Source organism: Oncorhynchus gorbuscha, linkage group LG03, assembly GCF_021184085.1.
Source record: "Oncorhynchus gorbuscha isolate QuinsamMale2020 ecotype Even-year linkage group LG03, OgorEven_v1.0, whole genome shotgun sequence".
Taxonomy (NCBI): Eukaryota; Metazoa; Chordata; class Actinopteri; order Salmoniformes; family Salmonidae; genus Oncorhynchus; species Oncorhynchus gorbuscha.
Genome location: NC_060175.1, coordinates 95,651,312 through 95,773,207, shown reverse-complemented (window position 1 = coordinate 95,773,207; position 121,896 = coordinate 95,651,312). Strand labels below are relative to the sequence as shown.

The following is a 121,896-nucleotide window of genomic DNA, read 5'->3' as shown; positions in this document are numbered from 1 at the left end:
AACCCTATTACAGGGGCTGAGTCACTGGCTTACTAGGGCTCTTTCATACCGTCCCTAGGAGGGGTGCGTCACTTGAGTGGGTTGAGTCACTGATGTGATCTTCCTGCCTGGGTTGGCGCCCCTCCTTGGGTTGTGCCGTGGTGGAGATCTTTGTGGGCTATACTCAGCCTTGTCTCAGGATGGTAAGTTGGTGGTTGAAGATATCCTTCTAGTGGTGTGGGGGCTGTGCTTTGGCAAAGTGGGTGGGGTTATATCCTTCCTGTTTGGCCCTGTCCGGGGGTGTCATCGGATGGGGCCACAGTGTCTCCTGACCCCTCCTGTCTCGGGGGGCTAGGGTCAGGTTGTTATATCTGGAGTACTTGTCCCGTCCTGGTTGACGGGAGAAGGTTGAAGAGCATGCATTTAGTTTTTTGTTTTAAAAACTAAATTAATATTTTTTTTAAACACACACACACACACACACACACACACACACACACACACACACACACACACACACACACACACACACACACACACACACACACACACACACACACACACACACACACACACACACACACACACACACACACACACACACACACACACACACCAAGGTGAGTCTATATCTTCTCCCTGCCTCTCTTGGCTCTCACCTTTCTGTCAGTGCATGGTCATCCTACTCACGCGTGTCCTGCCCTTTCTCTGAGTGTCCCTACAGCAGGGGGAAGGAAGTAGGGAGAAATGGTTGGAGTGAAGGGGTGTATATGAAAAGAACAGCAAGGTCCACACACTACATACTCTTCATACCACCTTAGTTTTTATATTTTTTATTTAACCTTCATTTAACTAGGCAAGTTAGTTATTAAGAACAAATTCTTATTTACAATGACAGCCAGTTAAAGGATCCTCATTGTTGGGACGGGCCTGTAAGCATTTCACTGTCAGTAAACATAATAATAATAATAATAATATATGCCATTTAGCAGACGCTTTTATCCAAAGCGACTTACAGTCATGTGTACATACATTCTACGTATGGGTGGTCCCGGGAGAACCCACTATTTCACTGCTCTACCAACTGAGCTACACAGGACCCCTTGAAACATCACCGGTTGTTTACAAAGCATATGACAAATACAATTTGATTTGATTTGAGAAACCAGACCACTCCCCACACTCTCAGACGAAAGTCTACTGTCTGTCTCAAACTGTCCCTTATGATTACTGTTAGGGGTAACGCGTTACAAGTAGCCTACTCAGATTACTTATTGTGGTAACGAGTAAGCGTTAGCTTTTCAATTGAAGTAATCAGTGTAGGAGATAAGTAAGGTTGTAACATAACAAGTTACTTTAAATGCAATGCAAGTTCCCCAACACTGCTTATGATTACCAGTCAACATATACAGTGTTGCAAACTCCCGGTTTTACAGAAATCCTGGTTGGAGGATTCCAGGTTTCCAGGAATTTTACAACCAGGATTTCTGGAAAACCTAGGAATTTGGGTAAAATGGTGTGGATTTTGTAACCCTAGCTTTGTATTATCTCTGAAAGACAAAATGTTCATCTGTAGACTTACTTCAGCATCCATCCATCCGTCTTGTCACTACGGAAATTACAGGTCTGCTAGCCAGACCATCCATCTATGTCCTTCACTACCATTAACGTGATAGAGCACAGTGAATAGATCTAATATAATAACTTGATTCTGGGATGAATAGTGGTTAGAGGCATCCTACTGTGACCATATGTATCATGTATGCATCCCATCCTATGTAGTGCACTATCTTTGACCAGTGCCCATAGGTGTTTGGTCAAAAGTAGTGCACTATATTGGGAAAGGTGTGCCATTTGGGATGCAGACCACATGAATGGCATGCTGAGGTAGGAATGAAGGTACAGGTTTATGAATAATTTAAATATTTCTTTAAATAAATGATTTAACAGACAATACATATATTAACATAGGATTGGTAGTGTGGATTGGTAGCGTGAGTGAATAGATGGATGTGTTTCTCCTTGAAAGTCACCCAACTGAAACCTTTCTATGTGTGTGTGTGTGTGTGTGTGTGTGTGTGTGTGTGTGTGTGTGTGTGTGTGTGTGTGTGTGTGTGTGTGTGTGTGTGTGTGTGTGTGTGTGTGTGTGTGTGTGTGTGTGTGTGTGTGTGTGTGTGTGCCTCCATGTGTATTTACATGTTTTCCTACATTATCAGGACCCCAATTTCCTAACAATTCACCCGAATATCCTGAAAAGTTAGGAAAACAAAAACTTTTTTTGAGAAGTCAGGACTTTTTTTCAGGTCCTGAATTTGTTATTTTGCTATTTTAAACTTAAGGGTTGGGGAAAGGGGTATACCTAGTCAGTGGTAAACTGAATGCGTTCAGCTGAAATGTGTCTTCTGCATTTAACCCTCTGAATCAGAGTGGTGCGGAGGGCTGCCTTAATCGACATCCACGTCTTCAGCACCCGGGGAACAGTGGGTTAACTGCTGTTAACTGCTGTTAACTGCTGTTAACTGGGGCAGAATGGCACATTTGTACCTCGTCAGCTCAGGGATTGAGCCAGAAACCGTTTGGTTACTGGCCCAACGCTTCAACCCTCAGGTTACCTGCTGCCCCATGGGTTAGGTTTAGGGTTAGGGAAAATAGGATCTTTCATGGTCAAAGATTTTTACATTCCAAAAAGTCCAGAAATGTAATGAAAATAAAGCCGTGTGTAAATAAAAAAGAAGAGAAGGACAGTGTGGAATAAAAGGTGTCTGAGCCTGATGAACTCTAAGCCCTTTACATCGACAAAACAACATTTTATTAGTGAAATAATCCTTCCAATATCTCTTCACCGAAATACAGCATCCGTCGAGCACATTGGGCTCAAATTCCTCACATGTCTTTGCTATTAACGAGACAGGTGACAGATAATAGCTTCCTCAGATGTTCCATACTGCTGCCAGCTCCTATCTTCAGCTCCAGGTGTTTTCCTGACACTACTGTCCTCCATACATCTCCCTCCCATCAGACAGAAAAGCAGACTGACGAACTGACGTTGGGCCTGGTTCAATGTATTTCTATCCCCCGGGGCAAAGGAACGTCCATCAGTCCATGATTGACCACACTGCACTGCAGAGCGTTCAACATCGCCATTAGAACAAGGACGTCTGGTCGAGGAAATGCTCAAATGCTTTGCATAAGAAACTAAGGACCCTGATCAAAAGGGGCGGCAGGGTAGCCTAGTGTTTAGAGCGTTGGACTAGTAACCGAAAGGTTGCAAGTTCGAATCCCCGAGCTGACAAGGTACAAATCTGTCGTTCTGCCCCTGAACAGGCAGTGAACCCGCTGTTCCTCGGCCGTCATTGAAAATAAGAATTTGTTCTTAACTGACTTGCCTAGTAAAATGAAGGTAAAATTTAAATTTAATTAAAAAGGACGCTGGTCAAAAGTAGGGTGCCATTTGGAACGCAAGCTAACCATCTCAGAGGAAAACAGCAATCATTTAATTTCTGGCCTCGTTACTATACTCCAATGCTGAGTTGGAAATGAGCCTTAACACGTGAGAGAATGCTCAGCCAGAGTAGGAGAACGTTTTAATAGAAGAGGACATTGAAATGTTTGCACTTGGGGTTCCACCATAGAAATAGAATGATACAGACTATGGGCAAAGATTTTTACAACTAAAGCAACATAGATCACACCCTGTTGCTTCCAATGGCAACAAATTAGTCATAGTGGGGAGGACAAGCAAGGAGGTGGGCAGAGCCAAGCACCATCTAGTGAGATCCTATTGGCATGTTCTAGCATGTATCTGCGGGCAGAGCCAAGCACCATCTAGTGAGATCCTATTGGCATGTTCTAGCATGTATCTGCGGGCAGAGCCAAGCACCATCTAGTGAGATCCTATTGGCATGTTCCAGCATGTATCTGCGGGCAGAGCCAATCACGATCTAGTGAGATCCTATTGGCTTGTTCTAGCATGTATCTGCGGCCGGAGCAAAGCACCATCTAGTGAGATCCTATTGGCTTGTTCTAGCATGTATCTGCGGGCAGAGCCAATCACCATCTAGTGAGATCCTATTGGCTTGTTCTAGCATGTATCTGCGTGTGCAATAACTAAATTCACCTTTGCACTCCTAAACAAAAATATATTTTTTACTTTTGCAAAGCGTAAAGTCCACAAAACTTAGTGCTCTCTGTTCATAACAGATTCTAGTTTTGGGAACAGAAAACTGTATTGAGATAAAATGTTTCATTGATGAGAAGATTTGCAGAATGTCAGCCAAAATCCATCTTGTTCCATCTTTTCCCACTACCGGCCAGTGGGCTTCCTCTCACTACCATATTCTATGGGTTCCATGTTGATAGGCTCCTGCTCATGTTGGTAGGCTCCTGCTCATGTTGGTAGGCTCCTGCTCATGTTGGTAGGCTCCTGCTCATGTTGGTAGGCTCCTACTCAAGTAGACCATTGTGATGTATTTAAAACTGCCGCAAGAGTTGGTACAGTGCCTTGCGAAAGTATTCGGCCCCCTTGAACTTTGCAACCTTTTGCCACATTTCAGGCTTCAAACATAAAGATATAAAACTGTATTTTTTTGTGAAGAATCAACAACAAGTGGGACACAATCATGAAGTGGAACGACATTTATTGGATATTTCAAACTTTTTTAACAAATCAAAAACTGAAAAATTGGGCGTGCAAAACTATTCAGCCCCTTTACTATCAGTGCAGCAAACTCTCTCCAGAAGTTCAGTGAGGATCTCTGAATGATCCAATGTTGACCTAAATGACTAATGATGATAAATACAATCCACCTGTGTGTGATCAAGTCTCCATATAAATGCACCTGCACTGTGATAGACTCAGAGGTCCGTTAAAAGCGCAGAGAGCATCATGAAGAACAAGGAACACACCAGGCAGGTCCGAGATACTGTTGTGAAGAAGTTTAAAGCTGGATTTGGATACAAAAATATTTCCCAAGCTTTAAACATCCCAAGGAGCACTGTGCAAGCGATAATATTGAAATGGAAGGAGTATCAGACCACTGCAAATCTACCAAGACCTGGCCGTCCCTCTAAACTTTCAGCTCATACAAGGAGAAGACTGATCAGAGATGCAGCCAAGAGGCCCATGATCACTCTGGATGAACTGCAGAGATCTATAGCTGAGGTAGGAGACTCTGTCCATAGGACAACAATCAGTCGTATATTGCATAAATCTGGCCTTTATGGAAGAGTGGCAAGAAGAAAGCCATTTCTTAAAGATATCCATAAAAAGTGTCGTTTAAAGTTTGCCACAAGCTACTTGGGAGACACACCAATCATGTGGAAGAAGGTGCTCTGGTCAGATGAAACCAAAATTGAACTTTTTGGCAACAATGCAAAACGTTATGTTTGGCGTAAAAGCAACACAGCTCATCACCCTGAACACACCATCCCCACTGTCAAACATGGTGGTGGCAGCATCATGGTTTGGGCCTGCTTTTCTTCAGCAGGGACAGGGAAGATGGTTAAAATTGATGGGAAGATGGACGGAGCCAAATACAGGACCATTCTGGAAGAAAACCTGATGGAGTCTGCAAAAGACCTGAGACTGGGACGGAGATTTGTCTTCCAACAAGACAATGATCCAAAACATAAAGCAAAATCTACAATGGAATGGTTCAAAAATAAATATATCCAGGTGTTAGAATGGCCAAGTCAAAGTCCAGACCTGAATCCAATCGAGAATCTGTGGAAAGAACTGAAAACTGCTGTTCACAAATGCTCTCCATCCAACCTCACTGAGCTCGAGCTGTTTTGCAAGGAGGAATGGGAAAAAATTTCAGTCTCTCGATGTGCAAAACTGATAGAGACATACCCCAAGTGACTTACAGCTGTAATCGCAGCAAAAGGTGGCGCTACAAAGTATTAACTTAAGGGGGCTGAATAATTTTGCACGCCCAATTTTTCAATTTTTGATTTGTTAAAAAAGTTTGAAATATCCAATAAATGTCGTTCCACTTCATGATTGTGTCCCACTTGTTGTTGATTCTTCACAAAAAATACAGTTTTATATCTTTATGTTTGAAGCCTGAAATGTGGCAAAAGGTCGCAAAGTTCAAGGGGGCCGAATACTTTCGCAAGGCACTGTATATGCTTGGAAAGTGGAGATGTCACAAACTGCCAAAAAGTTAACATTACTGTAAACACCTCGCAGTTCTCATGCTTAGCTAGTCAGTGAAGGTTGTTATAGCACCTGGCAATACCATGTCTCCAAACATGATGCGGTATCTCCAGTTGTGATGGCAGTGCCGACGCTTCAATGCAGCGTGTGAGTCTTTGTAGTCACATGTGGTTAAATTAAAGCTGCAATATGTAACTTTTGGGGTGACCCAACCAAATTCACATAGAAATGTGATTTATAGATGTGCTGTAATGGGAAAATTGAAAGTGAACAAATGTGAACGATGATGAAGTGATCAAGATTCCCCCTGCTGACGCTAACCTGGCATGTTGTTTCAATTTGGCATTGTCCGGATGGATGGCAGTATATTTGCATCTCTCACCTTCCAGTGGAAATCTCAGGGGAAAAGATGATCCCAAGGAAGTCCTGGGGTCACTGACACTACAAGAGGTGTGACGATTGATGAAAACTTGAACTGACGAAATTGGTGTTACTGTGTGAATTCAATTATCATGTTTGGATTGTTTCAAGAGTTTATAAAGATGCTGCACATTTTGATGTCTTATTGCATTGTATGTTTTCTGGTTGATGTATTTCAGTGACTGGATTGGTCAAAACATTCAAATTGAGTTGATTAGATTAGAATCTGGGTGTGTTGCTCCTGCCTGTAATGAGTGGCGGTGAGTCAGATGCAGGTGCAACACTTTTAAAAAAACTACAAAACCAAGAAGATGACACTAACATAAGGCAGAACACTGATACACAAGAACAATACCAACTGGGAGAATCTGGGAGAGTTATATATAAAGGGGAGGAAATGATGAAGGGAATCATAATGATTCACAGGTGCATGTAACATCGAGGGGAGCCCGGAGTACTCTGGACTCCCGACGTTGTGGGGTTCGGCTCCAGTATCTATTGGACTGGGAGGGGTATGGCCCAGAATAGCGGTGTTGAGTTCTGGTGGAGGACATTCTGGACCCCAACATCATCCGTGATTTTCACCTTTGCCGCCCGGACCGACCCGCTCCTCGTCCTCGGGGTCGTCCCCCTGGTCGGCGTCGTCCTGTGGCTGGAGCCGCACACCGGGGGGGTACTGTAACGTCTGCTCCTCCCCTCCGGCGTACAACATCGTCAGAGTGCTAACCACCGGTCCTGGGATTCATCATTACGCACACCTGGCACTTATAATTACACGCACCGGCGAATCATTACCTGGACTCCATTACCATCATCATTGCCTCCCCTTTATATGTCTCTCTCCCAGGTTCACTCATCAGTTTCTATTGTTCTTGTCTATCAGCGTTTTGCCTTATGTTAGTGTCGTGTTCTTGGTTAGAGTGTGTTCCACTCTGCTAGACAGCACCTCGCCCTAAATAGGTTTGTGTGTCTTTCGCCCCCTAGATCATTCTGTAATGTAACATGTATTTCATGTACACTGTAATTGTTGAGTGTCAATTATTTTGTGATTAATAATTTCAATCTTTTACTTTCGGTTTTGAACACCACCTTCAAGTAACTGAACATACAATATGTTTGGTTCTGGAAAACAATATTTCACAGCGGTTTAGATGGTACAATGATTCTCTACACTATCCTAGCTTGTTTTGTCACATAAACTGAAATTAGGCGAACTATTGCAATTTTTGCCACCAGGAAATGGTGGAGCTATTTCTTTGTAGTGCATCTTTTAAATGTGTCTCACTGGTTTTCTGTCAACGCGTTATTATTGTTTTCTTAAACAGACTACTCACACCCTGTCTGTCTGAGTTACATGGCATAATCAAATGTTTTCCTCCTGGCTATGATCACAATAGGTTTCCTCTTAGTGATTTACACCGTTCCTAGGCATAAATAATCATATTTCTTTGTGTTTACGGGCTGCCTGATGTACTTTCATTAAGTGTTAACTATCCGTCTTTAGCCAGAAGCCTTCCTCCTGCTGCTTCCCCTTCGTGTTCTCACTCCACTGGTTCACTTTAATAGAGGAGAAGTGGATCAGGGATTGATGTGACATCATGGCCACGTCCCAAATGGCACCCTATTCCCTATTTAATGCACTACTTTTGACCAGGGCTCACAGGCCTCTGGTCAAAAGTAATGTCCTATGTAGGGAATAGGGTGTCATTTGGGACAAAGCCAATGTCCTGTTTGGAGACAGGATAATCATATTACACTCGTTTCTGAGAACTCTGGGCCGTGTTACAACTTCCATCGGTAGAACATCAAAAGAGTTTGATTGAAGGTGGCATGTGAGGAGAATCTGGCACTGCTCGAGTTCTAGAGCTCTCTGGCTTCAGTTGTGACATCATGGGACACTCCATTGGCTCAGGGCCAGCTCCATGCTGGTCTACTCTGCTCAAGCAGGGAGAAAGACAATACTCCTGATAAAACACACTTTTATCTGTGTGCTGGTGGCGTTGAAATGAAAACAGAGACAGTGTACACACACAAACACACATACTGTGTGCACACAACAAAGTCTGTTTTTGAAACATATACACACACACACATCCTCTCTCTATCATTAGTCAAGTCAAATGAATTTGAAGTGCTTTAAATCGGGTTCACAAAACATGTTACATAATTCAATATTGACCTACCAACACAGGTGTGTTGAGGTGCCAGGTAGTTTGTAGTTACCTACCTACCTAGACAGGTGTGTTGAGGTACCAGGTAGTTTGTAGTTACCTACCTACCTACACAGGTGTGCTGAGGTGCCAGGTAGTTTGTAGTTACCTACCTACCAACACAGGTGTCTTGAGGTGCCAGGTAAGGTGTGTTGAGGTGCCAGGTAGTTTGTAGTTACCTACCTACCAACACAGGTGTGTTGAGGTGCCAGGTAAGGTATGTTTAGGTGCCAGGTAGTTTGTAGTTACCTACCTACCAACACAGGTGTGTTGAGGTGCCAGGTAAGGTGTGTTGAGGTGCCAGGTAGTTTGTAGTTACCTACCTACCAACACAGGTGTGTTGAGGTGCCAGGTAAGGTGTGTTGAGGTGCCAGGTAGTTTGTAGATACCTACCTACCTACACAGGTGTGTTAAGGTACCAGGTAGAATGATGACATTTAATTAACTTAGCCAAGGGGCCTCCCGAGTGGCGCAGCGGTCTAAGGCACTGCACCTGAGTGGCGCAGCGGTCTAAGGCACTGCACCCGAGTGGCGCAGCGGTCTAAGGCACTGCACCTGAGTGGCGCAGCGGTCTAAGGCACTGCACCTGAGTGGCGCAGCGGCACTGCATAAGGCACTGCACTGCACCTGAGTGGCGCAGCGGTCTAAGGCACTGCACCTGAGTGGCGCAGCGGTCTAAGGCACTGCACCTGAGTGGCGCAGCGGTCTAAGGCACTGCACCTGAGTGGCGCAGCGGTCTAAGGCACTGCACCTGAGTGGCGCAGCGGTCTAAGGCACTGCACCTGAGTGGCGCAGCGGTCTAAGGCACTGCACCTGAGTGGCGCAGCGGTCTAAGGCACTGCACCTGAGTGGCGCAGCGGTCTAAGGCACTGCAGCAGCTACTCTTCCCGGGGTCCACACAAAACAGGAAACATGACACAATACAGAACATTAATAGACAAGAACAGCAAGGAGAGAAGTATGTTTTTTTGTTTTTTTTTAGCCTACATATCAATACCTACACACAAACTATTGAGGTCAAATAGGGGAGAGGCGTTGTGCCGCGAGGTGTTGCTTTATCTGTTTTGGAAACCAGGTTTGCTATTAATTTGAGCAATATGAGATGGAATGAAGTTCCATGCAATAATGGCCCTATATAATACTGCGCGCTTTCTTGTACTTGTTCTGGATTTGGGAACTGTGAAAAGACCCCTGGTGGCATGTCTGGTGGAGTATGTCAGATCTGTGTGTAAGTTGACTATGTGTGGTCCTTCTGTAGCTCAGTTGGTAGAGCATGGCGCTTGTAACGCCAGGGTAGTGGGTTCAATCCCCGGGACCACCCATACGTAGAATGTATGCACACATGACTGTAAGTCGCTTTGGATAAAAGTGTCTGCTAAATGGCATATATTATTATTATGCAAACAATTTGGGATTTTCAACACATTAATGTTTCTTACAAAATAATGGGCAATCTTCACTATTTTCAGTGGTAGTATATAACACACGCATATAACACACAGCATCTGTTCTCTCTCTCTCTCTCAAAATTCAATTCAAGGGCTTTATTGGCATAGGAAACATATGTTTACATTTCCATCGCAAGTGAAATAAACCAAAGTGAAATAAACAATAGAAAATTAACAGTGAACATTACAATCACAAAAGTTTAAAAGGAATAGAGACATTTCAAATGTCATAGTATGGCTATGCACAGTGTAAGTCTATGTACAGCCTCTCTCTCTGATATAGTTCATTGGTATGTATAAAAACATTGGCTCCCCTCCCCTCTGGATGTTAGCTCCTCCTCCCATCCTAGAGGACAGCTAGTTTGACCCAGGAGGAGGGGAAAATGGGAGGAGGAGAGGGAGGGAGAGTGAAGGAGGGATGGTAATAGCAGACGGAGCTTAAATTCAGTCCAGTCAGTGAGTAGTCTCTCAGAGGTAGCAGAGGAGAGAGAGACACACACGGAGCCTGGCAACTAATGGATTATTCTCAGACTGTTGTGAACTACACAGCAGCCAAATGCCATTAACCACAAGGCAAATTCAGTACTGACATATTGACACACATTTAACTACAGCCTATAACACCCTACAAGCTCTGAACACATTTAGATCACATAACATTTGAGACAGGCAGTTCTAACACTGGTCTCTTGATCTACATTAGCGTAAACAGACAAACTGATTCAATGATCCCTCACACAAACACAGAGACAATGGACATGCATGGACTTCACTGTTGAATCAAAGGGACAAAGATGTGAATTGTGGTGAGGATTTGGACACCTTTGTGAAACATCACTGAAGAGGATCACAAGCTAAAGTAAGTACAGTCCCTCACCTTTTAACTCACCTCAGCGTTTAGCTACCTTTCACTTTGTCTAGTAACGGAATCCTCAGATGTTACCGCAGCTGTCTGATTGTCTGAGCACGGCAGTTTACAACAATTAATATTCAGTAAGGGGTGTGTGTGTGTGTGTGTGTGTGTGTGTGTGTGTGTGTGTGTGTGTGTGTGTGTGTGTGTGTGTGTGTGTGTGTGTGTGTGTGTGTGTGTGTGTGTGTGTGTGTGTGTGTGTGTGTGTGTGTGTGTGTCATAAATAGACTTTGCATACTGACAGATAAAGAAGCTAGAGATTTTTTTTGTTGCATGGGCTGTGTCTGAATCCGCCACATCCACCTATGTCAGCCTTCCACATCTGTGGTGGAAGGTGGCCAATCTACAGCGCTGTTTGTCAGACCTTAAGACATCCCCAAAAATCTTCTCACAAAAACGCCTGTATTGTCCGAACGGTTGGCCTAAAAACGAACATTGTTTTCAAACAGACTTGTAGTTAAGTACAGAAAGGCCAGCACACTACCTGTATTGTCCGAATGGCAAGGTTGGCCTAAACCGAACATTGTTTTCAAACAGACTTGTAGTTAAGTACAAAAATGCCATAGCACACTACCTGTATTGTCAACGGTTGGCCTAAAAACGAACATTGTTTTCAAACAGACTTGTAGTTAAGTACAGAAAGGCCAGCACACTACCTGTATTGTCCGAACGGTTGGCCTAAAAACGAACATTGTTTTCAAACAGACTTGTAGTTAAGTACAGAAAGGCCAGCACACTACCTGTATTGTCCGAACGGTTGGCCTAAAAACGAACATTGTTTTCAAACAGACTTGTAGTTAAGTACAGAAAGGCCAGCACACTACCTGTATTGTCCGAACGGTTGGCCTAAAAACGAACATTGTTTTCAAACAGACTTGTAGTTAAGTACAGAAAGGCCAGCACACTACCTGTATTGTCCGAATGGTTGGCCTAAAAACGAACATTGTTTTCAAACAGACTTGTAGTTAAGTACAGAAAGGCCAGCACACTACCTGTATTGTCCGAACGGTTGGCCTAAAAACGAACATTGTTTTCAAACAGACTTGTAGTTAAGTACAGAAAGGCCAGCACACTACCTGTATTGTCCGAACGGTTGGCCTAAAAACGAACATTGTTTTCAAACAGACTTGTAGTTAAGTACAGAAAGGCCAGCACACTACCTGTATTGTCCGAACGGTTGGCCTAAAAACGAACATTGTTTTCAAACAGACTTGTAGTTAAGTACAGAAAGGCCAGCACACTACCTGTATTGTATATCACATTTGATGACATTGTTTGACCTGATGATACTCTGGATTGAAACGTTGTCATTAAGGAGGTTAAAAGTGGTACAAGGTGATATTTATATAATTTGTTTTACCTTTATTTAACCAGGCAAGTCAATTAAGAACAAATTCTTATTTACTATGACAGCCCAAGAACAGTGGGTTCAGGGGCAGAATGCCAGATTTTTACCTTGTCAGCTCGGGGATTTGATCTAGCAACCTTTCGGTTACTAGGCCAACGCTCTAACCACTAGGCAACCTGCCGCCCCAGCTATAAGGTGCTATGAGGTGGTATAAGGTGCTATAAGGTGGTATGAGGTGCTATAAGGTGGTATGAGGTGGGATAAGTTGGTATGAGGTGCTATACAGTGGTATAAGGATGTATAATGTGATATGAGGTGGTATAAGGTGGTATGGGGTGGTATAAGGTGGTATGGGGTGGTATAAGGTGGTATGTCTGTTTGTATAAGGTGGGGTGGTATAAGGTGGTATGAGGTGCTATAAGGTGGTATGGGGTGATATAAGGTGGTATAATGTTACCAAAGCTGTCTGTTTGTATAAGGTGGGGTGGTATGAGGTGCTATAAGGTGGTATGGGGTGGTATATGGTGGTATATGGTGGTATAATGTTACCGCAGCTGTCTGTTTGTATAAGGTGGGGTGGTATAAGGTGGTATGAGGTGCTATAAGGTGGTATGGGGTGGTATAAGGTGGTATAATGTTACCACAGTTGTCTGTTTGTATAAGGTGGGGTGGTATGAGGTGCTATAAGGTGATATATGGTGGTATATGGTGGTATAATGTTACCGCAGCTGTCTGTTTGTATAAGGTGGGGTGGTATAAGGTGGTATAATGTTACCACAGTTGTCTGTTTGTATAAGGTGGGGTGGTATGAGGTGCTATAAGGTGGTATGGGGTGGTATATGGTGGTATATGGTGGTATGGGAGACTGCTCACCGGCATCTGCAGGAAGCCTCTAATACCCAGAAGCGCTTTGCCGACAGACGCCGCCAACCTACGCCACTCTTTCACCCCGGACAGCTTGTGTGGCTCTTTACTAGAGGCATCCGGCTCCGCCTCCCCTGCAAAAAGTTCTGTCCTCCCTTCAAGAACCCATCACATCAACCCTGTCACGTACCGCCTCCAGTTACCCCATCAGTATAAAATCTCCTCGTCCTTCCATGTGTCTCTATTGAAACCGGCCACCTCCAGTCCTCTTCATCCTCCAGTCCTCTTCCTCCTCCAGTCCTCTTCATCCTCCAGTCCTCTTCATCTTCCAGTCCTCTTCATCCTCCAGTCCTCTTCATCCTCCAGTCCTCTTCATCCTCCAGTCCTCTTCATCCTCCAGTCCTCTTCATCCTCCAGTCTCAACCCACAGTGTGCCCCCACCGGTGGACATTGGAGGGGAACCTGCCTACGCCATTCAGGCCATCCTTGATTCCAAAAGCCTGAGAGACCGTATCCACGATCTAGTGGACTGGGAAGGATACGGGCCTGAAGACCGGTCCTGGGTCCCTGACTAGGACAACCTCGACCCAGAGATGATTCAGGCATTCCACCGTAACCGTTTGGACCGTCCCGCTCCCCGACCTCGGGAATGACCCCCAAACTGATCAACGCAGAATGACGGGTCAGTCCACGACCTTGTCGAACCAGCCTGTCAGACCTCGCCCCCAAGGTAGGCGGCTGCCTCTACTTCCCAGCCAGAATACTCCACACTCCGGTGGTCGACAGGAGGGGGGGGGGTGTACTGTAAGGTTCTGTATTTAATTTCTTAGTCAACCTTGTGTTCTGTTCATTGTGTTCTTGAACATAGCCCTGTTCATTGATTTCACCTGTGTTAGTTACTCACCTGATCTCATCAACTCCTTATTTAGCCAAGTTCATTCTGTTTGTGCCTTTATGAGGTATTGTTCGTTTCGACTCTACTAAGCCTTTTCCTAGCTCGTCTGTGATAACCAGCCTGTTTGCCTACCTGTGTATGACAATTACCTGCCTGTGACAACGATTCCTGCCTTCTGTGAAGGCGAAATAAACACCTGCCACGCTCTGCGCATTACAATATCACATCCGGCTGTGACTGGGAATCCCATAGGGCTGCGCACAATTGGCCCAGCATCGTCCGGGTTTGGCCGGGGTAGGCTGTCATTGTAAATAAGAATTTGTTCTTAATAACTAACTTGCCTAGTTAAATGAAGGTTAAATAAAAAATATAAAAACTAAGGTGGTATGAAGAGTATGTAGTGTGTGGACCTTGCTGTTCTTTTCATATACACCCCTTCACTCCAACCACTTCTCCCTACTTCCTTCCCCCTGCTGTAGGGACACTCAGAGAAAGGGCAGGACACGCGTGAGTAGGATGACCATGCACTGACAGAAAGGTGAGAGCCAAGAGAGGCAGGGAGAAGATATAGACTCACCTTGGTGTGTGTGTGTGTGTGTGTGTGTGTGTGTGTGTGTGTGTGTGTGTGTGTGTGTGTGTGTGTGTGTGCGTGCGTGCGTGCGTGCGTGCGTGCGTGCGTGCGTGCGTGCGTGCGTGTGATCTGCCACACTAACCAAACTCTTTTGATGTTGATTAATACATTTATGAAACCCGATAATTATCCAGATATACACTCATAAAGTATTAATAATAGACAGACGGAGACAAAATCTAAAATGGCTTTGATGGCTTTTCATATCGTTCATCTAATAAGGAAAATAATCTTGAAAATCTTCAATCATTACATTTTATATTTATGTTGATGACCAGCCTTATAAATGGATGCTTGTTATTAAGTAAGAAGGTAGTAAATTCTTTAGTAAGTAATTCTTAGTAATTCTTTATGTCAAACACCCAGATGATTCCTCTCATTTCCTTCTTGGCACACTCTACGGTATTGGTATGCATATTTTAATCAGAGGAAAAGAGAGATGTTCGAATTGCTTTCTTGTTTGTGCATATTGAGCTTCCATCAGGAAAACGAATGATCGTTTAGTATCAAAGGGTGTTTCATGTTCTGATGATTCAGTTATACTGAACAAAAATATAAACTCAGCATGCACCAATTTCAACGATTTTACTGAGTTACATTCATATAAGGAAATATAAGGAAATTCTTAAAACGACGTTGGTAGAGAAATGAACATTCTATTCTCTGGCAACAGCTCTGGTGGACATTTCTGCAGTCAGCATGCTTGTTGCACGCTCCTTCAAAACTTGAGAGGTCTGTGGAATTGTGTTGTGTGACACAACTGCACATTTTAAAGTGGTCTTTTATTGCCCCCAGCACAAGGTGCACCTGTGTAATGATCATGCTATTTATCTTTTTATGGCTGCAGGGGCGGTATTGAGTAGCGCCCAGATTAAACTGCCTGCCCCTCAGTCCCAGTTGCTAATATATGCATATTAGTATTACTATTGGATAGAAAACACTCTGAAGTTTCTAAAACTGAATGATGTCTGTGAGTATAACAGAACTCATATGGCAGACAAAAACCTGAGAAAAAATCCAACCAGGAAGTGGGAAATCTGAGGTTGGTCGATTTTCAACTCAGCCCCTATTGAAGTTACAGTGGGATATTGGTCATCTTGCACTTCCTAAGGTTTCCACTAGATGTCAACCGTCTTTAGAAACTTGTTTGAGGCTGTGAAGTGGGGCCGAATGAGTCAGAGGTCTGGCAGCAGTCACGCGCTGGTCACGCGCAATTCACATGAGAGGTATCTCCCGTTTTTTTGCTTTTCTGAAGACAAAGGAATTCTCCGGTTGGAATATTATTGAAGATTTATGTTAAAACATCCTAAAGATTGATTCCATACATTGTTTGACAAGTTTCTACAGTCTGTAACGGAACTTTTTGACATTTCGTCTGCAACTAGTGAACGTGCTTCGTGAGTTTTGATTTGTTTACCAAACGCGCTAACAAAAGTAAATGATGGAATGATGGACATAAATGATGGACATTATCAAACAAATCAAACATTTATTGTGGACCTGGGATTCCTGGGACTGCATTCTGATGAAGATCATCAAAGGTAAGTGAATATTTATCATGTTATTTCTGACTTCTGTTGACTCCAACATGGAGTGCTATAATCATATATTTTTTGTTCTCTGAGCGCTGTTCTCAGATTATAGCATGGTTTGATTTTCTGTAAAGCTTTTTTGAATGCTGACACAGCGGTTGCATTAAGGAGAAGTATATCTTTAATTCCATGTATAACACTTGTATTTTCATCAACATTTATGATGAGTATTTCTGTAAATTGTTGTAGCTCTCTGCAAATTCACCAGAGTTTTTGGAACTACTGAACATAACGCGCCCAAAGTTCATATAAATATGAACTTTTACCGAACAAAACATACATGTATTGTGTAACATGAAGTCCTATGAGTGTCATCTGATGAAGATCATCAATGGTTAGTGATTATTTTCATCTCTATTTGTGCTTTTTATGACTCTTCTCTTTGGCTGGAAAAATGGCTGTGTTTTTCTGTGGCTTGGCTCTGACGTAACATAATCGTTTTTGTTGTTCTTTCACTGTAATGCCTATTTGAAATTGGACACTTTGGTGGGATTAACAACAAGATTACCTTTAAAATGGTATAAGATATTTCTTTGCTTGAGGAATTTTAATTATGAGATTTCTGTTGTTTTGAATTTGGCACCCTGCACTTTCACTGGCTGTTGTCATATCGATCCCGTTAAAGGGATTGCAGCCCTAATAAGTTTTAATCAGCTTCTTGATATGCCACACCTGTCAAGTGGATGGATTATTTTGGGAAAGGAGGAAGTTTCACTAACAGGGATGTAAACAAATTTGTGCACAACATTTTAAAGAAATGTGTTTTTTTGTGCGTATGTGTCATGCAGGTGAATGAGGACCCAAAAGCGACTTGGCGAAAACAGAGTCTTTAATCCAGTAACGTAATTCTACAAACATAAGACAAAATTCCACTCGTAATGACGAGAACAGACTGGAGACTCGATCAAGAACTGCAGGTTGCCTCGGGAAGGCACTTGAACCTAGCAGACTCAGACACCTGCTCTCCACGCAGCATCTGAGGGAAACACGACACGACAGGGCGATACACAGACACAGCACGGTGAACAATAGACAAGGATCCGACAGGACAGGAACGGAAAACAAGGGAAGAAATAGGGACTCTAATCAGGGGAAAAGATAAGGAACAGGTGTGGGAAGACTAAATGATTGATTAGGGGAATAGGAACAGCTGGGAGCAGGAACGGAACGATAGAGAGAAGAGAGAGAGGAAGGGAGAGAGAAAAAGGGGAACGAACCTAAAAAGACCAGCAGGGGGAAAATGAACAGAGGGAAAAGCAAAATGACAAGACAATCTAAGACAAAACATGACAGTACCCCCCCACTCACCGAGCACCTCCTGGCGCACTCGAGGAGGAATCCTGGCGGCAACGGAGGAAATCATCAATGAGTGAAAGGTCCAGCACGTCCCGAGACGGAACCCAACTCCTCTCCTCAGGACCGTAACCCTCCCAATCCACTAAGTATTGGTGACCCCGTCCCGAGAACGCATGTCCATGATTCTACGTACCTTGTAAATAGGTGCGCTCTCGACAAGGACGGGAGGGGGGAGGGAAGACGAACGGGGGTGCGAAGAAAGGGCTTGACACAGGAGACATGGAAGACAGGATGGACGCGACGAAGATGTCGCGGAAGAAGCAGTCGCACAGCGACAGGATTGACGACCTGGGAGACACGGAACGGACCAATGAACCGCGGAGTCAACTTACGAGAAGCTGTCGTAAGAGGAAGGTTGCGAGTGGAAAGCCACACTCTCTGGCCGCAACAATACCTAGGACTCTTAATCCTGCGTTTATTGGCGGCTCACAGTCTGTGCCCTGTAACGGCAAAGTGCAGACCTCACCCTCCTCCAGGTGCGCTCACAACGTTGGACAAACGCTGAGCGGAGGGAACGCTGGACTCGGCAAGCTGGGAAGAGAACAGAGGAGGCTGGTAACCCAGACTACTCTGAAACGGAGATAACCCGGTAGCAGACGAAGGAAGCGAGTTGTGAGCGTATTCTGCCCAGGGGAGCTGTTCTGCCCAAGACGCAGGGTTTCTGAAAGAAAGGCTGCGTAGTATGCGACCAATCGTCTGATTGGCCCTCTCTGCTTGACCGTTAGACTGGGGATGAAACCCGGAAGAGAGACTGACGGACGCACCAATAAAACGACAGAACTCCCTCCAAAACTGTGACGTGAATTGCGGGCCTCTGTCTGAAACGGCGTCTAACGGGAGGCCATGAATTCTGAACACATTCTCGATGATGATTTGTGCCGTCTCCTTAGCGGAAGGAAGTTTAGCGAGGGGAATGAAATGTGCCGCCTTAGAGAACCTATCGACAACCGTAAGAATCACAGTCTTCCCGCAGACAAAGGCAGACCGGTAATGAAGTCTAGGGCGATGTGAGACCATGGTCGAGAAGGAATGGGGAGCGGTCTGAGACGACCGGCAGGAGGAGAGTTACCCGACTTAGTCTGCGCGCAGTCCGAACAAGCAGCCACGAAACGGCGCGTGTCACGCTCCTGAGTCGGCCACCAAAAGCGCTGGCGAATAGACGCAAGAGTGCCTCGAACACCGGGATGACCAGCTAACTTGGCAGAGTGAGCCCACTGAAGAACAGCCAGACGAGTGGAAACAGGAACGAAAAGGAGGTTACTAGGACAAGCGCGCGGCGACGCAGTGTGCGTGAGTGCTTGCTTAACCTGTCTTTCAATTCCCCAGACTGTCAACGCGACAACACGCCCATAAGGAAGAATCCCTCGGGATCAGTAGAAGCCACAGAAGAACTAAACAGACGGGATAAGGCATCAGGCTTGGTGTTTTTGCTACCCGGACGGTAAGAAATCACAAACTCGAAACGAGCGAAAAACAACGCCCAACGAGCTTGACGGGCATTAAGTCGTTTGGCAGAACGGATGTACTCAAGGTTCTTATGGTCTGTCCAAACGACAAAAGGAACGGTCGCCCCCTCCGACCACTGTCGCCATTCGCCTAGGGCTAAGCGGATGGCGAGCAGTTCGCGGTTACCCACATCATAGTTGCGTTCAGATGGCGACAGGCGATGAGAAAAATAAGCGCAAGGATGAACCTTATCGTCAGACTGGAAGCGCTGGGATAGAATGGCTCCCACGCCTACCTCTGAAGCGTCAACCTCGACAATGAATTGTCTAGTGACGTCAGGAGTAACGAGGATAGGAGCGGACGTAAAACGTTCTTTTAGAAGTTCAAAAGCTCCCTGGGCGGAACCGGACCACTTAAAACACGTCTTGACAGAAGTAAGAGCTGTGAGAGGGGCAGCAACTTGACCGAAATTACGAATGAAACGCCGATAGAAATTAGCGAAACCTAAAAAGCGCTGCAACTCGACACGTGACCTTGGAACGGGCCAATCACTGACAGCTTGGACCTTAGCGGAATCCATCTGAATGCCTTCAGCGGAAATAACGGAACCGAGAAAAGTAACGGAGGAGACATGAAAAGAGCACTTCTCAGCCTTCACGTAGAGACAATTCTCTAAAAGGCGCTGTAGAACACGTCGAACGTGCTGAACATGAATCTCGAGTGACGGTGAAAAAATCAGGATATCGTCAAGATAGACAAAAACAAAGATGTTCAGCATGTCTCTCAGAACATCATTAACTAATGCCTGAAAAACAGCTGGCGCATTGGCGAGACCAAACGGCAGAACCCGGTACTCAAAATGCCCTAACGGAGTGTTAAACGCCGTTTTCCACTCGTCCCCCTCTCTGATGCGCACGAGATGGTAAGCGTTACGAAGGTCCAACTTAGTAAAGCACCTGGCTCCCTGCAGAATCTCGAAGGCTGATGACATAAGGGGAAGCGGATAACGATTCTTAACCGTTATGTCATTCAGCCCTCGATATCCACGCAGGGGCGCAGAGTACCGTCCTTTTCTTAACAAAAGAACCCCGCCCCGGCCGGAGAGGAAGAAGGCACTATGGTACCGGCGTCAAGAGACACAGATAAATAATCCTCGAGAGCCTTACGTTCGGGAGCCGACAGAGAGTATAGTCTACCCCGAGGGGGAGTGGTCCCCGGAAGGAGATCAATACTACAATCATACGACCGGTGAGGAGGAAGGGAGTTGGCTCGGGACCGACTGAAGACCGTGCGCAGATCATGATATTCCTCCGGCACTCCTGTCAAATCGCCAGGTTCCTCCTGAGAAGTGGGGACAGAAGAAATGGGAGGGATGGCAGACATTAAACACTTCACATGACAAGAAACGTTCCAGGATAGGATAGAATTACTAGACCAATTAATAGAAGGATTATGACATACTAGCCAGGGATGACCCAAAACAACAGGTGTAAAAGGTGAACGAAAAATCAAAAAAGAAATAGTCTCACTGTGGTTACCAGATACTGTGAGAGTTAAAGGTAGTGTCTCAAATCTGATACTGGGAAGATGACTACCATCTAAGGCAAACATGGGCGTAGGCTTGTCTAACTGTCTGAAAGGAATGTCATGTTTCCGAGCCCATGCTTCGTCCATGAAACAACCCTCAGCCCCCGAGTCAATCAAGGCACTGCATGTAGCACCCGAACCGGTCCAGCGTAGATGGACCGACATAGTAGTACAGGATCTAGATGAAGAGACCTGAGTAGTAGCGCTCACCAGTAGCCCTCCGCTTACTGATGAGCTCTGGCCTTTTACTGGACATGAATTGACAAAATGTCCATCAAATCCGCAATAGAGGCACAGGCGGTTGGTGATCCTCCGTTCCCTCTCCTTAGTCGAGATGCGAATACCTCCCAGCTGCATGGGCTCAGTCTCTGAGCCAGAGGAGGGAGATGGTTGCGATGCGGAGCAGGGAAACACCGTAGACGCGAGCTCTCTTCCACGAGCTTGGTGACGAAGATCTACCCGTCGTTCTATGCGGATGGCGAGAGCAATCAAAGAGTCCACACTGGAGGGAACCTCCCGAGAGAGAATCTCATCTTTGACCACTGCGTGGAGTCCCTCCAGAAAACGAGCGAGCAGCGCCGGCTCGTTCCAGTCACTAGAGGCAGCAAGAGTGCGAAACTCTATAGAGTAATCCGTTATGGATAGATCACCTTGGCATAGGGAAGCCAGGGCCCTAGAAGCCTCCCTACCAAAAACTGAACGGTCAAAAACCCGAATCATCTCCTCTTTAAAGTTCTGGTAATTGTTTGAACAATCAGCCCTTGCCTCCCAGATAGCTGTGCCCCACTCTCGAGCCCGGCCAGTAAGGAGTGAAATGACGTAAGCAACCCGAGCTCTCTCGCTAGAGTATGTGTTGGGTTGGAGAGAGAACACAATATCACACTGGGTGAGAAAGGAGCGGCACTCCGTGGGCTGCCCGGAGTAGCAAGGTGGGTTATTAACCCTAGGTTCCGGAGGCTCGGCAGGCCAGGAAGTAACAGGTGGCACGAGACAAAGACTCTGGAACTGTCCAGAGAGGTCGGAAACCTGAGCGGACAGGTTCTCCACGGCATGGCGAGCAGCAGACAATTCCTGCTCGTGTCTGCCGAGCATGGCTCCTTGGATCTCGACGGCAGTGTTACGAACGTCTGTAGTCGCTGGGTCCATTTGTCCGGTCGGATCCTTCTGTCATGCAGGTGAATGAGGACCCAAAAGCGACTTGGCGAAAACAGAGTCTTTAATCCAGTAACGTAATTCTACAAACATAAGACAAAATTCCACTCGTAATGACGAGAACAGACTGGAGACTCGATCAAGAACTGCAGGTTGCCTCGGGAAGGCACTTGAACCTAGCAGACTCAGACACCTGCTCTCCACGCAGCATCTGAGGGAAACACGACACGACAGGGCGATACACAGACACAGCACGGTGAACAATAGACAAGGATCCGACAGGACAGGAACGGAAAACAAGGGAAGAAATAGGGACTCTAATCAGGGGAAAAGATAAGGAACAGGTGTGGGAAGACTAAATGATTGATTAGGGGAATAGGAACAGCTGGGAGCAGGAACGGAACGATAGAGAGAAGAGAGAGAGGAAGGGAGAGAGAAAAAGGGGAACGAACCTAAAAAGACCAGCAGGGGGAAAATGAACAGAGGGAAAAGCAAAATGACAAGACAATCTAAGACAAAACATGACAGTATGAAACATTTCTGAGATCTTTTATTTCATCTCATGAAACACTTTACAACTTGTATTTATATTTTTGTTCAGTATACATTTGGAACTTGTGTGGATATGATCCCCACAAAATCTGATAGTTTTATTTTTCCAGAATCACCTTTATCAGAATCCTATTGTACTACTTTTATCTTATTGGAAATAAAAAGTAATCATATTGGATGTTATACGAATCATGCAGTCCTATAGGATTTTTTTTGTCACCTTTATCAGAATCCTATTGGAATCCTATTATTGGACTACTTTTTTCTCTATTGGAAATCAAAAGTAACCGATTGGATCTATATTTATTAAACTTTTTAAAAACTTGACAAAACATGCACATACAGGTTGAAGACGGAAGTTTACATGCACTTTTGTTGGAGTCATTAAAACTCGTTTTTCAACCACACCACAAATGTTTTTGTTAACAAACTATAGTTTTGGCAAGTCGGTTAGGACATCTACTTTGTGCATGACACAAGTAATTTTTCCAACAATTGTCTACAGACAGATTATTTCACTTATAATTCCAGTGGGTCAGAAGTTTACATACACTAAGTTGACTGTACCTTTAAACATCTTGGAAAATTCCAGAAAATTATGTCATGGCATTAGAAGCTTCTGATAGCCTAATTGACATAATTTGAGTCAATTGGAGGTGTACCTGTGGATGTATTTCAAGGCCTATCTTCAAACTCAGTGCCTCTTTGCTTGACATTATGGGAAAATCAAAATAAATCAGTCAAGACTTCAGAAAAACAATTGTAGACCTCCACAAGTCTGGTTCATCATTGGGAGCAATTTCCAAATGCCTGAAGGTACCATGTTCATCTGTACAAACAATAGTACGCAAGTATAAACATCATGGGACCACGCAGCCATCATACCGCTCAGGAAGGAGACGCGTTCTGTCTCCTAGAGATGAGTGTTCTTTGGTGAGAAAAGTGCAAGTCAATCAGAGAACAACAGCAAAGGACCTTGTGAAGATGCTGAAGGAAACAGGTACAAAAGTATCTATATCCACAGTAAAATGAGTCCAATATCGACATAACCTGAAAGGCCACTCACCAAGGAAGAAGCCACTGCTCCAAGCCCACCATGAAAAAGCCAGACTACGGTTACAACTGCACATTGTGTGACGACCCTCCCACTCTGACACAGCCTCTGCGTCCCAAATTGACACAGCCTCTGCGTCCCAAATTGACACAGCCTCTGCGTCCCACAGAGTGGGAGGGTCGTCACAAGTGGGACAAAGATCGTACTTTTTGGAGAAATGTCCTCTGGTCTGATGAAACAAAAATAGAACTGTTTGGCCATAATGACCATCATTATGTTTGGAGGAAAAGGGGGAGGCTTGCAAGCCGAAGAACACCATCCCAACCGTGAATCACGGGGGGTGACAGCATCATGTCGTGGGAGTGCTTTGCTGCAGGAGGGACTGGTGCACTTCACAAAATAGATGGCATCATGAGGCAGGAACATTATGTGGACATAATGAAGCAACAGCTTAAGACATCAGTCAGGAAGTTAAAGCTTGGTCGCGAATGGGTCTTCCAAATGGACAATGACCCCAAGCAAACTTCCAAAGTTGTGGCAAAATGGCTTAAGGACAACAAAGTCAATATATTGGAGTGACCATCACAAAGCCCTGATCTCAATCCTATAAAGAATATGTGAGCAGAATGGAAAAAGCGTGTGCGAGCAAGGAGGCCTACAAACCTGACTCAGTTACCAGCTCTATCAGGAAGAATGGGCCAAAATCCACATAACTTATTGTGGGAAGCTTGCGGAAGGCTACCCAAAAGCTTCACCCAAGTTAAACAATTTAAAGGCAATGCTACCAAATACTAATTGAGTGTACGTAAACTTTTGACCCACTGGGAATGTGATGAAAGAAATAAAAGCTGAAATAAATCTAATTTCACATTCTTACAATAAAGTGGTGATCCTAACTGACCTAAGACCGGGAATTTATACAATGAGTAAATGTCAGGAATTGTGAAAACTGAGTTCAAATGTCTTTGGCTAAGGTGTATGTAAACTTCCGTCCGACTTCAACTGTACAAACAACAACATACAGACACACACAAACATCCACAGCATTGTACCCAGACTCACCTGCTCTTAACCCCATCTCACGCGCTGCCTCAAGCTGACCTGTTCACCTTGTCCGGGACCTGCTGTTTTCGACTCTCTCTCTCTGCTGGTCATCTATGAACGTTTGAACATGTTCAAGGCCTTCATGGCCATGTACTCTTAGAGCCTGGTTCCTCTCTAAGTTTCCCCTGTCCCCTTTCTAGGGAGTTTTTCTTAGCCACCGTGCTTCTACATCTGCATTGCTTGTTGTTTGGAGTTTCAGGTTGGGTTTCTGTATAGCACTTGTGACGTGTGCTGAGGTAAAAAGGGCTTAATGAATACATTTGATTGATTGAACCCAACTAGGTCCGGCTCCAGGCATAAGAGACATAAACGGTCGCCTAGGGCCCCACGCTATTAAGACCCCCCCCCCTCCAGTTAGAATAATAGAATAAACAAGGTGCAAATAAGAAATTTGTGCATCAACAATTTCTCTATTGTTATGTCAGTCACTGACAGTCAGCGAACAATGTTTTTTATTTGTAAATTAGTCTAGCCAGCTGTCTACAGTTAATCATGATACTCACTTAGTAATCATGGTCTAATACTGCCCGGTTACACAGGGGATGTGCCCAGGGGCCCTGAACTCCATGGGGCCCTCATTGATTTTATTAGTCACTCTCATTAAGATATCATTAACATGGCATAAGTCATTGGCAAACTGTGTAGAATTGCAGGAAATGTAGATTAAAACGTATATTTTCTCTTCACCAACCAAATCTTGCTTAGGGCCCCCAAAAGACTGGAACCGGCCCTAAACCCAACAACCCCCTTGGCCTTGATGGTCTATTGTGTAAATACAAAGATGTGTGCAAGTCGAACGGTGCCAAGTTGAACGGTGCCAACCGAACGGTGCCAACCGAACGGTGCTAAGTCGAACGGTGCCAACCGAACGGTGCCAAGTCGAACGGTGGCAACCGAACGGTGCCAAGTCGAACGGTGCCAAGTCGAACGGTGCCAAGTCGAACGGTGCCAAGTCGAACGGTGCCAAGTCGAACGGTGCCAACCGAGCGGTGCCAACCGAACGGTGCCAAGTCGAACGGTGCCAAGTCGAACGGTGGCAACCGAACGGTGCCAAGTCGAACGGTGGCAACCGAACGGTGCCAACCTGAATTGACCATGACTCAAGGAGAGAACCCTCAATGCAAATCAATCAGCTACACAACTGTGTGTAATGCGGGTCGGTGAGTAATGGCTGTATCAGTGTGTGCAATGAGGTGTTGTCGGCCCTATTAACATTTAATAGGTTGTTTTGGCAAGGTATGCTATTGTGGGACAAAGATTTCACCTGTATTGTTGCATGTCTTTAATCGTGCTATAAAGGCTGAACTGCTGAAAGGGGAGTTATAGAGAGATTGAGTGGACAGATTGATGATGTGGGAGCTACAGGATACTTCAGGAGATCAAGAAAAGCCAGCTTCTGGATTTGACTTTCACAGTATAGGCTGCATAGAGAGTGTTTTGGACATGCTGCCCTCCGCAAACCGATAATGATTAATATGGACTGAAAGTTCATTTGACTTTCAAATCGACTGGACAAGGTCACAAAAAGGCAATACAACTCCTAAGTGAGTAGTCGGGGTTCTGATAGTTTGTGGTGTGGGAGAGTTGAAGTGTAGGTGGACAGCTAGAGGGCAACACCAGTCTATAATGGTAATGTTCTGTTCCCATGTGTTCCAGAACAGAATACTGATCAGAGGTTCTAGAAGTGCACGGCACCCACAGTGTGTGTCAGCGACTGAATCATCCTGGCTCAGCTGAATAATGTGTTACCGATTGGTATGTAAGTAAAGTATTTGACAATATGGAACGAGCTGAGCAGTGTAGCATACAGCCGACTGCTCCACTTTAACACTGCTTGCTTAGTTGGTTCCCAGTACAACATGTCGTAGGACAGAAAGCTCACACACAAAAGGTTGAGCCATGCATTTTTTCCAGGGAGGCAGGCAGATAGCTCTGTTGTTGCATTTGTTGTGTGTGTGTGTGTGTGTGTGTGTGTGTGTGTGTGTGTGTGTGTGTGTGTGTGTGTGTGTGTGTGTGTGTGTGTGTGTGTGTGTGTGTGTGTGTGTGTGTGTGTGTGTGTGTGTGTGTGTGTGTGTGTGTGTGTGTTCTTAACTGACTTGCCTAGTTACAGTTTTTCTCAGTCGCTTTGGTGCATTTTCCACATCATCCCTAACATGTGCAAAATAATAAGTGCATTTCTCAGAACAATTTGTACAAACTGCAAAATACAATTAGATATGTTTCTAAAGCTAGTCAGTCACTAAAAATCCTTAGTACATCTCTCAAAAGTAAATATTTGTGCCAATGATCATGTCAGTGTCATCAGAATGATAAGTCATTGAGTCATTGTTCACGAACAAGGTCGTCAAAATGTTTAGGCATGTTGTCAATGTAACTGTGTACTTTGACAGTATTACCTGATGTAAACTTAGGCTACAGTTTGGATGACAGTTACTGTATTGAAAATGCATAAGGCTGCACTTCTATGGCATATATCAATTTCAACAGTACTATTTACTTATTACTGTATGTGGGTTATTGATTGAAAGAGACTGGACAACCCAAGGGGCACAAAGGAAAACTATTCTAAATTAGAAAGAAACACAGGAAACCACCCCTAAGGCACAACTTTGCCCGCAGCACTGTTGTGCTGTCTCTACACATCCAGACGGTCCTGTCTGTCGGCCCACATATTCTCATCCACATCACACCGGATATTTTCCCTTCCAATGCAACGTGGAAAGAATCTTTTGGAATGCCTTATCCATCCTCTGCAGGCGTCTACTGTGATGTCCTCACATGCTGCATCCATTGCAGCCAGCAGGGTCATCTGTGTGTGTGGCTGACGATCGTACACCTTCCGCCTCCATGCTGAAAAGAACTCCTCAATTGGGTTAAGGAATGGTGAATAAGGTGGGAGGAATTCTATGAGCATCCTCGGGTGGGTCACAAACCATTGCCTTATGATGTTTGATCGATGGAAACTCACATTATCACAAATGACCACATACTTTGGCAAATCCTCTCTAAACAGACCCCTCTCATCATCAGGGATGAGAGCCCTGTAGAGAGTCTCTAAAAAGTTGAGTAGATGCTGGGTGTTGTATGGCCCTATAAGGGGGATATGGGTTAGGACACCATGCTCCGAAATAGCAGCACACATGGTGATATTTCCTCCCCGTTGGCCTGGCATATCCACAGTAGCTCTGTGACCAATGATATTCCGACCCCGTCTTTGGTCAGGTTGAAGCCGGCCTCATCCACGTATACAAAGTTGTGAGAGGGTTCACTTGATTCCAACTCCATTATACGCTATATCCCAGAACACACAGTTGAATTTGTTTTGGTAAGGAAGAGTGACATAAAATGTACATATATTGCATGTTCCTTCCACAGCAATGGAAATGTGTGCAGTTTATGCTTACTGTACTATGTATCACTATAAAATGTTGCTGTAAAGTAGTTACATAGATATATGTTTTACCTGTACATACTGGTACCGTAGCTCCTTAACTCTGTCCTCATTCCTTTGGAATGGTACACGGTAAAGCTGTTTCATACTCATCTGGTTTCTATGCAGCACCCTGTCGATGGTTGAGATGCTAACCGTATGGATGTTTTCAAAGACATTGTTGTCTTCTATAATGGTCCTTTGTATTTCCCTGAGTCTCATGGCATTGTTTGCTCGGACCATGGTGTAAATAGCCTCGTCCTCTGGCGTCCTCTGCCACCGGTTTGAGGTAATCTTGCAGTCCTATGTGGGGAAAAATGCAGTGATGCATCGCACACTTTCACATAGACAAAAACTATGCAAACACACATTTTACTGTAAAACATACAGGTGGGTGCATGTAAGGTGCAGTATGTATCTGTATAGAGTATATTTCTGTCTGCTGTGAAATACTACTGGACTACTGTAATATGAAGCATTGTAGGAAGTATACAGTACTGCTTATATACAGTAACAGTGCACTGTACATTGGTGGACATACCTGTTCTCTCTTCGAAACGTTTGAACTATTGAGGACACGGTTGATCTCACAATATTCAGCTGCACCCTTCGACCCGCCTCAGCCATTGTAAGGCCATGATTGACAACATGGTCTACAATAGTGGCCCTTATGTCATCAGATATGCGCCTATGTCCTCTTCTGCCTCTTCCTCTGTTTTGCCTTCCACCACCTTGGCTGTTGACCCTGTTCGTTTCCTGGTCCATCCATTATTGGAAAATTGCAACTCTGTGTTGTGGTCTGTCTATATATGCTTGTCAATTGATTCTTCATGAGATGCACCTTTGAGCAATTTAGACAACTGGTTGATTGTTGGTTGAACTTAACACTTTACATTCCTTCATGAGTAAGGGTCAATTTCACCTGCACGATTCATCAATGCACATTTTTGTACAAAAGGTCTAATAGAAATGTGTAAAACTATGCTTGACAGTTTATGACAAATAGTTCCAACAATTTTGCATGTAATGGCTTATGCAAGGAACTAATGCCTAGATGTTTTGAGGGGTAAGACTATTCAACAGAGAACCATCTACTATATTTTGATCAACATGACATGAGCAATTGATAATGTGGAAAAAAGCTGACACTTGTACATTATCAATTGCAATTTGTTCAAAGGAATAAAAAATTGCTTTAATGATGTGCACAAGTGACTAGATGATTTGGAATTTGTACAAGTAGTATCAAGAATTGCACTGCGACTGAGAAAAACTGTAAATAAAGGCAAGAAAATAAAATATTTCTTATTGGACCATCATGGTTATATGGTTACTTTGACAATGTAAGTGTCAAAAAGAAGAAGAGAAAGATAAAAAGTTGGAAAGACAGACAGACAGACGGACAGACGGACGGACGGACGGACGGGCGGGCGGACGGACGGACGGGCGGACGGGCGGGCGGGCGGGCGGGCGGGGCGGGCGGGCGGACGGACGGACAGACGGACAGACGGACAGACGGACGGACAGACGGACGGACAGACGGACAGACGGACAGACGGACATGGACATGGACATGGACATGGACATGGACATGGACATGGACAGAGAGTGAGATGGAGACAGAGATGGTCAGGCAGGGAACACAGAGAGAGAGGTTTGAAAGTTCTTCCATTTGGCAGACAATATTTAAAAATATATGTTTTTAGCTCTGAAGTTGAACCAACTGTTTTTATGAATGTACAGTATAACTCTGTCTAATTAGTGCTACCTGCTCGCTCTGCCAACCAAACTCAAACCCACTGCTCTTCTCTGTGTGTCTGCGTCTTTTTCCACACGTGTGTGCCTGCGTGCATGCGTATGTGAGTGTGTGAAAAGGCGACATTCACATTTCGCACATTTCACATTCACAGTCTCACAGCACATTTGGCACATGTCTCATTGAGCCTGGTCTGACAGATGGACAGATGGAACATGTGTCAGAGAGAGGGAGAGAAAGACAGAATATTCCTTTGGAACTTTTGTGAGAGTAATGTTTACTTCACTTTTGCTTGTTATCTATTTCACTTGCTATGGCAATGTAAACATATATTTCCCATGAAAATAAAGCCCTTTGAAATGAAATTGAATTGAACTGACAGAGAGCGAGAGAGAGAGAGATAAAGAGAGAGAGGCATAGAGAGGAAAACAGAGAGGAGGAGATGGTGAAAGTTGTAACCGATCCCTACAATGTTTTCTCCAGCACTGTAACTACCTGTTTGGAGTCAGGGTAAATCCCTAAGGCAGTAAAAACATTTCTATAAGCTTCTGTAAGATAGAGGGAGAGGGGGAGAAAAAGAGGGAGAGGAGAGGGGGACAGAGAGGCATGTATGGAGGTGTGAAGGGGGACAGGAAAACGGATGGTTCCAGAAGGAAAGCAGGAGGCAGGGATCAGGTTTATTTGTTTTAATCAGAGTAAAAGCTGCAGCCGTTATGTCAATATCAAATCATTTCTGGGTAACAATTAAATACCTTACTGTAATAGATTTCCTTTTAAACGGCCAAAAATAGCTATTTTTGTTGTTTCAAAAAAATGATTCTCAAGCAAGAATTTTGCTAGGACTGTCTGGGAGTGGTCTGACTGGGGAGGGGAAAATGGAAAACTAGCTGTTATTGGCAGAGAGGTTTGGAACTCTCTTTGTTATTGGTCTATTAACCAATTTACCTCAAGGTGATGTAACCATGGAAAGCAGAAACTCCCGCCCATGAGAACCTGCTGATTAGAAGTTCCTGTGTAGATTTGTATTTTCAACCAGCAACTATCAAGAAATAACACCGATACATTTTTTCACACCTTTACAGTGTTAGTTACATATTGTACAATATGATTTAAAAAACTGAATTTGGACTTTACTGGGCCTTTAAGGTAAAGAAAGGCTCTGAGGGGAGTGTGTGGCTGGGCTACAGACCATCTCACAAAATATGACGGAACTATTTCTAGTTCGAACACAAGGTTGTAAATGGGAGTGTTTTCTGCCAGTGAGATTTGCAGATATTGGGCTTTATGACTCCCACCTCTCTAATAACTCTATACATCAAATAATCAATGTGAAAAATGACTGATGTAAAGTGGTGTGTGTGTGTGTGTGTGTGTGTGCGTGCGTGCGCGCGTGCGTGCGTGTGCGCGTGCGTGTGTGTGTGCGGTGCAGCTCTTCACCACATCATTCATCAGTGAAAATCATGCTTATCGTGCATTTTGTGTAACATAGAGGCAGGGTTGCACGGGGAAATGATTTTTATTTTATTATCTGAGAACAATATGACCCAAATAGCCTCCTCTTCCTTATATAACGTCTTATATAGATCTATTTTACAAATGTGCCTTGTATAATGCAATATAAAATAACATGATCAACAGTGTCAAAAGCTTTAGACAGGTCCATTGTAGTGTCTGAAGCATTGACAAGATCATTAATAACTCCAGTGGTTTCTGTACTAGTGCTCTGCCCAGGCCTAAAACCTGACCGGTTTACATTCAGAATACATTTCTCAGATTAAAAATGTATACATTTACCAAGGCTGCACCCTCGACAACCATTTACCACTGTGATTACTATTATTTGACCCTGCTGGTCATTTATGAACATTTGAACATCTTGGCCATGTTATAATCTGTTATAATCTCCACCCGGCACAGCTGGAAGAGGATTGGCCACCCCTCATAGCCTGGTTCCTCTATAGGTTTCTTCCTAGGTTCCTGCCTTTCTTGGGAGAGTTTCCTAGCCACCGTGCTTCTACACCTGCATTGCTTGCTGTTTGGGGTTTTCGGCTGGGTTTCTGTACTTTGAGATATCAGCTGATGTAAGAAGGGCTTTTATAAATAAATAGATTTGATTCGTTTCAAGAAGGCAGCCTTGAAATGGAGCGATAATTATGAAGATCCCTACTATGCCCACTCTTATGGTGCGGCAGCACAAGAGATGATTTCCATACTTCTGGAATATTTCCTGAGAACAATGTTCAACTAAAAATGTGGGTTATTGAGCCAACAATGATGGGAGCTGCACACTGAAGCAGACCAAATCAAATCAAATTAAATAAAATGTTATTGGTCACATACACATGGTTAGCAGATGTTATTGCGAGTGTAGTGAAGTGTTTATAATTCTAGATCTGAAAGTGCAGCAGTATCTAACAGGTCATATCTAACAATTCCACAACAAAACCTAATATATAACAATTCCACAACAAAACATAATAGACACAGTCGAGTAAAGGAATGGGATGAGAATATATAAGTATAAAATATATGGATGAGCAGTGACAGAGCGGCTAAGATGCAATAGATAGTGAAGAACAGATAGTGAAGGATACAGTATACAGTATATACAGTGAGGGAAAAAAGTATTTGATCTCCTGCTGATTTTGTACATTTGCCCACTGACAAAGAAATGATCAGTCTATCATTTTAATGGTAGGTTTATTTGAACAGTGAGAGACAGAATAACGACCAAAAAATCCAGAAAAACACATGTCAAAAATGTTATAAATTGATTTGCATTTTAATGAGGGAAATAAGTATTTGACCCCTCTGCAAAAGATGACTTAGTACTTGGTGGCAAAACCTTTGTTGGCAATCACAAAGGTCAGACGTTTCTTGTAGTTGGCCACCAGGTTTGCACACATCTCAGGAGGGATTTTGTCCCACTCCTCTTTGCAGATCCTCTCCAAGTCATTGAGGTTTCGAGGCTGACGTTTGGCAACTCGAACCTTCAGCTCCCTCCACAGATTTTCTTTGGGATTAAGGTCTGGAGACTGGCTAGGCCACTCCAGGACCTTAATGTGCTTCTTCTTGAGCCACTCCTTTGTTGCCTTGGCCGTGTGTTTTGGGTCATTGTCATGCTGGAATACCCATCCACGACCCATTTTCAATGCCCTGGCTGAGGGAAGGTGGTTATCACCCAAGATTTGACGGTACATGGCCCCGTCCATCGTCCCTTTGATGCGGTGAAGTTGTCCTGTCCCCTTAGCAGAAAAACACCCCCAAAGCATTATGTTTCCACCTCCATGTTTGACAGTGGGGATGGTGTTCTTGGGGTCATAGGCAGCATTCCTCCTCCTCCATTTAGCATCTCCTGGCTTCCAGACATAGCCTACAAGTCTAATAAATCCATTTAATATAGCCTACACTTTCACAATAAATCCATTATTTATTTTAGACAGGTCTAAAGAAGTCTGATTTGAAGAAAATGTATTCTATTTCAGAAGAAAATAATAGCATACTATGAGTTGTCCTTATGTTAGGCCCTGATGTGGCTATGCCAAATGGCTGTGGGCTACACTGTTGCTCCTTTGCACCCCAGTATCTCTACTTGCACATTCATCTTCTGCACATCAATCACTCCCGTGTTTAATTGGTATATTGTAATTACTTCGCCACCGTGGCCTATTTATTGCCTTACCTCCCTTATCTTACCTCATTTGCACACACTTTATATATACTTTTATTCTACTGTATAATTGACTGTATGTTTATTCCATGTGTAACTCTGTGTTGTTGTATGTGTCGAACTGCTTTGCTTTATTCTTGGCCAGGTCGCAATGAGAACTTGTTCTCAACTTGCCTACCTGGTTAAATAAAGATGAAATAAAAAACACTAGTTCATTTAGCGGACAATGCATTGTTTCTTATGCTGGGCATCATTCACAAGTGATAATATATAATTCCCAAGTGGCTAATATTTTCACCCATCAGACTATTCTTGAAATAATCTTGTCTTTACATGTACTAAATAATACGTGTCATGCACCTGTATAGGGTATGCCCGGCGGGAAACAGGAGTTGCCTTATGATCGCTTATGATTCTAGATGAAATATAAAACAGGGGCCACTGGGGTCTGAGGCTCAGACATAGGCAGGCCAAGAGATTCCCTGATGAGAGAGAGAGAGAGAGAGAGAGAGAGAGAGAGAGAGAGAGAGAGAGAGAGAGAGAGAGAGAGAGAGAGAGAGAGAGAGAGAGAGAGAGAGAGAGAGGTAGAGACAGAGAGAGGTAGAGACAGAGAGAGAGAGTAGAGACAGAGAGAGAGAGAGAGAGAGAGAGAGAGAGAGAGAGAGAGAGAGAGAGAGAGAGAGAGAGAGAGAGAGAGAGAGAGAGAGAGCACACAAAATATATATAAACATCAGTGCCACAGGTAACTTCTACAAAGCTGTGAAAAGGGACAAGGCAAGAAGGGCCTTCTTCACCATCAAAAGGAACATAAAATTATAATTATCAATTGTGATCTGGCTACAAATACTAGAATCAGTTATAGAACCCATTGCCCTTCATGGTTGTGAGGTCTGGGGTCCGCTCACCAACCAAGAATTCACGAAATGGGACACCCACATCCGTGTACAACGTAAAACACCAAATAATGCATGCAGAGGAGAATTAGGCCGATATCCGCTAATTATCAAAATAGTTTTTGGCCCTAAACAGAGAGTACACTGTTTCAGAATACCTGACTACTATGACTGACCTAAAATTAAGGAAAGCTTTGATTATGTAGAGACAAAGTGAGCATAGCCTGATATTGATAGAGGCTGCCGTAGGCAGACCTGGCTCTCAAGAGAAGACATGCTATGTGCAGACTGAGGTGGAAAATGAGGTGGAAACTGAGCTGCACTTCCTAACCTCCTGCCAAATGTATGACGATAATAGATACACATATTTCCCTCAGATTACACAGACCCACAAAGAAAAACAAATCCAATTTTGATAAACTCCAATATCTACTGGGTGAAATACCATGGTGTGCCATCACAGCAGCAAGACTTGCGAATGAGTATTTCTCTCTGTAATAAAGCCTTTGTGTGGGTAAAAACGGATTCTGATTGGCTGAGCCTGGCTCTCCATTGGGTCGGCCTGACTCCCAAATGGGTGGGCCTAATTGCCTTCCTCAGAGTACCAAGACAAAGCCAAACGGAGAAGGGGACAACTGGCTACTGTGTCAGTGGTTGACAGCATTGTGAAGTTCCTCTCTGACATTAAAAACACGTGTTTGTACAACCCAGAAGTAAGACTTGAGGCTTCAGGGCTGCCTACTGCGGTGACAGACCATGGCTTTAAGTTTACATCCACCATGGTGCACATAACCCTCAATCTTCTCAATCCTCCAAACAAATGACTCCAGGCCAAAGCAACAGATCTTGACACTGGAGTCAAAGTGGTCCGCAATGTGGTCTAATGCGTCGATAAGCTGAGGTGTGACAGCGATTTCGAAGCCATTTGGGCACAGTGCCAGTGGCACTGACTCAAAGAAATGATGACATTATGTAAGTACAAATCTCCAACAATATGTGGTGGACAGTACAGTAGGCCAGCAGGACAGAGGAGTGTAAAAGCATGTTGGATGCTGTTGTTGGTGAAATGTCAGAACGATTCAGCAAATGCAACAGTCAATTGGTGGAGGCCCTGTGTGCCCTTAACCCAGAGAGCAATGACTTTCTAGATGTGAAAAAGGTAAAAACCACTGCTGGATCTAAGTGAAACAGACTTGATTGAAGCTGAGTTCAATGTCACTCACTAGTTTTTGCAGACTTAAATCGCCCGCTACAGCTCCAACGAGGATAAATGGATCCCACTTGATATCCTGCAACGATTCTCTGGGCCTCTCTCTTAATCTTCCTAATTTTCCACTTTGACAAACTTGTTCAGTCAGCACAAAAGAAGAATGCTACACCCGAGGAAATCTAAACTAATCCAACTGGCATTTGAGGGTGATCATACAAGATGTTTAGGGAGAATGGAATAACTGATTACTCAGGAAGTTCCAAAGAGCACTAAGGAGGCTGCAACTCTTCTGAAAAAGTAAGAAACAATCTAGCTGGTGGAGTTTTGTCAAAATGTTGGTGGTATAGCCAGTGGCGGCATTTCATTAGAAATCTAGGCTATGGAATTGCAAAAGGACTTTTCAACCGCCTTGTTTTAATGTGTAGGGCGCTGTCCATGTCGCTGATAGAGTGCAGTATCATTCCAATGCAAGAAGGCTGGCATTGCTTCATTGATTATGTGGGTCAAATTTAATTGACATACTGTAAGTGTATTGTGCCATATCACAACGTGTTGCTGAACTCATGACCGGCATGATTTTCCATGATTGAAGCGAGCTTATAGGCCTATTTGTTTGGCAAAGCAGCTGTGCAGGCTGTATCTCACTATAGTAGGCTGTAAACTGTAGCCTGCATCTCATTGTAGTAGGCTGTAGGCTGTATCTCACTGTAGTAGGCTGTAGGCTGCATCTCACTGCAGTAGGATGTAGACTGTAGACTGCATCTCACTGTAGTAGGCTGTAGGTTGCATCTCACTGTAGTAGGCTGTAGGCTGCATCTCACTGTAGTAGGCTGTAGGCTGCATCTCACTGTAGTAGGCTGAAGGCTGCATCTCACTGCAGTAGGCTTTAAGCTGTATCTCACTGTAGTAGGCTGAAGGCTGCATCTCACTGTCGTAGGCTGTATCTCACTGTAGTAGGCTGTAGGCTGCATCTCACTGCAGTAGGATGTAGACTGTAGACTGCATCTCACTGTAGTAGGATGTAGGTTGCATCTCACTGTAGTAGGCTGTAGGCTGCATCTCACTGTAGTAGGCTGTAGGCTGCATCTCACTGTAGTAGGCTGAAGGCTGCATCTCACTGCAGTAGGCTTTAAGCTGTATCTCACTGTAGTAGGCTGTAGGCTGTATCTCACTGTAGTAGGCTGTATCTCACTGTAGTAGGCTGTAGGCTGTATCTCACTGTAGTAGGCTGTAGGCTGTATCTCACTGTAGTAGTCTGTGGGCTGTATCTCACTGTAGTAGGCTGTATCTCACTGTAGTAGGCTGTAGGCTGTGCCTCACTGTAGTAGGCTGTGGGCTGTATCTCACTGTAGTAGGCTGTGGGCTGTAGGCTGTAGGCTGTGTCTCACTGTAGTAGGCTGTATCTCACTGTAGTAGGCTGTATCTCACTGTAGTAGGCTGTATCTCACTGTAGTAGGCTGTAGGCTATATCTCACTGTAGTAGTCTGTGGGCTGTATCTCACTGTAGTAGTCTGTGGGCTGTGTCTCACTGTAGTAGTCTGTGGGCTGTATCTCACTGTAGTAGTCTGTGGGCTGTATCTCACTGTAGTAGTCTGTGGGCTGTATCTCACTGTAGTAGTCTGTGGGCTGTATCTCACTGTAGTAGTCTGTGGGCTGTATCTCACTGTAGTAGTCTGTGGGCTGTATCTCACTGTAGTAGTCTGTGGGCTGTATCTCACTGTAGTAGTCTGTGGGCTGTATCTCACTGTAGTAGTCTGTGGGCTGTATCTCACTGTAGTAGTCTGTGGGCTGTATCTCACTGTAGTAGTCTGTGGGCTGTATCTCACTGTAGTAGTCTGTGGGCTGTATCTCACTGTAGTAGTCTGTGGGCTGTATCTCACTGTAGTAGTCTGTGGGCTGTATCTCACTGTAGTAGTCTGTGGGCTGTATCTCACTGTAGTAGTCTGTGGGCTGTATCTCACTGTAGTAGTCTGTGGGCTGTATCTCACTGTAGTAGTCTGTGGGCTGTATCTCACTGTAGTAGTCTGTGGGCTGTATCTCACTGTAGTAGTCTGTGGGCTGTATCTCACTGTAGTAGTCTGTGGGCTGTATCTCACTGTAGTAGTCTGTGGGCTGTATCTCACTGTAGTAGTCTGTGGGCTGTATCTCACTGTAGTAGTCTGTGGGCTGTATCTCACTGTAGTAGTCTGTGGGCTGTATCTCACTGTAGTAGTCTGTGGGCTGTATCTCACTGTAGTAGTCTGTGGGCTGTATCTCACTGTAGTAGTCTGTGGGCTGTGTCTCACTGTAGTAGTCTGTGGGCTGTATCTCACTGTAGTAGTCTGTGGGCTGTATCTCACTGTAGTAGTCTGTGGGCTGTGTCTCACTGTAGTAGTCTGTGGGCTGTATCTCACTGTAGTAGTCTATGGGCTGTATCTGTCATGTTTTGTCATATATTGTCTTGTCCTTGTGCTTTCCCTTCTGTTCGTTTCCCCCTGCTGGTCTTATTAGGTTCGTTCCCTTTTTCTATCCCTCTCTCTCCCCCTCCCTCTCTCTCTTCTCTCTATCGTTCCGTTCCTGCTCCCAGCTGTTCCTCATTCTCCTAACTCACTCATTTACTCTTTTCACACCTGTCCCCTATTTTGCCCTCTGATTAGAGTCCCTATTTCTCCCCTTGTTTTCCGCTTCTGTCCTTGTCGGATCCTTGTATGATGTTTCGCTGTTCTGTGTCCTTGTCTCGCCCTGTCGTGTTTTGTCTCCTTCAGATGCTGCGTGTGAGCAGGTGTCTTAGTCTGCTACGGTCGGTGCCTTCCCGAAGCAACCTGCAGTCAATGGTCGAGTCTCCAGTCTGTCCTCGTTACTACGAGTGGATTTAAGTTTTTTCCTGTTTTGTTTTCTTCTTGATTTTTCCAGGATTATTACTTTTGTCATATACTGGAATAAAGACTCTGTTTTCGTTAAGTCGCTTTTGGGTCCTCATTCACCAGCATAACAGAAGGATCCGACCAAGAATGGACCCAGCGACTACGGATTCTCGTAACACTGCCGTCGAGATCCAGGGAGCTATGCTCGGCAGACACGAGCAGGAATTGTCTGCTGCTCGTCATGCCGTTGAGACCCTGGCCGCTCAGGTTTCCGACCTCTCAGGACAGTTTCAGAGTCTTCGTCTCGTGCCACCAGCTACTTCCTGGTCTTCCGAGTCTCCGGAACCTAGGGTTAATAACCCACCATGTTACTCGGGGCAGCCCACTGAGTGCCGCTCCTTTCTCACCCAGTGTGATATTGTGTTCTCTCTCCAACCCAACACATACTCAAGAGAGAGGGCTCGGATTGCTTACGTCATTTCACTCCTTACTGGTCGGGCTCGAGAGTGGGGCACAGCTATCTGGGAGGCAAGGGCTGAGTGTTCTAACAATTATCTGAACTTTAAAGAGGAGATGATACGGGTTTTTGATCGTTCAGTTTTTGGTAGGGAGGCTTCTAGGGCCCTGGCTTCCCTATGTCAAGGTGATCGATCCATAACGGATTACTCTATAGAGTTTCGCACTCTTGCTGCCTCTAGTGACTGGAACGAGCCGGCGTTGCTCGCTTGTTTTCTGGAGGGACTCCACGCTGAGGTTAAGGATGAGATTCTCTCCTGGGAGGTTCCTTCCAGTGTGGACTCTTTGATTGCACTCGCCATCCGCATAGAACGACGGGTAGATCTTCGTCACCGAGCTCGTGGAAGAGAGCTCGCGTTAACGGTGTTCCCCCTCTCCGCATCGCAACCATCTCCTTCCTCCGGCTCAGAGACTGAGCCCATGCAGCTGGGAGGTATTCGCATCTCGACTAAGGAGAGGGAACGGAGGATCACCAACCGCCTCTGCCTCTATTGCGGTTCTGCTGGACATTTTGTCAATTCATGTCCAGTAAAAGCCAGAGCTCATCAGTAAGCGGAGGGCTACTGGTGAGCGCTACTACTCAGGTCTCTCCATCAAGATCCTGTACTACCATGTCGGTCCATCTACGCTAGACCGGTTCGGCTGCTTCATGCAGTGCCTTGATAGACTCTGGGGCTGAGGGTTGTTTTATGGACGAAGCATGGGCTCGGAAACATGACATTCCTCTCAGACAGTTAGGGAAGCCCACACCCATGTTCGCCTTAGATGGTAGTATTCTTCCCAGTATCAGATATGAGACACTACCTTTAACCCTCACTGTATCTGGTAACCACAGTGAGACCATTTCCTTTTTGATTTTTCGTTCACCTTTTACACCTGTTGTTTTGGGTCATCCCTGGCTAGTATGTCATAATCCTTCTATTAATTGGTCTAGTAATTCTATCCTATCCTGGAACGTTTCTTGTCATGTGAAGTGTTTAATGTCTGCTATCCCTCCTGTTTCTTCTGTCCCCTCTTCTCAGGAGGAACCTGGTGATTTGACAGGAGTGCCGGAGGAATATCATGATCTGCGCACGGTCTTCAGTCGGTCCAGAGCCAACTCCCTTCCTCCTCACCGGTCGTATGATTGTAGTATTGATCTCCTTCCGGGGACCACTCCCCCTCGGGGTAGACTATACTCTCTGTCGGCTCCCGAACGTAAGGCTCTCGAGGATTATTTGTCTGTTTCTCTTGACGCCGGCACCGTAGTGCCTTCTTCCTCTCCTGCCGGAGCGGGGGTTTTTTTTGTTAAGAAGAAGGACGGTACTCTGCGCCCCTGCGTGGATTATCGAGGGCTGAATGACATAACGGTTAAGAATCGTTATCCGCTTCCCCTTATGTCGTCAGCCTTTGAGATTCTGCAGGGAGCCAGGTTCTTTACTAAGTTGGACCTTCGTAATGCTTACCATCTCGTGCGCATCAGAGAGGGGGACGAGTGGAAAACGGCGTTTAACACTCCGTTAGGGCATTTTGAGTACCGGGTTCTGCCGTTTGGTCTCGCTAATGCTCCAGCTGTTTTTCAGGCATTAGTTAATGATGTACTGAGAGACATGCTGAACATCTTTGTTTTTGTCTACCTTGACGATATCCTGATTTTTTCATCGTCACTCGAGATTCATGTTCAGCACGTTCGACGTGTACTCCAACGCCTTTTAGAGAATTGTCTCTACGTGAAGGCTGAGAAGTGCGCCTTTCATGTCTCCTCTGTCACATTTCTCGGTTCTGTTATTTCCGCTGAAGGCATTCAGATGGATCCCGCTAAGGTCCAGGCTGTCAGTGATTGGCCCGTTCCAAGGTCACGTGTCGAGTTGCAGCGCTTTCTAGGTTTCGCTAATTTCTATCGGCGTTTCATTCGTAATTTCGGTCAAGTTGCTGCCCCTCTCACAGCTCTTACTTCTGTCAAGACGTGCTTTAAGTGGTCCGGTTCCGCCCAGGGAGCTTTTGATCTCCTCAAGAAGCGTTTTACGTCCGCTCCTATCCTTGTTACTCCTGACGTCACTAAACAATTCATTGTCGAGGTTGACGCTTCAGAGGTGGGCGTGGGAGCCATTCTATCCCAGCGCTTCCAGTCTGACGATAAGGTCCATCCTTGCGCTTATTTTTCTCATCGCCTGTCGCCATCGGAACGCAACTATGATGTGGGTAACCGCGAACTGCTCGCCATCCGCTTAGCCCTAGGCGAATGGCGACAGTGGTTGGAGGGGGCGACCGTTCCTTTTGTCGTTTGGACTGACCATAAGAACCTTGAGTACATCCGTTCTGCCAAACGACTTAATGCACGTCAAGCTCGTTGGGCGTTGTTTTTTGCTCGTTTCGAGTTTGTGATTTCTTATCGCCCGGGTAAGAAGAACACCAAGCCTGATGCCTTATCCCGTCTCTTTAGTTCTTCTGTGGCTTCTACCGATCCCGAGGGGATTCTTCCTTATGGGCGTGTTGTCGGGTTGACTGTCTGGGGAATTGAGAGACAGGTTAAGCAAGCACTCACTCACACTGCGTCGCCGCGCGCTTGTCCTAGTAACCTTCTTTTCGTTCCTGTTTCCACTCGTCTGGCTGTTCTTCAGTGGGCTCACTCTGCCAAGTTAGCTGGCTATCCTGGCGTTCGAGGTACACTTGCTTCTATTCGCCAGCAGTTTTGGTGGCCTACTCAGGAGCGTGACACGCGCCGTTTCGTGGCTGCTTGTTCGGACTGCGCGCAGACTAAGTCGGGTAACTCTCCTCCTGCCGGTCGTCTCAGACCGCTTCCCATTCCTTCTCGACCATGGTCTCACATCGCCTTAGACTTCATTACCGGTCTGCCTTCGTCTGCGGGGAAGACTGTGATTCTTACGGTTGTCGATAGGTTCTCTAAGGCGGCACATTTCATTCCCCTCGCTAAGCTTCCTTCCGCTAAGGAGACGGCACAAATCATCATTGAGAATGTGTTCAGAATTCATGGCCTCCCGTTAGACGCCGTTTCAGACAGAGGTCCGCAATTCACGTCACAGTTTTGGAGGGAGTTCTGTCGTTTGATTGGTGCTTCCGTCAGTCTCTCTTCTGGTTTTCATCCCCAGTCTAACGGTCAAGCAGAAAGGGCCAATCAGACGATTGGTCGCATATTACGCAGCCTTTCTTTTAGAAACCCTGCGTCTTGGGCAGAACAGCTCCCCTGGGCAGAATACGCTCACAACTCGCTTCCTTCGTCTGCTACCGGGCTATCTCCGTTTCAGAGTAGTCTGGGGTACCAGCCTCCTCTGTTCTCGTCCCAGCTCGCCGAGTCCAGCGTTCCCTCCGCTCAGGCGTTTGTCCAACGTTGTGAGCGCACCTGGAGGAGGGTGAGGTCTGCACTTTGCCGTTACAGGGCGCAGACTGTGAGAGCCGCCAATAAACGTAGGATTAAGAGTCCTAGGTATTGTCGCGGCCAGAGAGTGTGGCTTTCCACTCGTAACCTTCCCCTTACGACAGCTTCTCGTAAGTTGACTCCGCGGTTCATTGGTCCGTTCCGTGTCTCCCAGGTCGTCAATCCTGTCGCTGTGCGACTGCTTCTTCCGCGACATCTTCGTCGCGTCCACCCTGTCTTCCATGTCTCCTGTGTCAAGCCCTTTCTTTGCGCCCCCGTTCGTCTCCCCCCCCCCCCGTCCTTGTCGAGGGCGCACCTATTTACAAGGTACGTAGGATCATGGACATGCGTTCTCGGGGACGTGGTCACCAGTACTTAGTGGATTGGGAGGGTTTACGGTCCTGAGGAGAGGAGTTGGGTTCCATCTCGGGACGTGCTGGACCGTTCGCTGATTGATGATTTCCTCCATTGCCGCCAGGATTCCTCCTCGAGTGCGCCAGGAGGCGCTCGGTGAGTGGGGGGGTACTGTCATGTTTTGTCATATATTGTCTTGTCCTTGTGCTTTCCCTTCTGTTCGTTTCCCCCCTGCTGGTCTTATTAGGTTCGTTCCCTTTTTCTATCCCTCTCTCTCCCCCTCCCTCTCTCTCTTCTCTCTATCGTTCCGTTCCTGCTCCCAGCTGTTCCTCATTCTCCTAACTCACTCATTTACTCTTTTCACACCTGTCCCCTATTTTGCCCTCTGATTAGAGTCCCTATTTCTCCCCTTGTTTTCCGCTTCTGTCCTTGTCGGATCCTTGTATGATGTTTCGCTGTTCTGTGTCCTTGTCTCGCCCTGTCGTGTTTTGTCTCCTTCAGATGCTGCGTGTGAGCAGGTGTCTTAGTCTGCTACGGTCGGTGCCTTCCCGAAGCAACCTGCAGTCAATGGTCGAGTCTCCAGTCTGTCCTCGTTACTACGAGTGGATTTAAGTTTTTTCCTGTTTTGTTTTCTTCTTGATTTTTCCAGGATTATTACTTTTGTCATATACTGGAATAAAGACTCTGTTTTCGTTAAGTCGCTTTTGGGTCCTCATTCACCAGCATAACAGTATCTCACTGTAGTAGTCTGTGGGCTGTATCTCACTGTAGTAGTCTGTGGGCTGTATCTCACTGTAGTAGTCTGTATCTCACTGTAGTAGTCTGTATCTCACTGTAGTAGTCTGTGGGCTGTATCTCACTGTAGTAGTCTGTGGGCTGTGTCTCACTGTAGTAGTCTGTGGGCTGTATCTCACTGTAGTAGTCTGTGGGCTGTATCTCACTGTAGTAGTCTGTGGGCTGTGTCTCACTGTAGTAGTCTGTGGGCTGTATCTCACTGTAGTAGTCTGTGGGCTGTGTCTCACTGTAGTAGTCTGTGGGCTGTATCTCACTGTAGTAGTCTGTGGGCTGTGTCTCACTGTAGTAGTCTGTGGGCTGTATCTCACTGTAGTAGTCTGTGGGCTGTATCTCACTGTAGTAGTCTGTGGGCTGTATCTCACTGTAGTAGTCTGTGGGCTGTGTCTCACTGTAGTAGTCTGTGGGCTGTATCTCACTGTAGTAGTCTGTGGGCTGTATCTCACTGTAGTAGTCTGTGGGCTGTGTCTCACTGTAGTAGTCTGTGGGCTGTATCTCACTGTAGTAGTCTGTGGGCTGTATCTCACTGTAGTAGTCTGTGGGCTGTGTCTCACTGTAGTAGTCTGTGGGCTGTATCTCACTGTAGTAGGCTGTGGGCTGTATCTCACTGTAGTAGTCTGTGGGCTGTGTCTCACTGTAGTAGTCTGTGGGCTGTATCTCACTGTAGTAGGCTGTGGGCTGTATCTCACTGTAGTAGTCTGTGGGCTGTGTCTCACTGTAGTAGTCTGTGGGCTGTATCTCACTGTAGTAGGCTGTGGGCTGTATCTCACTGTAGTAGTCTGTGGGCTGTGTCTCACTGTAGTAGTCTGTGGGCTGTATCTCACTGTAGTAGGCTGTGTTTTGGTTATTTGGATCTCCATTCACCTTCTTTTAGTTGTATTTGTTTACTGTTCATGTAACTAAATGTATAGTAGATTTTGTAATGCCTTTATCAATGTAATATTTTGTTTACTAGACTGACTTGCTATGGCTGTTATGTTCTCTTCGCATTCATTCGTTCACAGCTTGTCAGTATTCTAAGCCAAACCGCTATTCAGTATTTTTGTTTCTATGCATAAATAACTTGGCTACTACTGTCAGCATTTAGTTTGAATTATTTTGGTAAGACATCTGACGGTATGGCTGCATTCACGTAAGCTGTATCTCTCTCGTAGCCTCTATTAATTACCATAACGGGTTTAGTGTGTAAGGTGCTGTCCATTGTGCTGACACAGTCCAGTGGAGATAGGCTTATAGGCTGTTATTTCAAAAAGTACTCAATCAATGGTCTTGGAGTTTCGGCATATGAACTTGATGTTTATTGTGGTTTTGCGTGATATAAGCAGGATTCAAAATAATTCCAACGCAAGAACCCTCCAAAATTGTGCCCCCCTCACTGATTTTAAACTGTCACTTTATCCTGATATGGCCACATACGCATATTGTACCACACACACACGGGCGTGCACTCTCACACACACACACACACACACACACACACACACACACACACACACACACACACACACACACACACACACACACACACACACACACACACACACACACACACACACACACACACACACACACACACACACACACACACACACACACACACACACACAGATGTACGAACGTGCACGCGCACACACACCCACACTTCAGAGAGAAAGAGACTGGTTCTGCTCTTCTTCTTCTCTCTTAATCACTCCCTGCCTGCTGAGCAGAGTGGGCCAGCCCATGGGCCAAGGTTAGAGCGATGCAGCTGTGTTGCGTTGTCACGCCTCTACAGCTGACCTGGGTTCAAATACTATTTTAAATCATTTCAATTACTTTATCTGTACTTGATTAAACTTGTCTGGCTTAATGGACCAATATAATATACCCAAAACGTTAAACCCTGCCCATCTGGTAATCTCGACAGTATAGTGCAAAAGCTCAAAGTATTTGAAAGATTTCAAATAGTATTTGAACCCAGGTCTTCTCTACAGATACATTCCTCTGGCAGAGAGCAGGACAGTTGGTAACACTTTAGAAGAATAAGTCATGCTGTATTATCACGCTTACCAGGCAGTATAAACATTATTTCTAGCAGCAAATTGCCCATTAAGTGGCTGTTGTAGAACTGATTGCAAACCTTGTAATTTCTTGTTAGTCATACCCAATTAAGAAATAATATGAGTGGAGCTATGTAAGTTTCCAAATATATATTTCCAGAACAACCTGACCTCTAACTCTCAAAGTGAGTATTATACCCAGGTAGTCTGTTATTGTAAATAACTAGTGATTCTTAACTGACTCGCCTGGTTAAAGAAAGGTTATATACATGTAAATAAATACCGGTATATAAAACGTATATTCAGATGGATTTTACATCCCACTTCCTGATAACATCAGTCATGTCACACCTGTTGTCACCATGGTAATTCTAGAACTATTATGACCTAGTTACCTGTCCCTTCTTCTTCTTCTTCTTCTTCTTGTTTGATTGTCCACCTTCTCCTCCACCTGCCTTATCTTTCATCTGTCTTCACCTATTCTGTTATTCTTACACCTAATCTGGGTAGCTTGCCTCAGCTGCCACTACGCTCCCTCTACCCATACTCTCAGCACTCTCTCTTCCTCCTCCTCCACCCCTCTCTCTCTCTCTCTCTCTCTCTCTCTCTCTCTCTCTCTCTCTGTCCTCCTCCTCCCCTCTCTCTCTCTCTCTCTCTCTCTCTCTCTCTCTCTCTCACTCTCTCCTCCTCCTCCACCCTCTCTCTCTCTCTCTCTCTCTCTCTCTCTCTCTCTCTCTCTCTCTCTCTCTCTCTCTCTCTCTCTCTCTCTCTCTCTCTCTCTCTCTCTCTCTCTCTCTCTCTCTCTCTCTCTCTCTCTCTCTCTCCTCCTCCTCCCCTCTCTCTCTCTCTGTGTCGGTTTATTTGGTCTCCCTATCCCACGACTCTGTTTCTCAAATTGTCAGTTTCATTCATATCAATTATATTTACTTTTGTGCTATTTATTTATAAATGGGAGAAAATAAACTGGATTTTATTGGGATCAAGAGAGGGTGTGATTGGAGGGGAGAGAAAGAATGTGAACATAGGAAGGCAAGAGAGAGAAAAAAGAGAGAGAGAAAGAACATGAAAGAGAGAGAGAAAAAAAGAGGGAGAGGAGGAATGTATGGGGTATAAACGAGGGATGAGAAAGATTATGAGAGCGAAGGATAGAGGGATAGAGATAGAGAGGGATACAGGCAGAGAAGGATAGAGAGAGAGAGAGAGAGAGAGAGAGAGAGAGAGAGAGAGAGAGAGAGAGAGGGGGGGATAGAGGGAGAGAGGGGGATAGAGGGATACGGAGAAAGAGAGAGGGAGAGAGAGAGGGAGAGAGAGAGGGAGAGAGAGTGGGATAGAGGGAGAAGAAGTCATATCAAGCCGGGGAAAGTATGAGAATGAAAACAACTGAAAGCAGGATTTATGTCAGACAGAAGGAGAGAGTTAGACAGACAGACCAACAAACATACTGTAGAACTGTTACCAACACTAAATAACTGTCACCAACACTGTGGCACTGTTACCAACACTGTGGAACTGTTACCAACATACACACTGTAGAACTGTTACCAACAGACACACTGTAGAACTGTTACCAACAGAGTAGAACTGTTACCAACCCAGTGGACCTGTTACCTACACTACGGAACTGTTAACAACAGACACACTGTAGAACAATTACCAACACTGTGGAACTGTTACCAACACTGTATAACGGTTACCAACACTGTATAACTGTTACCAACAGACACACTGTAGAACTGTTACCAACAGACACACTGTAGAACTGTTACCAACAGACACACTGTAGAACTGTTACCAACAGACACACTGTAGAACTGTTACCAACAGACACACTGTAGAACTGTTACCAACAGACACACTGTAGAACTGTTACCAACAGACACACTGTAGAACAATTACCAACACTGTGGAACTGTTACCAACACTGTATAACGGTTACCAACACTGTAGAACTGTTACCAACACTGTGGAACTGTTACCAACACTGTGGAACTGTTACCAACACTGTAAAACTGTTACCAACATACACACTGTAGAACTTTTACCAACACTGTAGAACTGTTACCAACAGACACACTGTAGAACAATTACCAACACTGTGGAACTGTTACCAACACTGTATAACGGTTACCAACACTGTAGAACTGTTACCAACACTGTGGAACTGTTACCAACACTGTGGAACTGTTACCAACACTGTATAACGGTTACCAACACTGTAGAACTGTTACCAACATACACACTGTAGAACTTTTACCAACACTGTAGAACTGTTCCCAACACTGTGGAATTGTTATGAACACTGTGGGACTGTTACCAACACTATAGAATGGTTACCAACACTGGGGAACTGTTACCAACAGACACACTGTAGAACTGTTACCAACAGACACACTGTAGAACTGTTACCAACATACACACTGTAGAACTGTTATCAACACTGTAGAACTGTTACCAACAGACACACTGTAGAACTGTTACCAACAGAGTAGAACTGTTACCAACAATGAAGAACTGTTACCAACCCAATGGACCTGTTACCTAGACCTGTTACCAACACTGTGGAACTGTTACCAACATACACACTGTAGAACTGTTACCAACAGACACACTGTAGAACTGTTACCAACAGAGTAGAACTGTTACCAACCCAGTGGACCTGTTACCTACACTACGGAACTGTTAACAACAGACACACTGTAGAACAATTACCAACACTGTGGAACTGTTACCAACACTGTATAACGGTTACCAACACTGTATAACTGTTACCAACAGACACACTGTAGAACTGTTACCAACAGACACACTGTAGAACTGTTACCAACAGACACACTGTAGAACTGTTACCAACAGACACACTGTAGAACTGTTACCAACAGACACACTGTAGAACTGTTACCAACAGACACACTGTAGAACTGTTACCAACAGACACACTGTAGAACAATTACCAACACTGTGGAACTGTTACCAACACTGTATAACGGTTACCAACACTGTAGAACTGTTACCAACACTGTGGAACTGTTACCAACACTGTGGAACTGTTACCAACACTGTAAAACTGTTACCAACATACACACTGTAGAACTTTTACCAACACTGTAGAACTGTTACCAACAGACACACTGTAGAACAATTACCAACACTGTGGAACTGTTACCAACACTGTATAACGGTTACCAACACTGTAGAACTGTTACCAACACTGTGGAACTGTTACCAACACTGTGGAACTGTTACCAACACTGTATAACGGTTACCAACACTGTAGAACTGTTACCAACATACACACTGTAGAACTTTTACCAACACTGTAGAACTGTTCCCAACACTGTGGAATTGTTATGAACACTGTGGGACTGTTACCAACACTATAGAATGGTTACCAACACTGGGGAACTGTTACCAACAGACACACTGTAGAACTGTTACCAACAGACACACTGTAGAACTGTTACCAACATACACACTGTAGAACTGTTATCAACACTGTAGAACTGTTACCAACAGACACACTGTAGAACTGTTACCAACAGAGTAGAACTGTTACCAACAATGAAGAACTGTTACCAACCCAATGGACCTGTTACCTAGACCTGTTACCTACACTGTGGAACTGTTACCAACAGACACACTGTAGAACTGTTACCAAAACTGTAGAACTGTTCCCAACACTGTGGAATTGTTATGAACACTGTGGAACTGTTACCAACACCGTGGAACTGTTACCAACACTGTAGAATGGTTACCAACACTGTGGAACTGTTACCAACAGACACACTGTAGAACTGTTACAAACAGACACACTGTAGAACTGTTACCAAAACTGTAGAACAATTACCAACACTGTGGAATTGTTACCAACAGACACACTTTGGAACTATTACCAACAGACACACTTTGGAACTGTTACCAACACTGTGGAACTATTGCCAAAAGACACACTGTAGAACTGTTACCAAAAGACACACTGTAGAACGTTTACCAACACTGTAAAAATGTTACCTACACTGTAGAACTGTCACCAACACTGTAGAACTGTTACCAACACTGTGGAATTGTTACCAACACTGTGGAACGGTTACCAACAGACACACTGTAGAACTGTTACCAACATTGTAGAACTGTTACCAACAGACACACTGTAGAACTGTTACGAACACTGTGGAACTATTGCCAACAGACACACTGTAGAACTGTCACCAACAGACACACAGTAGACCTGTTACCAACAGACACCCTATAGAACTGTTATCGACACTGTAAAACTGTTACCACCAGACACATGGTGTAACTGTTACCAACACTGTGGAACTGTTACCAACACTTTAGAACTGTTTCTAACACTGTAGAATGGTTACCAACACTGTGGAACTGTTACCAACACTGTAGAACTGTTACCAACACTGTGGAACTGTTACCAACACTGTGGAACTGTTACCAACAGGCACACTGTGGAACTGTTACCAACAGCCCCACTGTACAACTGTTACCAACAATGTAGAACAATTACCAACACTGTGGAACTGTTACCAACAGGCACACTGTATAACTGTTACCAACACTGTAGAACTGTTCCCAACATTGTGGAATTCTTATGAGCACTGTTGAGCTGTTACCAACACTGTAGAACTGTTACCAACACTGTGGAACTGTTCCCAACACTGTGGAACTGTTCCCAACACTGCAGAACGGTTACCAACACTGTGGAATTGTTACCAACACTGTGGAACTGTTCCCAACACTGTGGAACTGTTACCAACAGACACACTGTATAACTGTTACCAACACTGTGGAACTGTTACCAACACTGCAGAACGGTTACCAACACTGTGGAATTGTTATCAACACTGTGGAATTGTTACCAATACACACACTGTAGAACTGTTACCAACATTGTAGAACTATTACCAACAGACACACTGTAGAATTGTTACCAACAGACACACTGTAGAACTGTTACCAACAACACTGTAGAACAATTACCAACACTGTGGAACTGTTGCCAACATACACAATGTATAACTGTTACCAACACTGTAGAACTGTTACCAACAGACACACTGTAGAACTGTTACCAACAGACACACTTTGGAACTGTTACCAACACTGTGGAACTGTTACCAATAGACACACTGTAGAACTGTTACCAACAGACACACTGTAGAACTGTTACCAACACTGTGGAACTATTGCCAACAGACACACTGTAGAACTGTTACCAACACTGTGGAACTATTGCCAACAGACACACTGTAGAACTGTCACCAACAGACACACAGTAGACCGGTTACCAACATACACCCTATAGAACTGTTATCTACAATGTAGAACTGTTTCCAACACTGTAAAACTGTTACCAACACTGTAAAACTGTTACCAACACTTTGGAATTGTTACCAACAGACACGCTGTAGAGCTGTCACCAACAGACACAATGCAGAACTGTTACCAACACTGTTGAACTGTTACCAACAGGCACACTGTAGAACTGTTACCACCAGACACACTGTGGAACTGTTACCAACACTGTGGAACTGTTACCAACAATGTAGAACGGTTACCAACACTGTAGAATGGTTACCAACACTGTGGAACTGTTACCAACACTGTAGAACTGTTAGCAAAAGCTTGGAACTGTTACCAACACTGTAGAACTGTAACCAAGACTGTAGAACTGTTACCAACACTGTTGAACTGTTGCCAACACTGTTGAACTGTTGCCAACACTGTTGAACTGTTGCCAACAGACACACTGTAGAACTGTTACCAACACTGTTGAACTGTTGCCAACACTGTTGAACTGTTGCCACCAGACACACTGTGGAACTGTTACCAACACTGTGGAACTGTTACCAACACTGTAGAACGGTTACCAACACTGTAGAATGGTTACCAACACTGTGGAACTGTTACCAACACTGTAGAACTGTTAGTAAAAGTTTGGAACTGTTACCAACACTGTGGAACTGTTACCAACAGACACACTGTAAAACTGTTACCAACACTGTGGAACTGTCACCAACAGACGCACTGTAAAACTGTTGCCAACACTGTAGAACTGTTACCAACACTGTGGAACTGTTACCAACACTGTGTAACTGTTACCAACACTGTAGAACGGTTACCAACACTGTAGAACTGTTATCAACACTGTGGAACTGGTACCAACATTGTAGAACTGTTACCAACACTGTAAAACTGTTACCAACACTGTAGAACTGTTACCAACACTGTGGAACTGTTACCAACACTGTAGAACTGTTACCAACACTGTGGAACTGTTACCAACATACACACTGTAGAACTGTTACCAACATACACACTGTGGAACTGTTACCAACACTGTAGAACTGTTACCAACACTGTGGAACTGTTACCAACATACACACTGTAGAACTGTTACCAACATACACACTTTGGAACTTTTACCAACACTGTAGAACTGTTACCAACACTGTAGAACTGTTACCAACACTGTGGAACTGTTACCAACACTGTAGAACTGTTACCAACACTGTAGAACTGTTACCAACACTGTGGAACTGTTACCAACAGACATAGATGGGTTAGCTGACAACATTCTGGATGTTTTGACTGATTTCATATCAATGTTAATATGACTAACATTCGCTATCTAGATAACCAACATCTGTAACAATGTATTTGACAAACAAGTGCTAATTGTGTTAATTTATTTATGTTTTCAATTAACATTGGAGACAAAATATAGCTTACATGTTGTCAATAATTGAAGCCAACCTGTTCTATTTCGTCCCATAGTTGCGCACACATTGATTTAGTTGCTAAACAACCAACCCGTCTATACTGTAGAAGTGTTCCATAAAAGCACAGCTTTACTGACCTACATACACACTGACAGGAAATATGCAATACGTTGAAAAGTTGAATCACATGACAATATTTGACTTGTTTGATTAAATATTGTGTTTGACTGTATTGTTCAAACATAATATTTTTGTGTTAATGGTGATGAATGATAAGGCCGTCAAATGTTTGTTTTATAACAAGACAATGAAATGACCTGTAAAAGTTATTTAAATCTTCATGACAAAACCTACCAGGAAGATCACAATCAATGAAACAAAGAGTCTGCGCTGGCCCTAATGGGGCCTATTTTAGTGCTCTGTCTCTCTCTTGCTGTCTCTATCGCTCTATATATATATATATCTCTCTCTCTCACTTTTTGTCTCGCTATCTCACTCACTCACTCACTCACTCTCCCTCTGTCTCTCTCTCTCTCTCTCTCTCGCTCTTCCATTTCCTTGCTAGAAGCATGAAGCTCTATTCCCAAAATCACAGAGTTTGTGCCTGTTATATTGACCTTGGAAGAAGTCAATGAAAGATGGCAGAAGTTTTGACAAGATGTCTGGACAGAGACAGTGATAGGACGTAGGAAGGAAGGGGAGAGGGATAGTAAGACAACTCGTCTGTCCAACAAATTGCGGGGCAATTGAATATAATTTAATAAAAATGGGATTATCCCAAACTAACAAACCAATGGTTTATTACCAGATCTTAACCCAAAATGTTTATTTTAACGTAAACAAACAAGGTAAGCTTGTGACTCGCATGCTCCTTGTAGAGACCGGAGTTGGGATTTAGCACTCGGTTATTTCTACAGGCCCTCTGTGCCCTCTCCCTCCACAAACAAACTCAGGAAGCGATTTTATCATTATTATTTTTCTAAGGTTTCTGTTGTTTTATTTTTGTTATTACTTAGGCATGGAAAGTATCTCAGAGAAAACGGGTTGGGATGGATTAGGCCACTCCTCTCTGACATCTGCGACGGCAGGAAGAAACAACCTCACTTCCTCCCTCTTCTCCGACTTCACGTCCCTCAACAGTTCTCATGGAGGAGCAGGGTCCTACTATTGGATTATCCCAGAGAACGCCTCAACCACCACGCTCCAAGCCTTACCCCAGCCCAGGGTGAGGGATTTGGGCCTGGCCCGGGCCGAGATAGGGGTGCTGGGCCTGGTACTGGCCCTGACTACCCTGGGAAACGGCTTTGTACTGTGGGTGCTGCTTCGCAGGAGGAAACAAAATGCTCCCATGCACCTGTTCATGGTCAACCTGTGTCTTGCTGACCTGGTGGTGGCGCTGTTCCAGGTGAGACTGACACCTCAGGGTATGGAGTCGACTACAGTTTTCTTGAGATTGATCCTTACCCTGTTCTGTTTGTTAGGCACCACATTGGTGTACTCAACATCAGTAGCCTATGAGTGATCAATGTAATGAGGACATATTGTTACGGTGCAGCTAGCTAGCATGACCACTCTAGTATGTTTACTAATGGCTTTGATTACAACAATATGAATGAGTCAACTATTCCCCAACCCTCTAACGCACTGACATACTGGCTGCACTTATGTATTGAGTGTGGACCTGTCAGTTAAGCACACATTCGCCCACCATTGTGTGGTGGACTGGGCGCAGTTCTCAAAACACAATGGAAATGGCCTGATCATTCAAATAAATATTATTTTTTATTCCATTGCTTTAGGAGCTAGTCTACTCTGTTTCTATATCCACACTAGCATCATGTATTGATTAATGGATTCTAAGTAGTATGCTAGTATCTAACATAGCCAAGTTTAACATCCTCCTGTTTCCTGTCCGTCCCTTAGGTACTTCCCCAGCTGGTATGGGACATCACAGGAAGGTTCAAGGGGCCGGATTTTCTGTGTCGCTCAGTAAAGTACCTGCAGATCGTAGGGATGTTCGCGTCCTCCTATATGATCGTTGCCATGACGGTAGATCGGCACTATGCCATCTGCTGCCCACTGCAAGCCTACCGTGGTGGGTCCGTGTCGCGCTGGAACACCCCTATCATGACGGCCTGGGGCCTGGCCCTACTGCTCTCCATACCACAGGTAGGAACGCTATCACTGCCCCCTGACCCTAACCCTGACCCTAACCCCGACCCTAACCCTGACCATAACCCTAACCCTGACCCCAACCCTAACCCTGACCCTAACCCTGATTCTAACCCCGACCCTAACCCTATCATGGGGCCTGACCCTACTTCTCTCCAAACCACAGGTAGGTACTGTAGGGGACATTAAACCTAAACCTAGCCTCATCCCTAACCCTAGCCTCATGTCCACATCCCAGCTCAACCCTAACCCTAGCCTCATCCCTAACCCTAGCCTCGGGGATTACTTATCCTATCCTAGGTATTCCTTAAAGAGGTGGGGTTTCAGGTGTCTCCGGAAGGTGGTGATTGACTCCGCTGTCCTGGCGTCGTGAGGGAGTTTGTTCCACCATTGGGGGGCCAGAGCAGCGAACAGTTTTGACTGCGCTGAGCGGGAGCTGTACTTCCTCAGTGGTAGGGAGGCGAGCAGGCCAGAGGTGGATGAACGCAGTGCCCTTGTTTGGGTGTAGGGCCTGATCAGAGCCTGGAGGTACTGAGGTGCCGTTCCCCTCACAGCTCCGTAGGCAAGCACCATGGTCTTGTAGCGGATGCGAGCTTCAACTGGAAGCCAGTGGAGAGAACGGAGGAGCGGGGTGACGTGAGAGAACTTGGGAAGGTTGAACACCAGACGGGCTGCGGCGTTCTGGATGAGTTGAAGGGGTTTAATGGCACAGGCAGGGAGCCCAGCCAACAGCGAGTTGCAGTAATCCAGACGGGAGATGACAAGTGCCTGGATTAGGACCTGCGCCGCTTCCTGTGTGAGGCAGGGTCGTACTCTGCGGATGTTGTAGAGCATGAACCTACAGGAACGGGCCACCGCCTTGATGTTGGTTGAGAACGACAGGGTGTTGTCCAGGATCACGCCAAGGTTCTTGGCGCTCTGGGAGGAGGACACAATGGAGTTGTCAACCATGATGGCGAGATCATGGAACGGGCAGTCCTTCCCCGGGAGGAAGAGCAGCTCCGTCTTGCCGAGGTTCAGCTTGAGGTGGTGATCCGTCATCCACACTGATATGTCTGCCAGACATGCAGAGATGCGATTCGCCACCTGGTCGTCAGAAGGGGGAAAGGAGAAGATTAATTGTGTGTCGTCTGCATAGCAATGATAGGAGAGACCATGTGAGGTTATGACAGAGCCAAGTGACTTGGTGTATAGCGAGAATAGGAGAGGGCCAAGAACAGAGCCCTGGGGGACACCAGTGGTGAGAGCGCGTGGTGAGGAGACAGATTCTCGCCACGTCACCTGGTAGGAGCGGCCTGTCAGGTAGGACGCAATCCAAGCGTGGGCCGCGCCGGAAATGCCCAACTCGGAGAGGGTGGAGAGGAGGATCTGATGGTTCACAGTATCGAAGGCAGCCGATAGATCTAGAAGGATGAGAGCAGAGGAGAGAGAGTTAGCTTTAGCAGTTAGCAGCCTCATCCCTAACCCTAGCCTCATGTTCACATCCCAGCTCAACCCTAACCCTAGCCTCATCCCTAACCCTAGCCTCATGTCTACATCCCAGCTTAACCCTAACCCTAGCCTCATCCCTAACCCTAGCCTCATGTCCACATCCCAGCTCAACCCTAACCCTAGCCTCATAGAGCTGCCCTCAGAACAAGATGGAGGTAGAGCTGCCCTCAGAAGAAGATGGGGGTAGAGCTGCCCTCAGAAGAAGATGGGGGTAGAGCTGCCCTCAGAAGAAGATGGGGGTAGAGCTGCCCTCAGAAGAAGATGGGGGTAGAGCTGCCCTCAGAAGAAGATGGGGGTAGAGCTGCCCTCAGAACAAGATGGGGTAGAGCTGCCCTCAGAAGAGGATGGGGGTAGAGCTGCCCTCAGAACAAGATGGAGGTAGAGCTGCCCTCAGAAGAAGATGGGGGTAGAGCTGCCCTCAGAAGAAGATGGAGGTAGAGCTGCCCTCAGAACAAGATGGAGGTAGAGCTGCCCTCAGAACAAGATGGAGTAGAGCTGCTCTCAGAACAAGATGGAGGTAGAGCTGCCCTCAGAAGAAGATGGGGGTAGAGCTGCCCTCAGAAGAGGATGGGGGTAGAGCTGCACTCAGAAGAAGATGGGGGTAGTGCTGCCCTCAGAACAAGATGGAGTAGAGCTGCTCTCAGAACAAGATGGAGGTAGAGCTGCCCTCAGAAGAAGATGGGGGTAGAGCTGCCCTCAGAAGAGGATGGGGGTAGAGCTGCACTCAGAAGAAGATGGGGGTAGAGCTGCCCTCAGAAGAAGATGGGGGTAGAGCTGCCCTCAGAAGAAGATGGGGGTAGAGCTGCCCTCAGAAGAAGATGGGGTAGAGCTGCCCTCAGAAGAAGATGAGGGTAGAGCTGCTCTCAGAACAAGATGGAGGTAGAGCTGCCCTCAGAAGAAGATGGAGGTAGAGCTGCCCTCAGAACAAGATGGAGATAGGGCTGCCCTCAGAAGAAGATGAGGGTAGAGCTGCTCTCAGAACAAGATGGAGGTAGAGCTGCCCTCAGAAGAAAATAGAATAAATAGAATAGAATAAAAGTAGATTTCCCATCCAGGATGGAAATGTATACTTGGCATCACCTGACATTAAAATAATCACATGCACATGCATTCTCACATCACACACACTTAAACCAGTCAGTCCATCCTACTGCGTAAACTGAAAACATAGGGGACATTGATACATTCGCTCACAAATGACCACTGCTCCAACTGCACTGGATAGATAAGTACATATACCAGTACAATTTACACTGCAGTTAGTAGTCCTACAGCACAAGCAACAGCACTTGGCCTGAAGCGTCTGCCAGAGGGAAACCTTACGAATTGAGGGTGTAGTAGAGGGTGGGAGGGGTCTCCACCTGAGGGTGTAGTAGAGGGTGGGAGGGGTCTCCACCTGAGGGTGTAGAGGGTGGGAGGGGTCTCCACCTGAGGGTGTAGTAGAGGGTGGGAGGGGTCTCCACCTGAGGGTGTAGTAGAGGGTGGGAGGGGTCTCCACCTGAGGGTGTAGTAGAGGGTGGGAGGGGTCTCCACCTGAGGGTGTAGTAGAGGGTGGGAGGGGTCTCCACCTGAGGGTGTAGAGGGTGGGAGGGGTCTCCACCTGAGGGTGTAGAGGGTGGGAGGGGTCTCCACCTGAGGGTGTAGAGGGTGGGAGGGGTCTCCACCTGAGGGTGTAGTAGAGGGTGAGAGGGGTCTCCACCTGAGGGTGTAGTAGAGGGTGAGAGGGGTCTCCACCTGAGGGTGTAGTAGAGGGTGGGAGGGGTCTCCACCTGAGGGTGTAGTAGAGGGTGGGAGGGGTCTCCACCTGAGGGTGTAGAGGGTGGGAGGGGTCTCCACCTGAGGGTGTAGAGGGTGGGAGGGGTCTCCACCTGAGGGTGTAGTAGAGGGTGAGAGGGGTCTCCACCTGAGGGTGTAGTAGAGGGTGAGAGGGGTCTCCACCTGAGGGTGTAGTAGAGGGTGGGAGGGGTCTCCACCTGAGGGTGTAGTAGAGGGTGAGAGGGGTCTCCACCTGAGGGTGTAGTAGAGGGAGAGAAGGGTCTCCACCTGAGGGTGTAGTAGAGGGTGGGAGGGGTCTCCACCTGAGGGTGTAGTAGAGGGTGAGAGGGGTCTCCACCTGAGGGTGTAGAGGGTGTGAGGGGTCTCCACCTGAGGGTGTAGTAGAGGGTGGGAGGGGTCTCCATCTGAGGGTGTAGTAGAGGGTGGGAGGGGTCACCCACGACAGCCAGTGTCTTCTTTTTGGTTGCCTTGTGGAACAGACTGCTCCACTGTGCCTGTGATCAACCAGTTACTTTGCTGGCTGTGTTTACTATTCCAGTCAGTTTGCTTTTGTTCCTCACGCTCAGATGACCATACTGTCATATTGAAGGTGAGGATGCTCTCCACCAAGCTGCAGTACACCCTTTCAAGAACATCCTGGCTGACCCCAAAACCCTTCAATTTCCTGATTAGAAACAGGCACTGGCAAATGTCTGCATTCTCTGTAAAGCTCAGCTTGTCCTCAATTTGTGTCCCTAGGTCTTTGAAACGCTCAAGCATCTCCACTGGTTGGTCATTCAGAGAGAGTGGTTGGGACATTGGCAGGTTGTTGCCATTGATTATCAGCTCTGTTGTCTTGTCCACATTGATGTGGTGGGCACTTGACCGGCACAATTATTGAAGTTTGTTGGCCTGTTTAAAATAGCCGTCCCGATCTGACGTAGCATCTTTAAAAAATTGTCCCACCAGAGCCATGTCATCTGCGTACTTGAAACGGCTCACATTGTTTCCTTGGATTTTCATCTCGTTAGAGCATATAGAGAACAACAACGGTGAAAGGACACAGAGACGGCCCCATTCCTGAGGACCCTCTGGGTCAGGGTCAGTTAATCAGAGAGAGCCCCATTCCTGAGGACCCTCTGTGGTCAGGGTCAGTTAATCAGAGAGGGCCCCATTCCTGAGGACCCTCTGTGGTCAGGGTCAGTTAATCAGAGAGGGCCCCATTCCTGAGGACCCTCTGTGGTCAGGGTCAGTTAGTCAGAGAGGGCCCCATTCCTGAGGACCCTCTGTGGTCAGGGTCAGTTAATCAGAGAGGGCCCCATTCCTGAGGACCCTCTGTGGTCAGGGTCAGTTAATCAGAGAGGGCCCCATTCCTGAGGACCCTCTGTGGTCAGGGTCAGTTAATCAGAGAGGGCCCCATTCCTGAGGACCCTCTGTGGTCAGGGTCAGTTAATCAGAGAGGGCCCCATTCCTGAGGACCCTCTGTGGTCAGGGTCAGTTAATCAGAGACGGCCCCATTCCTGAGGACCCTCTGTGGTCAGGGTCAGTTAGTCAGAGACGGCCCCATTCCTGAGGACCCTCTGTGGTCAGGGTCAGTTAATCAGAGACGGCCCCATTCCTGAGGACCCTCTGTGGTCAGGGTCAGTTAATCAGAGAGGGCCCCATTCCTGAGGACCCTCTGTGGTCAGGGTCAGTTAATCAGAGAGGGCACCATTCCTGAGGACCCTCTGTGGTCAGGGTCAGTGAATCAGAGAGGGCGCCATTCCTGAGGACCCTCTGTGGTCAGTCAGTTAAAAAGTCCTTGATCCAACATGTGAGGCCTTCGGTGACATTCAGGTCCAGCAGTCGTTTCAGCAGTGTGTGTATATGCATTGTATTGAAAGCTGAACTAAAATCAATAACTAAAATGTGTGCATATGATTTTGCATGTTGAAGGTGACTAGCCACCATGTTCACCAAGGTCAGGGTAGCATCCTCAGTCTCCCTCTGTGCCTTATAGGCAAACTGTATGGGTCCAGTTGCTCTGCTATGGACAGGGTAAGGTGCTTACTGACAACCCTTCACCATGCATTTGGCCCAAAGGGGTATGAAGGCCACAGGTCAAAAGCCATTTGTTGATTTGGCCTGTGGCTTCTAAGGCACCGGTACAATGGTTGGCACCTTCCAGGAGTTTGGCACTGTGCAGGTGCTCAGCAGGAGTTGAAACAGTTGTGTGAAGACTCTCTTGTAGCTTGTCGTGCAGACCTTCATTACTTGCCCTGTAGTGCGTCTGGGCCCAATGCTTTGTGTGGCTTAATATGTGACAGGCATGAGGCCACCTTGTTCTCTGGTATCTGAACAGGAGAGGAATTGGGGATGCTGTCACATATTTGGTTGACATTCGTCTTTAAAAATCAACGATGTCAAATCTTCCTTAAGGTAATTTACAAAGGATGTACAGTCTGCAATGTGATTGTTCTCTGTTCTCTTCCTCTCTCCTCCCATCATTGCATTCCGTCCCATGCTTGTCTTGGATTGCCTGTACAGAACCTCTGCTCCACTTTTAGCTTTCCACATGTTTGACCTAAATTCATTTTCTTTCTCCTTTACAGCATGCGTATCTACTTTCAGGAAAGAAATGTAATTTCATTTAGGCACATTTTCAATTTCTTAGACACCCTTGGCTTGTTTTAGGGAAATACTCTGACAGTTTTTATGTTAATGACAGTATCCTCACAGAACTGGATGTAAGATGTGATACTGTCTGTCAACTCATGGGGTTCCCTACAACAGTCAAAGAACCCCCCACAGTCAGTGACATCAAAGCAGTCCTTGAGCTCCTCCCTGCTCTCCTCTTTCCATGCCTGAATGGATTTCTCTACAGGTTTTCTGCATTTCACCAGCTGACTGTATCTCGATAGGAGAAGGACAACGTTATGGTCGGATTTCCTGATGCTCTGCACACTGCCTTGTATGTGTCATCTATGTTGCCAAAACACTGTTCCACGATGCGCGTTGAGCGAGTCGGACAAGTGACTTACCTTTGCAGAGTGGGGAGGAGAGAGCGTGTTAAAATCCCCAAGCACAAATGCTGTCTGGTCAGCCGATCTGTAGCTCAGTTGGTAGAGCATGGCGCTTGTAACGCCAGGGTAGTGGGTTTGATTCCCGGGACCACCCATACGTAGAATGTATGCACACATGACTGTAAGTCGCTTTGGATAAAAGCGTCTGCTAAATGGCATATATTATTATTATTATTATTATTATAAATTGAAGCATTGAACCAGTCTGTAATCCTGTCAGCAGCTTCCTTATTGTTAGGTCCAGGCACGTACACTATATATACACTGCTCAAAAAAATAAAGGGAACACTAAAATAACACATCCTAGATCTGAATGAATGAAACATTCTTATTAAATACTTTTTTCTTTACATAGTTGAATGTGCGGACAACAAAATCACACAAAAGTTATCAATGGACATCACATTTATCAACCCATGGAGGTCTGGATTTGGAGTCACACTCAAAATTAAAGTGGAAAACCACACTACAGGCTGATCCAACTTTGATGTAATGTCCTGAAAACAAGTCAAAATTACCTCCCTACAACGCCTGGGCATGCTCCTGATGAGGTGGCGGATGGTCTCCTGAGGGATCTCCTCCCAGACCTGGACTAAAGCATCCGCCAACTCCTGGACAGTCTGTGGTGCAACGTGGCGTTGGTGGATGGAGGGAGACATGATTTCCCAGATGTGCTCAATTGGATTCAGGTCTGGAGAACGTGCGGGCCAGTCCATAGCATCAATGCCTTCCTCTTGCAGGAACTGCTGACACACTCCAGCCACATGAGGTCTAGCATTGTCTTGCATTAGGAGGAACCCAGGGCCAACCGCACCAGCATATGGTCTCACAAGGGGTTTGAGGATCTCATCTCGGTACCTAATGGCAGTCAGGCTGCCTCTGGCGAGCACATGGATGGCTGTGCGGTCCCCCAAAGAAATGCCACCCCACACCATGACTGACCCACAGCCAAACCGGTCATGCTGGAGGATGTTGCAGGCAGCAGAACGTTCTCCACGGCGTCTCCAGACTCTTTCACGTCTGTCACATGTGCTCAGTGTGAACCTGCTTTCATCTGTGAAGAGCACAGGGCGCCAGTGGCAAATTTGCCAATCTTGGTGTTCTCTGGCAAATGCCAAACGTCCTGCACGGTGTTGGGCTGTAAGCACAACCCCCACCTGTGGACATCGGGCCCTCATACCACCCTCATGGAGTCTATTTCTGACCTCAGGTAGTTCCTCGGTATAGGCTACCTCAGGTAGTTCCTCTGTATAGGCTACCTCAGGTAGTACCTCGGTATAGGCTACCTCAGAATAGGCTACCTCAGGTAGTACCTCGGTATAGGCTACCTCAGGTAGTTCCTCGGTATAGGCTACCTCAGGTAGTTCCTCGGTATAGGCTACCTCAGGTAGTACCTCGGAATAGGCTACCTCAGAATAGGCTACCTCAGGTAGTACCTCGGTATAGGCTACCTCAGGTGGTACCTCGGTATAGGCTACCTCAGGTAGTACCTCGGTATAGGCTACCTCAGGTAGTACCTCGGTATAGGCTACCTCAGGTAGTACCTCGGTATAGGCTACCTCAGGTAGTACCTCGGTATAGGCTACCTCAGGTAGTACCTCGGTATAGGTTACCTCAGGTAGTACCTCGGTATAGGCTACCTCAGGTAGTACCTCGGTATAGGCTACCTCACGTTGTACCTCGGTATAGGCTACCTCAGGTAGTACCTCGGTATAGGCTAACTCAGGTAGTACCTCGGTATTGGCTACATCAGGTAGTACCTCGGTATTGGCTACCTCAGGTAGTACCTCGGTATAGGCTACCTCAGGTAGTACCTCGGTATAGGCTACCTCAGGTGTGCACCAGATAGATGACAAGCTGGCTCATTGTGTTTTGCTTTTTGCGTGTTTATGTGAATATTGATGTGTACTGTATATTGTTGTGTATATTAATGTGTGTAGTGTATATTGATGTGTTTTATGTGGATAGATGGGTATACAGGACTGATCTGTGAAAGAGGCGTTGGTATCAGTATGACTAAAGGTTAAGTAAAATTCTCAAAGGGACACTTCTGCCCTGACCCCAGAGCCTGCAGTCAAATTCAAGATATACCCATTTTTGGCTTATGTTTTGTATCATGAGTTCAGTGGAAGTTTCCTAGACAGTGTGGCCTCCTGTTCTGTTAGTTAGAAATGTGTTTGGTTTTGACTCCCTCACCACTCCCTCCCTCCCTCTATCCATCCTCCCACCCTCGCCCTTTTCCCTCCCTCTCTCCCCCCTCCTCAATCTGTCCCGTCCTTCCTCCCTCAGTTCTTCATTTTCTCGCGGTCGGAGGTGTCTCCAGGAGAGTTTGAGTGCTGGGGTCACTTCGCTGAGCAGTGGGGGCTCAAGGCCTACATCACCTGGATGACCCTAGCAGTGTTCTTACTGCCGGCACTAATCATCACCGTCTGCCAGGTACTCTCTTCTACTGAAACACACACACACACACACACCCTTAATCATCACTGTTTGCCAGGTAGGAAAACAAGGACACAACACAGTGTGACGACAGAACAAACGTAGAATAGAAATTAGTCCTTTGCCTTTTTCCCAAGACACCCAGACACATACACACACACACACACACGCACACACACACACATACACACACACACACACATTGAGAGGAGCAGCGTCAGCCGCGATGCGATGCTCCTGGAGGGTGCCTTGTTCTACGGTACAACCTGGGATCAGAGACCAGCAGCCCTCTTGTTACCAGTTCAGTTCCCATTTCATTATCACCCGCGTCTTAAACTATGGCTTTTTCCCAAATTGCACTCTTTTCCTTAAATAGTGCACTATATCAGAGGAGGCTGGTGAGAGGAGCTATAGACAGGGGGCAGAGGAGAATACAAGCTCATTGTAATGGCTGGAATGGAATCAATGGAATGGTACCAAACACATCAAACAAATGGAAACATTGATTTCATTCCAGCCTTTACATTGAGCCTGTCCTCCTATTGCTCCTCCCACTAGCCTCCTCTGCACTACATAGGGAAAAGAGTCCTTTAGGCTACTTGCCACCCCCGAGGTAATGAAATACACAGAATCCAAAAACTGAAGCATGTCAAGCATGAATAAAATGTGTTCTGTTTTGATGGAGCGGTATTTGGCAGGCATTGTTGAACAAGCTCCAGGGGGTCAGTTCTATCAGATCAGACTGAACAGGCTTAGTGGCTGGTGTTATGTAGCATCCCTTGGGAGATGTTTCCGATGGCCTAATTAACACAGCCCTCTGTAGACTCCCTGCTTTGTGGCCAGCCTGTCAGAACACTACCCATCGTGAGGTACCCCACAGGGAACCAGAATATCAGACAAATGAACCAGAACCAGGCCAAAGATTAAGGACATTGAATTCATTAAATATTATTTGAAATCTTGCATGTACTTTGTGTTTTTGATTTAACCTGCCTGGAGTTTCCCAGATCGGTGTGTTTACCATTTCGGTGTGTTTGCCATTTCGGTGTGTTTCCCAGATCGGTGTGTTTGCCATTTCGGTGTGTTTACCATTTCGGTGTGTTTGCCATTTCGGTGTGTTTCCCAGATCGGTGAGTTTCCCAGATCGGTGTGTTTACCATTTCGGTGTGTTTGCCATTTCGGTGTGTTTCCCAGATCGGTGTGTTTGCCATTTCGGTGTGTTTCCCAGATCGGTGTGTTTGCCATTTCGGTGTGTTTGCCATTTCGGTGTGTTTGCCATTTCGGTGTGTTTGCCATTTCGGTGTGTTTGCCATTTCGGTGTGTTTACCATTTCGGTGTGTTTGCCATTTCGGTGTGTTTGCCATTTCGGTGTGTTTACCATTTCGGTGTGTTTACCATTTCGGTGTGTTTGCCATTTCGGTGTGTTTACCATTTCGGTGTGTTTGCCATTTCGGTGTGTTTACCATTTCGGTGTGTTTGCCATTTCGGTGTGTTTTCCATTTCGGTGTGTTTATCATTTCGGTGTGTTTTCCATTTCGGTGTGTTTTCCATTTCGGTGTGTTTGCCATTTCGGTGTGTTTGCCATTTCGGTGTGTTTGCCATTTCGGTGTGTTTACCATTTCGGTGTGTTTGCCATTTCGGTGTGTTTACCATTTCGGTGTGTTTGCCATTCTATTGGTTCCAATGTTCAAATCAAATCAAATGCTATTCGTCACATGCGCCGAATACAATAGGGTGTATACCTTACAGTGAAATGACCCTAACCGACAGTGCCGTTTCAAAAAATACAGATAAGAATATGAGATAAAAGTAACAAGTAATTAAAGAGGAGCAGTAAAGAATAACAATATATACAGGGGGGTACCGGTACAGAGTCAATGTGCAGATGCACCAGTTAGTTGAGGTAGTACGTACATGTAGGTAGAGTTATTAAAGTGACTATGCATAGATGACAACAGAGAGTGGCAGTGGTGTGGTGTGGAGGGGGAGGGCAATGTGAATAGTCTGGGTAGCCTTTGACTAGATGTTCAGGAGTCTTATGGCTTGGGGGTAGAAGCTGTTTAGAAGCATCTTGGACCTAGACTTGGCGCTCCGGTACCGCTTGCTCTGTGATAGCAGAGAGAACAGTCTATGACTAGGGTGGCTGGAGTCTTTGACAATTTTCAGGGCCTTCCTCTGACACCACCTGGTATAGAGGTCCTGGCTGGCAGGAAGCTTGGTTGGCCCCAGTGATGTACTGGGCAGTTCGTACTGCCCTGTGTAGTGCCTCGCAGTCGGAGGCCGAGCAGTTGCCTCCGATGGTGCAGCTGTAGAACTCTTTGAGGATCTGGGGGACCCATGCCAAATCTTTTCAATCTCCTGAGGGGGGATATGTTTTGACATATCAAGTTCAAGACTGTCATGGTGTGCTTGGACCATGTTAGTTTGTTGGTGATGTGGACACCAAGGAACTTGAAGCTCTCAACCTGCTCCACTGCAGCCCTGTCAATGATAATGGGGGCATGCTCAGTCCTCTTTTTCCTGTAGTCCACAATCATCTCCTTTGTCTTGATCACGTTGAGGGAGAAGTTGTTGTCCTGGCACCACACGGCCAGGTCTCTGACCTCCACCCTATAGGCTGTCTTGTTGATGTCTGTGATCAGGCCTCCCACTGTTGTGTCATGGGCAAATTGAATGATGGTGTTGGAGTCGTGCTTGGCCGAGCAGTCATGAGTGAACAAGGAGTACAGGAGGGGGCTGAGCATGCACCCCTGAGGGGACTCCGTGTTGAGGATCAGTGTGGCGGATGTGTTGTTACCTACCCTTGCCACCTGGCCTGTCAGGAAGTCCAGGATCCAGTTGGGGTATGTACGTATGTACTGTCATGCAGGTGAAAGAGGACCCAAAAGCGACTTAACAGAAACAGAGTTTATTCAAGTCCAAACAGGGAATAACAGAAATCCTCTAGTCTGTAGAGGGGAATAACAGGAGAAGCGGCCACAGCCTGCAGGTCGCTTCGGGTAGGCGCAGGCCGTAGTTCTAATCAGGGGAAAGGATCGGGAACAGGTGTGGGAAGACTAAATGATGATTAGGGGAATAGGAACAGCTGGGAGCAGGAACGGAACGATAGAGAGAAGAGAGAGCGAGAGAGTGAGAGAGGGAGGGGGAGAGAGAGGGATAGAAGGAGGGAAAGAACCAAATAAGACCAGCAGAGGGAAACGAATAGAATGGGGAGCACAGGGACAAGACATGATAATAAATGACAAACATGACAGTACCCCCCACTCACCGAGCGCCTCCTGGCGCACTCGAGGAGGAATCCTGGCGGCAACGGAGGAAATCATCGATGAGTGAACGGTCCAGCACGCCCCGAGACGGAACCCAACTCCTCTCCTCAGGACCGTAACCCTCCCAATCCACTAAGTATTGGTGACCCCGTCCCCGAGAACGCATGTCCATGATCTTATGTACCTTGTAAATAGGTGCGCTCTCGACAAGGACGGGAGGGGGGAGGGAAGACGAACGGGGGTGCGAAGAAAGGGCTTAACACAGGAGACATGGAAGACAGGATGGACGCGACGAAGATGTCGCGGAAGAAGCAGTCGCACAGCGACAGGATTGACGACCTGGGAGACACGGAACGGACCAATGAACCGCGGAGTCAACTTACGAGAAGCTGTCGTAAGAGGAAGGTTGCGAGTGGAAAGCCACACTCTCTGGCCGCAACAATACCTTGGACTCTTAATCCTGCGTTTATTGGCGGCTCTCACAGTCTTCCCCGCAGACAAAGGCAGACCGGTAATGAAGTCTAAGGCGATGTGAGACCATGGTCGAGAAGGAATGGGGAGCGGTCTGAGACGACCGGCAGGAGGAGAGTTACCCGACTTAGTCTGCGCGCAGTCCGAACAAGCAGCCACGAAACGGCGCGTGTCACGCTCCTGAGTCGGCCACCAAAAGCGCTGGCGAATAGACGCAAGAGTGCCTCGAACACCGGGATGACCAGCTAACTTGGCAGAGTGAGCCCACTGAAGAACAGCCAGACGAGTGGAAACAGGAACGAAAAGGAGGTTACTAGGACAAGCGCGCGGCGACGCAGTGTGCGTGAGTGCTTGCTTAACCTGTCTTTCAATTCCCCAGACTGTTAACCCGACAACACGCCCATAAGGAAGAATCCCCTCGGGATCAGTAGAAGCCACAGAAGAACTAAACAGACGGGATAAGGCATCAGGCTTGGTGTTCTTGCTACCCGGACGGTAAGAAATCACAAACTCAAACGAGCGAAAAACAACGCCCAACGAGCTTGACGGGCATTAAGTCGTTTGGCAGAACGGATGTACTCAAGGTTCTTATGGTCTGTCCAAACGACAAAAGGAACGGTCGCCCTCCAACCACTGTCGCCATTCGCCTAGGGCTAAGCGGATGGCGAGCAGTTCACGGTTACCCACATCATAGTTGCGCTCAGATGGCGACAGGCGATGAGAAAAATAAGCGCAAGGATGAACCTTATCGTCAGACTGGAAGCGCTGGGATAGAATGGCTCCCACGCCTACCTCTGAAGGCCAACCTCGACAATGAATTGTCTAGTGACGTCAGGAGTAACGAGGATAGGAGCGGACGTAAAACGTTCTTTTAGAAGATCAAAAGCTCCCTGGGCGGAACCGACCACTTAAAACACGTCTTGACAGAAGTAAGAGCTGTGAGAGGGGCAGCAACTTGACCGAAATTACGAATGAAACGCCGATAGAAATTAGCGAAACCTAAAAAGCGCTGCAACTCGACACGTGACCTTGAACGGGCCAATCACTGACAGCTTGGACCTTAGCGGAATCCATCTGAATGCCTTCAGCGGAAATAACGGAACCGAGAAAAGTAACGGAGGAGACATGAAAAGAGCACTTCTCAGCCTTTACGTAGAGACAATTCTCTAAAAGGCGCTGTAGAACACGTCGAACGTGCTGAACATGAATCTCGAGTGACGGAGAAAAATCAGGATATCGTCAAGATAGACAAAAACAAAGATGTTCAGCATGTCTCTCAGAACATCATTAACTAATGCCTGAAAAACAGCTGGCGCATTGGCGAGACCGAACGGCAGAACCCGGTACTCAAAATGCCCTAACGGAGTGTTAAACGCCTTCTTTTCCACTCGTCCCCTCTCGAGAGCCTGATCGGGAGCCGACAGAGAGTATAGTCTACCTCGAGGAGATGGTCAAGCGGTGAGGAGGAAGGGAGTTGGCTCGGGACCGACTGAAGACCGTCCAGATCATGATATTCCTCCGGCACTCCTGTAAAGGTTCCTCCTGAGAAGTAGGGACCGGGAGGGATGGCAGACTAAACACCATGTTCCAGGATAGGATAGAATTACTAGACCAATTAATAGAAGGATTATGGCAGGGATGACCCAACACAACATGAACGGAAAATCAAAAAGAAATAGTCTCACTGTGGTTACCAGATACTGTGAGAGTTAAAGGTAGTGATTTGATACTGGGAAGATGACTACCATCTAAGGCAAACAACCTGAAAGGAATGTTATGTCATTCAGCCCCAGAGTCAATCAAGGCATAACCATTTGAGCAAACAGTAGGCTTGACGGTCTGGGTTGCGATGCTTCGTCCATGAAACAACCCTCAGCCCCAGAGTCAATCAAGCAAACGAACCGGTCCAGCGTAGATGGACCGACATAGTAGTACAAGATCTAGATGAAGAGACCTGAGTTAGCGCTCACCAGTACCCTGAATTAACAAAATGTCCAGCAACTCCGCAATAGAGCAAGGCGGTTGGTGATCCTCCGTTCCCTCTCCTTAGTCGAGATGCTAATCCCTCCCAGGCATGGGCTCAGTCTCAAAGCCAGAGGAGGGAGATGGTTGCGATGCGGAGCAGGGAAACACCGTTGATGCGAGCTCTCTTCCACAGCCCAGATCTACCCGTCTCTATGCGGATGGCGAGAGCAATCAAAGAGTCATCCTTAACCACTGCCCGGGTAGGCAAGAAACTCAATAGCCGTGGGTTGACAGAGAACACCTGTCAAAAACCCTCATCTCCTCTTTAAAGTTCTGGAACAGCATCTGATGAAGGCAGTAAGGAGTGAAATGAAAAAACACGACAGGACAGGTAGCAAGGTGGGAGGTTCTACAGGCCAATCACAGCTGGAAAAACGGAAACCGACAGGACAGGCAGCAGACAATTCCTGCTCGTGTCTGCCGACAATCTTGACAGCATGGTGAATGCAGGTGAAAAACAAAAGCGACTTAACAGAAACAGAGTTTATTCAAGTCCAAACAGGGAATAACAGAGTCAGGCCACAGCCTGCACGGAACACAAAGGAATAAATCTGATGGGACTCTAATCAGGGGAAAGGAATCAGGAACGGAACACAAAGGAATAAATAGGACTCTAATGTGGGAAGACTAAATGATGATTAGGGGAATAGGAACAGCTGGGAGCAGGAACGGAACGATAGAGAGAAGAGAGAGCGAGAGAGTGAGAGAGGGAGGGGGAGAGAGAGGGATAGAAGGAGGGAAAGAACCAAATAAGACCAGCAGAGGGAAACGAATAGAATGGGGAGCACAGGGACAAGACATGATAATAAATGACAAACATGACATGTACGGTCATTGTGGGGACGACGTCATCGATGCACTTATTGATTAAGCCAATGACAGCTGTGGTGTACTCCTCAATGCCATTGGAGGAATCCCGGAACATATTCCAGTCTGTGCTAACAATCCTGTAGCTTACTTAGCATGTGCTTCATTTGACCACTTTTTAAAAATATTTTTAATGAATTTAGCTATTTGTATAGCTTTTTGTGTAGGTAGCTATCAAGTAAACCCAATGCTTTCTGCTTTCATTTTTGCTTGTAAGCAGGAATCAGGAGTATAGAATTATGATCAAATTTGACAAATGGAGGGTGAGGGAGAGCTTTGTGTGCATCTCTGTATGTGGAGTATAGGTGGTCCAGAGTATTTTTCCCTCTGGTTGCACATTTAACATGTTGATAGAAATGAGATAAAACTGTTCCAGGCAAGCACAATCAAGCACAATCAAGCTCAGACACAGTATTTGAAATTATTTCAAATAGTAGTTGAACCCAGGTCTGATCAAATGATGACCTTAACGTGGTTTGGCAGGACATTGTTCTAAGTCCCAGACCTGGCCTGCTGGAGTCATGTGCTTTTTTCGGAAACAGAATTTAGGACTTTTAATTGAGTTACAAAGGACAATAAGTCTGTGTTTGGTGTCTGGGTTGGGATGATTGGGATTAGGAATCTGTTCCAAAATAGTTTTTTTATTGTCTACGTTAATTTGTTCTATTAGTTTTAACTATACTGAATAAAAAATATAAATGGAACATGCAACAATTTTAAATATTTTATCGAGTTACAGTTCATATAAGGAAGTGTGTCAATTTAAATAATTTCATTAGGCCTTAATCTATGGATTTCACATGACTTTGCAGGGGCACAGCCATGGGTGGGTCTGGGAGAGCATAGGTCCACTCACTTGGGAGCCAGGTCCACCCACTGGGGAGCCAGGTCCACCTACTGGGGAGCCAGGCTCAGCCAATCAGAATTATTTTTTCTCCACAAAAGGGCTTTATTACAGACAGAAATACTCCTCAGTTTCATCAGCTGTCCGGGTGACTGGTCTCAGATGATCCCGCAGGTGAAAAAGCCTGAAGTGTAGGTCCTGGGCTGGCGTGGTTACAAGTGGTCTGCACTTGTGAGGTCGTTTGGACGTACTACCAAATTCTCTATAAAGACGTTGGAGGTGGCTTATGGTAGAGAAAATAACAATAAATTATCTGGCAACAGCTCTGGTGGACATTCCTGCAGTCAGCATGCCAGTTGCATGCTCCCTCAAAAGTTGAGACATCTGTGGCATTGTGTTCTGTGACAAAACTGTACATTTTAGAGTGGCCTTTTATTATCCCCAACACAAGGTGCACCTGTGTAATGATGATTCTTGATATACCACACCTGTCAGGTGGATGGATTATCTTTTTTATTTTATTTTACCTTTATTTAATTAAGAACAAATTCTTATATACAATGAAAGGCCTCCTAATGGAGGTGGGGGCTGGGATTAAAAATATAAACACAGGACAAAACACCCATCACAACATGAGAGACACCACAACACTACATAAAGAGACACCACAACACTACATAGAGAGAGACACCACAACACTACATGAAGAGAGACACCACAACACTACATGAAGAGAGACACCACAACACTACATGAAGAGAGACACCACAACACTACATAAAGAGAGACACTACAACACTACATAAAGAGAGACACCACAACACTACATAAAGAGACACCACAACACTATGTAAAGAGAGACACCACAACACTACATAAAGAGAGACACCACAACACTACATAAAGAGAGACACCACAACACTAAATAAAGAGAGACACCACAACACTACATGAAGAGAGACACCACAACACTACATAAAGAAAGACACCACAACACTACATAAAGAGAGACACCACAACACTACATAAAGAGAGACACCACAACACTACATGAAGAGAGAGGAGAAATCTATTTTTTTAAATCTCATTCCAGATCCGGATCTTCAGAGAGATTCACAACAACATCTATCTGAAGTCAGAGAGGATGGTGTCAGCAGAGCTCAAGAAGAACAACGCTGTCATCTTCCGCTTCCACAGAGTCAAAAAGGAGGACGGTAGAATGACAAGGGAGCGGGGGAGAGGAGGAGGAGGAGGGGGGGAGAGGAGGAGGAGGGGGGAGAGGAGGAGGAGGAGGAGAAGGTGGGAGAGGAGGTGGAGGAGAAGGGGGAAGAGGGGGAGAGGAGGAGGAGGGGGAAGAGGAGTAGGAGAAGGACAGCTTCTAAAGACTATGAACAACAACCCCTCCAGCTCCCCCTTCTCCCCGCTGTCTACAGCTGTGCCCCCATCGGACTGCTATGACTACCCGTCCCCCTGCCCACAGTGCAGCAGCAGCAGTCACAATGACCACACAGCAGCAGCAGCAGCAGCAGCAGCAGCAGCAGCAGCAGCAGCGCAGCAAAACCCCTTCAACATCCCAGATAACCTCCCCGTCCCCTCCTACCCTGTCCTTAGTGACCGAAGGGGCTCCAGTACAGCTGTAGTTCCCAGATCACATGGCTCCCATGGCCCAGTCACCTCTGGTGGATGTAGTGGTGGTTCAGTGCCTCCTAACAATGGCAGTTGCTACTGCCATGAGTCCTACACCTCCTTCGAGCTCCCCTCCTCCGCCCGGCATGTCCCCTCTCCACGCCCCTCCCTGGATTACCCTCCCTCACCCCCACCCCCTGGCCCTGACTCCCCCCTCCATCTCCAAAGCCATGTCTAAGACGGTGAGGATGACTTTAGTGATAGTGTTGGTGTACACAGTCTGCTGGTCCCCCTTCTTCATCGTCCAGCTGTGGGCCGCCTGGGACCCCAACCCTCCAGACCAAGGTAAGAGGTCCAAGAAGCACACACGAACGCACATACAAGGGCTGTGGCAGTCATTACACTTTGTCAGTCGGTGATTGTCAAGGAAATAATTGCTGGTGTCCCGTAATTGACCGTTAATTAACATAAACATATTTATCATCTCCTGGCTTCCACGCATAGCCATTGATGTAGACCTTTGGAACATCTACATTTAAAAAATCTATGTAATATAGCCTACACCATCACAACAAATCCATTATTCATTTTAGACAGGCCTAAAGAAACATGATATGAATAAAATGTAGTCTATTTCAGAAGAACAGAATAGCATACTGAGTTGTCCTTATGTTAGGTCCTGATCTGGCCATGCCATATGGCTGTGGGCAACACTAGTTCATTTAGCAGACAAGATTTGCTTAGAATTCCGTGGCATTATTTTATGTTATAGTATGAAGAATACAATTGAACATAGCTGAATAAAATAGAAAGGATATTTTCTCCAAACGATTTCTGAGGGAGTGCGCACTTGCATTTAACAAATTAACAAATAAACAGGTCCTCCTATATGCTTAACTTAGTTATTTATGCAACTTTAGTTGTGATTCAAAGGTTGGGCTATATGTTTAGATTTTTTGTACATTCTAAGGCTGCATTTCAAATGACGATTTGAAAAAGGTCTCATGAAAGGCATGAGCTCTGCTCTGTTTCTTGTGCAGGCAGCACACACTTCATCAGTCTCACAATTTGACAAGCACTTAATAATGCCTCGAATTTCCCGGTGGCATCCTCTTTGTGTGGCTGTAATGCCATGAGTCCTACACCTCCTTCGAGCTCCCATCCATGCCTTTTGAGGCTAATGGCCGTTGTGCCCTGGGCTGAATATAATAATTGTAATTCCCTTCTACCTGCTGTCTGCTCTGAAGCACCTCTCACTCACATGGCTCTCTCAGATATCTCAATGATTATTAGCCAATGCCTGTCACGTGATTGGGTCTTTCTCACTGCCCACTCTTTTGTTTGTCAGCCAACAAGATGAGTAGGCCTTAATGAACAGGAAAAAGCACTAGCCTATGTCCATCTGCAATTCCCAGTAGTATAAAAATCTACCTATTCTATTGGTCAACTTGTCCGTCTGTGTGAGAAATAAATATTCCAAACACTCTGGGACAGTTGTGGGACGCTATAGATCCCCAAAGCAATGAGGCTGATGCAACAGATCAGAAGGTTTAGCTTAAAATATTGAAAAACTATTAAGCTATTTCATCACATTATAAGAGCAGCAATGTGCACATGGCAGTAGGCTATAAGGGTGAATGTTCCGAATTCAATCAATTCGTGGGAAAACACCATTCTTAAAAGTGATCACAAATGCATTAACGCTTTAAAACTTGTTCAGGTTTGGTGGGTCCCCTGCGGGACAGTTTAGCTAAAGTAGGCTAATGCGATTAGCATGAGGTTGTATGTAACAAGAACATTTTAATTTTAAGAAGTTATTTGGCCACTTTAGTTGTGATACAAACCTTATCAAAACATATAGGCCTATGGGCTAGACTACATGAGGTGTGATACTAACCTTATTAAAACATATAGGCCTATGGGCTAGACTACATGAGGTGTGATACTAACCTTATTAAAACATATAGGCCTATGGGCTAGACTACATGAGGTGTGATACTAACCTTATTAAAACATATAGGCCTATGGGCTAGACTACATGAGGTGTGATACTAACCTTATTAAAACATATAGGCCTATGGGCTAGACTACATGAGGTGTGATACTAACCTTATTAAAACATATAGGTCTATGGGCTAGACTACATGAGGTGTGATACTAACCTTATTAAAACATATAGGTCTATGGGCTAGACTACATTAGGTGTGATACTAACCTTATTAAAACATATAGGTCTATGGGCTAGACTACATGAGGTGTGATACTAACCTTATTAAAACATATAGGTCTATGGGCTAGACTACATGAGGTGTGATACTAACATTAAAACATATAGGTCTATGGGCTAGGCTACATGAGGTGTGATACTAACCTTGTTAAAACATATAGGTCTATGGGCTACACTACATGAGGTGTGATACTAACCTTATTAAAACATATAGGTCTATGGGCTAGACTACATGAGGTGTGATACTAACCTTATTAAAACATATAGGTCTATGGGCTAGACTACATGAGGTGTATGACTATGATTTGAAAAAGTTGCAATAAAAGGCATGCACTGTTTCTTGCCTTACTGCACACAAGCTGGGCTTCACTCACAAGTGATAATGTATCATTCACAAGTGATAATGTATCATTCACAAGTGATAATGTATCATTCACAAGTGATAATGTATCATTCACAAGTGATAATGTATCATTCACAAGTGATAATGTATCACTCACAAGTGATAATGTATCATTCACAAGTGATAATGTATCATTCACTAGTGATAAGCAAATATTTTCACTGATCAGACTATTCTTGATTTAATCTTGTCTTTACATATACTAAATAATATATGTGTAAAATTAGTTTTGGATTTAGAATGGCCATTATCATGCACCTGTCTCGGAACGGGCAAATACATGTCATCTATGCACTTCAATAGCGAATGGAGGACGCAAGCAAAGCAATGTGCTTAATATTAGGAAACTTGAGAAATAAATATAGTCAGCCTATAAAAAGCTAATGGGATCTCTGTTTTCTCACGCAAATGAATAGCCTAAAGAAATGATGCGCAACATTAGCTCATGGGCTCTCATTAAATCAAACTGTATTTGCCACATGCAGGCTAAAATAACAATAACGAGTCTATTTACAGGGGGCACCGGTACCGAGTCAGTGTGCGGAGGTACAGTCTAGTTCTGGTAATCTGTACATGTAGGTGGGGGCGAGGTGACTATGTATAGGTAACAAACAGCGAGTAGCAGCAGTGTACAAGAGGGGTGATTTTTATGAATTGTTCAGCAGTCTAATGGCTTGGGGGAAGAAGCTGTTAAGGAGCCTTTTGGTCCTAGACTTGGTGCTCTGGTACCGCTTGCCGTGCGTCAGCAGAGAAAACAGTCTATGGGTGATGGGAGTCTCTGACAATCTTATGGGCTTTCCTCTGACACCACCTATTGTATAGGTCCTGGATGGCAGGAAGCTTGGTCCCAGTGATGTACTGGGCCATTCGCACTACCCTCTGTAGCGCCTTACGGTCAGATGCCGAGCAGGTGCCATACCAGGTGGTGATGCAACCAGTCAGGATGCTCTCGATAGTGCAGCTGTATAACCTTTTGAGGATCCGGGGACCCATGCCAAATCTTTTCAGTCTCCTGAGGGGGAAAAGGTTTTGTCGTGCCCTCTTCACGACTGTCTTGGTATGTTTGGAATATGATAGTTCGTTGGTGATGTGAACATCAAGGAACTTGAAACTCTCGACCCGCTCCATTACAGCCCTGTCGGTGTTAATGGGGGCCTGTTCGGCCCGCCTTTTCCTGTAGTCCACGATCAGCTCCTTGATCTTGCTCACATTGAGGGAGAGGTTGTTGTCCTGGCACCACACTGCCAGTTCTCTGACCTTCTCCCTATTGGCCATCTCATCGTTGTCGTATTAATTGTTTGATTTGATTTTCAATTACGTTTGCATTGATGTCAGAATGATTAGAGGGACAATAGAGTGCCGAATTTGACTGAGGTCATGACCGCTGGTGTGTCGGTAATGCGGTCACCGTAACAGCCCTACACATACACACGCACACACACAGAAACACGCATGCACATAGTACACACAGAAACACACACACTCTGTATGTCCAAAAACACCCTGGAGTTTGCCTTAGATTTCAATACAGAGTGAATTTGATTCCTTTCAACCTCTAGACCCCAAGTCAAAATCTAAGTTTAATTTTGGGAATAAATGTATGGTGAATATAATATTTTAGTAATTGAAGTCAAAATAAATATGATCTTCTCTTCATATCCAGAACAGTGGAGGCTGGTGGGAGGATGTCTCATAATAATATAACGCATGAAAACCAAGTGTTTGATCAGTTATACCTGTCAATTTATCCCGTTGCATCCATTACTATGAGCACTTGCTCTGATTCACTGATTGACTATAATTTATGTAACACCACCGTAACATAACTCAACTCAACTAGCACTATGTCAAGTTTTGGAGAGAAAGCCTATGTTGTTGTCCCAGTTTAGCTGCATGGTAAAGCAAAGCAGAGCAAATCAATAAGCCAAGTCATCGCTCACAGTACAGCTGCCTTCCAATTTATAAACTCTGGGTTTATTTTTTTCTTCTCTCATCTGAAGCACAGAACACACCTCAGTGTCAGTAAATTACCTGTTTTCATCCCCTGCTGCACGCACACCCCTTACAGGTGTTCACATTTGTGTCCTAGAGGGGGAGGAGGTCAGTGCAGAGAGGGAGGAGGTCAGTGCAGAGAGGGAGGAGGTCAGTACAGTGTCCTAGAGAGGGAGGAGGTCAGTGCAGAGAGGGAGGAGGTCAGTGCAGAGAGGGAGGAGGTCAATGCAGAGAGAGAGGTCAGTGCAGAGAGGGAGGAGGTCAGTACAGTGTCCTAGAGGGGGAGGAGGTCAGTGCAGAGTGTCCTAGAGAGGGAGGAGGTCAGTGCAGAGAGGGAGGAGGTCAGTACAGTGTCCTAGAGAGGGAGGAGGTCAGTGCAGAGAGGGAGGAGGTCAGTGCAGAGAGGGAGGAGATCAGTGCAGAGAGGGAGGAGGTCAGTACAGTGTCCTAGAGAGGGAGGAGGTCAGTGCAGAGAGGGGGGAGGTCAGTGCAGAGAGGGAGGAGGTCAGTGCAGAGAGGGAGGAGGTCAGTGCAGAGAGGGAGGAGGTCAGTGCAGAGAGGGAGGTCAGTGCAGAGAGGGGAGAGGTCAGTGTAGTGTCCTAGAGAGGTAAGAGGTCAGTGCAGAGAGGGAGAAGGTCAGTGCAGAGAGGGAGGAGATCAGTGCAGAGATGGAGGAGGTCAGTGCAGAGAGGGAGGAGGTCAGTGCAGAGAGGGAGGAGGTCAGTGCAGAGAGGGAGGAGGTCAGTGCAGAGAGGGAGGAGGTCAGTGCAGAGAGGGAGGAGGTCAGTGCAGAGAGGGGGGAGGTCAGTGCAGAGAGGGGGGAGGTCAGTGTAGTGTCCTAGAGAGGTAAGAGGTCAGTGCAGAGAGGGAGGAGGTCAGTGCAGAGAGGGAGGAGGTCAGTGCAGAGAGGGAGAAGGTCAGTGCAGAGTGTCCTAGAGAGGGAGGAGGTCAGTGCAGAGAGGGAGGAGGTCAGTGCAGAGAGGGAGGAGGTCAGTGCAGAGATGGAGAAGGTCAGTGCAGAGAGGGAGGAGGTCAGTGCAGAGAGGGAGGTCAGTGCAGAGTGTCCTAGAGAGGGAGGAGGTCAGTGCAGAGAGGGAGGAGGTCAGTGCAGAGAGGGAGATCAGTGCAGAGAGGGAGAAGGTCAGTGCAGAGAGGGAGGAGGTCAGTGCACAGAGGGAGGAGGTCAGTGCAGAGAGGGAGGTCAGTGCAGAGTGTCCTAGAGAGGGAGGAGGTCAGTGCAGAGAGGGAGGAGGTCAGTGCAGAGAGGGAGGTCAGTGCAGAGAGGGGGGAGGTCAGTGTAGTGTCCTAGAGAGGGAGGAGGTCAGTGCAGAGCGGGAGGAGGTCAGTGGAGAGAGGGAGGAGGTCAGTGGAGAGAGGGAGGAGGACAGTGGAGAGAGGGAGGAGGTCAGTGCAGAGAGGGAGGAGGTCAGTGCAGAGAGGGAGGTGGTCAGTGCAGAGAGGGAGGTGGTCAGTGCAGAGAGGGAGGTGGTCAGTGCAGAGAGGGAGGTGGTCAGTGCAGAGAGGGAGGTGGTCAGTGCAGAGAGGGAGGTGGTCAGTGCAGAGAGGGAGGTGGTCAGTGCAGAGTGTCCTAGAGAGGGAGGAGGTCAGTGCAGAGAGGGAGGAGGTCAGTGCAGAGAGGGAGGTCAGTGCAGAGAGGGAGGAGGTCAGTGCAGAGAGGGGGGAGGTCAGTGTAGTGTCCTAGAGAGGGAGGAGGTCAGTGCAGAGCGGGAGGAGGTCAGTGGAGAGAGGGAGGAGGTCAGTGGAGAGAGGGAGGAGGTCAGTGGAGAGAGGGAGGAGGTCAGTGTAGTGTCCTAGAGAGGTACGAGGTCAGTGCAGAGAGGGAGGAGGTCAGTGCAGAGTGTCCTAGAGAGGGAGGAGGTCAGTGCAGAGAGGGAGGAGGTCAGTGCAGAGAGGGAGGTCAGTGCAGAGAGGGGGGAGGTCAGTCTAGTGTCCTAGAGAGGTAAGAGGTCAGTGCAGAGAGGGAGGAGGTCAGTGCAGAGAGGGAGGAGGTCAGTGCAGAGAGGGTGGTCAGTGGAGAGAGGGAGGAGGTCAGTGCAGAGAGGGAGGAGGTCAGTGCAGAGAGGGAGGAGGTCAGTGCAGAGAGGGAGGTCAGTGGAGAGAGGGAGGAGGTCAGTGTAGTGTCCTAGAGAGGTAAGAGGTCAGTGCAGAGAGGGAGGAGGTCAGTGTAGTGTCCTAGAGAGGGAGGAGGTCAGTGCAGAGTGTCCTAGAGAGGGAGGAGGTCAGTGCAGATTGTCCTAGAGAGGGAGGAGGTCAGTGCAGATTGTCATACATTAAAACTGAATATCAGAAGTTAGAAGTGGCCTAATTATATAGGTAAAGTTTCAAGGTTTTTGTTCCAGAAGGAAATTTACAGGACTTGTAATAGAGCCAACAACTGGGGAATCATGAACAGTTAGTACCATTATTCAGTACGGAAACGATTATATATTGTTCCCAAAGAAAAGGAGGGGATTCATGACATTTACCTCTTTATTGTGGTGTCCCAAGTGGCACAACTCGTCGATCCTTTTCACGGATGGGCTATTACAGCAGACGACTGGAGATATATTCAATGTCTGATTTGTTATTGCTACCCATCCACCAATCACATCCCTTTATGAGCCTTTCGAAAAGCTCCCTGGTCTTTGAAGTTGAATCTGTGCTTGAAATTCAGTGCTTGACTGAGGGACCTTACAGATGTTGTATGTATGAGGGACAGAGGAAGGGGTGGTCATTCAAAAATCATGTCAACCCCTTTTATTTCACACAGAGTGAGTCCATATAACTTATGTGATTTGTTAAAAGACAAATTTGACTTCTTAACTATACTGAAGAAAGATAGAAACGCAACATGGATCAATTTCAAAGACTTTGCAGAGTTACAGTTCATTTGAGGACATCAGTCTATTGAAATATATTTATTAGGCACTAATCTATTGATTTCACATGACTTGGCAGGGGCGCAGCCATGAGTGGGCCTGGAGGGCATAGAACCACCCACTTGGGAGTCAGGCACAGCCAATCAGAATGAGTTTTTCCAGACAGAAATACTCTGTTTTCTTTGCACTTTGACATTATGGAGTACTTTGTGTAGATCAACGACAAACAATCAGAATTACATCTATTTCAATCCCACTTTGTTGCGCAACAACATGTGAAAACAGTAGACTTTCTATAGGCTCTGTACTGTATATGTCTTTGTCTTGACGTGTGTGGGTGTGTCTTTGCGTCATGTGTCCTCTCTCTCTATGTAGGCGTGGCGTTCACCATCCTGATGCTGCTGGCCAGTCTGAATTCCTGTACCAACCCCTGGATCTACACCTTCTTCAGCAGCTCTGTGTCCAGGGAGCTACAGGCCCTGTTACGCTGCAGACCAAGAACCCCGCGCAGGGGCTCCATACCTGACGACTCAACCACCACACACACCTCCACCACCACACACACCTCCACCAAGGACAGCCTCTACTGACACACACACCTCCACCACCACACACACCTCCACCACCACACACACCTCCACCACCACACACACCTCCACCACCAAGGACAGCCTCTACTGACACACACACCTCCACCACCACACACACCTCCACCACCACACACACCTCCACCACCAAGGACAGCCTCTACTGACACACACACGTACGGTACCAGTCAAAAGTTTGGACACACCTACTCATTCAAGGGTCTTTCTTTATTTTTGCTATTTTCTACATTGTAGAATAATAGTGAAGACATCATAACTATGAAACAACACATATGGAATCATGTAGTAACCAAAAAATTGTTATCTCAACTATATTTTATATTTGAGATTCTTCAAAGTAGCCACCCTTTGCCTTGATGAAAGCTTTGCACACTTTTGGCATTCTCTCAACCAGCTTCACCTGGAATGCTTTCCCAACAGTTTTGAAGGAGTTCCCAGATATGCTGAGCACTTGTTGGCTGCTTTTCCTTCACTCTGCGGTCCAACTCAATTGGTTGGGTGATTGTGCCAGGTCATCTGAAGCAGCCAGGTCATCTGAAGCAGCACTCCATCACTCTCCTTCTTGGTCTAATAGCCCATTCACAGCCTTGAGGTGTGTTGGGTCATTGTCCTATTGAAAAACAAATGATAGTCCCACTAAGCGCAAACCAGATGGGATGGCGTATCACTACAGAATGCTGTGGTAGCCATGCTGGTTAAGTGAGCCTTGAATTCTAAAAAAAAATCACAGACAGTGTCACCAGCTAAGCACTCCACACCATCACACCTCCTCCTCCATGCTTCACAATAGATCTCACAAAGACACGTCAGTTGGTCTCAAATTTGGACTCATCAGACCAAAGGACAGATTTCCACCAGTCTAATGTCCATTGCTTGTGTTTCTTGGCCCAAGCAAATCTCTTCTTATTGGTGTCCTTTAGTAGTGGTTTCTTTGCAGCAATTCGACCATGAAGGCCTGACTCACACTGTATCCTCTGAACAGTTGATGTTGAGATGTGTCTGTCATGCTGGTGAAAGAGGACCCAAAAGCGACTTAACAGAAACAGAGTTTATTCAAGTCCAAACAGAAAACGACAAATCCTGAATCCTTAACAGGAAATGTCCAAACAGGGAATAACAGAAATCCTCTAGTCTGTAGAGGGGAATAACAGGAGAAGCGGCCACAGACTGCAGGTCGCTTCGGGTAGGCGCAGGCCGTAGCTGACAGAGACACCTGCTCACACGCAGCATCTGATGAAGGCAAAAACACGACAGGACAGGGCGATACACAATCACAGCACGGTGAATTCTAAACAAGGAACCGACGGGACAGGAACGGAACACAAAGGAAGAAATAGGGACTCTAATCAGGGGAAAGGATCGGGAACAGGTGTGGGAAGACTAAATGATGATTAGGGGAATAGGAACAGCTGGGAGCAGGAACGGAACGATAGAGAGAAGAGAGAGCGAGAGAGTGAGAGAGGGAGGGGGAGAGAGAGGGATAGAAAGAGGGAAAGAACCTAATAAGACCAGCAGAGGGAAACGAATAGAATGGGGAGCACAGGGACAAGACATGATAATAAATGACAAACATGACAGTACCCCCCACTCACCGAGCGCTCCTGGCGCACTCGAGGAGGAATCCTGGCGGCAACGGAGGAAATCATCGATGAGTGAACGGTCCAGCACGTCCCGAGACGGAACCCAACTCCTCTCCTCAGGACCGTAACCCTCCCAATCCACTAAGTATTGGTGACCCCGTCCCCGAGAACGCATGTCCATGATCTTATGTACCTTGTAAATAGGTGCGCTCTCGACAAGGACGGGAGGGGGAGGGAAGACGAACGGGGGTGCGAAGAAAGGGCTTAACACAGGAGACATGGAAGACAGGATGGACGCGACGAAGATGTCGCGGAAGAAGCAGTCGCACAGCGACAGGATTGACGACCTGGGAGACACGGAACGGACCAATGAACCGCGGAGTCAACTTACGAGAAGCTGTCGTAAGAGGAAGGTTGCGAGTGGAAAGCCACACTCTCTGGCCGCAACAATACCTTGGACTCTTAATCCTGCGTTTATTGGCGGCTCTCACAGTCTTCCCCGCAGACAAAGGCAGACCGGTAATGAAGTCTAAGGCGATGTGAGACCATGGTCGAGAAGGAATGGGGAGCGGTCTGAGACGACCGGCAGGAGGAGAGTTACCCGACTTAGTCTGCGCGCAGTCCGAACAAGCAGCCACGAAACGGCGCGTGTCACGCTCCTGAGTCGGCCACCAAAAGCGCTGGCGAATAGACGCAAGAGTGCCTCGAACACCGGGATGACCAGCTAACTTGGCAGAGTGAGCCCACTGAAGAACAGCCAGACGAGTGGAAACAGGAACGAAAAGGAGGTTACTAGGACAAGCGCGCGGCGACGCAGTGTGCGTGAGTGCTTGCTTAACCTGTCTTTCAATTCCCCAGACTGTTAACCCGACAACACGCCCATAAGGAAGAATCCCCTCGGGATCAGTAGAAGCCACAGAAGAACTAAACAGACGGGATAAGGCATCAGGCTTGGTGTTCTTGCTACCCGGACGGTAAGAAATCACAAACTCGAAACGAGCGAAAAACAACGCCCAACGAGCTTGACGGGCATTAAGTCGTTTGGCAGAACGGATGTACTCAAGGTTCTTATGGTCTGTCCAAACGACAAAAGGAACGGTCGCCCCCTCCAACCACTGTCGCCATTCGCCTAGGGCTAAGCGGATGGCGAGCAGTTCACGGTTACCCACATCATAGTTGCGCTCAGATGGCGACAGGCGATGAGAAAAATAAGCGCAAGGATGAACCTTATCGTCAGACTGGAAGCGCTGGGATAGAATGGCTCCCACGCCTACCTCTGAAGCGTCAACCTCGACAATGAATTGTCTAGTGACGTCAGGAGTAACGAGGATAGGAGCGGACGTAAAACGTTCTTTTAGAAGATCAAAAGCTCCCTGGGCGGAACCGGACCACTTAAAACACGTCTTGACAGAAGTAAGAGCTGTGAGAGGGGCAGCAACTTGACCGAAATTACGAATGAAACGCCGATAGAAATTAGCGAAACCTAAAAAGCGCTGCAACTCGACACGTGACCTTGGAACGGGCCAATCACTGACAGCTTGGACCTTAGCGGAATCCATCTGAATGCCTTCAGCGGAAATAACGGAACCGAGAAAAGTAACGGAGGAGACATGAAAAGAGCACTTCTCAGCCTTTACGTAGAGACAATTCTCTAAAAGGCGCTGTAGAACACGTCGAACGTGCTGAACATGAATCTCGAGTGACGGAGAAAAAATCAGGATATCGTCAAGATAGACAAAAACAAAGATGTTCAGCATGTCTCTCAGAACATCATTAACTAATGCCTGAAAAACAGCTGGCGCATTGGCGAGACCGAACGGCAGAACCCGGTACTCAAAATGCCCTAACGGAGTGTTAAACGCCGTTTTCCACTCGTCCCCCTCTCTGATGCGCACGAGATGGTAAGCGTTACGAAGGTCCAACTTAGTAAAGCACCTGGCTCCCTGCAGAATCTCGAAGGCTGATGACATAAGGGGAAGCGGATAACGATTCTTAACCGTTATGTCATTCAGCCCTCGATAATCCACGCAGGGGCGCAGAGTACCGTCCTTCTTCTTAACAAAAAAGAACCCCGCCCCGGCCGGAGAAGAAGAAGGCACTATGGTACCGGCGTCAAGAGACACAGACAAATAATCCTCGAGAGCCTTACGTTCGGGAGCCGACAGAGAGTATAGTCTACCTCGAGGAGGAGTGGTCCCCGGAAGGAGATCAATACTACAATCATACGACCGGTGAGGAGGAAGGGAGTTGGCTTGGGACCGACTGAAGACCGTGCGCAGATCATGATATTCCTCCGGCACTCCTGTCAAATCGCCAGGTTCCTCCTGAGAAGTAGGGACAGAAGAAACGGGAGGGATGGCAGACATTAAACACTTCACATGACAAGAAACGTTCCAGGATAGGATAGAATTACTAGACCAATTAATAGAAGGATTATGACATACTAGCCAGGGATGACCCAAAACAACAGGTGTAAACGGTGAACGGAAAATCAAAAAAGAAATAGTCTCACTGTGGTTACCAGATACTGTGAGAGTTAAAGGTAGTGTCTCAAATTTGATACTGGGAAGATGACTACCATCTAAGGCAAACATGGGCGTAGGCTTGTCTAACGGTCTGAAAGGAATGTTATGTTTCCGAACCCATGCTTCGTCCATGAAACAACCCTCAGCCCCAGAGTCAATCAAGGCACTGCATGTAGCACCCGAACCGGTCCAGCGTAGATGGACCGACATAGTAGTACAAGATCCAGATGAAGAGACCTGAGTAGTAGCGCTCACCAGTAGCCCTCCGCTTACTGATGGGCTCTGGCCTCTTACTGGACATGAATTAACAAAATGTCCAGCAACTCCGCAATAGAGGCACAGGCGGTTGGTGATCCTCCGTTCCCTCTCCTTAGTCGAGATGCGAATCCCTCCCAGCTGCATGGGCTCAGTCTCAAAGCCAGAGGAGGGAGATGGTTGCGATGCGGAGCAGGGAAACACCGTTGATGCGAGCTCTCTTCCACGAGCCCGGTGACGAAGATCTACCCGTCGTTCTATGCGGATGGCGAGAGCAATCAAAGAGTCCACATCTGAAGGAACCTCCCGGGAGAGAATCTCATCCTTAACCACTGCGTGGAGTCCCTCCAGAAAACGAGCGAGCAGCGCCGGCTCGTTCCACTCACTAGAGGCAGCAAGAGTGCGAAACTCAATAGAATAATCCGTTATGGACCGTTCACCTTGGCATAAGGAAGCCAGGGCCCTAGAAGCCTCCCTACCAAAAACTGAACGGTCAAAAACCCGAATCATCTCCTCTTTAAAGTTCTGGAACTTGTTAGAGCAATCAGCCCTTGCCTCCCAGATAGCTGTGCCCCATTCTCGAGCCCGGCCAGTAAGGAGTGAAATGACGTAAGCAACCCGAGCTCTCTCTCTAGAGTATGTGTTGGGTTGGAGAGAGAACACAATCTCACACTGCGTGAGAAAGGAGCGGCACTCAGTGGGCTGCCCGGAGTAGCAAGGTGGGTTATTAACCCTAGGTTCTGGAGGCTCGGCAGGCCAGGAAGTAACAGGTGGCACGAGACGTAGACTCTGGAACTGTCCAGAGAGGTCGGAAACCTGAGCGGCCAGGTTCTCCACGGCATGGCGAGCAGCAGACAATTCCTGCTCGTGTCTGCCGAGCATGGCTCCTTGGATCTTGACGGCAGTGTAACGAGCGTCTGAAGTCGCTGGGTCCATTCCTTGGTCGGTTCCTTCTGTCATGCTGGTGAAAGAGGACCCAAAAGCGACTTAACAGAAACAGAGTTTATTCAAGTCCAAACAGAAAACGACAAATCCTGAATCCTTAACAGGAAATGTCCAAACAGGGAATAACAGAAATCCTCTAGTCTGTAGAGGGGAATAACAGGAGAAGCGGCCACAGACTGCAGGTCGCTTCGGGTAGGCGCAGGCCGTAGCTGACAGAGACACCTGCTCACACGCAGCATCTGATGAAGGCAAAAACACGACAGGACAGGGCGATACACAATCACAGCACGGTGAATTCTAAACAAGGAACCGACGGGACAGGAACGGAACACAAAGGAAGAAATAGGGACTCTAATCAGGGGAAAGGATCGGGAACAGGTGTGGGAAGACTAAATGATGATTAGGGGAATAGGAACAGCTGGGAGCAGGAACGGAACGATAGAGAGAAGAGAGAGCGAGAGAGTGAGAGAGGGAGGGGGAGAGAGAGGGATAGAAAGAGGGAAAGAACCTAATAAGACCAGCAGAGGGAAACGAATAGAATGGGGAGCACAGGGACAAGACATGATAATAAATGACAAACATGACAGTGTCTGTTACTTGAACTCTGTGAAGCATTTATTTGGGCTGCAATTTCTGAGGCTGAACGTATAGTCTGCAGCAGAGGTAACTCTGGGTCTTCCTTTCCTGTGGTGGTCCTCATTAGAGCCAGTTTCATCATAGCGCTTGATTGTTTTTGTGACTGCACTTGAAGAAACTTTAAAAGTTCTTGAAATGTTCCATATTGACTGACCTTCATGTCTTAAAGTAATGATGGACTGTCGTTTCCCTTTGCTTATTTGAGCTGTTCTTGCCATAATATGGACTTGGTCTTTTACCAATCTATCTTCTGTATACCAACCCCACCTTGTCACAACACAACTGATTGGCTCAAACATATTAAGAAGGAAAGAAATTCCACAAATTAACTTTTAACAAGGCGCACCTGTTAATTGAAATGCATTCCAGGTGACTACATCATGAAGCTGGTTGAGAGAACTTCAAGAATGTGCAAAGCTGTCATCAAGGCAAAGGGTGGCTACTTTGAAGAATCTACATTGTTTTGGTTACTACATGATTACCTATGTATTATTTCATAGTTTTGATGTCTTCACTATTATTCTACAATGTATAAAATAGTAAAAAATAAAGAAAAGCCTTGAATGAGTAGGTGTGTCCAAACATTTGACTGGTACTGTATATACACACGTGTAGCTATATAGAGAAGACACAAGCACAAAATACACACACACTCCACCGAGAACAGCTTGTACTCTCTCTCACACACACACACACACACACACACACACACACACACACACACACACACACACACACACACACACACACACACACACACACACACACACACACACACACACACACACACACACACACACACACACACACACACACACACACACACACACACACACACACACACCTTTGACCATCGGACAGCCCGCACTGACCCCAACATGGAAACAAGGACAGCTGTGTTATGGCCCGGGAAGGAAGGACCCCTATGAAATATCTGTCTGTCTGCCCCTTCTGTCTCCTCACCCTCTCACCGATGAGGTTGTTATTGAACGAGAGGAAAAACGTGAGTGAGCCATGAAATACAGACCGAAACAGCATGGAATATAAACGTACTGTACATTGATTCATTTGAGGCTACTGTCTCTACATCTCTGTTTCTGTCTAAACAGAATAGTACAATTATAGTAGGAATGTGATTCCCTTCACGGCTAGTCACTTCACCCCATGCAAGAGAACAGGAGGAATGAACTGCATGCCTAACGTACAAAGCTCACTACGGCTATGCAGAGAGAGAGAACTGGAAAGGACGTTTCTTGGAAGAAGAACAAACACAGGATGACAGGGATATTACAATCCTTCGAGGATGGTCAGAAGAGGGAAAGCATTATGGATAAACTTCAGTAAATCAACTAAATGGATTCTAAATGCATGCTTGAGGTGGAATTCACAATTCATCAACTCAAGTTTCAAGAACAGAAAGAATGAACAATGGTGACTTGTGAAAGGCTGGGGAAGAGAGGAGAAACACTCAATGATGCAGTAACATCAGGCCTAGAGAGGTATCTGAATAAATGATACTAGACACGAGAGAGAGAGAGTAAGAGAGAGAGAGAGAGAGAGCAGATATATATAGTACTTGTTAGAAGTGCAACACCACCCTTATGTCTGAGTGTCATGTGTATAACTCATAAACACAACGTGACTCTTCACACCCTGGCTGAGAGACACACTGAGGTGCACAACTAATTAACTTCTGTAAATAACAATGAAAGATATGAAAATAAAGATATCACATTGCTAATATGCAGTGATTGTCCATATCTTGGATATGTGGTGTCAAGTGCACGCACAAGTAATAACACAGCGTGTAAAATAAATAAAGGAATTGATCGAACGCAGACCACACAACAAAGGAAACTACAAATATAACTTTTTGCAACAGCACACACCAGTGTATGACCATTCCATTTAAATCGATTCAAATTGTATAATATATTTATTTAAAGTATGTCAGAGGAACAGTACAATCATTAGTATTTATAAAATGTGTAAGAGATTATGATGAATGCATGTACGATATTTATCCTATAATTGTAAAGGCTCCGACAGAGATGTACTTGAGAAAAGTGCTACAGAACAAAAAAGAGGAAATACCAAATATTTGAATACTGCAGTATCTATATAGGAAACAAAGCATAATCACACGTTCAAGTCTTAAGCACAGTAACAATGCAGATGACATTTCTAAGATGAATTTAGCACACTTTAGTAGGCCTAAAATGACTTGTATTGTTTAAATATAGAATGAGAGCATTAAATCCAATCGAATCACATTGTATTTGACACAGGCGCCAAGTACAACAGATTACAACCTTACCGTGAAATTAAAAAGTTAAGAAAATATTTACCAAATAAAGTCAAGTTTTTAAAAAGTAATAAAAATAATCCTTAGTGTATTATGGTGAAACTATCATTCCGTTGATATCAGGATCCAAATTAGCCTGGTCTCAGATCTGTTTGTGCTGCTTAGCCAACATCTATGGTCATTGTCATGGCAAGGCAGACCAAACAGATCTGAGACCAGGCTAGATCCAAGTCACTCACAGCCAAACAAAGTGCCTGTATTGTTGTAGCAGCAATGTAAGATATAGTAGAGAGAGAGGCCTCCCTAGCCAGGTCCTAGATCTGTTTGGGCTGTCTGGCCAACTGACCAGTTGGCACAAGACAATACAAACAGATCTGTGAACAGGCTAGGGCCCCCTCCTAGGACAATATGATACAGTATTTACTTTAGTTATAGGGCCTCCCTCCTAGGACAATTTAATACTGTATTACTGTAGTAGATGTGTCTCCCTCCTAAGACAATATAATACCTTATTTACTGTAGTAGAGGGGTCTCTCTCCCAGGACAATATAATAGTGTATTTATTGTAGTAGAGGGGCCTTCCTTCTTAGGACAATATAATAGTGTATTTACTGTAGTAGAGAGGGTTGCCTCCTAGGAAAATACAATACTGTATTTACTGTAGTAGAGAGGGTTGCCTCCTAGAACAATACAATACTGTATTTACTGTAGTAGAGGGGCCTCCCTCCTAGAACAATACAATACTGCATTTACTGTAGTAGAGGGGCCTCCCTCCTAGAACAATACAATACTGTATTTACTGTAGTAGAGGGGCCTCCCTCCTAGAACAATACAATACTGTATATACTGTAGTAGAGGGGCCTCCCTCCTAGAACAATACAATACTGTATTTACTGTAGTAGAGGGGCCTCCCTCAGAAAACATTACAATACTGTATATACTGTAGTAGAGGGGCCTCCCTCCTAGAACAATACAATACTGTATTTACTGTAGTAGAGGGGCCTCCCTCCTAGAACAATACAATACTGTATATACTGTAGTAGAGGGGCCTCCCTCCTAGAGCGTCTGCTAAATGACTTAAATGTAATGTAAATGTAGAACAATACAATACTGTATTTACTGTAGTAGAGGGGCCTCCCTCCTAGAACAATACAATACTGTATTTACTGTAGTAGAGGGGCCTCCCTCCTAGAACAATACAATACTGTATTTACTGTAGTAGAGGGGCCTCCCTCCTAGAACAATACAATACTGTATTTACTGTAGTAGAGGGGCCTCCCTCCTAGAACAATACAATACTGCATTTACTGTAGTAGAGGGGCTTCCCTCCTAGAACAATAAAATACTGCATTTACTGTAGTAGAGGGGCCTCCCTCCTAGAACAATACAATACTGTATTTACTGTAGTAGCGGGGCCTCCCTCCTAGAACAATACAATACTGCATTTACTGTAGTAGAGGGGCCTCCCTCCTAGAACAATACAATACTGCATTTACTGTAGTAGAGGGGCCTCCCTCCTAGAACAATACAATACTGCATTTACTGTAGTAGAGGGGCCTCCCTCTTAGAACAATACAATACTGTATATACTGTAGTAGAGGGGCCTCCCTCTGTTTTAGGATGAATCTAACCAGGTTATTATTAGGCAGACAGACAAACCACAAAGGACAAGGATCCGTTTCATATTACATCAGACTGTGAGTCATGCTATATGTTCCAGATATGTTTATATCTCTTATTTATTCTATGTCTAAACAAACGAGAAATGTAAATATGTCAGTTCACATTGTTACTACCTTCTGTTGACGTATGTACAGATGTATGTTTTCCTTATATTTTCCATTCCTTTACTTTGAAATGATTATATACTACATAGATCCTTCATGCATGACATACTTGTGACGACAATAATCTGTTACAAGTGTTTTGTAAGATCATTATTACTATGAGCTACATACACTGAGTATACCAAACATTGCGAACACCATACTAACGTTGAGTTGCACCCCCTGCCCCCTTCAATTCGTCAGGGAAAGGACTCTACAAAGTGTCGAAAGTTCATTGCAGTTCTTGACTCAAACCAGGTACATCTGGCACCTTCTGCCATACACCATTCAAAGGCACTTAAATATTTAGTCTTGCCCATTTACCCTCTGAATAGCACACATACACAACCTATGTCTCAATTGTCTTAAGGCTTAAAAATCTTTCTATAACCTGACTCTTCCCCTTCATCTACACTGATTGAAGTGGATTTAACAGGTGACATCAATACGGTATCATAGATTTCACCTGGATTCAACTGGTCAGGCTACGTCATGGAAAGAGCAGGTGTTCATGTTTTGTACACTCAGTGTACGTACATGTTGTATCTTTATCTGTGTATAAAATTAAATCCATATATCAATGTGTCTACCAATTTCAAATCAAACCAGTGTGGTTTGTGAACTGAACATATGTGGCCAGATGGTGCAGTATAAGTATAGGAGGTCAATTACAGTAGACTGATGGTCATGGTGACTCAACAGTTCTCTATGATCTGTGTTCAATATTATGTCCTTGATACACTGCTGAGCCGAGCCAAGCAGAACCGTGGTTTTCACATTCCTGAGCCAAGTCAAGCAGAACCGTGGTTTTCACATTCCTGAGCCAAGTCAAGCAGAACCGTGGTTTTCACATTCCTGAGCCAAGCTATGCCAAGCAGAACCGTAGTTTTCACACTACTGAGCCAAGCAGAACTCGTTTTCACACTACTGAGCCAAGCCAAGCAGAACCGTAGTTTTCACACTACTGAGCCAAGCCAAGCAGAACCGTAGTTTTCACACTACTGAGCCAAGCCAAGCCAATCCAAGCCAAGCCAAGCAGAACCGTAGTATTCACACTACTGAGCCAAGCCAAGCCAAGCAGAACTGTAGCATTCACACTACTGAGCCAAGCAAAGCCAAGCAGAACCGTAGTTTTCCAGTCTGGTTACTCATGATCCACCATAGTTGCGGTAACCTTGAAGGAATGATGTGATAAGGAAATATCCACGCCAGTGTCAAAAAACTTCTGTGGGTTCTCTTCTGGAACAGAGATTATCTTTATCTGTCCAGGACACTCTCTATCCTGGCTTTCATATATTTTCAATCCACCATAGGTAAGTTCACCAGGAATAACATGGTCACACAGTATGTTCCCTAGGAATAACATGGTCACACAGTTGTTCCCTAGGAACAGCAGCTATGTTCTCTAGGAATAATATGGTCACACAGTTGTTCCCTAAGAATAACATGGTCACACAGTTGTTCCCTAAGAATAACATGGTCACACAGCTATGTTATCTACGAATAACCTGGTCACACAGCTACGTTATCTAGGAATAACCTGGTCACACAGCTACATTCTCTAGTAATAACATTGTCACACAACTACATTCTCTAGTAATAACATGGTCACACAACTACATTTTCTAGTAATAACCTGGTCTCACAGCTACGTTATCTAGTAATAACCTGGTCACACAGCTATGTTATCTACGAATAACCTGGTCACACAGCTACGTTATCTAGGAATAACCTGGTCACACAGCTACATTCTCTAGTAATAACATTGTCACACAACTACATTCTCTAGTAATAACATGGTCACACAACTACATTTTCTAGTAATAACCTGGTCTCACAGCTACGTTATCTAGTAATAACCTGGTCACACAGCTACGTTATCTAGTAATAACCTGGTCACACAGCTACGTTATCTAGGAATAACCTGGTCACACAGCTACTTTATCTAGGAATAACCTGGTCACACAGCTACGTTATCTAGGAATAACCTGGTCACACAGCTACGTTCTCTAGTAATAACATGGTCACACAGCTACGTTCTCTAGTAATAACCTGGTCGCACAGCTACGTTCTCTAGTAATAACCTGGTCACACAGCTACGTTCTCTAGTAATAACATGGTCGCACAACTACGTTCTCTAGTAATAACATGGTCACACAACTACGTTCTCTAATAATAACATGGTCACACAGCTACATTCTATACGAATAACATGGTCACACAGCTATGTTCTCTAGTAATAACATGGTCACACAGATATGTTCTCTAGGAATAACCTGGTCACACAGCTACATTCTCTAGTAATAACATGGTCACACAACTACGTTCTCTAGTAATAACATGGTCACACAACTACGTTCTCTAGTAATAACATGGTCACACAGCTACATTCTATACGAATAACATGGTCACACAGCTACGTTCTCTAGTAATAACATGGTCACACAGCTATGTTCCCTAGGAATAACATGGTCACACAGTTGTTCCCTAGAAACAGCAGCTATGTTCCTTAGGAATGGCTCTGGGCTGGGCTGCCTGCCTGTGCCATTAAACCCCTACAACTCATCCAGAACGCCGCAGCCCGTCTGGTGTTCAACCTTCCCAAGTTCTCTCACGTCACCCCACTCCTCCGCTCTCTCCACTGGCTTCCAGTTGAAGCTCGCATCCGCTACAAGACCATGGTGCTTGCCTACGGAGCTGTGAGGGGAACGGCACCTCAGTACCTCCAGGCTCTGATCAGGCCCTACACCCAAACAAGGGCACTGCGTTCATCCACCTCTGGCCTGCTCGCCTCCCTACCACTGAGGAAGTACAGTTCCCGCTCAGCCCAGTCAAAACTGTTCGCTGCTCTGGCCCCCCAATGGTGGAACAAACTCCCTCACGACGCCAGGACAGCGGAGTCAATCACCACCTTCCGGAGACACCTGAAACCCCACCTCTTTAAGGAATACCTAGGATAGGATAAAGTAATCCTTCTCACCCCCCCCCTTAAAAGATTTAGACGCACTATTGTAAAGTGGCTGTTCCACTGGATGTCATAAGGTGAATGCACCAACTTGTAAGTCGCTCTGGATAAGAGCGTCTGCTAAATGACTTAAATGTAATGTAAATGTAATAACATGGTCACACAACTACATTCTCTAGTAATAACATGGTCACACAGCTACGTTCTCTAGTAATAACATGGTCACACAACTACATTCTCTAGTAATAACATGGTCACACAGCTACGTTCTCTAGTAATAACATGGTCACACAGCTACGTTCTCTAGTAATAACCTGGTCACACAGCTACGTTCTCTAGTAATAACATGGTCACACAACTACATTCTCTAGTAATAACATGGTCACACAGCTACGTTCTCTAGTAATAACATGGTCACACAACTACGTTCTCTAGTAATAACATGGTCACACAGCTATGTTCTCTAGTAATAACATGGTCACACAGCTACGTTCTCTAGTAATAACATGGTCACACAGCTATGTTCTCTAGTAATAACATGGTCACACAGCTACGTTCTCTAGTAATAACATGGTCACACAACTACGTTCTCTAGTAATAACATGGTCACACAGCTATGTTCTCTAGTAATAACATGGTCACACAGCTACGTTCTCTAGTAATAACATGGTCACACAGCTATGTTCTCTAGTAATAACATGGTCACACAGCTACGTTCTCTAGTAATAACATGGTCACACAGCTATGTTCTCTAGTAATAACATGGTCACACAGATATGTTCTCTAGGAATAACCTGGTCACACAGCTACATTCTCTAGTAATAACATGGTCACACAACTACGTTCTCTAGTAATAACATGGTCACACAACTACGTTCTCTAGTAATAACATGGTCACACAGCTACATTCTATACGAATAACATGGTCACACAGCTACGTTCTCTAGTAATAACATGGTCACACAGCTATGTTCCCTAGGAATAACATGGTCACACAGTTGTTCCCTAGAAACAGCAGCTATGTTACTTAGGAATGGCTCTGGGCTGGGCTGCCTGCCTGTGCCATTAAACCCCTACAACTCATCCAGAACGCCGCAGCCCGTCTGGTGTTCAACCTTCCCAAGTTCTCTCACGTCACCCCACTCCTCCGCTCTCTCCACTGGCTTCCAGTTGAAGCTCGCATCCGCTACAAGACCATGGTGCTTGCCTACGGAGCTGTGAGGGGAACGGCACCTCAGTACCTCCAGGCTCTGATCAGGCCCTACACCCAAACAAGGGCACTGCGTTCATCCACCTCTGGCCTGCTCGCCTCCCTACCACTGAGGAAGTACAGTTCCCGCTCAGCCCAGTCAAAACTGTTCGCTGCTCTGGCCCCCCAATGGTGGAACAAACTCCCTCACGACGCCAGGACAGCGGAGTCAATCACCACCTTCCGGAGACACCTGAAACCCCACCTCTTTAAGGAATACCTAGGATAGGATAAAGTAATCCTTCTCACCCCCCCCCTTAAAAGATTTAGACGCACTATTGTAAAGTGGCTGTTCCACTGGATGTCATAAGGTGAATGCACCAACTTGTAAGTCGCTCTGGATAAGAGCGTCTGCTAAATGACTTAAATGTAATGTAAATGTAATAACATGGTCACACAACTACATTCTCTAGTAATAACATGGTCACACAGCTACGTTCTCTAGTAATAACATGGTCACACAACTACATTCTCTAGTAATAACATGGTCACACAGCTACGTTCTCTAGTAATAACATGGTCACACAGCTACGTTCTCTAGTAATAACCTGGTCACACAGCTACGTTCTCTAGTAATAACCTGGTCACACAGCTACGTTCTCTAGTAATAACATGGTCACACAACTACGTTCTCTAGTAATAACATGGTCACACAGCTACGTTATCTAGTAATAACATGGTCACACAACTACATTCTCTAGTAATAACATGGTCACACAACTACATTCTCTAGTAATAACATGGTCACACAACTACATTCTCTAGTAATAACATGGTCACACAACTACATTCTCTAGTAATAACATGGTCACACAGCTACATTCTATACGGATAACATGGTCTCACAGATATGTTCTCTAGGAATAACCTGGTCACACAGTTATGTTCTCTAGTAATAACATGGTCACACAGCTACATTCTATAGGAATAACATGGTCACACAGATATGTTCCCTAGGAATAACATGGTCACACAGTTGTTCCCTAGGAACAGCAGCTATGTTCTCTAGGAATAACATGGTCTCACAGTTATGTTCTCTCAGAATAACATGGTCACACAGCTATGTTTCCTAGGAATAACATGGTCACACAGCTACATTCTATAGGAATAACATGGTCACACAGGTGTTCTCTGGGAATAACAAGTTCACACAGCTGTCCATCTGTGGCACAACCACAACTAAAGACTAGAGAAACAAGAGGATGGGAAGAAAAACAGAAACAAGATTTCATCAAGAAATACAACATCGTTCCTAGAAACATTTCCCTATTGTCTATTAACATGTCTTCGCAGGGGCAGTCTTGCCTATCAGACTTGCCTGCCCGGGGACGAACATGAAACACAAATGTCTGTTATAATCTTGAATGCTGTCAGAGGACCTTTATAGATGGCAGTCAGACCAGGACTAGTGGTCATTTGTAATATGCCAGGTGCTCGGTTCAGAGCTCCGGCTGTGCCCAGAGGAATTTTTTATTACTTTAAGCATCCGCTTTGGCCTGCCTGGAGTGCCAGATCGACAAGGATTGCAGTTATTGGACTATTCTATTGTCCCGTTAAGCCAGGCAAGCTCAATCAAGCGCAGATAAAGGCATTTTAAATTATTTAAAATAGTATTTGAACGCAGGACTTTGTTCATATAGAGGACTCATGCTGATTGCATCTGGGTTCGGCTCATTCTGTCTGATGTCTCCAGTCAAGGTCACTTCTTCATTACAGAGACGGCTCTGCAGGGTCGGCTGCCTGGATCGGTGCGTGTGTGTGACAGGGTATGACAGAGGGTGTGTGTGTGTGTGTGTGTGTGTGTGTGTGTGTGTGTGTGTGTGTGTGTGTGTGTGTGTGTGTGTGTGTGTGTGTGTGTGTGTGTGTGTGTGTGTGTGTGTGTGTGTGTGTGTGTGTGTGTGTGTGTGTGTGTGTGTGTGTGTGTGTGTGTGTGTGTGTGTGTGTGTGTGTGTGTGTGTGTGTGTGTGTGTGAGTGAGTGAGTGAGTGAGTGAGTGAGTGAGTGAGTGAGTGAGTGAGTGAGTGAGTGAGTGAGTGAGTGAGTGAGTGAGTGAGTGAGTGAGTGAGTGAGTGAGTGAGTGAGTGAGTGAGTGAGAGAGAGAGTATTAGAGAAATGAACAACCTGCTGTGTGACTGTATGAATGGCCTGCCCGGTGACATACAAGGTTGATGTAACAGAACATGATGTAACAGAATAGGAAAAGCAAACAATCTGGTCAAACCATCACGTTATTCAAATACAAAGCTTTTCTTTCTTTCTCTCTTTCATTCCCTTGATGACTTTTTATTTAGCGAAGCGTATCTAGAGACTAGTTGGTCAGAACAGCTGCAAATATTATTTTGGGAGTTTGTTTCTTACCAGGACAGGCAATTGCAGTGCCAATACTTACGACTAAAGTTGAACTGCAACTGTTTACAACCTCATCAGTCATACTCTTTATATAGTCACACATTGTTTTGTTAAGCTGGATATCGAAATCCCCCAAATTGCTCTGTGAATACTTTTGACAGGAGTTTGTTTTTGTATTATTTGTATTATCGGTTGAGGTTATTGTGTTTAGCAGCCAATATAATCAGGGTGAAAGTTTATTGCTTAACACCCACCTGTTGTTGCCATGGTTATGGAGTGTTTAAAAAAATAAAGGTTTTCTTTCTAGGCCTGTGTTTTTCCATGCCTGTTGAAGAACCTGGGATTTGTCCAACCTGGTAAAAACAGACATGTGGTCCAGAGAGAAACAAGTGATATCTTTTTATGAGCGCTCTTTTCTTTCTTTTGTAGTTCTTTTCCAGGTTTTATGGGAAACGTAGGTCTAAGAAAAATACCTGCTCTTGTGCACTTTACAATTGCATTTCACAGACACTGAAATATAGTATGTTAACATGTCTGAGTCTTTTGAAATGTGTTTTCAAAACATAATTGCTGTGTCATGGTGCTGTGACCAGTGGGTGTGAAAGACAGAGAAACTCTCAGATGATTTACTCGGAGCCCACTGGGCATAACCCGGTAGAATCAACATTGTTTCCATATAATTTCAACCCCAAACATCGATGTGATGTCATTGAATCAACATGGGAAACTGATTGGATTTGCATAAAGTCATCAACGTAAGGGCATTTCGTCTTTTTTACCCATAACTTTTAACCTAAATTTAATGACATGGTGAAATGTTTGATTGATTTCAAGTTGAATTCACCAAATCTGAACTCAACCAAATGTAAATCAAAATGTTGAATTGACGTCTGTTCCCAGTGGCTATTCCCTTTGAAGTGCACTACTTTTGATCAGAGTCCTAATATAGGGAATAGGGTGCCATATGGGACAGGCCCATTGTCATGTTTGTCATTTATTATCTTGTCTTGTCCCTGTGCTTCCCATTCTATTCGTTTCCCTCTGCTGGTCTTATTTGGTTCTTTCCCTCCTTCTAGCCCTCTCTCTCCCCCTCCCTCTCTCACTCTCTCGCTCTCTCTTCTCTCTATCGTTCCGTTCCTGCTCCCAGCTGTTCCTATTCCCCTAATCATCATTTAGTCTTCCCACACCTGTTCCCGATCCTTTCCCCTGATTAGAGTCCCTATTTATTCCTTTGTGATCCGTTCCTGTTCCATCGGTTCCTTGTTTTGTATTCCATGCTGTGATTGCGTTTCGCCCTGTCCTGTCGTGTTTTTTGCCGTGATTGTGTATCACCCTGTCCTGTCGTGTTTTGTGCCTTCTTCAGACGCTGCGTGTGAGCAGGTGTCTCAGTCGACTACGGCCTGAGCCTACCCGAAGCGACCTGCAGTCTGTGGCCGCTTCTCCAGTTGTTTTCCCCTCTACAAATCTAGAGGATTTCAGTTATTCCGTTTTGAACATTAATAAACTCTGTTTCTGTTAAGTCGCGTTTGGGTCCTCCTTCACCTGCATGACAGAAGGAACCGATCAAAGAATGGACCCAGCGACTTCAGACGCTCGTTACACTGCCGTCAAGATCCAAGGAGCCATGCTCGGCAGACACGAGCAGGAATTGTCTGCTGCTCGCCATGCCGTGGAGAACCTGGCCGCTCAGGTTTCCGACCTCTCTGGACAGTTCCAGAGTCTACGTCTCGTGCCACCTGTTACTTCCTGGCCTGCCGAGCCTCCAGAACCTAGGGTTAATAACCCACCTTGCTACTCCGGGCAGCCCACTGAGTGCCGCTCCTTTCTCACGCAGTGTGAGATTGTGTTCTCTCTCCAACCCAACACATACTCTAGAGAGAGAGCTCGAGTTGCTTACGTCATTTCACTCCTTACTGGCCGGGCTCGAGAATGGGGCACAGCTATCTGGGAGGCAAGGGCTGATTGCTCTAACAAATTCCAGAACTTTAAAGAGGAGATGATTCGGGTTTTTGACCGTTCAGTTTTTGGTGGGGAGGCTTCTAGGGCCCTGGCTTCCTTATGCCAAGGTGAACGGTCCATAACGGATTATTCCATTGAGTTTCGCACTCTTGCTGCCTCTAGTGAGTGGAACGAGCCGGCGCTGCTCGCTCGTTTTCTGGAGGGACTCCACGCAGTGGTTAAGGATGAGATTCTCTCCCGGGAGGTTCCTTCAGATGTGGACTCTTTGATTGCTCTCGCCATCCGCATAGAACGACGGGTAGATCTTCGTCACCGGGCTCGTGGAAGAGAGCTCGCATCAACGGTGTTTCCCTGCTCCGCATCGCAACCATCTCCCTCCTCTGGCTTTGAGACTGAGCCCATGCAGCTGGGAGGGATTCGCATCTCGACTAAGGAGAGGGAACGGAGGATCACCAACCGCCTGTGCCTCTATTGCGGAGTTGCTGGACATTTTGTTAATTCATGTCCAGTAAGAGGCCAGAGCCCATCAGTAAGCGGAGGGCTACTGGTGAGCGCTACTACTCAGGTCCCTTCATCTAGATCTTGTACTACTATGTCGGTCCATCTACGCTGGACCGGTTCGGGTGCTACATGCAGTGCCTTGATTGACTCTGGGGCTGAGGGTTGTTTCATGGACGAAGCATGGGTTCGGAAACATAACATTCCTTTCAGACCGTTAGACAAGCCTACGCCCATGTTTGCCTTAGATGGTAGTCATCTTCCCAGTATCAAATTTGAGACACTACCTTTAACTCTCACAGTATCTGGTAACCACAGTGAGACTATTTCTTTTTTGATTTTCCGTTCACCGTTTACACCTGTTGTTTTGGGTCATCCCTGGCTAGTATGTCATAATCCTTCTATTAATTGGTCTAGTAATTCTATCCTATCCTGGAACGTTTCTTGTCATGTGAAGTGTTTAATGTCTGCCATCCCTCCCGTTTCTTCTCTCCCTACTTCTCAGGAGGAACCTGGCGATTTGACAGGAGTGCCGGAGGAATATCATGATCTGCGCACGGTCTTCAGTCGGTCCCGAGCCAACTCCCTTCCTCCTCACCGGTCGTATGATTGTAGTATTGATCTCCTTCCAGGGACCACGCCTCCTCGAGGTAGACTATACTCTCTGTCGGCTCCCGAACGTAAGGCTCTCGAGGATTATTTGTCTGTGTCTCTTGACGCCGGTACCATAGTGCCTTCTTCTTCTCCGGCCGGGGCGGGGTTCTTTTTTGTTAAGAAGAAGGACGGTACTCTGCGCCCCTGCGTGGATTATCGAGGGCTGAATGACATAACGGTTAAGAATCGTTATCCGCTTCCCCTTATGTCATCAGCCTTCGAGATTCTGCAGGGAGCCAGGTGCTTTACTAAGTTGGACCTTCGTAACGCTTACCATCTCGTGCGCATTAGAGAGGGGGACGAGTGGAAAACGGCGTTTAACACTCCGTTAGGGCATTTTGAGTACCGGGTTCTGCCGTTCGGTCTCGCCAATGCGCCAGCTGTTTTTCAGGCATTAGTTAATGATGTTCTGAGAGACATGCTAAACATTTTTGTTTTTGTCTATCTTGACGATATCCTGATTTTTTCTCCGTCACTCGAGATTCATGTTCAGCACGTTCGACGTGTTCTACAGCGCCTTTTAGAGAATTGTCTCTACGTAAAGGCTGAGAAGTGCTCTTTTCATGTCTCCTCCGTTACTTTTCTCGGTTCCGTTATTTCCGCTGAAGGCATTCAGATGGATTCCGCTAAGGTCCAAGCTGTCAGTGATTGGCCCGTTCCAAGGTCACGTGTCGAGTTGCAGCGCTTTTAGGTTTCGCTAATTTCTATCGGCGTTTCATTCGTAATTTCGGTCAAGTTGCTGCCCCTCTCACAGCTCTTACTTCTGTCAAGACGTGTTTTAAGTGGTCCGGTTCCGCCCAGGGAGCTTTTGATCTTCTAAAAGAACGTTTTACGTCCGCTCCTATCCTCGTTACTCCTGACGTCACAAGACAATTCATTGTCGAGGTTGACGCTTCAGAGGTAGGCGTGGGAGCCATTCTATCCCAGCGCTTCCAGTCTGACGATAAGGTTCATCCGTGCGCTTATTTTTCTCATCGCCTGTCGCCATCTGAGCGCAACTATGATGTGGGTAACCGTGAACTGCTCGCCATCCGCTTAGCCCTAGGCGAATGGCGACAGTGGTTGGAGGGGGCGACCGTTCCTTTTGTCGTTTGGACAGACCATAAGAACCTTGAGTACATCCGTTCTGCCAAACGACTTAATGCCCGTCAAGCTCGTTGGGCGTTGTTTTTCGCTCGTTTCGAGTTTGTGATTTCTTACCGTCCGGGTAGCAAGAACACCAAGCCTGATGCCTTATCCCGTCTGTTTAGTTCTTCTGTGGCTTCTACTGATCCCGAGGGGATTCTTCCTTATGGGCGTGTTGTCGGGTTGACAGTCTGGGGAATTGAAAGACAGGTTAAGCAAGCACTCACGCACACTGCGTCGCCGCGCGCTTGTCCTAGTAACCTCCTTTTCGTTCCTGTTTCCACTCGTCTGGCTGTTCTTCAGTGGGCTCACTCTGCCAAGTTAGCTGGTCATCCCGGTGTTCGAGGCACTCTTGCGTCTATTCGCCAGCGCTTTTGGTGGCCGACTCAGGAGCGTGACACGCGCCGTTTCGTGGCTGCGTGTTCAGACTGCGCGCAGAAGAAGTCTGGTAATTTTTTTCTGCTTCTGCTCCTGGTCTTGCTGGGTCTCAGTCTGTTCCCTGCCATCGCATCTCTCCTGTTCTTGTCCCTGCCCTTGCTGTGTCTCAGTCTGTCCCTAGTTCTCATTTTTTTTAGAGTAGTACCCTAGTTTCCCTTTTTATCGTTTTTCGTTACGGTCCTGAGGAGAGGAGTTGGGTTCTTTCTCGGGACGTGCTGGACCGTTTGATCTATGATTTCCTCCGTTGCCGCCAGTGTTCCTCCTCGAGAGCGCCAGGAGGCGCTCGGTGAGTGGGGGTACTGTCATGTTTGTCATTTATTATCTTGTCTTGTCCCTGTGCTTCCCATTCTATTCGTTTCCCTCTGCTGGTCTTATTTGGTTCTTTCCCTCCTTCTAGCCCTCTCTCTCCCCTCCCTCTCTCACTCTCTCGCTCTCTCTTCTCTCTATCGTTCCGTTCCTGCTCCCAGCTGTTCCTATTCCCCTAATCATCATTTAGTCTTCCCACACCTGTTCCCGATCCTTTCCCTGATTAGAGTCCCTATTTATTCCTTTGTGATCCGTTCCTGTTCCATCGGTTCCTTGTTTTGTATTCCATGCTGTGATTGCGTTTCGCCCTGTCCTGTCGTGTTTTTTGCCGTGATTGTGTATCACCCTGTCCTGTCGTGTTTTGTGCCTTCTTCAGACGCTGCGTGTGAGCAGGTGTCTCAGTCGACACGGCCTGAGCCTACCCGGCGACCTGCAGTCTGTGGCCGCTTCTCCAGTTGTTTTCCCCTCTACAAATCTAGAGGATTTCAGTTATTCCGTTTTGAACATTAATAAACTCTGTTTCTGTTAAGTCGCGTTTGGGTCCTCTTTCACCTGCATGACACCCATAGGCCTACTGTCAGAGACATACTGTAAAACAATTCCCATAGATCAATGGTCCTTCTGTAGCTCAGTTGGTAGAGCATGGCGCTTGTAATGCCAGGGTAGTGGGTTCGATTCCCGGGACCACCCATACGTAGAATGTATGCACACATGACTAAGTCGCTTTGGATAAAAGCGTCTGCTAAATGGCATATTATTATTATTATATAATGGTGAGCGTTACAGCATATGACCCATCCATTATTCTCAGTAACATACCAGTGTGTGCTGTTCAGCCACAGGTGGTACTCTACTGTATCAAACAAAATACTCTTCTATTACTGTTGATGGCTTATTAAACTGTTATGTTTAGCGCTTCAGCAACGAAACCCTCCTCCAAACTGAAGGGCCTCAACAAAGGCGTCCGTCCGTCCGTCTCTCTCTGTATCTCTCTGTATTTTTCCCTCTCTCTCTCTCTGTCTGTCTGTGGTAGAAAACAGCCGGTCGGGACCGGTAGCTACTACTTCATTTGAAATGAATTTACGTGACGCCAGTTTCCACTCCTATGGTGTCTGCGGCCCAGAGCCCCAGCCTGGCTGTGTGTGTGTGTGTGTGTGTGTGTGTGTGCGTGCGTGCGTGCGTGCGTGCGTGCGGAGGCCTCCGGAGCAGAGCCTGTTTTACACCTCCTGACAGAGAACAGACACAATGCTACACTAGAGTACACTACAACCCAATTACCCCATGCTCCAATTCAGGGTTTCCCAAACTCCTCCATGGTTGGAGTGCCCTTCTCCCAATCCTAACCCCACACTCCCAATCCTAACCCCACACTCCCAATCCTAACCCCACACTCCCAGTCCTAACCCCACACTCCCAATCCTAACCCCACACTCCCAATCCTAACCCCACACTCCCAATCCTAACCCCACACTCCCAATCCTAACCCCACACTCCCAATCCTAACCGCACACTCCCAATCCTAACCCCACACTCTAAATCCTAACCCCACACTCCCAATCCTAACCCCACACTCTAAATCCTAACCCCACACTCCCAATCCTAACCCCACACTCTAAATCCTAACCCCACACTCTAAATCCTAACCCCACACTCTAAATCCTAACCCCACACTCCCAATCCTAACCCCACACTCTAAATCCTAACCCCACACTCTAAATCCTAACCCCACACTCTAAATCCTAACCCCACACTCTAAATCCTAACCCCACACTCCCAATCCTAACCCCACACTCTAAATCCTAACCCCACACTCTAAATCCTAACTCCACACTCTAAATCCTAACCCCACACTCCCAATCCTAACCCCACACTCTAAATCCTAACCCCACACTCTAAATCCTAACCCCACACTCTAAATCCTAACTCCACACTCTAAATCCTAACCCCACACTCCCAATCCTAACCCCACACTCTAAATCCTAACCCCACACTCTAAATCCTAACCCCACACTCCCAATCCTAACCCCACACTCTAAATCCTAACTCCACACTCTAAATCCTACATACGGAGCCAGAGATGGGCTAGCAGACAGACTCTGGCTGACTTTCTTTTCAACAACTATCAGTGAACTGAAGAAATGTTGATAAAAGTAATGGGCTGTTGTATGTTTCATCGATCATGAGGAATGTGTAATCATTCACAGGACACAGCCCACCACATTAACTAATACTGTTACCCCACCCTCAAACAACTGAAACAGATGGGTTTTCTCTTTTCAACAATGATGATGTTATCCAGTCAATTGCTGCTAGATGTTTCCCCTCTTCTGTTTAATCTCTTATTCATGTGAAGAATTTGTAACCTCTAGGTAGGCAGAAGAATTACAACTAACGTATTTATTTACATCTAGTCTCGTGAAAGTACTGTGTTGATATATTGTACAACTAATAAATAAACAAAGAAAACTATACATTTAAACCTTTCTCAGTGGACAAAACTGGTTGCAATGACACAATTTCAACCATATTTCAACCAGTAATGATGTCATTTTGACCGTATTTCAACCAGTAATGACATCTGTTCAACCAAATGTTAACTCTGGGTTGCTGACGTGTGCACTACTATTCCCTATATTCCAAATGTCTCTGGTCAAAAGTAGTGCACTAAATAAGGAATATTGTGCCATTTGGGACCATGACTAGGTTCACGGCTGAAGACAAATATAGTTGGTGTTAATCTAAGAGGGCCTAGCAACACAGCGGATGGCATTTAGATAGGTGGTGTTAATCCAAGAGGGCCTAGCAACACAGCGGATGGCATTTAGATAGGTGGTGTTAATCCAAGAGGCCCTAACAACACAGCGGATGGCATTTAGATAGGTGGTGTTAATCCAAGAGGCCCTAACAACACAGCGGATGGCATTTAGATAGGTGGTGTTAATCCAAGAGGGCCTAGCAACACAGCGGATGGCATTTAGATAGGTGGTGTTAATCCAAGAGGCCCTAACAGCACAGCGGATGGCATTTAGATAGGTGGTGTTAATCCAAGAGGGCCTAGCAACACAGCGGATGGCATTTAGATAGGTGGTGTTAATCCAAGAGGGCCTAGCAACACAGCGGATGGCATTTAGATAGGTGGTGTTAATCCAAGAGGCCCTAACAACACAGCGGATGGCATTTAGATAGGTGGTGTTAATCCAAGAGGGCCTAGCAACACAGCGGATGGCATTTAGATAGGTGGTGTTAATCCAAGAGGGCCTAGCAACACAGCGGATGGCATTTAGATAGGTGGTGTTAATCCAAGAGGGCCTAGCAACACAGCGGATGGCATTTAGATAGGTGGTGTTAATCCAAGAGGGCCTAGCAACACAGCGGATGGCATTTAGATAGGTGGTGTTAATCCAAGAGGGCCTAGCAACACAGCGGATGGCATTTAGATAGGTGGTGTTAATCTAAGAGGCCCTAACAACACAGCGGATGGCATTTAGATAGGTGGTGTTAATCTAAGAGGGCCTAGCAACACAGCGGATGGCATTTAGATAGGTGGTGTTAATCCAAGAGGCCCTAACAACACAGCGGATGGCATTTAGATAGGTGGTGTTAATCCAAGAGGGCCTAGCAACACAGCGGATGGCATTTAGATAGGTGGTGTTAATCCAAGAGGCCCTAACAACACAGCGGATGGCATTTAGATAGGTGGTGTTAATCCAAGAGGGCCTAGCAACACAGCGGATGGCATTTAGATAGGTGGTGTTAATCTAAGAGGGCCTAGCAACACAGCGGATGGCATTTAGATAGGTGGTGTTATTCCAAGAGGGCCTAGCAACACAGCGGATGGCATTTAGATAGGTGGTGTTAATCCAAGAGGGCCTAGCAACGCAGGGAGGGCCTTTACACAGAGAGCAGGGAGAAAGAAAGGAAGGGTTAGCCATATACTGTATGGGTCAGTCCCAGGTTTGGTCTCAGTTTATTTGTTCATTCCATTTACAGTACATCTCTTGATCCACTTGTTCCTTTGTTTCCCTTCCCAGTCATACCATAGCACAGGAACAGGCTTGGTGATTGGGAGTGTCTTCTATGCATGCTCTCTCTCACAGCTAATGTGTACTTTGTACATTGTTTAGTTAATACAGTGTATATCGTGTTACCTGAACTAAAGTATGTTATTCTCTTATCACTGATCTTCACAAAAAATATTACATAATGTCAAAGTGAAAAGAAAATTCTACAAATGAAATAACTAAAATACACTGAGTTTACAAAACATTAGGAACACTGCTACTGTATAGAGTCCAGACACTACTACTGTATAGAGTCCAGACACTGCTACTGTAACAGTATAATTTTAAACCGTCCCCTCGCCCATACCCGGGCGTGAACCAGGGACCTTCTGCACACCATCAACAACAGTCACCCACGAAGCATCGTTACCCATCGTTCCACAAAAGCCGCGGCCTTTGCAGAGCAAGGAGAAACACTACTTCAAGGTCTCAGAGCAAGTGACGTAACCGATTGAAACGCTATTTAGCGCACACCGCTAACTAAGCTAGCCGTTTCACATCCGTTACACTACTGTATAGAGGCCAGACACTGCTACTGTAGTGTCCAGACACTGCTACTGTATAGAAAACAGACACTGCTACTGTAGAGAGGCCAGACACTGCAACTGTTGAGTCCAGACACTGCTACTGTATAGAAACCAGACACTGCTACTGTATAGAAACCAGACACTGCTACTGTATAGAGTCCAGACACTACTACTGTAGAGTCCAGACACTGCTACTGTAGAGTCCAGACACTGCTACTGTATAGAGGCCAGACACTGCTACTGTAGAGTCCAGACACTGCTCCTGTAGAGAGGCCAGACACTGCTACTGTAGAGAGGCCAGACACTGCAACTGTTGAGTCCAGACACTGCTACTGTATAGAAACCAGACACTGCTACTGTATAGAGTCCAGACACTACTACTGTAGAGTCCAGACACTGCTACTGTAGAGTCCAGACACTGCTACTGTATAGAGGCCAGACACTGCTACTGTAGAGTCCAGACACTACTCCTGTAGAGAGGCCAGACACTGCTACTGTAGTGTCCAGACACTGCTACTGTAGAGTCCAGACACTGCAACTGTAGAGTCCAGACACTGCTACTGTACAGTCCAGACACTGCTACTGTATAGAGTCCAGACACTACTACTGTAGAGTCCAGACACTACTCCTGTAGAGAGGCCAAACACTGCTACTGTAGAGTCCAGACACTGCTACTGTATAGAGTCTAGACACTACTACTGTATACAGACCAGAAACTGCTACTGTAGAGTCCAGACACTACTACTGTATAGAGTCCAGACACTACTACTGTAGAGTCCAGACACTGCTACTATAAAGAGTCCAGACACTGCTACTGTATAGAGTCCAGACACTGCTACTGTATAGAGTCCAAACACAACTACTGTATAGAGTCCAGACACTGCTACTATAAAGAGTCCAGACACTGCTACTGTATAGAGGCCAGACACTGCTACTGTAGAGGCCAGACACTGCTACTGTAGAGTCCAGACACTACTCCTGTAGAGAGGCCAGACACTGCTACTGTTGAGTCCAGACACTGCTACTGTAGAGTCCAGACACTGCTACTGTATAGAGTCCAGACACTACTACTGTAGAGTCCAGACACTACTACTGTATAGAGTCCAGACACTACTACTGTATAGAGTCCAGACACTACTCCTGTAGAGAGGCCAGACACTGCTACTGTAGAGTCCAGACACTGCTAATGTAGAGTCCAGACACTGCTACTGTATAGAGTCCAGAAACTACTACTGTAGAGTCCAGACACTACTACTGTATAGAGTCCAGACACTGCTACTGTATAGAGTCCAGACACTGCTACTATAAAGAGTCCAGACACTGCTACTGTATAGAGGCCAGAAACTGCTACTGTAGAGTCCAGACACTGCTACTGTAGAGTCCAGACACAACTACTGTATAGAGTCCAGACACTGCTACTGTATAGAGTCCAGACACTGCTACTGTATAGAGGCCAGACACTGCTACTGTATAGAGGCCAGAAACTGCTACTGTAGAGTCCAGACACTGCTACTGTAGAGAGGCCAGACACTGATACTGTAGAGAGGCCAGACACTGCTACTGTAGAGGCCAGACACTGCTACTGTACAGTCCAGACACTGCTACTGTAGAGAGGCCAGACACTGCTACTGTAGAGAGGCCAGACACTGCAACTGTTGAGTCCAGACACTGCTACTGTATAGAAACCAGACACTGCTACTGTATAGAAACCAGACACTGCTACTGTATAGAGTCCAGACACTACTACTGTAGAGTCCAGACACTGCTACTGTAGAGTCCAGACACTGCTCCTGTAGAGAGGCCAGACACTGCTACTGTAGAGAGGCCAGACACTGCAACTGTTGAGTCCAGACACTGCTACTGTATAGAGGCCAGACACTGCTACTGTAGAGTCCAGACACTACTCCTGTAGAGAGGCCAGACACTGCTACTGTAGTGTCCAGACACTGCTACTGTAGAGTCCAGACACTGCAACTGTAGAGTCCAGACACTGCTACTGTACAGTCCAGACACTGCTACTGTATAGAGTCCAGACACTACTACTGTAGAGTCCAGACACTACTCCTGTAGAGAGGCCAAACACTGCTACTGTAGAGTCCAGACACTGCTAATGTAGAGTCCAGACACTGCTACTGTATAGAGTCTAGACACTACTACTGTATACAGACCAGAAACTGCTACTGTAGAGTCCAGACCCTACTACTGTATAGAGTCCAGACACTACTACTGTAGAGTCCAGACACTGCTACTATAAAGAGTCCAGACACTGCTACTGTATAGAGTCCAGACACTGCTACTGTATAGAGTCCAAACACAACTACTGTATAGAGTCCAGACACTGCTACTATAAAGAGTCCAGACACTGCTACTGTATAGAGGCCAGACACTGCTACTGTAGAGGCCAGACACTGCTACTGTAGAGTCCAGACACTACTCCTGTAGAGAGGCCAGACACTGCTACTGTTGAGTCCAGACACTGCTACTGTAGAGTCCAGACACTGCTACTGTATAGAGTCCAGACACTACTACTGTAGAGTCCAGACACTACTACTGTATAGAGTCCAGACACTACTACTGTATAGAGTCCAGACACTACTCCTGTAGAGAGGCCAGACACTGCTACTGTAGAGTCCAGACACTGCTAATGTAGAGTCCAGACACTGCTACTGTATAGAGTCCAGAAACTACTACTGTAGAGTCCAGACACTACTACTGTATAGAGTCCAGACACTGCTACTGTATAGAGTCCAGACACTGCTACTATAAAGAGTCCAGACACTGCTACTGTATAGAGGCCAGAAACTGCTACTGTAGAGTCCAGACACTGCTACTGTAGAGTCCAGACACAACTACTGTATAGAGTCCAGACACTGCTACTGTATAGAGTCCAGACACTGCTACTGTATAGAGGCCAGACACTGCTACTGTATAGAGGCCAGAAACTGCTACTGTAGAGTCCAGACACTGCTACTGTAGAGAGGCCAGACACTGATACTGTAGAGAGGCCAGACACTGCTACTGTAGAGGCCAGACACTGCTACTGTACAGTCCAGACACTGCTACTGTATAGAGTCCAGACACTACTACTGTAGAGTCCAGACACTACTCCTGTAGAGAGGCCAAACACTGCTACTGTAGAGTCCAGACACTGCTAATGTAGAGTCCAGACACTGCTACTGTATAGAGTCCAGACACTACTACTGTATACAGACCAGAAACTGCTACTGTAGAGTCCAGACACTACTACTGTATAGAGTCCAGACACTACTACTGTAGAGTCCAGACACTGCTACTATAAAGAGTCCAGACACTGCTACTGTATAGAGTCCAGACACTGCTACTGTATAGAGTCCAAACACAACTACTGTATAGAGTCCAGACACTGCTACTATAAAGAGTCCAGACACTGCTACTGTATAGAGGCCAGACACTGCTACTGTAGAGGCCAGACACTGCTACTGTAGAGTCCAGACACTACTCCTGTAGAGAGGCCAGACACTGCTACTGTTGAGTCCAGACACTGCTACTGTAGAGTCCAGACACTGCTACTGTATAGAGTCCCAGACACTACTACTGTAGAGTCCAGACACTACTACTGTATAGAGTCCAGACACTACTACTGTATAGAGTCCAGACACTACTCCTGTAGAGAGGCCAGACACTGCTACTGTAGAGTCCAGACACTGCTAATGTAGAGTCCAGACACTGCTACTGTATAGAGTCCAGACACTACTACTGTAGAGTCCAGACACTACTACTGTATAGAGTCCAGACACTGCTACTGTATAGAGTCCAGACACTGCTACTATAAAGAGTCCAGACACTGCTACTGTATAGAGGCCAGAAACTGCTACTGTAGAGTCCAGACACTGCTACTGTAGAGTCCAGACACAACTACTGTATAGAGTCCAGACACTGCTACTGTATAGAGTCCAGACACTGCTACTGTATAGAGGCCAGACACTGCTACTGTATAGAGGCCAGAAACTGCTACTGTAGAGTCCAGACACTGCTACTGTAGAGAGGCCAGACACTGATACTGTAGAGAGGCCAGACACTGCTACTGTAGAGGCCAGACACTGCTACTGTAGAGTCCAGACACTGCTACTCTATGGAGTCCAGACACTACTACTGTAGAGTCCAGACACTACTACTGTATAGAGTCCAGACACTGCTACTATAAAGAGTCCAGACACTGCTACTGTATAGTGGCCAGAAACTGCTACTGTAGAGTCTAGACACTGCTACTGTATAGAGGCCAGACACTGCTACTGTAGAGTCCAGACACTACTACTGTAGAGAGGCCAGACACTGCTACTGTAGAGTCCAGACACTGCTACTGTAGAGTTCAGACACTGCTACTGTATAGAAACCAGACACTGCTACTGTAGAGTCCAGACACTGCTACTGTATAGAAACCAGACACTGCTACTGTATAGAAACCAGACACTACTACTGTAGAGTCCAGACACTGCTACTGTATAGAGGCCAGACACTGCTACTGTATAGAGGCCAGACACTGCTACAGTATAGAGTCCAGACACTACTGCTGCATAGAGTCCAGACACTGCTACTGTATAGAGTCCAGACACTACTACTGTATAGAGTCCAGACACTGCTACTGTATAGAGTCCAGACACTGCTACTGTATAGAGTCCAGACACTACTATTGTAGAGTCCAGACTACTTCTGTATAGAGTCCAGACACTGCTACTGTATATAGTCCAGACACTACTACCGTATAGAGTCCAGACACTACTACTGTAGAGTCCAGACGCTGCTACTGTATAGAGGCCAGACACTGCTACTGTAGAGTCCAGATACTGCTACTGTATAGAGGCCAGACACTGCTACTGTATAGAGGCCAGACACTGCTACTGTACAGTCCAGACACTACTACTGTATAGAGGCCAGATGTTGCCATAGTATAGAGCCAAGACACCGCTACTGTAGAGTCCAGACACTGCTACTGTATAGACACTGCCATAGAGTAGAGTCCAGGGGCATATGAAATATTCACAATGTGTCATGAATTAAAGAAAAGACTGAATGGAATAACATGGAACACACAAAAGTTTAATGATAAAACTTAGGGTGAAATGTTTGTTTAGCATTGTATTGCTATTATATAGCTTTAAATGTATGGGTTCCTGTGACAATCTTAGATAACCCGTAGAGGGACCTATATATAGATATAAAGTGATGGTGTTTCAGCTGGAGAGAGTGTGTAGCAACACTGTTTCATTATAATGGTGTGAACAACAGACATGCAGCACACAGCTGCCACACACTGTCCAGTTGAGAGTACTGCTAATTGGTGGTGGGGGAAAAAACATTTAATGAAACCAGGAGCAGTGATTTGTGTCAAGCACTGCAATGTTGCTGGGCTTTTCACGCTCAACAGTTTCCCGTGTGTATCAAGAATGGTCCACCACCCAAACAAAAACCAGCCAACTTGACACAACTGTGGGGAGCATTGGAGTCAACATGGCCCAGCATCCCTTTGGAACGCTTTCAACACCTTGTAGAATGAAACTCAATATTAGGAAGGTGTTCCTAATGTTTTGTAAACTCAGTGTATTTGAGTTATTTCATTTGTAGAATTGTTCATTTCACATTGACATTATGGAATATTTTGTGAAAATCAGTGATAAGAGAATAATATACAGTCGTGGCCAAAAGTTTTGAGAATGACACAAATATTAATTTCCACAAAGTTTTCTGCTTCAGTGTCTTTAGATATTTTGTCAGATGTTACTATGGAATACTGAAGTATAATTACAAGCATTTCATAAGTGTCAAAGGCTTTTATTGACAATTACATGAAGTTGATGCAGAGTCAATATTTGCAGTGTTGACCCTTCTTTTTCAAGACCTCTGCAATCCACCCTGGCATGCTGTCAATTAACTTCTGGGCCACATCCTGTCTGATGGCAGCCCATTCTTGCATAATCAATGCTTGGAGTTTGTCAGAATTTGTGGGGTTTTGTTTGTCCACCCACCTCTTGAGGATTAACCACAAATTCTCAATGGGATTAAGGTCTGGGGAGTTTCCTGGCCATGGACCCAAAATATCAATGTTTTGTTCCCCGAGCCACTTAGTTATCACTTTTGCCTTATGGCAAGATGCTCCATCATGCTGGAAAAGGCATTATTCGTTTATCAAACTATTCCTGAATGGTTGGGAGAAGTTGCTCTCGGGGATGTGTTGGAACCATTCTTTATTCATGGCTGTGTTCTTAGGCAAAATTGTGAGTGAGCCCACTCCCTTGGCTGAGAAGCAACCCCACAAATGAATGGTCTCAGGATGCTTTCCTGTTGGCATGACACAGGACTGATGGTAGCGCTCACCTTGTCTTCTCCGGACAAGCTTTTTTCCGGATTCTCCCAAAAATCGGAAAGGTGATTCATCAGAGAAAATGACTTTACCCCAGTCCTCAGCAATCCAATCCCTGTACCTTTTGCAGAATATCAGTCTGTCCCTGATGTTTTTCCTGGAGAAGTGGCTTCTTTGCTGCCCTTCTTGACACCAGGCCATCCTCCAAAAGTATTCACCTCACTGTGCGTGCAGATGCACTCACACCTGCCTGTTGCCATTCCTGAGCAAGCTCTGTACTGGTGGTGCCCCGATCCCGCAGCTGAATCAACTTTAGGAGACGGTCCTGGCGGTTGCTGGACTTTCTTGGGCGCCCTGAAGCCTTCTTCACAACAATTGAACCTCTCTCCTTGAAGTTCTTGATGATCTGATAAATGGTTGATTTAGGTGCAATCTTACTGGTAGCAATATCCTTGCCTGTGAAGCCCTTTTTGTGCAAAGCAATGATGATGGTGCGTGTTTCCTTGCAGGTAATCATGGTTGACAGAGGAAGAACAATGATTCCAAGCACCACCTTCCTTTTGAAGCTTCCAGTCTGTTATTCGAACACAATCAGCCTGACAGAGTGATCTCCAGCCTTGTCCTCGTCAACACCTGTGTAAACGAGAGAATCACTGACATGATGTCAGCTGGTCCTTTTGTGGCAGGGCTGAAATGCAGTGGAAATGTTTTGGGGGGATTCAGTTCATTTGCATGGCAAAGATGGACTTTGCAATTAATTGCAATTCATCTGATCACTCTTCATAACATTCTGGAGTATTTGCACATTTCCATCATACAAACTGAGGCAGCAGACTAAATATTTGTGTCATTCTCAAAAACTTTTGGCCACGACCTTACTTTAGTTCAGGTATCACGATATCCACTGTATTACCTACTACTCTTAAACCTTTGGATGCCATCTACCATAGTGCCCTTTGTTTTGTTATAGGTGACAGTTTTGACACTGTATCTCGTATCAAAAGGTTCGGTGGACTTTGCTAAAGACCCGTAGATGTTTTCATTACTCCCTTTTTGTTTACAAGGCCCTACTTCATAAACCGAACTAGGTAAATCTGCTTTGTGTGTGAATAAATACATATATTTTTATAATGTGTATATTTATTTACAGGGTGCATTTGGAAAAGAGACCAAGGTCTCGATATGTCTTCCCTGTTAAAATATAGGTTAAATAAAAAATGATTGACGTCACGGCCCCTCCCTGCTCTTTCTACTGGGTTTTGCTGTGCTTACTTCCTGCGGGAGATTGGTGGGAGTAGTAGGAGAGGTGGGCGGAGCTGGGAGAGTCATCAGTGCTTATGGGGCACACCTGTGAAAGTTCAGCTGTGGCATAAAGCCACTGTTTCCCCAGTCTGCAAGAGATTCCTCTCTCCATGCATACTGTAATGACCTGACTAGATCATAAATGATCAGTTGTCCAGACAGAGGCTTGAGTTTGCGAATTGACGGTTTATTAAACCAACTTTACACAGGCTACTGTTTGGGCCGTAGCACACGCCAAATAGATGACAGATAACCCACAAGCCAATCGTGACCTTCTCTTGTGAAGCCCAGACGTAAGAGAGAGAGAACAAAGGCTGAACCTGGTCTTAACTTCCAATGCTCCACCCCCCTGCCCAACCCCCCTCCACGCCACTCCGCCAACCACCAGGATGCCCGGCATCAGAACATTCCAGGCATTCCCGTGATTGGCAGATAGCAGGTTGATTGACATGTCGGACTCCGCGAACACCGGGTACTGGTCAGTACAACACAACCACCTCCTAGCCTAACACATAACACACAGCTGTCTGTGCGGGTCGCTGCAATACCTTTGATTGTTTCTTTGTGGCGTTGGTAGTTGACACCTAATTTACTTACCTGTATGCCTCATCTGATTAGTGTTTACTTTATTTATGGAATAAATTCATTTTGTTATTCCATTACTCAGTGTGTGGTTTCCCATTGTTTGTTACAATATTGAGCCAGGTTGTAACACTTGTTAAATCCACTTCAATCAGTTTAGATGAAGGGGAGGTGACAGGTTAAAACAGAATTATTAAGCCTTGAGACATAGATTGTGTGTGTTCCATTTAGAAGGTGAATGGGCAAGACAAAATATTTAAGTGCCTTTTGAACAGGGTATGGTAGTAGGTGCCAAGCGCACCTGTTTGTGTCATGAACTGCAACACTGCAGTTTCCTGTATCAAGAATGGTCCACCACCCAAAGGATATCCAAGCCCACTTGACACAACTGTGGGAAGCATTGGAGTCAACACGTGCCAACATCCCTGTGGAACGCTTTCAACATCTCGTGGAGTCCATGCCCCGACAAATTGAGGCTGTTCTGAGGGCAAAAGGACAGGGGGTAGCAACTCAATATTAAGGTGTTCATAATGTTTGGTATACTCAGTGCATTTGACAAGAGAGCGAGAGATTGGAGCAGCCACTTAAAAACAGGCTCCTTCCTCCTATCTTGAAATGTAAAGCATTCTCTCCCCTCTCCATACCACAGTGTGACAGTTATCCCTACCCCCTGAGCCTTCCTCCACAAGATGAACATAACCACTGGTTCCATTAAGAGGTTGGTGCACTACATGGCACCCTATTCCCTACATAGTGCACTACTTCTGACCAGGACCCCTAGGGCTCTGGTCAAAAGTAGTTCACCATATATATGTCCACATGGGGGACAATCAGGGTTTCGATAGAGGCCTCAGTCTCTTTAAAGTCATGCATGACACTGTTTACAGCAGTAGGCGTCATGTGATGCAGGGATTTACAGATATGTTTACCACATAATACCACACAAACAATTGTGAAAGGAGAGAGAAAAGAAAGTTTTAATACGGTTGCTAATAAAGATATATACATTAGGGAAAAACTGGTTTTAAGATGGTGTTTTTTTCAGAATTTATCTCCACAGTTCAAGTAGAAAGGATGTTGTGAGTACATTGGAAAGATAGTGGTGAGTCAAGAGCAGGCTGATATTTATTAGGATGAATCTGGCCCTGGAGGCAGAGCTGAGCGGTTTGCATTTTATCTGTGGCCAATGACCTTGAGCCTTATTGGAAGGGCACTTGTAATATAACTCTATGGCAGGACCCAAAGGGCTGACATTTGGAGGTCAACCCTTAATGACAAACTTGGCGATGACGTAGTGTCCCTATGAGTGACAGAACACTGAGCCAATCACAGCGCAATGCTCCTATTTTTTTGCTGACACGCCCCACCGGAAAGCAAAAAAGACCATGTTTGTATGCGGCTTTATTAACTCAATGATAAATAAATATTGTTTGCAAACTGACATGTGACACGTATTAAATCCAAAATAACAGGCAAGCCCCTAAATATTTTGTGGCTAAAAATGTGGGGCTCAAAACAGGTGGCTCAGCCCCACTTACACTAAATGACAGGTCTCAACTGAAAACCTAAACAGTCAAGGGGTAGGTGGGTGGATTTGTGAAAGTGGATGCCTGTAAAGACAATGTTGGCATTTTGAAGCTCACTACCTAATTTGACATATTTTGTAATGCCTCATTCAAGTGACAAACATTCCAGTGAAATTAGAGGGGGGGGGGGGCGTCCTGCATACCCAGTCTATAATCCAGCCATGGTAATGACTGTATGAAGCAGCAGATGTCACATCACAGACTGTAGCATGATTTACTGCAGTACCCATAATGCAAGACAGTATTGCATTATGGGTGCTGTAGAACATGCCTCACACACACACAGTAAGACACACTAGGATAAAAATCGAAACATTTATTTATTAATTTAACCACCGAGCAACAAATAATCACCAATCCTGAAATATTTTGCCTCATTAGCCAGCCAGTGCAACAACAGTTACATTTAGATCAGTCAGCCAATACAAAGTACACAGGGGCTTTAGAGTCTTGCACACCAGGGTTGGTATTCAGTGTCTCAGCGTATAATGCCTGATCTGGGATCAGTTTTGCCTTTCAGATCATAAGACCGAGGGGACCGAATGCTAGATCAGCACTTCTACTCAGACCCTTGTACGTACAGAACCAGCTCTTTTTAGAGTGTTTAGTATCAGTACAGATATCACACAATACATAGGTCCTTTACAAGAAAGACCATGAACTGATGGACAGATATACTTGTCTTTCAGGGGAAACTGGAAAATAAGCAATAAGCATGAGGCTGTGGAAGGAAGTCAGCATTGATGTATAGAAACAGTCATTTCACTTTCAAAATGTTTGCTTTTGAACAAAAATGACTGCGCTCAGTGGGGTACACTGGGTTCGATTGAGGTGTACGCCATTTATTTTTGGTTGACAAAACAATGGCTTCTTCTAGGAATTGATCGAAAAATAATCAGCCTGCGTTGAAAATATAAAATAATTACAAAACAAATTGTTCTAGTTCCGTATCGCAAAATGGGTGGTGGCATATTGTTGTTCTGCCAAAGATATGCTCAGGTTGGATTGGTAGAAAAATCACCAGCATTCAAAAATCTTTCAGAGAGCCAGTTGTAGAGAACCTTGGGACGTGTAGTCCTTTATGCCTGGATGGTGCTCTTAGAGACAGTGGGACGTGTAGTCCTTTATGCCTGGATGGTGCTCTTAGCGCTAAAAGCCAGGTAATACACCAGGATGCCAATGAGAGCAGCCATAACCTCAGTAGGCACCCACGGGCCATTCCACGCTCCCTAGAATAGACAAGACAAAGCCGCAGTTAGGAAGGAATCTCAGATGAGAATGAAGTACACTAGGAGTTTCCAATTTTCAAATTGTATTGGGCGTAGAAGACACATCCATAAGTGGTGATCGGTATTCATTGGTTATGCTCTTCACAGACTCACCCTGTGATCTACATTGACAGAGAAAAGGGGCTGGATGGATTCTACATCCTCGTTGTTCCTCTGGGCCTGGATAAAACAAACAATACAGAAACAGACAAACATTTGCATATGGCTAAAAGCTACAGTATTTCTTTAATCAAATGGCAGGGGCACAAACAGACAAGCATGAATGCACCAGGGTTCCCATGAGCCTGTAAATGACAGCGTTCAGCCTATTAACAAAAATACGAAAAACGTTGATAAATAAGTGTTGCCGGCCAAATTGTCCGTGTGAGAAAAAAAAAATCCATTGTGAAATGCTTGTAATTAATTTATGTAAAACACCAGTGGATATGCTCCAACTTCCAAGGCAAATATAATTCATAGGCTAATAAATCTTCAAGCTGCTTGGAAAATAATATTGGGTAGGTTTCTGTCTTTATTTAAACAAAAGACTTGAGATCCTAATAAAGGGAGTGGGCAAAATTGGCGAAGAATGTGTTGATTATCCCTGTTTCCCATGTGCACGCAGGCAGGGTATTATTTCACACCCCCATAGGTAAGATCAACCCCCCCCCATAGGTAAGATCAACCCCCCCCCCCCCCATAGGTAAGATCAACCCCCCCCTCCATAGGTAAGATCAACCCCCCTCCCAACCCCCCCCAGGTAAGATCAACCCCCCCCCCCCCCCCAGGTAAGATCCCCCCCCCCATAGGTAAGATCAACATACGCCGCCGCCCCCCATAGGTAAGATCCACATATGTATAGTATAAGGAATGGATTGAGAGTAGAGCAATGTGTATCATGCAGAATTGGTGCATTTCAGTTTAGGTTATCCAGTAGCACTTTGAACCAAAACATTTCCAACTATGCCCATATCAGAGTTACAATGTTGCAATCACTAGGCAGCCAACTGCGGATAGCAGGAAACAGAGTTACTATCAATAAACTGTGTATATCACACAAGTCACGACCCCACAATAGTTTAAATTACAATAAACATAACATTTGTTCACATCATCCAGTAGAACTGTAAAAATGGCTTTGGAAATAAGTGCTTTCATTAAATGCATCGCGCATGCCTTGATTCACAGGAGCATTGTAAGATAAGCTCGCTCTAAATTAACCTGCCTTACCGAATATTGTTTACAGTGCCTTTGGAAAGTATTCAGACTCCTTGACTTTTTCCACATTGTTACGTTACAGCCTTATTCTAAAATGAATTTTAAATATCCTCAGCAATCTACATCACAAATCAAAAACAGGTAAAGAAGTTCTTCCAAATATATTATTATAAAACAGAAAACCCTTATTATAAAACAGAAAACCCTTAAGTATTCAGACCCTTTGCTAGAAATTGACTCGAAATTGAGCTCAGGTGCATCCTGTTTCCATTGATCATCCTTGAGATGTTTCTACTCCTGGATTGGAGTCCACCTGTGATAAATTCAATTGATTAGACATGATTTGGAAAGGCACACACCTGTCTATAGGGTCCCACAGTTGACAGTGTATGTCAAAGCAAAAACCAAACCACGAGGTCGAAGGAATTGTCCGTAGAGCTCAGACAGGATTGTGTCGAGGCACAGATCTGCGGAAGGGTACAACAAAAATGTCTGCAGCATTGAAGGTCCCCAAGAACACAGTGGCCTCCATTATTCTTAAATGGAAGAAGTTTGGGACCACCAAGACTCTTCCTAGAGCTGGGGCCCAGCCAAACTGAGCAATCAGGAGACAAGGGCATTTGTCAGGGAGGTGACCAAGAACCCGATGGTCACTCTGACAGAGTTCCTCTATGGAGATGGTAAGGACAACCATCTCTGCAGCACTCAACCAATCAGGCCTTTATGGTAGTGGCCAGAAGGAAGCCACTCCATAGTAAAAGGCATGACAGACCCCTCTCAGAACAAGATTATCTGGTCTGATGAAACCAAGATTGAAGTCTTTGGCCTGAATACCAAGCGTCACTTCTGGAGGAAACCTGGTACCATCCCTACAGTGAAGCATGGTGATGGCAGCATCATACGGTGTGGATGTTTTTCAGCGGCAGGGACTGGGAGACTAGTCAGGACCGAGGGAAAGATTAACAGAGCAAAGTAGAGAGATCCTTGATGAAGTCCTGAGCGCTCTGGGGCAGGTTCTCAGACTGGGACAAAGGTTCACCATCCAAAAGGACAACGACCCTAAGCACACAGCAAAGACAACGCAAGAGTGGCTTCGGGACACTTGACAGAAGCTGGATCCCTTCTAGCCATGACCCCCCCCCCCCCCCCCACAGGTTGTTATATTATACAAATGTATTTTGAAGTTGTGTGTTATTACTGTGTAGGTGATGTGTTCTTCTAGGCTAAATGTTTTATTTTATTTTTATTAATTTATCATTTATAGCAGGGATGAAGACAACAGGTAATGTTTTGCTTTTCAATATAACCTGTCATGTTGGTATATTTTAACTTTACATGCTAATATCTATTCTGTTAAAATGAATTACAATAATCTAAATGTGATTTTTAAACACTGTAGGTGGACAGCACCCAATGTATATGGAAATTTCTCAAACATCTGGTAAATTAAAATCTTTCTGGTCACATAGTACAACGCCAAAAGTTTCCCTGGAATGCACCTACCTTATGCAGACAGCGTGTGTGTGTGAGACACTATAGGGCCTACCTTGCGTAGAGAGCTGTAGGACTCCTCATCAAAGAACTTGACCTGGTATGTACCAGAGCTGGCCTGTTTGTGGGGCATGCTCCAGGACACCTGAGAAACAGAAGACATATGTCATATAGCTAAACACACAAGTTACTCTTCATAAGTGCGTATTGGACATATAGGGGCGGTTTCCTGGACACCGATTAAGCCTAGTCCTGGCCTATAAAGCATTTTCAACTGAGATTCTCCATTGAGCATATTTGTTTTAGTCTGGGAAACAGCAGTGTGTGTATGACCAGAATCATGTCTTACCTGGTACTTGCCAACATCCTGGCCTCTAGTCACAGGGAACTGTCTTCCATTGACATCAGCATACAGAGCCACACTCTGTTGAAGGAAGACAAACATATTTTATATATACATATATATATATATATATATATATATATATATATATATATATATATATACACACACACACACACACACACATATATATATACACACACACACACACACATATATATATATACACACACACACACACATATATATATATACACACACACACATATATATATATACACACACACACACACACACATATATATATATATACACACACACACACACACACATATATATATATATATACACACACACACATATATATATATATATACACACACACACATATATATATATATATACACACACATATATATATATATACACACACATATATATATATATACACACACACACACATATATATATACACACACACACATATATATATACACACACACACACACATATATATACACACACACACACATATATACACACACACACATATATACACACACACACACACACACACACACACACACACACACACACACACATATATATATATACACATATATACACACACACATATATAAACTATATGTAGTTTGATAACTACAGTACCTGGGCTCCATTGGCACAAGCCAGGCTGAGCTCCACGATGAATACGGACTCAGAGGAGATGACGGCATCAGAAGTGGTGTAGGCAGAGGGTGTGATCACAGGGTCTGAACAGCTCTCACCTAAACAACAGACAGCAAAAACGTCTTTATTAGAGATTTATGGTATCAAACATTGCAAAACATGAACACATTACTTGTAAAGATATAGTTAACTCGCTAGCAAATTCTCATCAGTTAGCTACTGATGCTAACTAGCGAGCTAAGAGCTACATAATTCTCTGAAATTACTTACCCGTGCACAGGCATACAAGAGCAAGAAACGCTGCTATTCTGGTCATCATGGTTGATGTGTTAACACGACTAAGAATTGTGAAACTAGTTATTTCGAGATATCACCAATTATTACAGCCACGTCTTCCTTCAAAACCCCTTTTAGACCGGTGCGCTGTAATGACGTGTACTGTATCCGCGGGATGCA

The 121,896-nt window shown here is 45.7% G+C and overlaps 2 protein-coding genes across 2 annotated transcripts; one reads left to right on the top strand and one right to left on the bottom strand.

The window, feature by feature from the left end:
- Nucleotides 1-10,682: 10,682 nt before the first annotated feature.
- LOC124032304 (vasopressin V2 receptor-like) lies at nucleotides 10,683-80,460 on the top strand. The gene is given in 8 exon segments (XM_046344595.1): nucleotides 10,683-11,073; nucleotides 53,311-53,699; nucleotides 54,218-54,463; nucleotides 63,064-63,210; nucleotides 71,780-71,916; nucleotides 72,007-72,520; nucleotides 72,522-72,657; nucleotides 80,189-80,460. Coding segments are annotated over 7 exon segments (1,782 nt in total). The 5' UTR covers nucleotides 10,683-11,073; nucleotides 53,311-53,312; the 3' UTR covers nucleotides 80,404-80,460.
- Nucleotides 80,461-116,731: 36,271 nt separating this feature from the next.
- On the bottom strand, nucleotides 116,732-121,895 carry LOC124032303 (translocon-associated protein subunit delta-like). The gene is made up of 6 exons (XM_046344594.1): nucleotides 121,711-121,895; nucleotides 121,420-121,538; nucleotides 120,757-120,831; nucleotides 120,463-120,552; nucleotides 117,813-117,878; nucleotides 116,732-117,659 (listed from the first exon to the last, which is right to left on the bottom strand). Exons 1-6 carry the CDS (start codon nucleotides 121,757-121,759, stop codon nucleotides 117,555-117,557), a joined length of 504 nt encoding a protein of 167 aa, XP_046200550.1. The 5' UTR covers nucleotides 121,760-121,895; the 3' UTR covers nucleotides 116,732-117,554.
- Between the last annotated feature and the right edge of the window lies 1 nt (nucleotide 121,896).

What these genes read in the sequence shown, in the direction of transcription:
- LOC124032303 (XM_046344594.1), bottom strand. Translation starts at nt 121,759, where the DNA reads ATGATGACCAGAATAGCAGCGTTTCTTGCTCTTGTATGCCTGTGCACG. An exon ending in TCTTGTATGCCTGTGCACGG is followed by an intron (nt 121,539 to 121,710) that starts GTAAGTAATTTC and finishes TCTGTTGTTTAG; the next exon opens with GTGAGAGCTGTTCAGACCCT. An exon ending in AGGATGTTGGCAAGTACCAG is followed by an intron (nt 120,553 to 120,756) that starts GTAAGACATGAT and finishes TCTGTTTCTCAG; the next exon opens with GTGTCCTGGAGCATGCCCCA.